The 144,179-nt window shown below is 41.0% G+C and overlaps 3 protein-coding genes across 13 annotated transcripts in view; all 3 read right to left on the bottom strand.

Moving 5' to 3' along the window:
• TRIM36 (tripartite motif containing 36) overlaps positions 1-46,996 on the bottom strand; it is a 73,260-nt gene extending 26,264 nt beyond the window's left edge. For 2 of the 6 annotated variants that reach the window (XM_020780029.3, XM_020780031.3), the window contains exons 1-3: positions 46,793-46,996; positions 9,903-10,140; positions 1,127-1,449 (exon numbers count right to left, since the gene is read on the bottom strand). In XM_020780029.3, coding sequence (XP_020635688.2) covers positions 1,127-1,449; positions 9,903-10,140; positions 46,793-46,855 — 624 coding nt within the window. In that variant the 5' untranslated portion in view covers positions 46,856-46,996. Of the gene's footprint in view, positions 1-1,126; positions 1,450-8,146; positions 8,177-9,902; positions 10,141-15,517; positions 15,671-46,792 lie in introns of those variants that run through there. The other 4 variants (XM_020780030.3, XM_078386245.1, XM_078386247.1 and 1 more) reach the window with 3 other exon arrangements.
• Positions 46,997-64,948: 17,952 nt separating this feature from the next.
• On the bottom strand, positions 64,949-119,282 carry PGGT1B (protein geranylgeranyltransferase type I subunit beta). Of its 2 annotated transcripts, XM_020780033.3 has the most exons (9): positions 118,745-119,282; positions 111,543-111,661; positions 104,862-104,929; positions 100,383-100,534; positions 93,163-93,295; positions 74,691-74,736; positions 70,826-71,010; positions 70,467-70,575; positions 64,949-65,601 (listed from the first exon to the last, which is right to left on the bottom strand). In XM_020780033.3, the coding sequence occupies exons 1-9, from the start codon at positions 119,254-119,256 to the stop codon at positions 65,420-65,422; spliced, it is 1,506 nt and encodes a 501-aa protein (XP_020635692.3). In that variant the 5' UTR covers positions 119,257-119,282; the 3' UTR covers positions 64,949-65,419. The 2 variants fall into 2 exon arrangements, with proteins under 2 accessions (XP_020635692.3, XP_020635693.3); XM_020780034.3 differs by lacking the exons at positions 100,383-100,534; positions 104,862-104,929 and having other exon boundaries at positions 111,539-111,661; positions 118,745-119,281.
• A 3,388-nt stretch (positions 119,283-122,670) lies between these two features.
• On the bottom strand, positions 122,671-136,473 carry CCDC112 (coiled-coil domain containing 112). Of its 5 annotated transcripts, XM_020780039.3 has the most exons (11): positions 136,290-136,368; positions 136,094-136,199; positions 134,574-134,689; positions 133,678-133,799; positions 131,879-131,968; positions 131,121-131,196; positions 129,506-129,890; positions 127,329-127,745; positions 125,904-125,999; positions 123,023-123,141; positions 122,671-122,946 (listed from the first exon to the last, which is right to left on the bottom strand). In XM_020780039.3, the coding sequence occupies exons 4-11, from the start codon at positions 133,736-133,738 to the stop codon at positions 122,916-122,918; spliced, it is 1,275 nt and encodes a 424-aa protein (XP_020635698.3). In that variant the 5' UTR covers positions 133,739-133,799; positions 134,574-134,689; positions 136,094-136,199; positions 136,290-136,368; the 3' UTR covers positions 122,671-122,915. The 5 variants fall into 5 exon arrangements, with proteins under 5 accessions (XP_020635698.3, XP_020635695.3, XP_020635696.3 ...); XM_020780036.3 differs by lacking the exon at positions 136,094-136,199 and having other exon boundaries at positions 136,290-136,473; XM_020780037.3 differs by lacking the exon at positions 136,094-136,199 and having other exon boundaries at positions 136,308-136,424.
• Positions 136,474-144,179: the final 7,706 nt, after the last annotated feature.

Raw genomic sequence — 144,179 nt, 5'->3', positions numbered from 1 at the left:
AGGCAATACATGCCCCATGCCTGATGTACACAGTTCTTTAATACAAACTAATACTTAAGCTGGAAACAATGTATTTTGAAAAAAGTAAAGAAGAGAGCAACTGCAAATATACATAACTATGAATAATTTATAAGCTGGAAATTAGAAAAATTGATAACCATCAGGGAATAAAAAATGAGAACACAGCTTCAATAAAACTGAAAGCAAATATCTGATATGTTTAATGAAACCACAGCAACCAAGTTGTTTACAGCAAATTTAAATTGCAGGCTTCATTAGACAGATTTCAGAGAAAGAACTATTACCACTTTGACTAACATATCTACCTTAAGATCCATTTCTGACATTACCCTTGTTTAGAAGATAAGAAATCCATAGTGTGAAAGTACTCTTAGGAAGATTATTGTCAAAGACAGTTCTCTTAGCCATTGGAAGCTGTTACAGGTAAAGATAAGAAAATGAATAAACTGATGTCACATTAATTTTAAACAAGTACTGAGAATAGGAAAGACACCCCACACAAACTAAACTGATACTGAACAACAAGGCAGTGAGCCAGTTGACACAACATGACAAGACAGAAAACTGTAGAAACCTTGGTTTATGGGTTACAACTAGCATGCTGATTCATGTTGTCTGATAATTCTGTTTTACAATAGCAATGTCTAAACAAACCATAGACCTTTGTTCCATGCAAAAGCCATTTTCAGTGATGAAAAATGGGCACTGGAACCTGGATCCACCAAAAGTAAAGACCTCAATATCTGCTTTTGTTCAGAATCCAAATAACTACAATTTTCTACATATCCCAATCTATCACCAATAGCCTATGCCTATCCCTCTCTCTGAAAAGATTATATTTTACTCTTCAAATTTAATATGGGGCAATGCCATCATGCTTCATTTTTTAAGTTCTCCCAAATGAGCCATTCCTTGGTAACGGACACTGTTACCACATTTAGACAAGTATGTTAAACAGAGTACCAAATATAAAAGTTGGATAGTGGATTGTCAGAATAAAATATGTGCTTAGAAAGTAATGTTTTTCCCAAAAAAAGTTTACAAATTGTATCAGCACAACTACAAGCCAAAGATAAGCCAAAAGATGGTTAAAAACCCCACTTACTTTAGGCCTGAAGTTGGTGGTTGGTCCCACATATTCATGCTGCGCTTTTAAAGTTCCCCAGGGATGATGTATTTTGAAGCATTCGTTGCAGTAACTTGCACTACAATCCATGCAGCTCTTTGTGGATTCTTGTGGTGGAGGTTTACAGAGATCACACATGATGGCTGTAGCTGCCCTTGCTGCCTGCCTGTACCGTTCTACAATAGTCTCCAAAGTGAAGTTGCGAAATAGGCCATTGATGCCACGCTCTCCCAGGTCTATGTCATGTTGGCATCCAGGACAAGGGAAGGTAGTCTTTGGAGTCAAAGAATTGCGTTTCCAACCTGCATAAATAGCAATACTTGGTTTATTGCATTAAAAATGATTTTGGCAGATCAAGAGTTAACTAAATGATAGTTGTTAAATTTTTATTTAGGAATCCAATCCCCTTTAGTGCACATATCTTTCAGACAGACACAATGTAGAAGCCACATCACTCAATAAATGTGCATATATATATGACAAAATTTTACAAACAACATAGCATAGAAAACAAAATTAAATGCCTCGTTTTTCATATTTTGACAATCCTCTGACCAATTTGTAAAATGCTGGAAGGGTTTTTGTCTAATAAGAATAAAACTAGATGAGTATGTAAGTTCAGGGAACAAAGATTTAGAAAAGGGAAGTCAGTACTCATTTATTTCATGGTAGCTGTTTATAACTCACTGGCTGAAACCCTATTCTATAAATTTACACCCACGCAAGCTGATGATCTCATCAGCTATGGCCTTTTATTGTTCATTATTCTACTACACCAGGTTCCAAGGATCCTGAGGATCCATTTTGACCTAGAGAAAATTTTGGAGCCTCAGCACATGAGGGGGAATCTTTTAAGCCACCTTGGTGTATTTTTATTGAGACAGGTACAAACAAATAAATAAATAATCACTGCTGACAGTCTTGATCCCAGTAGCACAACCACTGGTGCCAATTTTCAGGCATTAAAGGCTCCCTCTGTCCCAATACTCTCAAAAACTTCCCCAGTCAAAAAGGATCTCAAGGGAGACTCAGAACCCGTGGGGGTGGTGCATTAGGAAACTTTAAATGAGAGTTAAAAGCTCACAGCTAAGGACATCATCAGTTTGCAAAGGTGTAAATTTATGGAATAGCCTTTTGGCAGCTCACTCTCACTATCTGGTGTAATACAGGGATAGGATAGGGAAGAATCTTTAAAAGAAAAGAACATCCTGGATACTACCAATTGGCTGTTATATTCCATCAACTTTCCCAGTGGGACAATGACTTAAGTATAATTTCTACCCCAAACTGCAAACTATTACTAGCTGATAATTAAAACTAGAGATGGGACTTGATTTTAATGGTACATTTTAGTTCAGTAACAATATTAACTTGGGTCTACCTGGAACAGTACTATCTCCAAATATTATGTTTAAAGGTAAAGGTTCCCCTTGACAATTTTTGTCCAGTCGTGTTCCACTCTAGGGGGTGGTGCTCATCCCGTTTCCAAGCCATAGAGCCAGCGTTTTGTCTGAAGACAATCTTCCGTGGTCACATGGCCAGTGTGACTTAGACACGGAATGCTGTAACCTTCCCACCAAGGTGGTCCCTACTTGCATTTGCATGCTTTCGAACCGCTAGGTTGGCGAGAGCTGGGACAAGTGACGGGCACTCACTCCATCGCATGGATTCAATCTTACAACTGCTGGTCTTCTGACCCTGCAGCACAGGCTTCTGCGGTTTAGCCCGCAGCGCCACCACGTCCCTATTATGTTTAAAACCCCTCATTAATTGCCAAGGAAAAAAAGTAGGCCTACTTAAACAAATGGATCTTACGGAAGGGATGACTCATCAAATCTCTGCTGATTCGGAGAGCCTATTCTAGTTTAGTTTACTATGGTAAGCAATAGAATTTCAGCCACTGCATAACTGATTTTGTTTCATAGATCAACACTTTCAAAGCATTTGTAGGTTGTTGTTTTTTTTGCTAAAACTGTAAGAAGGATGCAACCATTGATTTACAATTTCTCCGGGTTCTGAAATCTCACTCTATTTGCTACATGTTTAAGAGCTTCGCTTTTTAAACAAAGAAACAAAGAAACCTGGAATCTTCATGGCTGAAGTACTATTGCCATGCTGCACAACTAGGATGACACCATCAGCCTACAACAGTAATATGGGCTTGGATTGAACTGATCTGAAACCTTTCTACTATCCTCCCCTTTCAGGTCCTGATGCTCCATAGGACTCCCTGTTGCCCTGAAGATGATTTTAAAAACTTCAGTATGGGGAGGAGTCTTTAATTGGTGGTGGCCTGCCCCGAGTTATGGGACCAGTAGCAGCATTTTTTTACTGTTAGCCCCCCACCCCAAAAGGTTTTTCAGGACAAAAGGGGGGGCGGAGCCTTGGAACCTGGGGCAGGAGGATAGGAAGTTTTCAATTAAATTACATTAAATAATATAGTTGCAAGCTGATAACATAATCCTAGCTGTTCCACATCAGGTTATCGCAATAGGATTTTAGCCAGTACGTCAAATTTGACATCAGACTCCAAGACACTGCAGCAAGTGTGTAAATAGGAAACATACACCCTACAGCCAGAAACAAACAAGGAGCAATGACTGTTAACACACTCCATGTACAAACCAGGAAAATATTTTCCTAGTTCAAACGCTGTATTTTAAGAATTCTTTTGGACTAAAACATCTTTAAAGATAGAAGGGAACATCTGGCCTAAAACCTACAGTTTCTATAGAACTCACCAATAGGAATTATTTATGTAATGGAAATTCATTCATTAAAGTATATGTTTTTAGATGCTGCATGCATACTTCAAGACTCAAGGATTCCATCTTTGTGAAAGATAGACATTATGTATATAGCAGGTCCCATGCAAGACTCCAAATAACCTTCAGAAAGATGGCTACCCTTAATCTTATGGGGAAGCTATAATCAAGGTAGTGTGTACTTTTAATCTGATCACAGATTTTACAAGGAAGAACAAAGTATGCTTACACTTGAAGAAGTTTGATTTCAATTACCACATGCAGTGCAACAAGGCACACATGCACTACAAGTTGGAATACAGTCTATGAAGTCTTCAAGCAACTTAAAATGCAAGGTAATATATTTCTAATTGTAAGTAAATTCCACTGAGTTCAGTGGAGCCTTTCCTCTGATAAGCAGCTGTAGGACTGCAGCGTTAAAGATCCAAGAAGATGTAACATGCAGCATGCAGTTGAAAGCAGATGACACAGAAACAGTTGACTACTACAGCAGATACTAACTAACAAGACTTGAATTCAAGCCATCCACTATCTTAATGGCAACTAATGACAATTAAACAAAGACAAAAAACAAAATCCAAAAAATAATGGTACAGTGGTCAAGTTTAGTTGGTACAATCTGAAATGCTTAGCCTGTAGCATGCTTTTGAAGTGCTGACAGATGCAATTTTACTGTTTAAATCAAAATATAAAGTTAGATGGCATATAACTTTACTTCAGTTAGTTTGCCACAAAAAAGCATGATAATGAAAGCATGCTTTTATGTAGGTACTTGTGACTTCATGCTGATGAATTGTAATTCAGATAATTTAAGATGTTCCATCCCTTTTCACGAGTTGTATTTGCTTAAACTAAATTATAGCCTAGTATTCTTTCTAATTAATCAGAGATCCAAAAGAATTGGTATGTATGTATGTATGTATGTATGTATGTATGTATGTATGTATGTATGTATGTATGTATGTATGTATGTATGTATGTATGTATGTATGGACAATGAGAACTGGCAATTACTATTATTAAATAGCTACCTGCCTATGTTCCATTACTTTCTTTTGATCATAAATTGTTACAAAACTTGAAATAGCTAATACTGTACAAACTTTTTGTATTTAATTTGCTTCCTTTGTCTTCAAGAACTTTTTTTCTTGCTGACACTTTTTAAAGTGCATTAGCATCCTTATTATTTCTTTATACTAAATTTTACTATTGTGTGCTTCGGATGTTCAACATATCAGTAGAAAGCATTAAATAATTAATTCACGTGAATGACTCTGTCTCCATCAATACACATGCACATTTTTCAGTCTTTTTGCTGAAGACAAATCCCTACTATGATCTGCCTTTTAATTCTCACACAATTGTTAGTAGTATCATAGCTGCAATTCAGCAAGGTCTATCACTCTCATGCAATTAGTTCCACATGTGTTAAAATACTTCCCCTCTCCACAATAAACAGTGATTTTGCTTAAAAGAAAAAAGGTTATCAGTATTTAAATACATGATTTATCATAACAAATTCCAGAACGAGAAAAGGGAGAATTCATCTTTTTTTAAAATGTTTTTGAACACAGCAATATCACCAGCAAAATGAAGACAAAGAATTGTTTCTAAGATGTGGTTTAGGAAAATTTCTTAATTTTTCAGGTCAACTGGATTCATTAAGTTTAAAAAATGAACATTTTATCACCTCACATTGACAATTTTCTAAGGTTGTGTTTTTTTTGGGGGGGGGTTGAGAGAGAGACAGAGAGGAATTCTGTTACAGCTTGGTAATACGAACAGCAAGAATTAAGAAATACCTTTTTTAAAAAAAATATGTCCGGCTGTATCAATGTTGGATTCTTTTAAGGTAAAATAATTTAATCCACAAATTGGATGCTTTGTCCTGTTTCACTCATACCTTTGTGGAATGCATTACTCATCAAAAACAAATACATCTATATGCAGTACAAATATTTTCATCTATCTAAATTCAATGTCAGCCCCAACTAAAGTCACTGAAATCAGAGTGTAACCTGTCCCGTTCATTTCAACATGTCTACTCCGGTTGGGACCAATATTAGATTTAGACATTTCTACCTCTCCGTCCAAGAGACCTCCTCTGTGAGGTCTGTATTTTCAAACACAATGGCTAACATCCAGTAATAAGTTTCAACTAGAGTAGGCTCATTGAATCAGTGGGAATTTAGTGAGTCAATCCCTCCATAAATTCCACTGTCCCAGTGGGCTTACTTTAGCTGCAACGTATACTACTGGATTTCTATATTTTGCATTAACAAAAAACATTTTTTCTGCAGGTCTTTCCTAAGAAAACAAGTGAAACTGATGCTCAAACAACCTTCTTAAAACAAGAGTACAGTGGTGCCCCGCTTAACGATAATGCGTTCCAGCAAAATCGCTGTTAAGCGAAATCGTCGTCAAGCGGGGGGGAATCCCCATTGGAATACATTGAAAACTGGTTAATGCGTTCCAATGGGGGAAATACCTCACCGTCCAGCAAAGGTGCCCATAGAGAACCGCCGATCAGCTGTTCAAAATTGCTGTAATGCGAAGCTTCCGCCAGGAAAGCAGCCATTTTGAGAAGGGACAGAAGCCATTTTGTGGAGGGAAGCCATTTTGCGGAGCTGGAAAAATCATATAGCGAACAAACGGTTCGCGAAGCAGGCTCCTAATCAATGTAATGCTGATTTCCCCCATTGGAACCATCATTTTGCGATTGCAATAGCGATTGCAAAAATGTCATTGTCAAGCAATTTTGACGTCATGCGGGGTAAGCGTCTAGCGGGGCACCACTATATGTCTTAGCAGTGCTACAAAAGTGACAGCCATCATTCCCACAGGCACAGTGATGCACACAGAGACTGTTTGGTCACAACACTAATCTATGATTCAGCATCATGAGAATGAATCTAGCCATCTCATCCCTAGACATACATCCTTTCTCCACCATAAATGTGAGAAGGCAATTATAAGTTTTGTGTGTCACTAACACTTTAAACAATAATTAATATTAAGTATAGTTTATGAGAAATAAGTCAGCTTCATAATCTATAGTTTGATGCTTGTTTCTATAAACTATAACTATAAATCACAGCATTTAGCTTCAGATGGCAGAGAAAGCTGCATTATAAACTGAAGCTAAAGTTTCTAAAACATTCTTTTTACAATCAAGAGAAGACCATACAAGCTTATGGCCATGTAAGCTCTATCTCATGATGATGATGATGATGATGATGATGATGATGATGATGATGATGATGATTTATTTATTTATTTATTTATTTAATATCCCACCTATCTGGTCGGTTAAGACCACTCTAGGCGGTTAACAGCATAAAATAACACAATGATGATAAATATAGTGCATCTGAACTATTCCAAAGAGTCCTAGTGCCTGGATATGGCCAAAGACAGTGAGTAGCTGACACCAGCCTTTCCAAGTTATTCCTTCCCTTGAGTGAGAAAAGATGTAATTCTTTTTCACTATGAATAAAAAGTAAGGTTTTGTTAAGGCAAACTAAGTATAATATGTCATTCTAATCTGCATGCTAACATTGAATAGGCACAGCCAATGTTCCCTCTAATTTTCCGCCAGCAATGAGCAGAAAACCTGCCCTTTGCACAAAATGTTCCAGCCACATCCAGAACCAAATGAGCAGCAACTCTAACTGCAGATGTGCGAAAATACATTTCCACACAGCTTAGAGGGAATGTTGGGCACAGCATTAAATTATCTGCACCGAAATTTATTTTCCTCTGCAATGAGAAGCATTAGATCATCATTTTATCACGAATTGTTACCTGAGTACTACAAATCATATGTGCATTTTCAACCTTTTTGTCAAAAAGGGGGGGCAGTGGACATGCACACAGTCAACCACAACCAACAATTACATTCCTCTCACTAAATTTTGAATTGCCACGTACTTGCATAAGACCTTCTCCCAAAAGCCAATGTGAAGTACATTAGCTATTTTAAAAGGTTATGTTTTACTTCAACTTTGAGTCATGCAAAAAGAAAAATTAAGTTGCAAATCAGAATCCAGTTGGCCTTCAAATAAGTTCCAAAAAAAGGAAATCATTGCTTCCTCAACAGTATTGCTTCTATCTACCTGCTAAGTTTGGACTTGACCACTGACTCTTAAGAGAACTCTAAGCCAAACATATTAGAGATAAGATCTCATTATTACTAAGAACTATCTAAAGCCATACAGAAATGAAGCATTTCTACCTCTCCACCCAAGAGACCTCCTCTGTGAGACTGTAAACAATGAACAGAGAATGTTTAGAAGCTGAAAAGAAAGAACTCTCTACCATTTTATTATGGTATATTCAAGACAATCTATCAACTGCTCTCCTTCCCATTATATTACAGTAAGGACTGATAACAACATACAGTAACTCCAGATGTTCTGGGCTTGCAAATCCCATCAGCCTTAACTAACTTAGCCAATAATAAACTCTAGGAGTAGCAGCCCCCCAAAAACTGGCAAAACACAGTTCTCCGTGGCACACACAAGAAAGGCTTAGATTGTAATCCCGTGACATTAGGAGAACATACCATTATGCTTGATGTTTCTTATGTCAGATCAGGCTGTACAATGGCTAGGAGGGTTAGGGTAAGGAAAAACACTTGATTTCATTTCATCATCTCATTAATGCCAAAAGTACATTATCAATATCAGCAATTATGTTTTATTGCAGAACATAGTAGTTAAGACTTTCAATCATTTTATTGTAACTGATTCTCAAAAACAGTGACACAGATTTATTCCCCATAAGCAGGTAATTTATTATTTCATATTCATAAATAAATAAATAAATAAATAAATAAATAAATAAATAAATAAATAAATAAATAAATAAATAAAAAAAATTGGTTCATAGTCCAGCTTTGGCATTTATGTAAGAACTGTAAGATACATATATTTATTACAAAGAAATTTCATTTATAATAATAGTCACAAGATATTTCAAAATTACAAGATCTGACTCTCTGATTCAATTCTGGCAGGATTTGGTTGTGTGCTTTTCATTTTTAATCACAACCTTCAGGTCCACTGATCAGAAGCAGATACAAAAAAGAAGGGTGCTGTGCAATCAATTAACTACTATACCCCTCAGCAATAAACAGTAGGTACAAATAAAAACATTATTTGTTATTATGAAATGGAGATTCTAACAGTAAACTCTTGAAATGGACAGTACCAATGTGTAAACAGCTGATCAATTAATACATGTATTAATAAGTGATAAATACAAAAGTTAAGAGCGCAAGGCCAGCCATGGGTGGATCTCACTTTCTATTTCAGTTTCTATTCAGAAAATATTAAACTACTTCATCTGAGATCTACCAAAAGAACTTCATCTACTTCCTATCCACTTCTGAATGTACTGTAAGTCTGTTGCAAGGGAAGCACTATGGCTCAGTGATAGAACATATACTTTCTTGCAGAAGGTCACAGCATCAATCCCTGGCATCTTGTTTAAAGGACTGGATAGTAAATGATTAGAAAGATCACCACTGGAGACCCTGGATAGCCACTGCTAATCAGAGAAAGCACTCCTGGGCTAGATAACAAACAATTCAAACTGTTATGTTTGCAGAAACATTTGATAATTTTAGTTGGCTTTCTGAAGAGTTCCACTATCACACATGCAGTAGAAACCAGACATAGTAGTATAGGGAAGTGGGAAATTATGTGAATATATGAGGTTCACATATACATTTATGATACCGAATTATATATAAATTGGGATTACAAGAGCTACAAAATCCTTTAAATTAAATCAGTACAAACATATAGCAAAAAGCTTATCACAATAATTACTAGTGATAAAGAAGTAAACACACACTATCCTATGAACACCTTTTAGAAACAACAATTAAATAACTATACCTGGCAACCCTTTTGATTGATGTAAGTATAGGTGATACCTCAGGTTTTATACTAATTGTATGCAGAAGCAATGGTTGTTTTACATACCTGATCTATTAACCCTGTCAATTTTGTCCAAGCTAGGGGAATGCATTCGATTGCGAGGGCTACTTTGATTGGACGTTTCTGAGGCAGCATCATTGAATGAATCTTCAAATGTGAAGTAAAGAATTTCTTTTACACATTTGTGGCAGATACTGTGTTGACAAGGGAGAATTAGTGGATGGGTAAATAACTCCTTGCATGCTGGGCAGATAAGTTCCCGTTCAATATTCTTAATGGTAACCTGTAAGCAAATAAAAGGTTTTTTTTTATTACAAGTACCAGCAGATGACCACACTTACAAATGCTATATGTCATTTCAGTCATGGCCTTTTTAAAAAAAGAGACAGAAAAAGAGAGAGAGAGAGATGTAGCAAACATTTCCTTCCATGTTTCACCATGTAGAAAGATGATACAGATTTTGGTTAGGAAATATTTTATAGTAACTAGAGTAACAATAGTACAGTATTGACATTCTGATCCATATTATGTAATCTAAACTCAAAGATAGACCAGCTGTAGTAAGTATAAAATGGGCAGAAGCCTCTTCTGTCAGTATAACTGGATCTATCAGCACTAGAGATGAGGGTATTTGTATTCGTATACAAATATGAATACCCCTGAATCGTTTATGTCCACCTGTGCAGTGGACATCCCCTGAAAACAAGTCCTAATGCATTTTGGAGCAAAAATTAATATAAGACCCTGTCTTACTTTTGGGGAAACATGGTACTATTTTTAGCTTTTAAATATTGTCTTTTTTAATTATGTTGGTCACCTTGGCTCTTTTTTAAGGAGAAAAGCAGGGTAGAAATATTTTAAAGAAATAAAATATAAATACATGCCAGCACAAAATTAAATCATAATCAGGGTAGTCCTAATTCACGAATCTAAGTGTGTGGTAAAAGATACAGTTACTGTTATGTGAGCAAAAAATCATTCTGTACCACTCTAAATATTTTTTTTTCTTCAAACAATCTAATTAAATTATGTTTTGCCAATCCCACAGAACTTAGTTGGGCTGACATGGTATCTCTCTTTACTCATTTTCTCTTAATGGTGTAATAGAGCATCACAGAAGGAAACAAACTCAACATGCACTTTCTAAAATGCTGTCTTGAAAACCAATTAGAAAGGCACTATATATTTTTCAAATTGCTGCAATAAGCACTAAAAGTTTTTAAAAAGAAGCTATCATGCCCACATATTAAAAATAATTATTATGAATTATTTTGAGTGGCTTTTGCTTCCCAGTAAAATGTATAAAATTTTGCAATAAATATTATTTTTCCTTATTTATCACTCATACAACATCAATTACCAAGCCTAGTTTTTCTTCTTCTTACATATCTTTAAAAGGCAAGGCTCTCTCCACCATGACAACATTCTTTCACTGACAGGTTTTTAACAGTGACTGCTTTTAAAACTGACATTCCTGCGAAGTTCCAGGGCCCACAAAAATATGTGGGGGCTGCATCTAGGTCTACAGTTGCCCATCCCTGTTTTAACCAAACATTTACAACCTAAACTTGACAAAAGAATCTTCCCTTTAGACTTGTTCTTTTTAGCTTCTACACACAATCCAAACTTCCAGGTGTAAGTATAAAACAACATGATCTTCTGCCCTCAGTACAAATATCTATCAAAAGAAAAGTCTTAAAGAACCATATGTAAGTTTTAATCTGCAGGCTGCACTTTCACAATGAGACCATAGTATGGCAGTAAATACCATAACAAGAATTCACAGAGTGCATCTAGCTACAGAAAGAACTTTGTTACACAGTTCTTTTAATGTACATTCTTAAGTAATTTATTAATAAATGGAATTCTAGTGAGCTGTATGATTGCTGTACTTTTGCAAGATTAGAAAAAAGTTGTATACGGATAACTAATGCATTTGAAATAAGGTGTTTGTCCCTTAAATGGACACAGTCCAGTGTGCATGCAGCAGTTTACTCTGCCTCTCCTCCAAAAGGATTCTGAAGAACAAAAAAGCATATTGTTAGGGGAAAAAATAGATGTTTGTCCAAGTTACAATTAAGTCAGAATAAGTTATAGCCTGGTTGAATAAATTAGGAGACATGGCTCTGCAGTGCCCAACTCTTTGCCTTTCGGGAATAGAGGTTTGTCAATTGTGCTGCCAAAAGTTCAGTGAGGGATGATCAACCTTCTATTCATTCTCCAGGAGCAAAAGCTTCACCTTCCACTCATCCAAAGAAAACCAAGAGAAGAGCAATGGCACTGTACATTAGTCTTCAGCATGCTGGAATAAAAACATGCTGGCTAAAAAATTTCAGGCTAGCTAAATATATTATGATGCAGACATCATTACCCATGATATACAAACTTGTTTCTTTTTTCTCACTCTTATTACATCAATTGATTATGAAACATCATTTTCGGAATCAGTTACATCTAATTAGTAAACAGACTCTCTCAATATACTAATTGAAAATCATGCAGGGGATTTTCCGCTTTTTAAACAGGTGTGTGTATTTTCCTGTGCTTTTAATACAAATGTATGAATGGGGACTAAAGCCAAGCCCCATCTTAAGACAAAATAAGGCAGCTCCCTCAATCAGTAGTTAGGGTGTAATGAAAGCTCACTACTTTATTGCTGTATTTTGGTGACTAAAGATGGGAAGAGGTGTTTGTGGAGTTTTTTTTCCTCATATGCTAAAATAATTTTGCTGTCTTTGGTTAATGTGTACCTTAATGTGGGTGAATATTGGGTGCCCTTTGGTGCTATGCCCCATATAGCAAAGCATCTTGGGCTAACCCTAGTGGGAAATGAAATATGTTCTATTGAGGCAGTGTAGCTAATTTCTGAAGACTGGGATTACGAAAAATTTGCCGGGATACCGAAACCTATCATTTTATTTTATTTTACTTTGACTTCTAAAAGCAGACAGAGCTAAGCAATAACTCTGAGGTTATTAATGCTTCCTGGGGGGGGGGGGAGCGATACCTTCTATTTAAAAAAATTGATTTTTGCCTGTGTTGATGACCTCTAAATTGTGATATATTTTTTAGCAAGATATCAGAGCAGTGATGTTCTGGTTCTGTCCAGCTTTTGAACTCATTTTGGGATATAAACCATCCTGGCCAGCCTGAAAGAGGATTCATGGGAAATAGGCAGAAGAAGTATAATCCTACTGATAATCACTGGCTTTTCCACAGCTTTTGCTTCTATTCACCATGATATTCTTCTGGATTACACCTTCAGAGTGAAATGAATGTGACAGTATTCCACTCTCTAAAGTAGTGTCAGTAGTCTTTGAAAGGTGTTTCCAAAAGGCAGTGCTCAGAAACCAGTGCCAATCAATGGTCCCTGGATTTTATTTCTTATATTTAAACACCTACATGAAAATACTGGGAAACATCTTCCGGACATTTAGGTTGAGGTGTAATCCACATATAGTTGATACAGAATTCTAGTTCTCTTTTCCATCTAGGCAGGCAGCAGGGGTTATGAATAAGTATTTGACTACATGTTTTGAAATGGGTGTGTGGCGTTCATCCTTATTATGTTAAATAGGTCATGCATTATTCATGTTTTATGCTGATGTGGTTGAGAGGTGCGGCCACTAGAGATGTTAAAAAGCGGAGCCAGAGGGGAAGAGTTTACAGTCTGAATCTAAGTTTGAAGGGACAGAGAAAGAGAGAATTAGTTTGGGAATCTGAGGAGTGATTAGTCTGAGGAGTGTAAGATAATATAGAAGATTATTATTGATGCTTGATGAACCTGAAGAAGATACTTATGAATTGGTACAGAAACATCTGTAATCAATAAACCTGTTTTATTCAAAAGACACTGATGAATGGACCTTTTTTCTTTCCTAAGTAAAGTACAGTACGTTGATAAAGAAATCAACTGGTGGCAGCGTGTGAAAAGGTGTTTGGGTTGCCTATGTGTGCTCTGTGTTTGGAAGACAAACAGGGGCCACAAGGGGCAACCGTCACAGGGTGGAAATGAGCAAACCAACATTTAATCCAGACAAGAGGCAGGAGCTGTTGGTTAGAATGACCATTAGGACTGTACTCCCCCCTGAAGTCAGCTATGCAGTCAGAGTTCTCCTACATCCAGAATTACCTACTGATTTACTGGTTTCAGCTGGTTTACCAAGTACAGCCCTAGCTGAAGAAAGGAGATCTGGCTTCAGTTATGCGTGGTATGGCTACATCCAAACAAGACGAGAATAGCATTATTTTTACATGATTCTTTTAAAACTAGACGAAAAAGTACACGTTAATACAGAAAACTGCAATGATGGCTGTGTTGATTAGGTGTTCAAATTGTGTAACAGTGACACTGAAACCAACCTACATTTGTTCCTGGGTTCAGTTTATTTCTGCTTACTTGGCATCATGTTATTTGAAGGGCTAAGTATGTCAACATGAATCTGCACAAACTCAAAGACCAGTCTCAATGGTCCTGCTTTCTAGTCTGCCATTTAAAACATAAGATTGGAAACTACAGGGAACAGAACTTTTTTAGTATTGGCTCCATATACTGTATTTCACATTCATATCCCCAAAACTACTTATGGTCCCTCGTGATCTCCAGCAGTTTTTATATAATGCTTTTTGCTCTCTCTGTTATTTGATTAATGGTTTTACTTGCTGATTTTTTTTAATCTGGTGAATAAACTACCAAGTAATCATGTCCCTGGTACCTATTAGCCTACTTTTGACTGTCTTTTCATCAACCACTCATCCTGCTTATAAATTTCCATAGCTGATACTTTTATCCCGCCTATAGATGTGTACACAGGAAAAACACCTCAGAAACCCACTGCCTTTTCCCCAAATAAATAAACAGCATCATAACTGATTGAATTCCCATGCACTGAGACCCCACCCATGGGTCGAATTTAACAAATCTAAAGCCATCCCTACTCAAACCTAAGCGACTGACAGTTCCTCCCTGAGTTAAGGAGTCCACCAAGCGGTCATATGCAGCAGGATGAGTTTGCACAAAGCTGCGGCGCATGGCACAACACACACCCAAGCCTCCAAGCCTTGCGTGTCATGTGTAAAAGCAAAAAGAAAGAGGAATCAGCCTTCGGGTACAGGGATCAGCCGGAAGAGGGACATCTGGCAAAACCACCCGATGAAGAGACCGTGTCGGAAAGGGGGGGGGGGAGGTCGAAAGAGACGGGGACAGAATTCTGCCTTTCGCAACCAAGGAAAGGAGGGAAAGGACGGAAGAAGAAGAAAAAAAGGCACGGAAGGACTCCGGCTGCCGAGAGACGGCTCCTTTCCCTTCCCGACTGTGGGCTCCAGAGGAGGAAAAGGGGAGCGTCTCCTGCGCAATACGGGCAGCCCAGAAGGCAGAGGGAACAGCCCGTCTGGCCCCTAAAGCTGGCGAGAGGGAACCTCCTAGCTTTCTGCCTCAGCACCTGTAGGGTGCCACAGATCCTCTCAGTGAAATACCCCGAGCCCCCTTTCTCCTTCTCCTTCCCCCCCTCTCTCTCACACACACACCACCTGCAGCGCTCTCCAGCACTTCGCTGGAAGCCCTCAGAGCCGCCCGTCTCCTCAGGCAAAGTCTTCCCCCCCGCCACACACACAGACACAGCGGCCGGAACGGTTCCCGCCCTCCGCGGCCACCAACTCACGGCGGGTTCCAGACGGTCCCCTTCCATTCTGGAGTCGCCGCCGCCGCCGCTGTTGCCGCTGCCGGGCAGTTGAGCCGAAGGTGCCCGGGGCGCGCGCGTCTGGCGCTCTCGCTCCCTTCTGCTGCCTCTCGGAACCGGTTAGTTCCGCCCTCCCTCCCCTGAGGGCGCGAGGGGGAGAGCGAGAGAAGGAGAGAGCGAGAGAGAGGGGAGGGGGCGCGCGAAGCGGCGATGAGGCGCCCAGCAGCTGCCACCTCTGCCCCAAGGAAACTCCGACGCCGGCATGGCGGGCGGGGCCGGGCAAGGCGCGAGGGAAGGGGCGGGGCCGGATTGCGCGGGCGGGGGGAGGGGGCGACGCCCGGCAACGACGCCCACGCCACAATGGGGGAGGGGCGCCACCTGTCACCTTTGTTGACCCACCCCCGGGCCTCCTGCCTCAGTCCTGACGGGGGACTGGGGTTCCCCCCCACACACACACTCATTCTTTTATTCAGGCGAGGGAGGCTGGGGCAGACAGAGAAGCTCCCCCACACACACACCGACTGTCCTGTTCCCTTCCTTTTCGTCCACACACAAACCCTTATCGTGCTTCGCCTACTGAATTTTGTTTTGAGTCCATCTGGCGAGAAACCACGTAGCCCGATAGTTGTGGGAAGGGCAGCGTTTAAGTTGAGGGAAATGTAGTCTTCCATACTCCTTTCAAAGCTGCTGAGGAAGACTGCGCTTGAAAACAGCATTCCCACCGCTTCTTTTGCCAAAGACAGAAATAAATTCTTACCGTCACGCCCAAAACCATCTACTGTACACTACCACTACGCTGCAGGCTTTTGGAATGCTTCAGAGGTAACTAGCTGTGCGCTGGAGATCCTCCTCAAGAGCAGATTAGAGCGAACCATTTGCAAGCTAGTTGTTTCTTATTCTGTTGGCAGCTGGCTTTGGACTTCCTTGTTTTGTCAAAGAAAGAATGGCTAACAAACTGCCTAGCCTATCGTTACTCACCCACATTCACTTACACACAAAAGTACCTGGAGGCACCCAGTATGTATGTCTTACACTGTACTAATCATAGACAAAGCCCTCCTTTTTCTCACCTTTCACATACACAAGCATGGAAATGGTACAGATATAAAAGCACTTATATGCTTGAAAAGACATGCACATCTTAACTGTCCCCTTGCTGTTCTGTTATCATGGATTCCTCCAATCAATGCTGCACTACTATAGCTGATGCTGCACATGCCCCAGTCTATTGGTACCAAAGAATAATAGGCAGGCACAAACCTTCAGCACAGTTGGACCTGGACATTTTGGATAGTTTAGGGGAAGCAACAATAAGCTGGCCAGTTGCCTTCAACACAGCACAAACCTTTGGAATGAATTTGGAGCCAATCTCCAGAATGAATTTAGAGCTTGCTCACACAAACAGTTTAGGCTGAGAAGTCACAAAATGTTATTAAATCAAGGATGAATGTTGTCCAAGACAAATCTTCATAGAGATTCTACCAGAAATGGGAGACTGTGTAAGGTCCATTGGATGAAAACCACTACAGGGACTTTTAAGCTCCACAGCCTTCCTCAACGCCCATCAACAAAAAGTTATTATACTAAGCCACACAACAAATATAGACATAGCCCACACAAATCCAGATGCTATTTTTCCCCCTGTAATATGGCAGCACTGTTACAGAGCCTAATTATTTTATCCACAATCTAAAGGATTCACTCACTTGAAAAACAAGAACAAAATACTGTGGCATGTTTAAGACTAGAGATGGGCATAAACCAGAAAAATGACAAATTGGGGTAGTTTGTGGTTTTGTGACTACCCAGGAACAACCCCAGAACCCTGGAAAAAATGAACTAGTTTTGCAATTCTTTTTTGGGGGGTTGTGCCCAGGGGGAGAGGAGCCTAACTCCCTTGCCCCCTGTCCTAATCACCACCCTCCCTGCTCCTGCCAACTCTTCCTTCTCCGCCACTGCCATCTTCAGAGACAGCAACCTGGTGTCACTTCTGGGAGCCAGGCCTGCTGCCTCTGTGCATGAGCCCGCTTTTCAGGTGACAGGCTGGTGTCACTTCCAAGCAGCCTGGGCTGCTGGCTCTGGAGATGGCGGAGGCAAAAGATGAAAAGGAGGCAATGGAAAGAGCAGATAGGGAGGTGACGGGGGCACAGAAGGAGGGCGATGGACGGGCTGAAGCAAAACGAAGCAGCAGGAGAAAAAATGTTTGACACTTCATTACATTAAAATGAGTTCCACAAACTGAACCATGAAACAGCCCAGTCTCTGTGTTTTTTTGTTTGTTTGTTTAGGTTCATAGTTCAGTTTATACCCATCTGTATTTGGGACTGACATTGCTACCTATCTGAAAATTGCTATATTCACATGTTCCTCTTCTCGTATGATATATCTCATCTTCTGCAAACAATGCTTTTGTATTGGTTGTTGTGGGTTTTTCGGGCTCTTTGGCCATGTTTTGAAGGTTGTTCTTCCTAACGTTTTGCCAGTCTCTGTGGCCGGCATCTTCAGAGGACAGGAGTAACACTTTGTGCTATGGTGCACTCTGTGCTACTCCTGTCCACAACAACCATTAGATCCCGGCCGTGAAAGCCTTCGCGAATACAATGCTTTTGTACATTATACAGGAAAATAGGGCAATAAAAATAATAAACAGCAATGTCAATATTCAAACAGCAATGGGAAAACGCTCCACCCTCCCCAGATATTCTGTCACTGACTTTAAAACAGTCACAGGAGATTAGAGTGACACACAAAGAGTTACAATTCATTAGGAAGTTTCAGTCTATCAGCAGAGGTTTAAAACGGGATTACAATTTCTAAGCACAATACATGTGGTAATTGGCTTAACTAGTGTCAGGATGTTTGTATTAATGAGAAGCAGTTCTGTGAATGGCTAGTGTTAATAATGTAATTGTCACTGACTGTGCTTTCTGTACATAATTTCCCTTTGATATTGATTAGAGATGGAGGTATTTGTATTCGTATATGAATACCCCTGCACAGGTGGCATTAACAAGGGTCCAGCCCCATGGGGCCAGACGGTCCACTTACCGATCCGCCACGGACGGCACAATTCTACCAATAGCCCCGCAGCGCATGATCTGCTTGCCACTCCTGGCAGAAGGCGGGAGGACAAGCCTCGCTGCAAGGTCGAAGAGTGGCGAGCGGACCGCACACTGTGCAGCCATTCATAGTATTGCACCATCTGCGTCCAATGGACCCTCATTAGCACCACCTGTGCGGGGATATTCATATTCATATGTGAATACTCCCATCTATAATCTTCATTTCTATAATCCTATCCTCAACCACATACAATGCACATTGTATTATCATACTTCATGTGTGTAATGGGGCTAGAGTATATGAAACCTCATACAATAATACATTTGTTGGTTCTTAGTGTGTTACAAAACTATGATGTTTTTGCTGCAACAGACAAGCCGTGGTACTCTTCTGGAACTTGGGGCCAAAGGTTGTTCTTTGAGTTAAACACAAACATTCCAAAGGGATGGAGAATGTAGACAGAGTGCAGGATGAATATCACCACTGTGATTTCTCTGCAAATAAACCCAAATTACATCAGTTAAAAGGTGCTACTCTTTTTTTAAAAAAAAAACTGGTTTCTTGAGAATTAGGCATGAGGTTTTGGGAATTCATGGACTACAACACCCAGAAGACTGCAAGAATTCCCCCAGCCAGACTTCTGGAAGATTTAGCCAAAAAACAAACAAAACCAACAGTATTTTCAGGTGTCTGTAATCACTTTCAGCTGAGAAATAATAGTTTGCCTTTGACATAATGAAGAGAGAGGAAGCAACTAAGAAGGGCTCTCTGGGAACTATGAAGAACTATGGTTCTGGTAATTTCCTGAGAGACACCCTGTATGAAACATAATAGGAAGGGACACTCCCAGACCTACAGTATAATGTCTTGCAGTTCTTATAGAACTTTCCCCAACTTCCACTTCCTCCATCTTCATCATTATTTCTCAGGCACCTGAGATGATTATAGGCACCTGAAAGGACAGGGTGGGTAGCTGAAACTCCCAGAGGTCTGGCTGAGAGAATTCCTGCAGACTTCAGCATACCATAGTCCATGAATTCTGAAAATCATATGCCCAGTAAGAACAAATAGCTACAGAAGGCACAAACAGGTCTTACATAATCTTTTTTAGAAATGTGTGTTCTGTCTATGCAAGTGGAAGAGACTTAGCTCAAACAATCACTTGTTTAATCTTCATATTTAGAGCACAAGACCACTACATCCAGTAAAACAAATTTCTGTATAAACAGGCATAGGATTCTGCTGTAATATTTTGATTGTTACATGTATCTGCCACTTTTCCTCCATAGCGGTATATGAATCTCCTCATCCCCTATTTATCCTTAGAACTACTCTGTAAGGCTGTACCATTTTGAATCAATTTCTGTTCAAACCTTTTTAAAAGCAGGTTCAAGTTACATGGAATTTAAACCGGCGACTACATTCACATGCACTGAATGGAAATCGATTTATATCTGGTGATTTAACTGATTTTGGCATTGACACACTTTCGAAACAGTCTAATTTCCACAAAATAGAACTGAATTGAACTGGTTTTAGAAGCATGGTATTTTTAAAAGCCCCTTGCTAGCCAACTGGAAAAAAAAGACTCGTGTTGTAGCCCATATAGATCAATTTTACCCTTCCACTATATGAACAGTAAAATCTAAATAGATTTAAATGGTGCTTACATAGAATTCTTATTGTCAGTGTGACTGCAGACTAAAGGATAACTGACCCAATGTCACCTTGTAAATTGGGCTTTCTTCCTCCCTCCCTGGTGTCTTGAACATTGTCAATCAGGTTCCCATGCTCCCCTGTACCTGGAATATATAGGTTGCCTAGACACATGTCAAGTGCCAAGAAAACATTACATTACTTAGTCTTTCCACACGTGCTGTTTTTATAGTAGTATTCCAACAGGGACCATGGGGAAAAACAGCTCTGACTCTGTTGAACTACCCTCAATGTCATCAGGAGCATGATAGGATCTGAACTAGTTTTCTAATTATAGATTTAAACAATTTATGAAGCCCAATCCAAAGTGAACCAGGGCAGGATATAGTAAGTCATATTACTACTTTTGTGTTATACAGTAGAATAGACTGCACTGCTTCAGCCAGGAGATATTTTTGAAAATCAACTGGTTTTCCATTTGTAGGGCATTTTGAAATTGTACCCCACATCCTGAAGGGACAAAACCCATTTTACTACTTGCGCAGACCTAGTCTTATTTATACACTTGCAATACGTTTTACTGTATTAGTCACAAAGTAGGAAGGAGGTATTTATCTTCTCTATATTGCTACAGTGGTGCCTTGCAAGATGATTGCCTCGCAGGATTATTAATCCGCAAGATGGGTTTTTGCAATCTCTGTTGCGCTTCGCAAGACGGTTTTTCCTATGGAAGATTTTTGTAAGACGATGTTTGATTCTGTGCTTCGTAAGACCGTTTTTTGTGGGTTTTTTAGACTGATGCTTCGCAAGACGATTTTCCCCCCCATTGGAACGCATTAAATAGATTTCAATGCAGTCCAATGGGGAACCGCGTTTCGCAGGACTTTTTTTTTTAGACCGATGCTTCGCAAGATGGGTTTTTCCCCCATTGGAACACATTAAATAGATTTCAATGCATTCCAATGGGGAACCACATTTCGCAAGACCATGTTTTCTATGGACTATTTTCACAAAACGACGATTTTCCCCCCATTGGAACGCATTAAATAGATTTCAATGTATTCCAATGGGGAATCACATTTCGCAAGACCATGTTTTCTATGGACGATTTTCACAAAACGACAATTTCCCCCCCATTGGAACGCATTAAATAGATTTTAATGCATTCCAAGGGGGAAACCACATTTCACAAGACGATGTTTCGCAAGACAGTGATTTTCGTGGAACGATTTAACATTGTCTTGTGAGGCATTGTCTAACAGGATCATAGACAAAGGTGTCATATGGTGACTAATCCCTCCATCTTCTTTCTGATTCCAGGAACACTCATAGTTAACAAAATAATTGATTTATATAGATAATTGCTATGGGCAATGTAAAATGAATCTTATACTGTCCCAGTTCTGGGGGGAAATGGAACAAAGTTCATTTGAAGCGAAGTTAAAACAATCAACATCTATTCACTAAATATTAGTCAACAATAGCTGATTTTAAGCACAAACAAGGTAGATCCATCATAAATTGCAGCCTTTCTGCTGTCCCCGTTTTCTGTTATTGTCAAGAGTTATTTGCAACATGCTGTTTGCTCAATCCTCTTTCTGACAGATCAAAAGGATTAACCTATTGATGTATCAGTTTGTTTGAGCTTTAAGGTGCTTTTAAAGCAAGATTTCAATTATCTTGTTCTGCTAGGCATATTAAAACTGCAGTGGATGAAAAGCTTAATAATGTATTTTACCTAGTAGATGTAGTGTCATTTTAAACCATCACCTTGGTCCAAGACAATTGCAGTATTGAACTATGTACTATTCTGGCACTTTTCTTAGAAAATTCTGAACATTCAAAGCTAAAGTTCACTATCTCAACAGAAAATGATTACGCCATTGTTTAGAGATGAAACATAAGCAGTATTCTTCTGCAGATTATTGCTGCACAAGAGTGCAGCAATAGATATTCTGCAAATCAGCATGCCATAAGGGGTGCCTAAAATGTAACTTTGAAACTGGATCTTGGATCAACACTAAATTTGGCACAGAGGTAGAAGGCGGTCTGCTCTTGTGCTGTGACAAAGGGACGTTTGGTACAAAGGATTTTGGAGTTATGATTTTTTTAAAACTGAAGTTGTCCATCCCTCCCGTGCAGACACCAATGACTTTTATATCTGCAGATATAAAACAAATCAAACATGGGTGGGGGAAATTCATACTTGCTGAAAAATAGCCCTGACAATTGCTTTGTGTTTGGGTGAGAAGTGGTTACCTGATTAAAAAAAAGGAGTCAACTCTGGGCTTTTCCCTTGTGTGGTATCACTTTGGGAATGGTAGTGAGCAGAAGGGACTATAAACCAGTGGTCCCCAATGTTTTCTGAACCGCATACGGGGTGTGGGGGGGTGTCTGTGTGCAGGGGGACAGGACGGTGCATAACCAAACAAGTCATCCTCAGTTGGCACACATTTCTGTACACTACACCAAGGTATTTAAGTAATTCTTGTAGCTCATACCAAAATGTTTAATTATTCCAGAAAGGTATGTTCCAAGTGTCCTGACATTACACAGATCCTCTTCTCCTCTACGGTTATCACTATGTCTTACTGCACCTTTGCCAAATTCTTTCTCTTTTAATGTTTAGCAAATGAAATAATGCTGAAATAACAAGACATTGTAAGCATTTAAATCAGTGCTGTATCTGTTAGCACCATATCACTAAACTGGGGGGGGAGAGGTTTAATACAACTATAATCCTTACCAATGCAAGCCGAAGGGAGGCAAAGCAAGTAGGATTCTCCACATTCTCCACATAATCAATAATGATATCAGCACATATCCAACAACCTCCCCAAAAGACAAATATAACTTATCACATAAGCCAAAACAAGACTAAATTATACAAACAGAAATGCTACAAAAAACCACAAGCACTAATGGGAAAAAGTTGGATCTACTCATGTTAGCACTAATGTCAGCTAGTGAGCAGAAAAAATATTGAAAGGAACAGTGAGGAATATGACACAAATGCCAGGACAAATAGCCATCCAGTTTTGCAATACTTGTGTGTTCTCTGTTGTTTACTATCTCATCTGAAGCTATATGATGATTTAAATTATCACATTACTGTACACTTTCACAAGCTACTACAGCTGAGTATCAAGGCCCAGTACTGTATTAAAACTCAAAAACATTCTTTATCATGAATCTCAATGGTTTAGGCATCTGGTGTGAAGCCAGAGGTGGGGAGTCTGATTCCCCATTGTGCCTCCTACAATAAAAGCCAGCCTGTATAGTCATGGGCAAGCATCGCAGTCCCAGGGTGCCCCAGAAAAAAAGGACTGGTAAGCCACTATATAAATCTATTAAGACAAGAAACTGGGAGTGGGGGTTACACATTATAAAATAATAAGGAAATATAATAAAAATATGAAATTCCAGAATAGAACCCAGACAGACAGCAAAGTCCATGACATCCCTCAGAATCCCCCCCAAATGTAATTGTGTAACCATAGATGCCTGCTCAGATGTTAAGTCTCATTGAGTTTAATTGGCCTCACTTGCCAGCAAGCATGTGTAAGGCTGCATCCTTAAAACCAACATTTTTTTTCTCCCCAGCTATTTTCTGGTAGGATTGAACAAAGCAATTCTCATTCTAAAGGGCCCCAGCAGATGCAGACTAATTGCTTTGATGAAATAATTACATTAAGATCACTTCTGTCTGTTGGGAGAGGAGGGGCTTAAATGATGTTCTGGCCTCACAAACAGATGCAGAAAACCACAGTCTGTGTACTGTCACCAGCTGGGGAGACACATGTCCAGCATAATGTGTCACTATTTACTCAAATTAAGCCCCACTGTATTCAGTAGGGCCTAATTCCTGTATGCAGCTATTACATGACAATAAACCAGTCTACATATTGAATCAAGACTTGCGCTCCACATTTCAGTTATATTTCATTACATGAACTTAAAAAATGGTATAAATTGCTATAAGCAGCATTTACTATGGGGAAATGGTACACAAGTAAACTGACAGTGAAAGGTTGAACCACAGTGTCACCAGCAAATCTGTAGCAGTAGTCATAGGAAGAAAGAGTTGTTGATCCTTTTAAAAAAAAAAACCTTTGTTGCCATAAAATAAATAACTTATGATGGTACACATACAGATTTCCATTAGAACAGACTTTTCCTTCTTTTCCCACCCATGCCCCTCCAACTTTGCATGCGATGAACTCCCTCAGTTGTCCAGTGCTAATCTGAGGGGCGTGCAGAGGCTTTGAGGAGACGGAAATCTCTTCTACCAGTGGTACTTTACCTCTAGCAGACTCCACTGCATAACGCCTATGTACTGGTAGTTAATGAAATATTAGAAATATTCTTCTGGATACAACATATAAATAAATGATTTTCTCGTATCCTTTAGCAGTAAAACACTGAAGGGTATCGGAATCAGTTTTGTCATTTCACAGGACAGCACCTATCATATGGCAAAAAATGTTTTCCATGTAAGTAGACTATATGATTAAACTGAGGAAATGTTTCCCTCCTTAACCCCAAATCATAGCAAATCAACATTAAAATAAAAACCCTATGACTTCAAAAACCACTGTTGACTGAGATCTATAAATGTGTTCATATTCAATTTAACCTAATAGAAAATTTTGTTTGTTCTTTTTTTTCCCCAGGAGGGAATAATCCATACAGCATGCCACATATCCATCATAACCCACTGTTCCAAAAGACTACTTTTTAGCCCAAAGGCAGATACGCAGCACAGCTGGGAGAGTACAGAGCAAAAGAAAAGTATATAGGGAAAAATGCAAACAGGCATACAGAGATTAAAGATATTAAACAAAATCCTCATAATCTCTTCCACTTGAATAACACTCAGTTGCACAAATGGACAGTTTCTGAGCTTCAGCAAGGACTTATTACTGGACACATACTTGTACATACTCAAAAACTGTCCAGAAGGAATGGCTAGACACTGTGTTTCCAGAAGGAAGCAATGCTTCTGCTCCTTATAGTCAGTAGTATCACTGAGACTTCAGTGGTTCCTTCTGTTGAGACTACCTGACTCCAGTTTCATTCCCTCAATTATACTGTATCTCCTTTTAATTAAAAACCCATTTTGAATTTTATTATTACTTTTTTTAAGAGCCTACAGCTGCATTTTCAATCTAATAATTTATGAAAATGTTCACAGTAGTTTGCTCATAAAGTTGGAAGACTGTTTCAGCCATTTTCATTTGCACATTGTCACTAGGCCTGATTCTCTTACTAGGAATTTGTGTACAGTGGTGGAAGGATGCAAAGTACACAGAAAGATACCCTCATAGAAGTAAGGAGACATTTTGGGTATCAGGACAACCACAACACAGATTGATGGGGTACAGAAGGAATGAAGAACTCAGCAAGAAGTATGTGTGCATATGGTTGTTGTGGGTTTTTCGGGCTCTTTGGCCGTGTTCTGAAGGTTGTTCTTCCTAACGTTTTACCAGTCTCTGTGGCCGGCAAAATGTGTGTGCATATTTTGTGTCTCAGCTTGTTATGAGACAGAAGCAAGAACTGAGTTGGGTTTAGAGTAATCGACTATGAGGAAAGGTAGAGTAGAGAACAGCAAAGTATTTAACCTCAACTTAGATTCCATCATTATTACAAAATGCAGGTTGAACATTTTAGAAGACACTGTAGAAAAGAAACACAAGGCGCCCTAATGAGTGACATTATACCAAAAGAAGCCTGATATTTAGAGTTTCAAGATGTAATTATCTTCAGTATTGCATTTTGAACTACATTTATAACTTCTGGATCATTTCCTGAATGTTGACAACTTTTTTCCTGTTATACCCTCTATCTGGCATCACAGCAAATGGTAGTATTTTAGGAGTATCACTTAACGTGCGAACATTGTTTTGGAATACACAATTGTCAAAGCCATAATTAACGTCTCAGACACATAAGCACAAATACAATTTTTGCATGAACTCTTCAAAGACTAAAGCAGAGTATAAACACGGAAGCAACACATTATTTAGCTAGCAATAAAAGTTTCAAACCCCACTTCAAATGAGTTATTGACAGTTTTTTGTTGCGTGCTGTCAAAGTGATTATTTACTACAAAGATTCTCTGTAAATTAAAATACAAAACAAAATAGTTTTCAGGGTAGTGTTTTGGCTGAAATTTTAAAGAGCTGAGTCATCTTTGTCAGCTGAACTAGAATTCTATTATTATCATAATCAGTTCTCTCTCTCTCTCTCTCTCTCTCTCTCTCTCTCTCTTTCTATCTCTCCCTCCCTCATCATCATAGGCATCCTTCAGTCTTGACAGACTATGGTAACGTGCTCTGTATGGAGGACTTCGACGCTGTATGTAAAGCTGGAGTGTCCTCTCCAGAGCACGAAGCCTGGGTAAAATAATATGGAGGATAGGCTGTTACCCAAGCAGCAAATCCCCCATCTCCGCATCACTGAATTAGTCCAATGGAAAGGCAAGAGCCAATACAACTGGTTCCAGCGACGTCGCAGGAGTTGTCAGAATGACATGAACTGCCTCCGGGACTCCGGCTCCGGATGAATAAATATAAAGTAACAAAATCCTACTTATGGCCACTTGCTGCATGTAAGTGCTTTCAAACGACATCTCAGATTTTAGTGCTTCTAGGAGAAAATACAGATTAGATAACTAAGAGCTTTTGAAGTCTATGCCTTCACTGACCACACGCACTGAGTTACAGATGTGTAATTTCAACTTCAGGACAAATTTAGACCACCACCTACAGATCTCCTTTGATTTGTATTCCTGCCCTGAGCAGGGGGTTGGACTCGATGGCCTTAGAGGCCCCCTTCCCACTCCATGATTCTAGGATTAAAATAAATTCCAGTTTCCAGCAGAGAAAATAATCACAAGGAATCAATATGGCAGACACTGTAGCATGGAAAAGCGCATGGGCCGTGGTGGCAGATGGCCAGATCCGTCCATCTTGCCGCCCCTCCAGGCCGCATGTAAGAAGCTGTGTGGCCTGTCGGGAGGCACCGTGCCAGCTTCATAGGATCCCAGGTAAAGACCGGGGGTGGCCGATGTGACAACCCCAGACCTACTGGGATATGCCACAGTTTCACTAAGCTGCCACCAACCATTCCCTGTAAGAAGTCACACAGACCAGGAATGGATTTTTAAACAAACAAAGGAATAAGGTTTATTTAAATAACACACAGGGAAAATAAAATGATCAAGTGAATAAGATACAGTAACGTGGCTTAGTCTCAATCATACATACACCAGTTTGGTTCACACAGAACACCTTTTAAATAAAGCACAGACCCTGAACCTATCAGTTCTGGCTACCCATACATACACCTGAACCTATCAGGTAGGTACTGACTGACACACAGTAGTACCCTGTCTGACACACAGACTCCCACACCAGCTTCTTCTCTCAGCTCTCCTCCAGCTTCTCTAAACTTCTCCACACAAGCTCCACATATATATACAGTACAGCCCCTCCTCCTGATGTCCCGCCTTCCACTCCCCATAGGATGGAACTTTCCCTCCAACCCATGACAGACAGGTAACATCAGTGCTGTATGTAACACCTCCCCTCTTTATAAGTTGTTTTGTAGGGGGAAAGCTAAAGTGCTTTTCTCCAAAAAAACAACCTGGATCCAAAACATACAAAAACAGTTATACAATAACATACCATACCATACTTACTCTAGGATAAACATATCTATTAGGCATTTAAACATTTACCATTTACAATACATCAAGTTACCTTTATTCATACAAACCAGGCATGTTTAATAAACAGATACATTTAACCTTTGGTCACCAAAATATATACATAGTCCATGTTTCTTTCGCCGTCTTCATTCTTCAGGTCTTCTTGACAAGGCGTCAGCAACACAGTTCACTGACCCTCTGACCACCTTCACTTCAAAGTCATAGTCTTGCAGGTTTAAAGCCCACCTCATAAGTTTGCTATTGTGGGTTTTCATTGTCTTTAACCATTGCAGTGGTGAATGGTCAGTGCACAGAATAAAATGTCTTCCCCAGATGTAAGGCTTGGCCTTCTGGATCGCGTAGACTATGGCCAGGCACTCCTTTTCCACGGTTGCCAAATGTCTCTCACCTTTCTGGAGTTTCCTACTCAGGTAGGACACTGGATGCTGGTCACCATTTTCATCCTCCTGGCAAAGAACTGCTCCTACCCTGCTGTTAGACGCATCGGTGTAGACGATGAACTCCCGGTCGAAGTCTGGAGCACGCAGCACTGGATAGTTGATGAGGGCCTCCTTCAACCTCTGGAACGCCTCCTCACAGTCGCTGGTCCACGGGATGCGGTCATCAGTCTTCTTCCGCGTCAGATCGGTCAGCGGAGTCGCTATCTCGCTAAACCTCGGGATGAACTTTCTGTAGTAGCCCACCAACCCAAGAAATGATTTGACTTTTTTCTTGGTGTTGGGTCTAGGCCAATCACGAACGGCTTCTATTTTGGCCTCTAGGGGTTTTATCACTCCTCCCCCTACTATGTGACCCAAGTATTTTATTTCTGGGCTACCCAGCTGACACTTGCTCGCCTTTACTGTTAGCCCTGCTGCACTTAACCTCTGCAGCACTAACTCCAGGTGTTTCAGGTGATCTTCCCAGGTATTGCTGAAGATCCCTATGTCGTCAATGTAGGCCACAGTAAAGTCACTGAGCCCTGCTAAGGTCTGGTCCATCAGCCTTTGGAATGTGGCTGGTGCATTTCTGAGACCAAAACTCAGGACTCTAAACTCATAGAGACCGAAAGGGCTGCAAAAGGCGGTCTTTTCTTGATCCCTGGGATCAATCCTTAATTGCCAATATCCCTTTACCAGGTCCAATGATGAAATGAACCGACAACCCCCTATGGTTTCAATCAGGTTGTCTAGCCTGGGCATTGGGTAGGCATCAGGAGTGGTTACGCGGTTTAACTTCCTGTAATCTACACAAAACCTAATGCTCCCATCAGGCTTGTCCACTAGGACTATCGGAGAGGACCACGGACTAGAAGAGGGGACGATTATGTTCTCCCTAAGCATCTCGTCCAGCTCCTTCCGCACCTTGTCCCTATAGGGTCCCGTCACTCGGTATGGGGATACTGCTTGCGGGGGTGCATCCCCTGTGTGGATCCGATGCATCACTCCCTTCACTATCCCCGGCTTATTGGAAAACACCTTTTGATATTTGATGAGCAGCATTTTTAGTTCTTGCTGCTGGTCTTGGGTGAGTGCAGGACTGATCTTTACCTCCTCTGGGTTGTATTTTACTTCCCCTCTACCCTCCCAGAAGGGTAATTCAGCTTCCTCACTCTCAGCTGCTTTTATTGCAAATAAAACCCTCTGTTCCCCTCTGTAGTAGGGTTTTAGGGCATTCACATGTACCACCCTCCTTACTTGGTGTTCCTCCTGCTCTATAAGGTAGTTCAGATCTGACATCTTGGAAATGACCCTATATGGTCCTGCCCATTTGAGCTGCAGTTTGTTCTCTCTGCAGGGCCTAAGCCAAAGCACTTCCTCCCCTGGGTTAAAGTGCCTCTCCCTGGCTTTGTGGTCATACCAGGTTTTCTGTCTGACCTTCTGAGCTTGCAGGTTTTCTGCTGCTAGCTCTAGGTTTCTCTTTAGGTCATTCATCAAGGTGTCTATGTATGTCACCACATCTTGTGGGTCATCCTGGGTGATCTGCTCCCAATTTTGTTTCATCAAATCAAGTGGCCCTTTCACCCTTCTCCCAAACAAAAGTTCAAACGGACTGAACCCGGTACTGGCTTGTGGCACTGATCGATAAGCAAACAAAAGGGATTGCAGCTTCTGGTCCCAATTGTTTGGATTCTCTGCCAAGTAAGCCCTAATCATGCGCATCAGAGTCCCATTGAACTTCTCCGTTAACCCATTACTTTCAGGGTGATAGGCAGTGGTTTCCTTGTGTTTAATTCCACAGATTTGCCATAACCGTTTCATGAGCTTCGATGTAAACGATGCGCCCAAATCTGTGATTATTTCTGAGGCGAATCCCATCCTGGACATATACCCCACCAAGGCATCTGCCACTGTGTTAGTTTCAATGTTAGTCAAGGGAATGGCTTCAGGGTACCTCGTGGCATGGTCCACAATGGTGAGAATGAACCGGTTCCCCCTCTTTGTGGCCTTGGGCAAAGGTCCCACAATATCCACCCCTATGCATTTGAACGGAGTGTCAATCACAGGCAAAGGGCACAACTTTGCTTTGGTCCTGTCACGGTTATTCCCCTGCCTCTGACACACATCACATTGTTTACAGAACTCCTTGATCTGCTTCCCTATTTCAGGCCAGTAAAAATTCTGTGTAATTCTCTGCTGTGTTTTGTTCACCCCTAAGTGCGCAGCAAACATGTCAGAGTGCCCCCTTTTTAAGATCATGGGGCGATACTTTTCAGGTACCACTAGCTGACTTCTGATCCCATCTCCCCCTTTTGAGATATTCCTCAGGGTCTCTCTATATAAAATTCCCTTTTTCTCTCGAAATCTCACTGGGGTTTCAGGTGTTAGCTGGGCGTCTGTCACCTGTTCTGCCGCCCAGAAGCCACTGGCAATGGTGCGGCTAAAAAATATTGTAAATAAATAAATAAATAAATAAATAAATAAAACACTTTTGGAGAGTGGCGTCTGCCTTTTGCTCTTGGCCAAATCGGCTGTCTGTGGTTAAGGTTTCCACCACAGCTTCGGAACTCCCCTCTGCTTCCGTCTCGGGCTCATCAGTACCCCCCTGAACTGTCCCCTTGGTGGCTTGTGAGCGTGTAATCACTAGCACCCGTTTCACATGTTCAGCCAGGTCATTTCCCACGAGCACGGCTGCTGGCAGAGTCGATGAAATCGCTAACCGCCAAACTCCCCTCCAGCCTTGAAAGTTCACAGGTACCTCAGCTACTGGCAGCGAGATCACCTGCCCCTCAATCCCTGCCACCTTTAGGCTCTCATTCGGGATTAGATACTCCCTAGGAATAATATCTGGATGGCACAGGGTCACCTGGGAACAAGTATCCCTTAGCCCCCTATACTGATGGTCAAGTATTCCTACGTCCACCCCTGCGGTTTCAAACAACTGAGAATCTGTTCTCACTAGCAAGCAGCGCTTGACCTCCACAAGAGGACCATTTTCCTCAGCCTGATCAGCAGATGTAACTGTTCCAGATTGAGTAGCCATGGCAACAGGCTCCCTCAGTGACAAGGAGCTTTGCTCTTTCTGGACACAGAACACAGCTTTTGGCTTGGTTCCACTCAAATCATGAGGCACATTTCCTTTTAGCTGCTTTAATTTCTCACACTCTGAGATTAGATGGCCCTTTCCTTGACAGAAATAACATTTTCTGCTGTATTTAGAGTCTTTCTCATCTGGTTTTGGTTTTCCCTCCAAAATCTGAGGTCTTGGTTTCATGTCTGAGGGCTTCCCTTCACCATGGGTCCCTCCCCCTTGCTGGTTTCTCCCTGGTCCCTGAGAGTACTTGCTGTAGGTTTCTTTAGGTTTACCTATCGATTTCCCCTCACCTAAGGGCTTTCTTATTTGGGAAATAAAATCTGCGATCTCGGCCGCTTCTGCCACAGATTTCAGTTTTCTTTCCCTCACCTGGAACTTCAGTTCCCCATGCAGGACTGAATAAAACTGTTCCAGCGCTATCAGGTCTTTGAGCTGCTGGAAGGTCTCTGTTCCCTCCTGAGACAGCCATTTCTCTAGCAGCCTCACCAGTTGGGCCCCCACTTGGGTAAAAGTCTGCTCTGGTTTCTTGGTGAGTGACCTGAATCTTTGCCTCAGCTGTTCCGCATTTATCCCATGTCTGGCAAACACCAGTTTTTTAAACTCAGCGAAGTCTTTTAGCAGTTCCTCTGGCATCTCTGCATAGACTTCTGCCAGGCTGCCACTGATTAAAGATCGCATGACAGTCATCTTCTCAGTTTCCCTTACTGAGAAGTCCACAAACGCTCTTTCCACGAGGGAAAAGAACACCTCAGGGCAATCTCCCTTGTGGTACACAGGGAATTTCTTCAGGTCAGTTTTAGACAATTGGCCCACCCCAGAATCTCTATTGTTATTATTATTCTGATTCATCAGTTCCAATTTTCTTAACTCAAACGCCATCCTTTCTTTTTCCAGAGCAATTTTCTCTCTCTCCCATCTTTCTTCTCTTTCCATTCTCTCTATTTCGAATTGTCTTTGCCTTTCCCTTTCCTCCCTTCTTTCTCTCTCTAATCTTTCCTCCATTTCCCTCACCCTCAGTTCATGCTGTTGGGCTAGGAGCAATTTTCTGAGTTCTGGGTTCTGTTCTCCCGTGCTGTCATCCTGCACTGAGCCAAATTCATCCTCAGAACCTTGGTCCACCTGGGGTTCCCTCCCTTCACCCATTTCTGCCATTTGGCTTCGAGTCAAGGGCATAATCCCCCCCAGAACAGGCTGCTTTCAAAAGTCAAGCCTCAAAATAAAGCGACCACTTTTTTTTCTCTTTTTCTTTTGCCTCAGAACCAGCCTTCTATAGATTGCTGCTGTTCTTTCAGCACTAACTTGCAACTGTTGCCATCCAGAGTCCACCCCCTCTGCTAGGCCTCTCAGCAGACAGGCTAGATCACTGCTACTTCACTCAGCTTTGCCTCAGCCTTTTTCCCGCCAAAACAGGTTGCCTCAGAGCTCCCTAATCTAGTCCCACCAATCTGAGGTTACACGTTCTTCCACTAGCCTACCTCCCCGTGAGGTAAGCCTAGAAGATTACCTACGCGCTCTCAGATTGTCCCTGACTAGACCCCCCTTGCTCTGGGCACACTTGCCAAGGCTTTGCTGGACCACTGGACAACTGGACCAGTCGTATCCCACACGCTGGACACCAATCAATGTGACAACCCCAGACCTACTGGGATATGCCACAGTTTCACTAAGCTGCCACCAACCATTCCCTGTAAGAAGTCACACAGACCAGGAATGGATTTTTAAACAAACAAAGGAATAAGGTTTATTTAAATAACACACAGGGAAAATAAAATGATCAAGTGAATAAGATACAGTAACGTGGCTTAGTCTCAATCATACATACACCAGTTTGGTTCACACAGAACACCTTTTAAATAAAGCACAGACCCTGAACCTATCAGTTCTGGCTACCCATACATACACCTGAACCTATCAGGTAGGTACTGACTGACACACAGTAGTACCCTGTCTGACACACAGACTCCCACACCAGCTTCTTCTCTCAGCTCTCCTCCAGCTTCTCTAAACTTCTCCACACAAGCTCCACATATATATACAGTACAGCCCCTCCTCCTGATGTCCCGCCTTCCACTCCCCATAGGATGGAACTTTCCCTCCAACCCATGACAGACAGGTAACATCAGTGCTGTATGTAACAGCCGATAGGCAGGGAAGGCTATGGTCCGGGCAGGAGAAGGGGAGGGGGAGAAATGGCGCTGGAGAAGAGGGAGAGATGCCTACCCAGACTCCGAGCCCATGTCCAAGCCATGGCTGGGCACCCACGCCATTACACCCACGAAGGATCACAAAATGTGAAGAACTCAGAATTGCAGAAGAGTCCATTGGGAGGGGACTTCGAGGGTTACTTACTGCCTTCAACCTCCTGCCCAAGAAACGAAGCCACAACGAAAGCATCCCAAACAGGTGCACATCTAACCTCTCTCTCTGAAAACCACCCTACTCTTCAACATTCCCAGATGTTCTTCCTTTCGCCCATGTTTAAGCAAAATATCCTTTCTCACTCTTTGTCTCCATCCTATCCTTGGGCACTACAGGGAACCCACCTTGTGCACAATAATATACCTCTTTCTACGTTACAACTCATTCTATAGAAACAATGTGCTTTTATTTTTGAAGGTACCTTCCTCACATCTTGTCTAGAGGAGTTTATTTTCCAGAATTGAACATTTTCATAATAAGCAAAGGAATCTGGTCATGGAGATAATATAGCTCTTAGCTGGCCCACCATGCAGAAAAGCAGTGGCCAATATAGGGTGAAGAACTCTGCAAGTGTGGACTACAAGTTTCCAAAGGATCAAAAGAGAGTACAGCCAAGCCCTGCAATTAGAGCTGTCTTGGAACATCATAAGATAACAAGGCAAATCAGAACAGATAAGGGATACACAACACACACACACCTCTCTGTTCAAGCTTTTTCAGCCTTTATCACCAAGCTCTTTCATTAGAGTGGGCCTTGAGCCTGCAGTAATTAAATTACTGAGCAGAGAATGAACTCCAGAGTCCCAATTTATCATTCTCGGGTCTGCTTTGACCTAATAATCTAGCCAGCATAAAAACTTTCTGCTCTAGGCTAAACAATCTTCTCTCACACCAAATTATAAGAGTGCACATTTGTGTTGTTGGACTACAGCTCCCAGATTTCTCCAGGCTGTTCTCATGATGCCCATCTATTCCTGTTCCACCACAACAGTCCACTCTTCAGAACAGTGTGGAAAGAAGGCAATGCAAAACCTTGGAAGAGCTACATATTCAAGACACATAATTTGAACTTTGGGTTTTTGAACTGCAACTCTCAGAATTCCGCAAACATCTTGGGTCAGATATAAGTGAACTTGTCCCAAGGCTTTGAACATTTAGAATATTTTTTTTAATTCTACTTTTTTGGGGCAAACTGATACACTTTTGAGTTTCTGACAAATGCAAGATGCTAGCAGACAAGAATAGGATACAGTTCTCTAAAGCAGTGGTCCCCAACCTTGGGCCTCCAGATGTTCTTGGACTTCAGCTCCCAGAAATCCTGGCCAGCAGAGGTGGTGGTGAAGGCTTCTGGGAGTTGTAGTCCAAGAACATCTGGAGGCCCAAGGTTGGGGACCACTGCTCTAAAGGACAGCTTTAGCTTTAGATCAAGAAATGACCTATCGGAGTTCTCCCCAGGAAGGTGTGCAGAAGGAAGCTAGCAGAAACTGTTCAAATGTTTTTACTGTTTTTGTTGTCCCCCCCCCCCTGTGTGTGCATGCTCATGTGTGACTGGCAGGTAGCAACATAGCTTAGAGCTTCAAAGAACCATCGCCTTTGTGTCCCGATGCTGCTTTTTCAGTGGCTGGCTAACAACTCCCCAGTGAGGTGTGTCATCATTCTTCAGGAGGCGCCCTCTACATAGCCTAAAGGGTAAGGAGACTACACCTCTCCAAAGGTACCCCACAAGCTTCAATTCCTGTACACGAAGGCCTACTTCCTGTAGTTAAAGGAGACATGAAACCTCTGAAACGGGCCCTGGTTCAAGTAAGCAAAATATAGGTGACTGAATAGGTCTATGATGGGCATATAACCTAGAACTCCTAGAATCCTGCCCAGGGAATCTGTGGAGTATTCTGAGAGTTGGGAGTTTTAAAAATCTAACTGGCACATACCGAATACTGGCTGCTTGTTTATACTCTTCCTTGGTGATTTGCCCTTCCTTCCTTTCCTGTACTCCGTGTAAATCTCAGCTCATCTGAAAGATCTTTATGCGGCCCCCTTCCTGGGTTTCTTTAGATGCCTCCCACTTTACCTTGTCATTAAAATTGTTTGCAATTATGCCTTTAATATCTTACCTTTCAGAAATTCCCATCCCTTGTGAACTCTTTCATCTTTCTGACCACAAAATTTCACGTAATATTTCATTCAGCTCACTGAAGTCAACTTTCCTAAAGTGGTATGTGCATGTGACTATACTCAACTTTTCCATTTGCTCTGCATAATGAATCCCAGGACGATATATAGTGGTGCCTCGCTTGACAACGTTAATCCGTTCCAGCAAAATCGCTGTAGAGCAAAATCGTCGTCAAGCGGGGGGGGGAAAAACCCATGGAAACGCATTGAAAACCGCTCAATGCGTTCTAATGGGCTAAATACCTAATCGTCCAGTGAAGGTCCTCCTAGGGTAGCCATTTTCCGGTGCCTGTTAAGCGAATAATCCATCCTAATCACAGCGGGGAGTCATTTTGCACAGCGGGTGGCCATTTTGAAACCAGACAATCAGCTGTTTTTAAATCGTCATAATGCAAAGAATCGGTTCCCGAAGCAGGGAACCGATCATCGTCAAACAAAAATCACCCATTGAACCACCGTTTTGCGATCACAAAAGCTATTGCAAAAACCTCATCATCAAGCAGATTCATCATTTAACGAGCTAATCGTTAAGCGAGGCACCACTGTAGTCACTTCCACCTAAGGTTCCAGTACTTCCACTTTGCTGCGCAGTTTGTGATGATCTGGTCCAGAATATTCGGACTTTTTTTCACTTCTATCTTCTGAAAAATATAACTGTCAGCAAAACAAGAAAGGAATTTGCCACATCTTACATTCTTGGCAAGTTTGATTTCCAACAGATACCAGAACGGTCGAAACCTCCCATTACAGTTGTATCTGTCCTCTCAGAATATTTCGTTCAGAAGGCATAATCCTAACCTTCAATCTATCTTCAAGCTCTACAGCAGAGTCCCTTCAAGTGCTGTCACTGCTGTTTCTCTCTTATTGGATGTCTATCCAAACGTTCACAACCATCCTTCCCTATGCCAAGTCACAGATCTAATCATTAATATACATATTGGTAACAAATAATGTACTCCTCCTTGCTTCCTTTTTAGCTTATTTCATTTGAATAAGTTTCACACACACACATACACACACACACACACATACACACACACACCAATTATTGCAATTTTTGTTATGGTTTTCATCCCACCAAAATAGTTTAATGCCTATTAAATGATATATGCCTTCCTGTGTTAAAAATTCAAACCCATCTTATTTCCCATGCCTCCCTAGAAGCATATTTCCTATACTGCCCTGCTATTCCATTCAAAAACACTTCATTTTTCCTAAACATCCAAAGTATGTGAACTGAATCATCTCTTCCTTTAGGGTAACCGGTTTACACTTCGCACAGGTACAGCTCCCCACCTTTTAAACAAGGAAATGAACGTGGCATAGATGTTGTAGCTGCTCTCTCACTGTTGATAATCATTTATTCTAAGACTCCAGGTGAAAAGGATTCCAGGTTTCCTTCTCAAGTATCCATGCTCACAGGGACTGCTAGCCCTACCTTCAAAGAAGTCAGTGTTAGAGTCACCATCTCCAAGCAAATAGGTAAGGCAACATGACTATGGGAAGGGACGTCTCCAGACTCATATCCCATCAATTAAAGTAAAGCCCCAGTGATTAGGTGGGCTCCTCAGTTCTAAAACAAAGAGTGGGAAGGACTCCACATAATCTCTACCTGCTGCTACTATTAGGGCTTTGCAACTACAATGGCCACAATCAAAATGGAAAAATTATCCTGGTGCTTATCTATCAGTATAAACTGCAGTGACAGATTGCCACTAGTTAAAAAGTCAGTGTTTGCATTGCCTATCATGCTCCAAGGCACACAACTGCCGTGAAACAGAAATATGACCACTGGCTTCTTAATTAGTAGCAATTCACCTACATAATCATCTGATGTGGGGGAGGAGGAGACTGAGGGGTCTCAAGTGGGTGTTATTTCAGAAGCATGTGATATTGAAATCACTCTTGCTACTCCAGCTGCACTTGCCTCACCAAGTTGCCAGAAATAGTAGGACAAACTTTCTGAGGCACTGTCTTGACAAGCATGGCAGGGGCCTCTCCCACAGACACACACACACACACACACCCAAAAGGGAGGACACGGCAGTGGCAGAGGTAGAGAGGCATACATGCAGGAACTCTGCAACCCAAAATAGACTGATACAGTGGTGCCTCACTAGACGATGATAATCCGTTCCACTGAAATTGCTGTTTAGCGAAATCATCGTCTAGCGAAAAGCATTTCCCCACTGGAATGCATTAAAACCTGCTTAATGCATTCCGATGGGGAAGAATCATTGTTGTCTAGCCAAGATCGGCCATAGGAAAGCCGCTTTGCGAACGGCCGATCAGCTGTTTAAATAGCTGTCTTGCGAAGCTTAGGTCCCGAAAACACCCGTTTTGCAAGCACGGAGGAAGCTGTCAAAATTGTTGTCTAGCGAAAATCGGTTTGCAAAGCAGGGACCAAACATTGTCTAGTGAAATTCCCCCATAGGAATCACTGTTTTGCAAATCGCTATAGCGATCACAAAAAGTCAATGCCTAGCGAAAAACTGTCATGCGGGGTAACTGTCTAGCGAGGCACCACTGTATCTTGTCTTACTGGGCTCAGGGGTCTGCTTGGTAAAGTCTGGCCAAGGTGGCTGTGGGGCTGCTTATATATTAATGCTGCACAGCCAAAAAACAAAAAACAAAAAAAACCCCTGCACCTACCTATCAGTAAATCTGGCTGGATTCATCACTTCTGCAGTGTTTACTTTGCCTTCCAAGCTTGCCCAAATCTTATCTCATTTTTTTAAAAGAAAGACAGAACCTGAAAGCTTATAAGTATTCAGTGATGCTCCCACTGTAATCAAACAAGGTGAGATCCAGCCTCACCAACAAAGCAAAGCTTGATGTCAGCTGAGCTGCAGCACCTAGTTGTCTGAGCCAAGGCAGCAGGTTCCAAGGCAAGTATCATTTTTATTTTATACATCTCTTAAAAAGAAAAGAATATGGGAAAATAGCCAGGAAGCCTTGCACCGTCTTGTCATGTAACCTACTGATATGCAGAAAAACTTATTTTCCTAACTTGTCAATACTTTTCGGAATGTCTCTCTCAGGAATCAACTACGCATTTCACCTAATCCTTTGAATTCATGTTGCTAAAAGTGCCCACGCAGAGGGATGCCAAAAAAGTATCAACAAGGTATCAGGCCTTTTGGGGAATGACCCTCATTCTTTGGAATAAGCTGCCAATTGAGATATGCCAGGCTCCTTCCTTCCCGATGTTCAGGAAATTACAGAATTATACGAAGCTACCTTCAATAACATATCCTCCAATGCTGTTAATTTTTGTTATCTTTTCTTGTATTATTTTTTCTTTTGTATGAATTTTAAACCCACATCAGTGAATCACCATATTGAATGTATTATTAGTAGGATCTTGTGGGGTTTTTAGTTTTCATCTATAAATCATCCAAAGTAGTGCTAGCACTAAAGGGGCAGTATATACTGTAATTCAAATAAACAAACAAACTTCAGAGGCTGGATGTATATGCAAAATGTCCCCCAAATCCTTTGCTAGATTTCATGATTGCCCCATCTAACATATTTTACCAATAGAAAAGCAAACTGCATCAAGGGTTTGCAAAGGCTTTTCCAGCACTTAATACAAGAAGATTACGTTAAAAATTTACGCAGAAATCAGTTGAAATTATGATATAGCTGGAACCATCCTACTATACTGGTGACCTTTAAGAAAGAAGTAGAGACTGAGTGTGGGGTCCACTACACAAGAGGAAAAGAAACTGTTAACAGATTAGATGGACCAAAAAGGGAGGAGGGTCTTTTTAAACAGAATGCAAGTGAAAAACCCAAGAAAGGAATGACCGGAGAAGAAGGACACTGGAAAAGAGGAGTGGGTAGAAATTATAAAAGAAGACCCCTGGTCAGGGGAATTGACACCTTTGAAAGTACTTAGGGAGGTAACTGAAAAAGAGTGGAGAGAAAGACAGGTTAGTGAGCCTCAATACTGGGAAGACAGGATGAAGAGGGAGATAAGAAAGAAAAAGAAAGATTTCAATGAGAAGCCAACAAAAGAGAGGCAAAAAATTGTCTCAACTCCCCTGGAATCAGTCATGTTTGTTGTTTAGTCATGTCTGACTCTTCGTGACCCCATGGACAAGAGCATGCCAGTCCCTTCTGTCTTCCACTGCCTCCCAGAGTTTGGTCAAATTCATGTTGGTCGCTTCTATGACACTGTCCAACCATCTCTTCCTCTGTCATCCCCTTCTCCTCTTGCCTTCACTCTTTCCCAACATCAGGGTCTTTTCCAGGGAGTCTTCCCTCCTCATCAGATGGCCAAAGTATTGGAGCCTCAGCTTCAGGATATGTCCTTCCAGTGAGCATTCAGGGTTGCTTTCCTTCAGAATAGATAGGTTTGATCCCCTTGCAGTCCAAGGGACTCTCAAGAGCCTCCTTCAGCACCACAATTCAAAAGCATCAATTCTTTACTGGTCAGCCTTCTTTATGGTCCAGCTCTCACTTCCATACATCGCTACTGAAAAAAACATAGCTTTGACTATGCAGACCTTTGTCAGCAAGGTGATGTCTCTTCTTTTTAAGACTTTTTAAACTTTTGAAAAAACACAACCTACAAAGAGTATTCAAACCCACCACAAAAATACAACAAATGTTACGGTCAGCAAAGGACAGAAGGGACCCCCTCACCACTGCAGAAGTATACCGGATACCTTGCAGTTGTGGCCAGGTATATATTGGAACCACAAAACAAAGCATCCACAACAGAATCAAAGAACATGAGAGACACTGCAGAAAACAACCAGAAAAATTGGAGTAGCTGAACATGCCCTAAAACAAGCTGGACATGAAATTCTATTTCAAAATACTGAAATACTGGACAACACCAGCAATCATAACATTAGACTGCACAGGGAAGCCATTGAAATCCACAAACATCAGCAGAACTTCAACAAAACAGAAGAAAGTTTGAAACTCATCAAAACTTGGCTCCCAGCACTGAAAAATACAGCATGTGAAAGGTCAACAAATTCTACCCAGCCACAAGGGCCGGTGATCACTACACACAAAAGACCAGCTAACAACACCTATCAATCACAGTGACAGATAATCTCTTCTCCTTATCACAACAATACACCCACAAAAAAAAATGATCACCATAATCAACCATCTCCTGAAAAGGACACAAGCTGATCTCATAGCCATAAACACTCTACTCCCAAACAAACCGCACCAGAGCACAGAGTACTACTCCTGTCCTCTGAAGATGCCGGCCACAGAGACTGGCGAAACGTTAAGAAGAACAACCTTCAAAACACGACCAAAGAGCCCGAAAAACCCACAACAACCATTAGATTCTGGCCGTGAAAGCCTTCGTGAATACAGTAGATAAGGTGGTCAGGCACTCCCGTTTCTTTAAGGACTTGCCACAGTTTGCTGTGGTCCACATAGTCAAAGGCTTTTGCATAGTCAATGAAGCAGAAGTAGATGTTTTGCTGGAACTCTCTGGCTTTCTCCATAATCCAGCGCATATTAGCAATTTGGTCTCTAGTTCCTCTGCCCCTTTGAAATCCAGCTTGTACTTCTGGGAGTTCTCAGTCCACATACTGCCTACCTTGGAGGATTTTGAGCATAACCTTGCTAGCGTGTGAAATGAGTGCAATTGTACGGTAGTTGGAGCATTCTTTGGCACTGTCCTTCTTTCAGATTGGGATGTAGAATTCTCTTTTCCAGTCCTCTGGCCACTGCTGAGTTTTCCAAACTTGCTGGCACATTGAATGTAGCACCTTAACAGCGTCATCTTTTAAGATTTTAAATAGTTCAACTGGAATGCCATCACCTCCACTGGCCTTGTTGTTAGCCATGCTTTCTAAGGCCCACTTGACTTCACTCTCCAGGATGTCTGGCTCAAGGTCAGCAACCACACTATCTGGGTTGTCCGGGACATCCAGGTCTATCTGGTAAAATTCATCTGTATATTCTTGCCATCTCTTCTTGATATCTTCTGCTTCTGTAAGGTCCCTCCCATTTTTGTCCTTTATCATGCCCATCTTTGCACAAAATGTTCCTTTAATATCTCAAATTTTCTTGAACAGATTTTTGGTTTTTCCCTTTCTATTACTTTCCTCTGTATTTTTACACTGTTCATTTAAGAAGGCCCTCTTCTCTCTCCTTGCTATTCTTTGGAAGTCTGCATTCAATTTTCTGTAACTTTCCCTATCTCCCTTGCATTTTGTTTCCCTTCTCTTCTCTGCTATTTGTAAGGCCTCGTTGGACAGCCACTTTGCTTTCTTGCATTTCCTTTTCTTTGGGATGATTGCTGTTTCTGCCTCCTGTACAATGTCACGAGCCTCTATCCAAAGTTCTTCAGGCACTCTGTCCACCAAATGTAGTTCCTTAAATCTGTTCTTCACTTACACTGTGTATTCATATGAGATTTGGTCTAGATTATACCTGACTAACCCAGTGGTTTTTCCTACTCTCTTCAGTTTAAGCTTGAATTTTGCTATGAGAAGCTGATGATCAGAGCCACAATCAGCTCCAGGTCTTGTTTTTGCTGACTGTATAGAGCTTTCCCATCTTTGGCTGCAGAGAATATAATCAATCTGATTTCGGTATTGCCCATCTGTTGATGTCCATGTGTAGAGTCGCCTCTTGTGTTGTTGGAAAAGAGTGTTTGTGATGACCAGCTTGTTCTCTTGACAAAACTCTATTAGCCTTTGCCCTGCTTCGTTTTGAACTCCAAGGCCAAACTTACCTGTTGTTCCTTTTATCTCTTGACTCCCTACTTTAGCATTCCAATCCCCTAGAATGAGAAGAACATCTTTCTTTGGTGTAAGTTCCAGAAGGTGTTGTAAGTCTTCATAAAATTGGTCAATTTCAAACTCTTCAGCATGGGTGGTTGGTGCATAAACTTGGATTACTGTGATGTTGAAAGGTCTGCCTTGGATTCGTATTGAAATCATTCTATTATTTTTGAGATTATATCCCAGACAGCTTTCCCCCCTCTTTTGTTGATTATGAGGGCTACTCCATTTCTTCTACGGGATTCTTGCCCACAATAGTAGATATGATAATCGTCTGAATTGAATTAGCCCATTCCTCTCCATTTTAGTTCACTGACGCCCAGGATGTCAATGTTTATGCTTGCCATCTCCTGTTTGACCACATCCAGCTTACCAAGGTTCATAGCTCTTACATTCCGGGTTCCTATGCAGTATTTTTCTTTGCAGCATCGAACTTTCCTTTCACTTCCAGGCATGTCCACAGCTGAGCGTCCTTTCGGCTTTGGCCCAACCACTTCATTAGCTCTGGAGCTACTTGTCCTTGTCCTCCGCTCTTCCTCAATAGTATGTTGGGCACCTTCCGACCTGAGGGGCTTATCTTCCAGCATCATATCTTTTATCTTTTTTTCCCCCTGTCCATTGCGTTTTCTTGGCAAAAATACTGGAGTGGCTCACCAATTCCTGCTCCAGGTGGATCGCGTTTAGTCAGAACTCTCCACTATGACCTGTCCATCTTGGGTGTCCCTGCATGGCATAGCCCATAGCTTCTCTGAATTACTCAAGGCAGCAATCTGTGAAGGGGGGGGATCAATCATGGAGTAACTCAATTCCCACCCAAAGTCCAGAAAGATACCAGGAAGAAAGTATGGGAACCCAATATGGGATGGGTGTTTCACCCTTAAGTTCCTATGAATTTGTGCCTAACCTCTCCACTCATGTCATGAATGACATGTTGTTACCAATTAGTTGTTTGGTTGAACCTGCTGTTAAAGGAAAAGAGAATGTGGGAAAGGACTAACAGAAAGCTAAAGATGAGGTATTGGACTTGAGTTTTTTAAAGGAGAAAGAGAACCCTTCTCTGTTGTTTCAAATAAACCTGTTAAAGTAAAAATTGAGTCCTTGCCTATTGACAAAACAAAACAAATCTAATTAAAAAAAATGGTCGGAGCCAGTATGAACCTCACATGACTGATGCACTATTTCTATTGATTTTTAATTATCTGAACCTCTTCCTATTCTCTCCAGGTGAGCAATCAACCAAAGCTAAAAAGTATGAGGATGGAGAGTGTTCTTCCAACTAATGCTGTTTAGTGACCCTAAAAATTGGCATTTGGAAAATGTATTAAGTGTTTACCATTTGTCAGAGGTAAGAGAAGCTGCTTCACCATCAAGATAAGAAATATCCATAACAAGGGTGGGGAGTCTGCCTTATTCCATTTAAAAACCATCCAAATCCAAGGCAGCATCAGTCTTACAACATTTTCTGTTTAAGTCAGTTGTTTCACTCGTCTAACCCCTCTAACCACTTTTCTGCATGGACCACTTGTCCATGCAGAAAATAGAAGAACTAAAGGAAATGCTAAACTAAAGGTTTTTTATTCATACACAGTAACTGACACAAGGAAAATAAAGATACAGTACATGATTTCCTGCATACACAACTGCAGAACCCCCTTTTCTCCCTCCTGTGAGATGTACAAGGGAATTGTACAAGGGACCTTTGTCGGCAAGGTGATATCTCTGCTTTTTAAGATGCTGTCTAGGTTAGTCATCACACAAGGGAACTGCTCAGACCCTAATACATACAACTCTTTGCATCTGATCTTCCATCAAAAATATATGAGCCAGAAAATATATTAAGGGTTTGATCATCAAGCTACGTAAAACACTGGAAAATCATCCAAATGACATTTGTCTAGCCTTGACAAGAGCGTCTTCATTTGAATTACTAGTATAATTACTAGTATAAGGAGACAAAAGATAAATTCAAGCCATTCTATTGACATAATATATGGCTAACACCATACGCAATTCAGTCCTGATGTTTTAAAGCTACCCTGTTTCCCCGAAAATAAGACAGGGTCTTATATTAATTTTGGCTCCAAAAACACATTAGGTCTTATTTTCAGGGGATGACTTATGTTTTTCATGTACGGCAATCTACATTTATTCAAATACAGTCCTGTCATCATCTTCTGGTTCCTGCACAATGGTGGAGGGTGGGGTTTTACTCAGCTGGGGCTTATTTAGGGGGTAGGGCTTATATTACGAGCATCCTGAAAAATCATACTCAGGCTTATTTTCAGGTTAGGTCTTATTTTCAGGGAAACAAGGTACATGCACAATTACCAGGACACAGGTACTTGCAACATTTCTGAGCAACTGACCACACCACTCCTTTCACAAGTCAGATAGGATTACCTCCATTCTATCAACACATGATACTGTAACCTATCCCTCACAATACAAGATGTAGTTCAATTCTAAATACTCAAAGCCTATGCAGCACTTAATTCTCAGGTGACTCAGAATACTCACGAGGCACTAATTGATAATGTTAATCTACTTTTTCCAGCCATTGCAGACTTTCATGTGAATTTAAAATGAGTCTCCAAATGCTAGAGTTTAATACATAAGATACTATATGCACACCACAGCTCAGATGAGAAGTTCATGCAGAACAAAATCTGGAAAGCATTATTAAAAGTATTCATAAACCTGCACTCATTTATTCTGTCACTTTATAGGCACAGGCTAATGCAGAACATCTACCACTGCAGACATGCTATCCAAAATGAGGAGATCAGGGCAAGAGGTATTTGTAATGGATGATTTCTGTTTCCTGAGGCACATAGTGCGAGATTCATGCATGGCTACTCAGAAATAATTCTTATTTAATTCATTGAGATTTATTCCTAGGGAAGTGAGCACAGGATTTTAAAAAATGTTTTACAGATTAATATGTTGTTTCAATACATTAACACTTCCACGTTGACCTCAGCGTAGCAGCATTGAAAAGTATTTCAGATTCATAACCAACACTATTTAAGCACTATGTGTGTCTCTTATGCGTCGTTATATCGGAACGAACTTATAACGACCCTACAAAAGCTTTCAAGGTAAAGGAGACATTTAAGGAGTGGAGTTGCCAGTTCCACTCCATGAGTTTCCATGGTCCAGGAGGGAATCAGACCCTCCTCTCTTGTGTCCTAGCTCCTCACTCGTACAGGGTAACGACTAACGACTTTAAGATACCAATCCACACAAAGAGAAACGGTTCAGTTTCATCTGCCCGACCGCACTACGGAAAGGGAATCAGCAGACTCTTTGAAAAATTCAACGAATCGGTGCAAAGTGTTCGCGACGACGCCAAAGCTGTACAAAACGCGAGCGAGCGCTCTCGCTACCCTCCGGACAACCGCCTCGCAGGGTCGGCCAGCCTCCTGACCCCCCCTTCCCCGCCCCCTACAGGTGGGCCAGGATTCTGAACCCGAGAGAGGACTCGCCTCGGGACACCTGGAGGCTTTTTTCTAAGAAAACAGGGTCTGGCGCTGATCAAAAGACACTCGCCGGGCTCTCTCGCTCTCTCTCTCGCACACACACGCCTCCGAGCCTTTGAGGGCTGGCGCGTCTCTGAGGCAGGCGAGAGCGGCGCCCCGCCGCAGCCTGCCTGGGTGGGTTAGGCGGGCGGCTGATCGACCGACACGCAACCCAACCTGTTGCCTGAGGGAGGGAGCGGGCGAGCTGGGCCCCCGTGACCTCCGCTTCTCTTCGGACGGGGGCCGCGCCTCTCTTTGGGGTGGGTGTGGAGGCGGCACGCCTACCCGAACCACGTCCCACTTTCCGCGCCCCTCAGAAATTCAAATGCCTCGCTCGCGACCAAGGACCTCTCCCCCGGCCCGCGAAGGGAAGGCAACAGCTAGGAGGACTCCTGTCCGAGACGACGTCGGACAGGCAGCCGCCCGCCCCCCCTTTCCCTGCGGACGCCCGCTTAGGATTCCCTCGGCAGGCTCTCTCTTGCCGGCCGACCTTTACGCGGCGCACAAAGGCTTCGGGAAGAGACCCCCCCCCCGAGCAGCTGCAAGGGCGCGCGCCCGGCGTGCGTATGAACCCGGGCGGAGTTGGGTGTTGGGGTGTGGGTGTGCGCGTGCCGACTTTCTCGGTCGGTCGCCTTACCTTGCCTTTTTCTAACAACTCCACTATGTAGCCAAACTCACTCCCTTCCTGTGCCTCAGACATCCTCGGGAAAGCAAGGACGAGGCGGCGAAGAAGAACCCAAAAGCACCTCTCCCGCCACTGCGGAATCAAAGCGAGAACGGCATCAAAAGGCAGCCCCCCGTCCTCCTCCGACGACGACGGCGCTTAACTTCCGAGGCCCCCTCCCCATTTTGCGCGCGTCGAAAGCAGCTGCACCGGGGACTAGGCGAGCGCCGTGCGCGCTGGGAAGGGGCGGAGGGAGAGAAAGACGCTGCCTTAATTGAGACTTATTTGCGAGCTGGTCAAGGAGAAGATGAGCTAATGGAAAAGTGGGGGGGGGGGATACATACACACACGAGAGGCTGCGGGCTGTGAAATTTTAATTAGCTGAACTCCATCTCGGGACGCTTAAGCTCCGCCTAGAGGAGACAGGCTCTTGGCTGCTGTTCCCCCCCCCCCACACACACACAATCATTAGATCGAAGCTTCACAATACGTATTCCATGGGACTTCCTTCTATGTAGCAGGGACTAGATGGCGCTGGATAGCAGTGAGGGGCCCCTGCTCTGACCCAAACCCCGAGGCTTATATCCATCTGACTCAATACGTTCCATTCATTCAGTTGGGCTTCAAGAGTATGGTCTAACAATGAGATTTAGTGCTGAACTCATACATGGTGTTTTGTATGCACACACAAAGAAAGCTGCTTTGCATGCATGCATTTCCTACTCACCTTAATAGACATAATCTTTCGTGTAAGCCTAGTGACACATTTATTAGACTAGTAAAAAAAATCAAACAATCAGCAAGCTTTCGTGAGCCAAATTCACTTCTTCAGGCCATGCACTAATATTACAGGAAAATTATTATAAATTAGAGTCCCAAACATTCAGGCCCTTGAGTTTCACATAGAAGGCAATGGATGTGTGTAGGTCAGGAAAACGTATGCATATATGTATTATGGTAATTATTTCTTTGAAGAGCTGAGGGGAAAATTCAAACCCAGTGTTACAGGGGTGAAGTTTGAAAACATATTGCCCCCAAAAGTGGTTTCCAGTCAGCATCTGAACTCATCTTAATTAAGTAAGATACCTGGCAGATTTGTGCTATAAAATTTTGGGACTACAAAAATTTGCTGATTGATGTTTTTCCCCAAAGTGGTCTATTAAAGGTATCACCTCTCTTGCCTTTGTATTATTTCCTGGAAACAAAAGACCAGTAGCAGAGATCTCAAATGCCAATACTGTATAGACTTCTACTGTATACAGTAGCACTGACTTCAGTGGGAATTACTCTCAGGCAACATGTATATAGAACTGCAGTCTTACAGTACACTCCTATATTTTTTTTAAATAGGATTTTATTGAAACATTGTCTATTGAGCAACATGAAGCTGCTGACTATGGTTTCAAATTCCCACAATGCTTGTGTTGTGGCATCACTCTGAGTCATTGTAGAAAACTAAAGTGGTAATCGTCCCTTATTTGCTATTCTTGCTGTCTGCTAGAGCTGTAAGGAGGAAGCCCAACCCTTCCCTGGCTTTGACAACCAGATTCAGAGGTAACCACCAGTAAATAAAAACAAGGTCATTATGACTGTTCAGGCGCCTTGCTGCAATGAAATTAGCACTGTATTGATCAAATAGATCTATCCTTTTCACGCTTGTGAGCTGAAAGCATTTTATCTGTTTTTTAAAAGCACATACAAAGGAGTAATGCATGCTTTTATAAAGTAGTATCTACTGTAGGACATAATAAGTTTATACACCACAGCAGATGGAGACACAGCCAGCAAATTACAAGCTACTTCTATACATTTTAACTCACAGGCAAGTCACACAGATGAAGATTTATTCTAAAACAAATTGTAATGCAATTGCAACAGCCCCAGATTCATACTTGCTTTTTCCTCCTAAAAATAACACTAGAATAGAATAACCATTGCCCAGTACTTTAAGATAGATGGAGAACAGTTGGTCCTTCAGATGTTATTGGATCACAACTCCTATCAACCCACTCCTTTGGCTATGTTGGCTGGGGCTGATGAGATCTGTAGTCAATAATATCTGGAAGACAACACATTTCACACCCCTCCTTTGAAGTTCATTTATTTCTATGAAATGCACTTCTGTCATTGTGCATACTGGTCCTACCCTGTTTCCCTGAAAATAAGACCTAACCTGAAAATAAGCCTTAGTATGATTTTTTCAGGATGCTTGTAATATAAGCCCTATCCCAAAAATAAGCCCTAGTTAAGTGAAACCCCGCCCTCCAACATTGTGCAGCAACCAGAAGAAGATGACATAACTATACAGTCATGGCCAAAAATATTGGTACCCTTGCAATTCTGTCAGAAAATGCAACCCTTCTTTCAGAAAACCGAGAGAGAAAATTGTGGAAAGACATTGACTATCTCAAGGCTACAAGTCCATCTCCAGAGATCTTAATGTTCCTGTGTCCACTGTGCATAATATCATCAAGAGGTTTACAGCCCATGGCATTGTAGCTAACCTCCCTGGATGTGGACAGAAGAGCAAAATTACTGAAAAATTACAACTAATGGTTGTTTGAATGGTGGATACAGAACCCAGATTAACTTCCAAACAAATCAAGCTGATCTGCAGACACAGGGTACAACAGTGTCAGCTCACACTATCTGTTGCCATCTGAATGAAAAGGAATGCTATCATAGGAGACCCAGGAGGATACCACTGGTGACACAAAGGCATCAAAAAGCAAGACCGGAGTATGCCAAAACTTATGTGACAAAACCACAAGCTTCTGGGAAAACATACTGTGGAAAGATGAGACAAAAGTAGAGGACATCATGGCACTGTTTACAAAGAAATGAAGCATTCAAAGAACACAGTCCCTATAGTCAAACATCATTGAGGTTCAAAGATGTTTTGGGGTGTTTTGCTGATTCTGGCACTGGATGCCTTGACTGTGTGAATGGTATCACGAAATCTGATGATCACCAAAGAATTTTGGGGCACAACGTAGTGCCAGTGTCAGAAAGCTGCGTCTCCACCAGAGGTCATGGGTCTTCCAGCAAGACAATGACCCAAAACACAATTCAAAAAGCATCTGTGGAGAAATATCAAAACAGCAGTTGGGAGAAGGCATCCTTCAAATCTGAAGGCTCTGCAGCAGTTTCCAAAAGAAGAGTGGTCCAAATTTCCAGTAGAGGGGTGTAAGAAACTTATTCATGGTTACAGGAAGCGATTGATTTCAGTTATTTTTTCCAAAAGGGGTGCTACCAAATATTAAGGATGCCAATAATTTTGGCCAGTGCATTTTTCAGTTTCTGTGTGGGATTGTATCAGATTTGACTTTTCTTCTCTGTTTTTTTGAGTTGTTCCAATGCAAACCAAAGAAATGAACATGTGAGTACCAAAACATTTGCAACTGCAACAGTTTTCTGGGAGAAGGGTTGCATTTTCTGACAGGATTGCAAGGGTGCCAATATTTTTGGCCACAAATGTATTTGAATAAATGTAGATTGTTGTACATGAAAAAATAAAGCATTCCCTGAAAATAAGCCCTAATGCGTTTTTGAGGCAAAAATTAACATTAGACCCTGTGTTATTTTTGGGGAAACACAGTATGTAGCATTGATTATCCAAAACACTGAAACCAATACGTTTAAGAACACACAATTCTGTATAGGATCAGACAGCTTTGTCTCAATTTCCAAAAAGAATTATATAGGATATTTGGGATCACACTGTGTGCATCAGACTGTGAACAGCACATTGACTGTAACCAGTCTGATGCATATTTATATGAAAGTTCCATTGAATTCAATAAAACCTTTTTCCAAGGAAACATGGATAGAATCAGGAGTTATATGGAGTCTTCTGGCATTTGAAAGACTAACTAGGTTTACTTGGCATAGGTTTTTGAATAAGTAAGCTGCGGCCTACAAAAGCCTATGCCAAATAAAACTGCTGCAAGACACTTTCAGACTTCAGACTAAAACAGTTGCCATTCTGGAAATTTATCCAAAGGAAAAATGATTTTGCTTTCAGCATGTGCATGCAGCATTTCTGCCTTTCTGCATTGAAGTGAAAGGCAAAGCTAGTCGCTAGTACAATTTTTCTTCCTAGGCAACTTCTAGTAGACAAATTGCCCTTTCATATGGGGAGATGATTTACTGTATGTATATCACATTTAATATCCAGCGTTGTGGAAGGCCCTGATCCAAATCTCTGCGCAGTGCCAAAGTAGGTGTGTCATTTAAAGTGTGAATGCCTTTAAGATTTCCTTTGCTATCACAACAATTATAGGAGGCAGATCCACACGCATGCACACACATACACACAATTGTGATGAAAAATAATCCCTCTGTACAAATTATTTTTAGCTCTCAGAAATAACTGTCTAGAACTTGGTCATCTTGTGTAACTCACTTTTTCAGCACCTGACCAAAAAGCACAGGTCTTTATGTTTGAAGTCAGGATGTTCATTAACACAAATTATTTTGTTTCAAAATGTAATCAGCCTAGTCAACTCTATGGTGTGGAACACAAATCTAACTGGATGGGACACAAATTGCTCTGAACCAAATTGGGATACATTTGGGAGCTTCAGTTTGCTCACAACCTCAGTCGGGGAGCCCATGGACAGCTCTAATGGATATCATTGGCTCAAGAGAAATTTCTCAACCTGAAGGTCTTAAGCCTAAAGCATGTGACAGAGACTCCTATTCTAAGTTCATTTGCTTATGAATAAGTCCCTTTTATACAGTGATTATTACTTCCAAGGGATCATATTTGCACTGCAAACTGAGGATGACTCCCTTCTGTGTTGTAATATTGTCCCTTTAAGCACACAGATGTTTAAATGGGAGTGGGTGGATTTGCACCAATATATTAGTGCCATTTGAACTTTATTAAGAAAGGTGTTCTGTCTGCTTCAGAAAATGTTGTCTCCGATTTTGCCTTAGAAACTCCAAAATTGAAATCTGGAAATGGATAGAGCTGTATTTATTTAGATACAGAAATGTTATGTGTTGCGTTTTGTCTCATCAAGTCTGAACCAAATTAGAACAAACTTAACAGGTCCGTGAGATATTTAAAGAGTGGTTTTACCAGACATACACACACTCATACTGCTTTCATGGCCAACCTGGGATTCAAATCCAGGTCTCCTGAGTTCCAGGCCATCACTTTATTGAGTACATCACACTGGGCTGCAGATACAGAAATCATACATCCAAATATATGCCATGCAAATCAGTGGAACTCAAGTTTCTCTCACTCTCTCTCTCATGCACACACACACACAATTTCCAAAGCTTCCTGTCACATACCAGAAATCATAGGTGACAGGAATTTTGATGGAAAGTGAAATGGGAAGGCACTGCTGAAGCTTCTGTCTGGTTCCCAGAACTAATGAGAGTCTTGCAGTACCTTAAAGACAAACAAGTATTATTTAGCATAAGGACAACAGGTTAGTTCTTTAGATGTATGGAATATAGCCAAACATTTATACATAGACAGGTAGCAATGAATATGAAGTACAGTATAAAAGGTCTGGTATCATTATATTACTGTAACTGTGGAAGTTAACAGTTGTTAAGGGTTTGTTGGGATGCCCAGTGTGATGTAGTGGACAGAGTGCTGAACTAGAGCTCAGGAGGGCTGGGTTGGAATCTTTGCTCAGCCATGGAAGCTCACTGTGGGTGTGAACTGGTAAAGTCGCTCTTTAAACACTTCACTTATAATGAAAGCCCTGTTAGGGTCACTATAGGTCAATTCTGACTCGATGGTCCATACCAGCAGCAACAAATGCTTGTTAGGGACCACCGTTCAAACTGTCACCCTGTGGGACCTTTGGAATTTCAGTTAGATTTCACAATCCTTTCTTACCCACATGGGTAATATGTCTGGCTACTGAAGCCATATTTAATGTAGCTGAAAAAGAGGATTCTCTACCTGAAAAACCCTGGAGAGGGTTGACATAAATCAAAATTGACTTGATGGTACATGATTATTATTATTATTATTATTATTAACAAACAATAGGTCTCCTTTTATTCTTTCAAATGACATAATTTCATTGAAAAGACAGATCCTGTATCTTGATTGGTTTAATACTCTACAGAGCAGCTTTCTTTTTTGGAAGAATCAAAATTTTCTCCTTCCTTTCAAAGTACTGTTCTTTTGAGCTTGCAGTGGCAGACCCTTCTCAATAAGTGAAGATTTAAATGCCCGCATAATCCTGCAGGACTCTATGTCCTGAGAAACTGGAAGCTAAACTTTGCAGAAAACCTGACCCAAACATATTAAGTAACTTCACTAAATCTTTCCATAGTGTTTTTCTCCATTAGATTATTTAGAAGAGGAAAACAGCTCTTTTCAGAGGCTTTGTGGTTAAGGTTACTATTGTAATACTACTCCAGTTCCTTTGTGCAAATTATCCCTGACACAATATACGCTTTATTTTTCAGGAAACTGAGAACATGAATAGATACCAGGCTCAATTGTTACTAGATACTGTACACTTCCATTTGATCATGCATTAGCTTAATAGCTTGCTTTTTTGGCCTCTTGGTGGCACCTCTCCAGTACCTTTTTCAACAGTCTTCTGTTTTTTTGTAACAAAGAATCAGGGTTAATAATATGAGTCCAAAGGGCAGGATGGAGGGAAGAACTATTAGTAATAAATGCAGGAGAGGACCATGATAAAAGTGGCAACTTTATCCTGCTGGTTTTGTTTGGATTTAGACAACAAAGCAGGTAAATGTTGCTCCTCGGGGCTAAGGAGTTTTTTTTTCTCTGCCAAAATCCTGTCACCACTTGCCATGTGGCCATGTCCCAGAACTTGAACTCACACAAACTTCTTTCTTCTGAATAATGGTAGCAGCTGCAGAGGCAGCAACTTGTACCTGAAAGACACATAACATCAGGATCTTCCCCTCTGGACTGTTCCCCATCCCGCAGTACCCTCTCTTGGCAACACGTCCTCAGCCATTCCTGATTTTTTTCTCTCTTCATTGCCTTGTTGCCTCTCCTCCATGCCCCACCTCATGCTGACTCTTTCTGCCATGGGTAACTCCAGACATTTTGCTACCTAAGGCCCCTTGTCATCCACCTAAGTCAAGGTTCATAGCCTCTCAATGCAGGTCACATTATTTTGCTACACAAAACAGAAAATCCCACAAGCATCTTTCCTTATCCATAGAATACCCAATGAAATAGCTAATGATTTGGTCCCCTTTCTTGAAGCCCAAAATCTGCCGCCGGAATCAGCTATGTCACCCTACCCTAGTCCTGCTGTTTGCCTGTTGTTGTCATCCTCTCTGCTCTTCCATTTCACATGTTTTTTTTTTTTTTTTTGTTAGCTACTGTCTTCACATTGTTGCTGTACTTTTGGTTCCTTTGTTTTCTGCAGTTCCTCTCTATTGACTTATCTCCAACCACAGTTTAATACTAATAAAAGAAGCACAGAAAGCAGGGGATACAATAGATACACACATCTCGGACCATAAAATGAACAGAAAACATAAACAGTCTCATAAGACTGAGACATCGTATCTGGCATAAAGTACTTAGCAGTTCGAAAGCATGTAAAAATGCAAGTCGCTAAATAGTTACCACTTCAGTGGGAACGTAACAGCGTTCCATGTCTAGTCGCACTGGCCATGTGACCAAGAACTGTCTACAGACAAATGCTACCTCCATGGCCTGGAAACAGGGATCAGCACCGCCCCCTGCCTTAGAGTCAGACACAACTGGACAATTGTCAAAGGGAACCTTTACCTTCACCTTACTTATGGACTATAGCCCATGTCATCAGATGCATTGTTCACGATCTGTAATTTTTGCATTTTTGGTACCATTTGCATTATGAGAAGAAAAAAATCCTTCTGCATCCAAATAATCCAGAGCATATAACAATAATCACTTTGTATTCTCGAAGGCTTTCATGGCCGGGATCTGATGGTTGTTGTGGTTTTTTCGGGCTCTTTGGCCATGTTCTTCAGAACACAGCCAAAGAGCCCGAAACATCCACAACAATCATCAATATTCACTTTATTCAAAGTATTCCTACTTCAAAGGGAAGGCATGTAACAGAAGGCTGGAGCACCTATAGTAAAAAACATAGACCCACTGCTGAACTATGCGCTAGATAAAGTCAATAAAGAAAGTACAGCCACTGTGGAAAACTGAGGGATACGTTTAAGAAGTGCAATATATAACATAATTAACTGCTACTGGTTTTTATGCATGAATATGTTTATGACAGGGCAACAAAATCCTAACTGGGGAGATCTTCCACAGGAGTTTGACATCTGGGTGATAGAAGTACAGTACGTAGATGGATTTGGTCCAGGATTACTAATGTATCATTCTGAAATACAGTACTAAAAACACTTTTAAAAGGCTGCTACATTTCTAGTACTGAAAATATGTTTCTTACATAGCTTTTCTTTTCAGCAGCTCCTGACCTAGATGGAGGCCACACCAGTCTGGAGAGATCATATACAAATTAGCATCACTTGGGTAGCATATAATACTAACAGGTGAACTGATAAAGCAACTCATACAAATACCGTGTTTCCCCATAAATAAGACAGAGTCTTATATTAATTTTTGCTCCAAAAATGCACTGGGGCTTATTTTCAAGGGATGTTTTATTTTCTTGTACAACAATCTACATTTATTCAAATAGTACGGTCATGTCATCTTCTTCTGGTTGCTGCACAAGGGTGGAAGGTGGGGTTTCACTTAACTGAGGCTTATTTTTGGGGTAGGACTTATATTATGAGCACCAGGGACATGGTGGCGCTGCAGGTTAAACTGCAGAAGTCTCTGTGCTGCAAGGTCAGAAGACTAGCAGACGTAAGATTGAATCCACATGATAGAGTGAGCTCCCATCGCTTGTCCCAGCTCTTGCCAACCTAGCAGTTTGAAAGCATGTAAATGTGAGTAGATAAATAGGTACCACCACGGTGGGAAGGTAACAGCGTTCTGTGTCTAGTTGCGCTGGCCACGTGACCATGGAAACAGTCTACGGACAAACACTGGCTCTATGGCTTGGAGATGGGGATGAGCACCGGGCCCTAGAGTCAAACACGACTGGACTAAACGTCAAGGGGAACCTTTACCTTTACTTTATATTATGAGCATCCTGAAAAATCCGACCAGGGCTTATTTTCAGGTTAGGTCTTATTTTCGGGGAAACACAGTACCCTATATAAGTCTATGTCAGAGCAGCCAGCTGAGAGCTTGAGAAGTCACCCATGCAACCTCATTGAAGGAGATGCCAGATTAGCTCCTGTTGTACAGTATCTATGATGTTTTCCTCAACTGTCACAAAGCAAATATCGTTGCTTTAATTCTTCTGTTCTGACTTTCCTCTTTTGTTTCATTGTCACTAATGCTAATTGGTTTATATTTTAGAGTGAACGGCTGTATCTTCTTAAAACATCGATAAAACATTGTGTAAAGAAACATCCTCTTCCATATACATCATGTGCCCCTGGAAGAAAGAGTTCATGTCAGAAATATGGGTTAAGTATGTAAAAAAACATGAATGTTTCATGCATAATGTTCAGTGTGCTATTATATATTTATAAGCAACAACCCCAAGTATCTAAGGAGGCATGCTATAAATATTCAGTAGGTTTAAATCACACACACACACACACACACACACACACACACACAGACACAGACACACACACACACACACACACACACACACACACACACTTCCTTGGCCAACAGAGCTAAGGCAAGCCTCAAGTCCTGCACACATACCTAGGTACAAGGCCCCTTGAATTAGTGGGAATTATGAGCAAACATGTGTTGGACTGCCCTGCAAGTGCATCAAGGGTTAAAAACATTAATTGGCCTTAGAAATACTTATTGAATGCATTAATTGTGCCAAAGAAACAAACATGATATTAAAGATTTATGGAAATGGAAGAGAAGGAGCACTGCTGGGCAATTAATTGTGCCCCAGGGCCAAGGCAGAATCCTTCAGAAGGCTTCCGAGCATAATCAGATTTTGCTTTGAAATGTATTGAACAGCAGGAGATCTCCCCTCCATAAAACAATTTTTATGTTGAAAAAAGAGCAATGTCACTGGACATTCTTCTTGTTCTTCTATTCTCACCTCCAAAAATGTTTATGACTGCCTCGTCCCTATTTTGTTTGAACTTTTCAACATTTTCCTAGGTCGCTTTGCTTGAAGCAACAGAAGTTAGTTACATTTGCTTAGAACATTTCTGACCATTCTATGATCTTTTCCCTTTCAGGATAAAAAAAAAAAGAGGGGGGGGGAGAATTTTTACAGCAATGTAGCACTTATTATCCAGAAAGTCAACTAGGTTATGACTGTTGAATGAAATGAAGCACCGCAGCAAGGGCTCTTTAGCAGGGAGAAATACTTGGCAATGGAATATAACATATACATAGGTGCAGGTTTTAGGTACCCTAAAGATGACCTCCTTCATTTTCTTTGTGTCACAATTCCAGCACTGCAATGGGGAGGCAGAGTTTCAAGATATCTGAACAGGAACTCACCAGTAAAGCTAAAAATGTTTTATCTCCCATAGGCAACTTGAGTTTAGGGGTTAACAGAGCATGTGGAGCAGTCCTAATTGCTTCAGTTATTTACCGAACATCACATGGATCGCCCAGGCCAGAATTCCAACATGCTGATATGGGCATGTGAATTAGCCCAGTACACACAAGAGATGCTTGCTTGTGGTACACAGCTCAGTGTTAACACTGATTACAGCAGCGTTTCTCTTGCTTGTAATCCAGGCTTTGGATTCTGAAAAAACTTCTTGTTTTGCCCAGAATATGGCTGCCCATCTGAAGCCCTGTTTTCAACAGACAGAGTGGGAGGGAATCATATACATGATGTTTGTTCCATTGCCTGCATTAAAGATCTGCTGGGAATTCTCATTAATATTGTACAATAAATGCGTACTTGGCTTCTCCTTCCAGAAATTCAGTAGTAGATTAAAGCTGTAATGCAATATTTTGCCCATTGTCATCTGCTCCATTTCATAGCTGTAAATAATAATAACCTTAGAACTACAGACCTGGAAGGGACCCTATGGATCATTGAGTCCAACCCTTGTCAAAGAGCAGAATTGAACTCCCAACCTCCGGCTCCACAGCCAGACGCCTAAACCACAGAGCTATCAACAGCTCCTTTCATGCGGTCCAAACACTGTAGATGAACCTTTCCCTAACTTGGGATCCTCTAGATTTCTGGTATTCCAGTTCCCACCATCCCCACGGAACATACTGGCTGGGGATGATGGGAGTTGCAACCCAAAGCTTCTGGGGGGCACCAAGTCAGAAGATTGGTCCTATTGGCTTTTCAGCTTTAAAAAGACAGGATTACAGGTATTTGCAAAGGTGAAATGCCTTTTAAAAAACACACACACATACACTACTGTTAAACGTTTTAAAAGTATAAATATATACTGCATATGCCACTTATAAATATTTTAGATGTGCTGTGGTTTAAAAGCAAAGCTAGACACAGATTACAAGGATAGAAGAGGCCCTGGCTGTTAAACCAAAGCATTTATAGCCTGCCAGAAGCTTTTCACTCCTCATAAATACACACTCTATACACCCCTCTGTGTGTGTGTGTGTGTGTGTGTGTGTGTGTGTGTGTGAGAGAGAGAGAGAGAGAGAGAGAGAGAGAGAGAGAGAGAGGTTCATTACTGCCCATTTGCTTCAGCCTGAAAAAGATTTCATTCATTAGTAGTAAGTGAAACTGTTGCAGCTGCTAGGGGGTGGGCGGGGGGGGCAGAGGCGGGAGGAGAGAAAGGGAAAGCAAGGAGGGGGGGAAATCCAGATTTGGTATCAGATCAACAGCTGCAGCAGAATTTTGTTGCCTTTTTTAGAAGGAAAACCGTGGGAACTCTTGAACTCCAACAGCATTCCACAGTCTGCACACACTCAAGATCAACATCCAAGGGCCCCATATTACATACATCCATATTCCAAAACACCATGAAATCTCAAAGCCAACAAGACAGAGCTAAAAATTATCTGCAGTTGTAAAGCTATATTTATATATTTATATTTATATATTTATATTCTAAAATATAATAAGAAGTTGCTGGGACATGGAAGGGGCTGTAACACTCTAATGCATCTGCATGCTGTAGGCCACAGGGACTGCAAAGGCAGAAACACACAGCAGCTTCTCTATTAGGAAATAAAACATACCCCTCCAAAGTATCTGCGATGCCACAACCAATGTGCAAATGAGTCCTGAGCTAAATGAAACAAGCTGTGAAACATCACATTTCTGTAGAAATCAAGTGCCCTTTCATATGTTTTGCAAAGCTAGCCTCTTGGCTGTTTCTGCCCTTGACATCCATACCTCATATGGGGTTAATGAGTTACCTTTTTTACCTGAAGACAGCAATATACCCAAGTCATGGAAATCCAGACAGCATCAATCAAAACCCATGGGGTAGTACCATGGGCAAATTTTATTTCACATAAACTATCTGAAGAACTTGGCATTTAGATTATAAAGAACAGAATACTAAATATTACATTAAAATTTTCTATTGTTTTTGAACTAAGTGAGCTGCTTTGAATTAATTTTGCTTTTGCTTCGCTTTAATTCTGGGAGGAAGGTGGCATATAAATGCAAAACTGTACGTATATACAGAACATCTCACTATAATCAGTTGGAAATGTTAGCCCTTACTCAACTTGTCCCATTCATTTCAAGAGGAACTAAATGCAATGTCACAGTATAATCTTACACACTTGTATTCACAAGTCTCACTGATCTCAGAGTGGCTTATTCCTAGATAAATAAGCAGAGAACTGCAGCATACATTAGTCTGGATCAAACCCAAAGGCTTCAGAACCTATTTGAATAGGGGCTCATATCTTGTATAGCTTTTCCATATTACTTTATGGATCACATGCAACCATCTAGTTTGTTTACAAGCTTACTGCCAGCAAGGCTGCCAGAGCAGTATACCTGTCAAAAGAAGAAGGAAGGTACAATATTCTTTGCTTGCAAGTCACAAAACTAGTGGTATTCTAATTTTGCATTTTATACACACACACACACATAATATAGGTTAATGTGTGGGTTAGTGACTATTGTAAAAAACTGAAGCAGAGGTGTATAGTTGGGATGCGTGTAACTAAACTGTGGGAGGATTACCACAGAGGGATCAACAATCAAGTCAACATCTGATGAAGTCCAGCGCTTGCGATTTGCTCAGATGAATCCTCTTATAATTCTGATGATGACCTTGCCTTCCAAATTCATTTCTACACAAAAGCAACAAACGCCAAGCTAGCAGAGAAGTGTAACAGACGATCAGATCTCAAAACAAGCACTGAAAATTAATATGTGGGATTTTACATTAATAATTAGTAATACACAGAAAAGACAAAAACAACAACTGAAAAGTTTATAAAAAGGAAAATGTTGACTAGTGGTAAAGAGGAGTGCTATTTCATTATAAAGGTGAGTCAAGTGTGGGTATTTAAAATGCTGTTCCAATATTTGGCACTTAAATAGGCTAGTTTAGCCAACCATCCATGCAGCCAAATTATATATTAAGAGCCATCTGTTTGCTTTTGCTGATTAAAAAGAGGCTTAAAAATAAAATATTTTATTTATTTGATGCTCTAGATTTCAGTTCTTCATCTTCCAAATATTATGCTGCCCTTTCCAGCACTTGGAAGGAACCGCCCTTCCCAATAATTAATTCCATTATGTGATGATGATAATAAGGGATCATTTAACTCCTTTTGAAAAATTTTAGTTTTGTTTACAGTTAATGGATATGTGGCTTTACTGAATGATAGAGGAGAAATATTATAGGGCTGTAGTACTGGGTTGGTTCATGCTGTTGCCCAGTTCTGTTGTGACTGTTGATGCAACAATGAGGCAGATAGGAGGACAATGTGTTTTGCAACAAAGGCCAGTGAGTTGTAGAATTCGCGTGTGTGTGTGTGTGTGTGTGTGTGTGTGTGTGTGTTTAACTAATTTAGCTACTTTTGAAAAAAACAGGAAGGTGAGCTTACTTTAAAACTGGAACTGAAATAGCAATGTTTAGGGCCCTGGAAGTAATTACATTTTAAAAAGTAATTTTCCAAGTTTCATAGCAATCTAAAAAAAATTCTGCACTTTGTAAAGCAGAAGAATTATTTGCTTCAGAATGATTAATTTGGACCAACAGAAAATACAAGTAACTGTATAGGAATAACAGAACAGGAAACCATCTTCTTGGTGTCCTTTTTGAAGACTGAAGATAGTGCTTTTCTACAGCTCACACACAACTTGTTTACCAAATGCCAGATGAAACTCTGCTTCCTCTGTACTGTGATTTTGCTACAACATGGGATAAAGAGAAATGAGAAACATTACAAAGTATGGGTTCAAGTTTTCTTGGACTGTGCATGCTCTAGGTATACGAGCTAATTCACATGGTGGGTATAGTTCCCACTGCTGAATGCTAACATGGCTTTCACTTTGTTGATTACACTCCAAATGGCATACACAGTCATTTGCCTGTCATTTCACGCTGCAAGATAAAAGGTGTAAGAAAATGAACAGTACTTAATCCCTTGCTTGAAGCCACTGTTGTAACACATTCCACCCCCTTCTTTGAGAGGCGGTGCCATCCATTCTGTCAGCAGTAAGAGAATGCGGTGGATATATTTTCTTGATTTTCCTGTCATTTGCTTCAGCTTTGAACATTCACGTACATGCTTCTATTCGGTGTGGCTTTACTAAATGTGATAATTGCAGTGTTACAATGTCAACCATCCCACATACAAATCTTCACCCCTATCGAAAGAGTTTCTTTGCTTCTCTGAGTTGGAAGGCCAGGAAGGTGCAATAGGGTTACAATGGCTGCCATCCACCATGTTTCACTTTATTAGCTCTCTGCTACTGCACCATGGAAAATAAAGCCATGATGCCAACCTCCTTATTTGTTGAGGAAGCAGGACATAGAAAGGCAATACCCCTTCAGAATGCCCTTCACTTGCTTTTCATCTTCATTTAGATTAGTACCGGCAAATGGAACTTCCACGCCCAAACATACCAATTGCTGGAGCAATAGATGATACATCTGTCAGCAGGATCTATGAATTTATGTGCCAGACAGTCAAGTTTACAGTTTAAATAACAAGATAACCATCATTTCTCCACTCCCAGAAGCAAGGGATTGATAATGGACAAGGTATGTCCCCATTCAGTGCTCTGCATGAGAAAACAAAGAAGTGGAACCAAAAGGGAGAGGGGAGAGTGTTTGCTCTGTACACACTGTTGTAAGGAGGCAACCAGGAAACAATACAAGACATGTGATTATTATACATTGTTTTGTGATTGGCAACAACAATGAAATAAAGAAGATGCATTGTTTGAGTGGATACAGTACTGCAATTTCAGTCAAAGGTGACAAAAGACTGAAAGGTCCAGCAAACAAAGGAGGTAGTTCAGATTGCCTCACTTTCTGTCAATACACTACTATTCTAAGCCCCCAAGAAAGTGCTTTGCTCAACAAACAAGACAGAGTAAGTGCTTCAAAATAGTTTAATTGCTGGGTCCAGTAAGAATTAACTTACTTGACACAGGATAGTGCTTTCTTAAAAGACTGCAAATGATCAGGTAACGCTTACAAAAAAACAGTATGCCTATTTCTTTGTAATCTACCACATGAAGAGCAATCCCAGGGAAGTACTTTCCCATATTCCTATCCTGTTAACAAGCTACAGGAAATAAATGAAGTTACTTCTTTCAAATGGATAGTACTCCTTGGCAACAACCACCCATTGGATTTCTGACAGATATTCAGCCGTTCTTGTTTACCAGAAGGGAGAATGAGCAGCTTTATATTTGCTACAGAAATCTCTGGGTAAAGTTATTTCACCTTCTGGAGCTCAACCAAAAGTTCCTTCTCAAAAGCGCCAATAAATATGTAGTGTTATTTTACAGTAAAAACCTACAAGGACATGAACTAAAACAGTAAAAAGTTCATGCTCATCGTAAACATCTGTGTTTAAAACATTCTGATTTTTCCCTCTACTTTGACTCTATCAGAACTCTAATGTGACCACTGTGAATTAAGGCAGTTGTTTTTAAGGGCATCACATCTGGACAACTTTTTACTTATTTTATGCATATAATCTCCTTCTGACATTCTTCCTCCCTACAACCTTGAAAAGTAAGTTGGGCTCAGTAAATGACTGCTTGAAGATCACCCAGTAACCTTCAAGCTGAGCAAAGATATGAACCAAAGCCTTTCTGGACCTAGCCAAACACTTGTCATTACTACATCACATTGGCAGGTGATGCTAAGTCCCTGGGAAGCACAGCAGAAAACAATCCTCTAAATAACAATGATTCCTTGAGAGGGAAAAATTGTCCATATTCAATATGCAACAGAGACCAACATATTACCCGGAGCTCTGAATGAGTGCTACACTTTGCCTTCAGTGGCATGAGCCAAGATCAGTGTTAGAGATTTTATTTCTAGCTACACAGAGAAAGGAATCTACTTGCTCCAAGCCTGTCTCCAAACACACAGAGGTCAAGCAAATGGTGAGTTTATGTCAGCATTCTACAGTAGACTCATCATAAAAATGGCTTTAAAATGGTTTTATAGCATGTTTTATACAGTGGTGCTGTGATTTATACCACAACATGTATGGTGCCATTAAAAAAAATCGGTAGGAATTTAGCCAGTGTCTTTAATCTTCCAGATTATTTTGAACAACTGAAAATGAAACCAAGTGAATAAATTTTTAAAAGAATGCTCTGTTTTTAAGGCTATGTCCAGACCAAAATTCTAATTATATTTTACTTTTTCTTTCATTTATCACACAGAATTTATATTAATGCAATTCACAGAACAATGGATTTTGTCCTCCCCATTAAAATGAGCTTTGGTTTTTCATTTTAAAACAAACACTGTATGAAAATTTCCTCAAGGGAGTTCACAAATATGAACAAATGTGATACCACCTGTAAGAAAGAGGAAATGAATATGGTTTCTACCTGGGAGAAAATGTCAAATCAAATGAGGTGACTGAATAAGTGTATGATGTATATGGGCTGCATGCCTAGCCAGCCAGCATTATTGAACATTGGCTGTGCAGACTGGGGCTGATGGGAGCTACAATCCTCTTTGATGTAAGGAAACATGGATCAAACTCTACCAACAAGAGCAAATGGAAGAGACTAGCTCTTGAGATTAGAAATGTACAGTGGTGCCTCGCTTAACGGGCGCCCCGTTTAACGACGAATCCGCATAGCGATGTTTTTTGCGATCGTTTTTGCGATCGCATCGCGATGTTTCCTATGGGAAAAAATCGCTTTGCGATTTTTCCCCATAGGCCCCATTTTCCCCCAGTTGACCGGTGGGGGCTTTGGAAGGACCAGGTGTTCCCAGCGGCCCTCCTCCCGGCAGCGGCGGCGGCAACAGGGGTGAGGGGGTGGCTGGGGGAGAGCCGGGAGGCAGGGCTAGGCCCGGGTGTTCCTGGCAGCCCTCCTCCCGGCGGCGCTGGTGGCGACGGGGGTGGCTAGAGGAGAGACGGGAGGCAGGGCAAGGCCCAAGTGTTCCCAGCAGCCCTCCTCCCAGCGGCGATGGGGGTGAAGGGGTGGCTGGGGGAGAGACGGGAGGCAGGGCAAAGCCCAGGTGTTCCCGGCAGCCCTCCTGCCGCCGGCGGCAACAGGGGCTTTTTTGCCCCACATAGCGACGAATCCAGATAGCGACAATTTTTCCGGAACAGATTATCGTCGTTTTTCGGTGCACCACTGTACATTGCGCAAAATAGATCCAATATGACAAAGTGACAAATCAAGGTCAGAGCAGCAGAAAAAGTGCTATCTACATCAATGGAGGAAAACATATCATTTTAGCCAAGCATACAATTTGGGGGTAAGAAAACCAGGAAGTGAAGTATACAATGTATCAAATAGAAAATGGGCTGAACCACCCCTGCAGAATTTTCTGCAACAGCTTACAAGCGCATGCTAGATAAATGTTGAGAACAGAAGCTGCAGGTTTGTTTTTAAGCTCCTTATCAGTTGATATGAAGTTTTCAAAAAAATATCCTCGCTTGTTGCAGTCTAGATGCTTAAAAAACAACACATTGGTGCAACATACAATGAATAAAATAATTTTATTTTATTTTTTTACAAAGGTTATAGATTTTCCACTACCTGAAAAGAACACATTTTAGAGATCAAGATGCAATTTGAAAGATTTTTAGACGAAGTTCCAAATAAGTGTCACTAAATTCAAGCAGCTCAGTATGAAAATACGTAAATACATTTTAAAGATCCTTTTTACTATTGTTACACTTTGCCATTGCACTGTTCAAAGTGATATAATAGAACTAAATAATTAATTTTGCTTCAGAGGAATTCTTGGAAACCAATTCTGTTACACTGTCTGTAGGGGCAAGCAATTTCTTTTTAATCCTAGCTGAAGGCCATTTGCTGTCAAAATGATGCTAGCATCATGAATTTGATTGCATGAGTCCACCACTTTAAAAAAGAGCACATTGGTTATACATGGCTTTTAACCCTGGGCTACAATTATGCTACCAAACTCAACTGGAGTTTCCATTAGTCATGTGGCACTAGGCACTTCCGCTGAACACTGTTTACAGTCTTTAGTTCCCCAAATCTGATGAAGGTGCTGAAGGCGCTCGAAGGTTCTTGTGCTTACATTCAGGGCAGGGTGAACCTTGCGAATGCCAGACTCATCCATTAAAGACAGGCCACATATGCCAAAGTAGGCATGCAGAGCATCTAGAAGAAGAGATTACATGTTAGAATAGATGTATTATGTATTGGACCCAGATGTTCTTGGGCTAAAACTCCTAGAAGCCTTCACCACTAGCTGTTCTAGTCAGGATTTCTGGGAAATGTAGTCAATGATTATCTGGGGACCCAAGACTGCGAACCACAGGTACAACCCCATCAGATAACATTTCTATATCTGTCTGCAAAATGCCTGTTGTGAGTAACATTTACAGGAGATAGGATGTTTCAGGGCAGAGGAAAGTAAGGAATTCAATTAGGCAAGCCCATCCAATTGCACTCAAATAGTGAGGGATCATGTTTTTGATAGCACTAAACCTTGTATATGTAGCAGAAAACAGTATTTTGGTCGCAACACCGATATAGGGATATCAATGCACATACAGACATTCCTCTGCAATAGAGATTTTGCTTATCACATTACACATACTTTTTGTATTAATGGTAATGCTGGAGGCACAAGATATTCCAACAATGAGAGAAAACTTTGCTGAGAGTTTTATTTTTTAAAAATAAAAGATATGCAGTTAACTCTAAATACCAGATAAGCAATTAAATACAAATAATACTCAAGAGCATCTAAGCTGAAATACAAATCTTTTTTGGGGGGGGGGTGTTTGGAAGACCTTGAATTGCCAAGCAAAGTCCATATAACCTCCTGCTACATATATTTTCAAAGAATAACCACCTGAACATATATTTTCAAATTCTCTGAGAAACAGAGTACACCAGGGTGGCAATTTAAGCATTCAAAAGCCACCTAGCCTAAAATGTCCTGCACTTGAGATTCTCAAATTACAGGACAGGTATCTTCTAATGGTTCAACTGTCAGTCTCAAAACAAGATCATACAGCCAAAAGATCTGAAATATTTCCCTCTATATTCTCAGGTTTTATCTACAATTGCTATATTGACCCTTTGAGATTAGAAATGTACATTGCGCACATAGCTCCAAGATAGTTCTTTTTCTATACTATTACTTATAAAGCCAAGACAAGTTTTTGCAAATATATGCACTGATTCTAGATGATACCTGAATTCCAACAAAATTCAGTCAGGTCTATAAGAGTACACAGAGCTCTTTGATTTCTTTAATTTCAGTATTTCTGGTCTAGACAAACATATATAATTGCATTCTAATGTGAAAATAAAAATCTGATCCTGTATAATCTCTGCACTGGTTTCCTACTTGTATTTCAGTATTTGCTAGCAAACATCCTAGACCAGAAATATTAAGTCCAAAGCCATTTATATTTCAATAAATTCTTGTTATTAATTTTGCCCTGAAATCAGTCTTCTGCTCTAGCAAAATCCCTGAACTTTTTAAGTACAAAAAGAAAATACAGTGGGGTCTCTACTTAAGAACGTCCCTACTTAAGAACAATACCACTTAAGAACAGCTCCATTTGCTAAATTTTGCTTCTATTTGAGAACGAAAATCCAAGATAAGAACAGGAAAAAAAAACTTTCCTGCTCTTTTTTCAACCTTAGGTCATCTTAGGTTAAAAAAAAGTTCTCCCCCTAGTGGTAGAGTACGTATTAACCAGCTTTGCATTAGTTCCTATGGGAACTAATGCTTCAATGTACGAACGCACCTCTACATAACAAAAAAACAGCCAGAACAGATTAATTGGTTTTCAGTCCATTGCTTCAAAATTAGCTTCGTCAGAAGTGCTTTTAACACTGTTCCCTGACCTAAAGGGAAAAAAAAGAAACAAAATATCCCCCTCTAGTTGTCGAAGGCAGAATAGCAGCTTCCCATTAGTTTCTATGGACAGAAAAGAGCAGATACAGATTAAATGGTTTTCAATGCATTCCTATGGGAAATGCAGATTCTACATAAGAACTTTTCCACTTGAGAACCACCTTCCAATACGGATTAAGTTCTTAAGTAGAGACCCCACTGTAGCCTAATAACAACGTCTATACCAGGGAATTGGACCCTGCCATCTTAATCATTGACATAGTTCTAGAAGATTGCTGTGTTAGTCTGCATAAGCATATCAGGCAAAATGATAATTAAGATTAAAGTTTAAAAAAGACAAAAAGGTAGTGGCACATTAAAGACTGTTAGATTTTAAAGTTAGCTTTTGTGGACAAGTCCACTTCTTCAGACATATAAGGTGAAATACAGAGATCACACAGTAAAACTTTCATGTCCAGTTCTAAGAGATAGTGGTGTATGGTTGCATTTCACATGTGCAATAATTTATTGTTCTGTAAACATTCCAACAAGAGACAGAAAACAAGGTGAGAGCAAAAACATTTAATGCTTTTCAGACAAATATAGGCATGGGGTATGTCCACATTTTTGGGTCAAATGCCTGAAGTCTAGAAGCTACCTATCTGTCTAGGCAACTCCATGTTGCTCCAGAGGTTTTCTTGTCACCTGAAACTTGGTCATGATCTATGCAGTGTGGAGGCCGCTACAGTGGCTAGAAGGAGCCAAGCAAGCTCTTTCTCACAAATAGCCTGCTACACATATTTCTCTAGATCCAAAGTATTTTCTAAAATGTTAGGCTCTCTTTTGGTAGACCCAGCACAGCATTTTCTAACTATTGACAGCTCTCCTCTGCCCTCAGTCCTAAGACTCTGAAAGACTTCCCAGGGCAAAAGAAAGCCTCAGGAAGCCTTGGAACCTGAAAAGGAGGCAGGTAAGAAGTTTTCAATTCATGTAAAGCAATCTGGTGCTAGATCTGGTTTATGTCAGTGCTACTTTACACAACAGAATTTCGCCCAATGTATGGGCGTCATGGGATGGGACAGCTTCAATCTTTGAAATAGCCACTCCCAGGATGACATTACAGTGGTGCCTTGACTTACGAACACCCCTGCTTATGATCATTTTGAGTTATGACCAGCTCTAGTAGCAAAATTTTGCTTCTACTTGCGACCGGAGGTTCCACTTACGAACAGAAAAAGGCAGGAAATTCAAATTTCTAACTGTAGGTGGTGATGAGGCTGCTTCTTTGTAGCTCTTTCACCCCAGCAGTTAGAGAGTGTGCATCGTTGTCAAAGGCTTCGGACTGCCTCCTTCTGCTTCTGAGAGTGTGTGTGTGTGTTTGCAGTGAGGCTTTGGGCTGCCTTGTAAGCTAAGGTGCTCTTTTCTGCTTTTTAAAAACTGTTCTGGGTGTTCTTGTATTGTGGTTCTGAGCTGGGGGGGTTATGTTTCTGGGGGAGGAGTTCCTTGCTTTTTAGATTTTCTCCCCATTTCCGATGGGTCTTGGGGAGTTTATGTGCTTTTTAGTCGTCCCCCCCCAATTTCCGATCTTGCACGATCTGCTTGATTGCTTTTTGCTTTCTCTTGTTTGCATTTGCAGTAGGTCTTGCACGATTGATTGGTTTTTGGTTTGTTTTCTTTGCATTAGGTCTTCCGTGCTTGATTGCTTTTTGCCTTCTCTTGTTTGCACTTGCAATGGGTCTTGCACGGTTGATTGCTTCCCCCCCCCTTCGGCTGGAAGGGATTAATTGCATTTCCGACCGGTCTTGCAGTGATTTTGTGTATGTGTGTGTGTTTTTTTTTCTTCGGCCGAAATGGATTAAATGCATTTCAATGCGTTCCTATGGGAAATGGTGCTTTGAATTACAACCATTTTGAGTTACGACCATCTTCTGGAATGGATTATGATAGTTAAGTTGAGGAACCACTGTACCATCAATTGTTTGCCTTATAAAAAGCCTCCCATAACATAGAAAGTGCCTTCCAGAAGATTTAGATTACAGTTCCCATAATTCCTCATCACTAGCTATTTCTGATAAAGGATGTTGCATGTTCTTGAAAACATCTAGTGAACCAAGTTGAGGAAGGATGCCTCACAAGAAGATCTAACAAAAATTCTGACCTTGTGCCATCCAAGTCTTGCAGTGGTGAGCTTACTTGCTTTCTTTTACATTTTGTTTCCTGCATCGTGAAGGTGTCAAGGAGAAGAGTATGCTGTCCCCAGAAGATAAAGGAAAGGAGGGAGGAGAGAAAGCAGAGGGAGAGCAGGAACAGGAGGACCTGAGGGAGAATATGGCGGCAACGGATAAAAGGGAAAGGAGCGGGAACTTTGAAGTGAGTTTAGTGGAAGAGCATGAGGGTAAGAAAGGGGTGGAGCAAGAGCTGTCGGTTTGGGAGGAACGTATAAGTAGCCAGGGAGAGCATCGATTTGAGGCAGAACTGGAGTTGTGGAAGAGAAAGAGAGCTGGAGAGGCTGAGGGAATATGAGAGAGTAAAGACTCAGGAGCTGTTGAGGGACTTCCCTAACCTGAAGCTCAGAGGGTTGCTACCAGACCCAGTACTGAGGAAGAGTAGAGAGGTGAAGTATGAGACTCTAGAGTGGTCCGTAGTAGTCTTTCCCAAGAATAAGGGGCATGGGCAGCAGGTGATAAGACCCGATTCGCGTTACAGCATTCCCCCTCCTGAAGGTGACTGGGCAAGGCACCCATGCTGCGGCACCATTTGCGCAGTACGGAATGCACCCCTTCGGAAGCCAACAGATGCCAAGAGATTTGGCCCAGCACCCCTCTAAGTGCAATGGAAGGAGGACAAGATTACATGTTGGACAGTTATGGCTTGTTGCCTGAATTAAGCTTTTTCGATCCCATCATGAATAATGTTGATTTACCAGTTGTTAATGAAGACAAAGCTGTTAAAGTTAAGAAGACGTCTCCTGTGGTATTTCCCACGCAAAGTGAGGAGTTGTCAAAATTTGAAACTGAACCCATTCATATGCATATTCTTGAGTTTATTTTTGCTCTGTCTGTACATATTATGTTTTCTAATTTTAAAAAAAGTATGAACTATTCTTTTTCATCTTCCAAATATTCAAATACTTCCCACGACCCACAGATATACAAGCAAATTAATTTACCTGGATGACTATCAGGCCATTTAGCAAATCCACCAACAAGGCGATCTTGAGTTGATAAAATGTAATTTCTGTTCTTTTCATAGTTTGTATACTGAAATATTTTCAGAAGCTGGAAGGATAAATTAGAATTTTTAAGCATAACACAGAAGCATTATCAGTTTTAATTCGTATCACTGTAAATAAAACCATCATTCTAAAGTTTATATACTATGATTTCTCAAGAGAAAAAAAGTACATTATAGAAGATAAAATGTCTGATTTTAAAACCATCCTACATGACTTGACTAGTTCTGTCATTTCCGACATGTAAGTAGTCAACAAGCAGATTATGAGTGACAGGAGAAATGCTTTCAAATTACCTTAAGAGTTGCTCCTACCCAAAAAGAGTAGCAGGTGTCTACAGGTTTGTTTGGTCGGCCATGGTAGCCATTCTGTTGCCTCATTATGCACCACCTCCTTATCCTGTCCAGTTCCTTCTCAGAGAAGACTTCCTCAAGTTTACCCATCAGGCACAGTGATGCAATACCACAAAATGTAGAGCCACCTGTAAAATGGGAAAGAGTCTGCTCAGTATAGATTTCCAGAGCTACTAATAAGATTCAATCTACATAAACAACTATTTCTAACACATGCAATCATTTAAAGTGATATAAGGTCATTCAAACAAGCAGAGCAGAGAGGCTAGAGTGAAAAAAATACATGCACAGCTGGACAAGGAACAACTTCTAGTAAAAGCCCAGTAACAATGTAAGATGAGATGTGTTGGACCAAACCAAAGTCCTATCAAGAACAGCATAACTGTTCTACAGTGACTCATAGGCTGCCTGTGGAAAGCCTATGAGCAGGACATGAGCACAGCTGCACTTTATTATCCTATTCTTCAGCAACCAGCATTCCAAGGCACATGGCTTCTGATAGAGCAGGGGTCCCCAACCCTCGGTCTGCAGCCCAATACCAGGCTGTGGCCTTGGCAGGACTGGGCCATGGAGACAGATCTCCTGCCTCCTTGCATGCCTCCCTCCATGCATGCACATATGCCCCCCACATACATGCACTGACAAACAAACACGCCGCCGCCCCCATGCACGCATCCCCCCCATGCACACATGGACGCCCCACCCATGCATGCATGGATGCAGACATTCCCTGCCGACATGGACACCACCGCCCCACCCCCTGCCCACTGAATCGGTCTGCGGATCAAAAAAGCTTGGGGACCACTGTGATACAGGAGGCGATAAATAGCCAACATGACTAGTACCCATTGATATCTCTAGCTTTCCTGAATTAACCTAAACCATCTTGGAAGTCTTTTAAGGCAGCAACCATCTCTGTATGTTATAGAAGCAATTTCAACTTACAGTTACTGTAGGTCCAGAAATAATTGGATACTGACACAATTTTAATAATTCTGGCTTTGTACACTATCACAATGGATTTGAAATGAAACAAATGAGATACAATTGAAGTGCAGACTTTCATCTTTAATTCAAGGGACTGAACAAAAATATCATATCAAACATTTAGGAATTGCAACCGTTTTCATACATTGTCCCTTTATTTCAGGGGTTCAAATGTAATTGGACAAATTAACACAATAATAAATAAAATGTTCATTTTTATTAATTTGTTGAGAATCCTTCACAGTCAATGACTGCTTGAAGTCTCGAACACATAGACATCACCAAACACTGGGTTTCCGCCTTTGTGATGCTTTGCAAGGCCTTTACTGCAGCTCTCTTCACTTTTTGTTTGTTCATGGGTCTTTCTGCCCTACGTTTTGTCTTCAAGTGAAATGCATTCTCAATCAAGTTGAGATCAGGTGACTGACTCGGCCATTGCAGAATATTCCACTTCTTTGCCTTAAAAAAATCCTGGGTTACTTTCACAGTATATTTTGGGTCACTGTCCATCTGTAGAGTGATGCACTGTCCAATCCACTTCACTGAATTTGGCTGAATCTGAGCAGATAATATATCCCGATACACTTCAGAATTCATCCAGCTTCTTATGTCTTCTGTCACATAAATAAACATTAGTGACCCAATGCCATTGGAAGCAATGCATGCCCATGCTATCATACTGCCTCCACCATATTTTACATATGATGTGGTATGCTTCAGATCATGAGCTGTCCCAAGCCTTCTCCATACTTTTTTCTTCCCATCATTCTGATACAGGTTGATCTTAGTTTCAGCTGTCCAAAGAATGTTGTTCAAGAACTGGGCTGGCTTTTAAAGATTTTTTTTTTCCAAAGTCTAATCTGGCCTTTCTATTCTTGAGGCTTATGAGTGGTTTGCACTTGTGGTGAACTCTCTGTATTTGTTCTCATGAAGTCTTCTCTTTATGGAAGACTTGGATAATGATATGTCTACCTTCTGAAGAGCATTCTTCACTTGGCTGAATGCTGTGAAGGGGTTTTTCTTTACCATGGAAAGGATTCTACAACCACCACTGTTGTCTTCCATTGTTATCCAGGCCTTTTTGTGTTGGAAAGCTCACCAGTGCATTCTTTTTTTTTTCTCAGAATGTAACAAACTATTGATTTGGCCACTTCTAATGCTCCTGCTATCTCTCTGATCAATTTCTTGATTGCACCCTAAGGGCAGCCTGTGTCACTTGCACTGAGAGCTCCTTTGAACACATGTTGTAGGGTCACAGCAACAACTTCCAAATGCAAATACCACACATGGAATCAACTCCACACCATTTACCTGCTTAATTGATGATGAAATAATGAAGGAATAACCCACACCTGTCCATGAAACAACTTTTGAGTCAATTGTCCAATTACATTTGGTCCCCTGAAACACAGGGGGCTACATATTAAAGAGCTGTAATTACTCAACCCCTTCCTCCAATTTGGATGTGAATACTCTTAAATTAAAGCTGAGAAACTGCACTTTAAGCCTGAATTCATTCACTGTAACTTGAATTTATTTTGGTAAATAGTGAAATAACAAAACTTTTGTTAGTGTCCAATTATTTCCAGACCTAATTGTATATGGTGTGTGAAGAAACACTCACAACACATTTCTCCTTGTTCACTGCCAAAACAGCACTGCCTTGCTACCAGAAGAACTTTGAACAATAAAAACGGTCATTTTCTGCTCGAAAACAATGAAGAAGGAAAAAGTCACTGCTTCCCCACTGCTACTGCTCTACTTTGGAATCATGCCTTGGTCAATCAAGCCATTAAGTCTTTCCAGATGCCACAGTTTGTTACTCTAGCAATAGTGTCAGTCTGACTGCAAACTGACATGATGCACAATTAAGGAACTTGAACAAAATGCACAGTTTTCCTTCCTCCCTTGGGCTCCTCATCATTACATTTGTGTGTGTTCTGTGCCATCAAGTGAGAATGGACTTACTGTGACCCTAATAGGGCTTTCAAGGTAAATGAGATATAGTATTTAAAGAGTGGTTTTACCAGTTCCATTCCCTTAGTGAGTTTGTATGGCCAAGTGAGGATTTGACTTATCTTCTCCAGAGTCCTAGTCTGTCACTCTATCTACTACACTACACTGGGAATCCATCTTTACATTTAACTATTATCAATTCCAGTTAACACAACAAGAACATTTCTCAATTTAGGGATGGAGAACCCTCTCAGAGTTTGGAGTCAACAGGGCATTTAATCTAGATTCATCTGGTGTTTTGCTTTGACCAAACCCACTCTTCCCTAGATGCCACTCGTATCTAGTATGCATCCTCACAAGTTTTACTGTACTTGCATGTTAAACTTGCCTACCAGCTATGGACATGAAATGCCTTGAATTTGGCTTTTTTAAGTCCAAAACTTTAACCGTTACTCCAGAATTTAGTGGGATGTGAGAATCAGATAAAAAGCTCTGGCAAGCAAGATGCTGACGATGCAATGATTTCACATGTGAAACAATGATTTCTCAATCATTCATGAGCAGTAAGACTACTGCTTTCCCAAAGACTCTCAACACAAATCTTCTCAGTACTTGTCCCAAACCAAGGTCAAAAAGGAAGCTTCTTAGAATATGCAGGTTATTTTGGAAAAATGATACAGAAAGTACCACTTAACTGTGACTAGATGATATCCAACATTAGACCTACAGACTCAATGAAATCAATAGGACATGCCAATTGTGATGAAGTTGCCTCATTCATTTTAATATATCCACTCTAGGTCAGGCTAACACGAGATTTATCTCATTGTTCTGAAATGGCTGTTACCCCAACTATTACTCTTACCATGAGATTCAAGTCCAGCTCCTTGGGCAAGTCCATTATCATAAGACTGAAAGGCAAAAGAAAGGTAAATGCAGTTGTTAATGCAATCTTCCAACACACATTATTGTGGTAAGACTACATGGTCTTGGCCCAAACATGATTCAAACCAAGCCACAATAGCCTATGAACATTGGATATTTACAAAGATACATTTATTTTCTACAGTATCCTGTTTCTCCAGAAATAAGATCTAACCTGAAAATAAGCCCTAGCATGATTTTTCAGGATGCTTGTAATATAAGCCCTACCCCAAAAGTAAGCCTCAGTTAAGTGAAACTCTGCCATCCACCATTGTGCAGCAACCAGAAGAAGATGACGTGATTGTATTTCAATTAATGTAGATTGTTGTACATGGAAAAAAATAAAACATCCCCTGAAAATAAGCCGTAATGCATTTTTGGAGCAAAAATTAATATAAGACCTTGTCTTATTTTCTGGAAAACACAGCAGATGAAGGATATCCCTATCATGGGGTTTTTTTTGGTGACACATTAGGATGTCCTCCTCTAGACAACCAATGTCATGAAATCATTACAGTGCTCCCGCCATATTACTTCATTCCTTTCAGCTCCAGTCCTTGTATGCCTAAGTGCCACCCAGACACCAGCTTTACAGAATTTCCCAGATTGGAATGCCCAGGTTCTCCCTCAAGATACTTGTGATACTGATGTGGAGAAGAGAAACTTCCCCATTCTGTTTCTAGAAGCCATTCCAACCATGGATTCTTCCTTTAGGATTCTAGTCTAGGACAGAATTTTTAAAAAAACAATGAACTTCAAGTTATAACCAGATGTGTAAGGCCAGACAGAACTTTTCATAGTCTACACCAGCATTCCCAAGCTTGGCACTTCCTCATGTTTTGGACTACACTAAAGCTTGCATAATCCTTCACAACCAGCCAACATTCACTCTAATTTTCCACCAGTACCAAGCAGAAACCTGATGTACAAAACATCTAGAAACTACTAGGTTGAGAACCACTGCTCCGCACTCAGGAACCAGAAGGACTAGAATTTGGGAAATATAAGCCCATACTTATTACTCCTTTTTTTTTTTCTTGGCAGTGTGGAATGGTAGGGTTTTGGAAATAAACTTCTCTTTTAGCTCTAGAATCAACCTCTACTTACATTTATACTAAAGACAGGTGATAAGCATTTTAAAGGAATTCCTATAAAGATTAAGGGTAATCAACTCTGATCTTAGTGTCATCCTTCCAACACCATAAATTGTTTACCTAATGAAGCAGAGGACAATCCAAATTTTAATCACCCATGATCTTTGTCCATTGCCAATCTTTCACTGTCAGTGAGTGAGATTTGGAACTTTCAGTTTGAAAAATATAATACACAAAGAATGAATTTACAAGCAATTTGTGATTGCTAAATAAATGCAAACAGGGTAGTTTTAAGAATCTCCTCCCAAAGTGGCAACTAACTGTGTAAAAATAATCAGGCTCCTATGGACAAAGGAGTTTTGATCTAGACTTTGTGTGAGCCATATGCCACTCAAAGAATAACCTTAGTAGAGGAAATGGGAATGTAGTTTTTGCTCCCGCCTCCCCCTTAAAAACCCTGCTTAATGAACTGACAAAGGCAGCCTCCTTTACTTCTTTCAAAGAGTACTCCTCCTGGATCCCAAGCCTTTCTGCAAACAAAAGAAGCCCTCTCATTTGTGAAAGTGCAGGTTTGGCACTAATACATAATACACTGACATTAGACAATGAACAATCAGAATGAAACACCACATCAAGGAGAACAGAATCCACCTGCAGGGTAGGCGTCACCTACAGGATCTATTTTACTGCTGAAACTGCTGCAACACAGCTGAGCATGCTATGACTGTTGCCATACTTGTCTATAAATTAACTGAGAACTTGTCTCTTGTAAAAGGAGGATCTGAAAGCCTTCACTTCCAAGTGGTTATTGTAATCACGTGTTTGACTAGTGGAACCGGAAAAGTCCAACACAGAGCAGATTTTGCTTGATTAGTATGTAGTGCATAGCCTGTTACAACCTTAATTGCATTATTGAATTTGTAGCGGTTTGCTTCACCCTTATTCAGATCAGAGCTAAACAAATACAATGTTTTATAAGAGCAAGAGACTCAAGAACAGGTTTAATTATTTTGTATTCTGTATTTCCTTCAAAGCATGATGCTAAATATTATTAGATATGAAATACTCAGTCAAATGAGGAAGTGTTAGGCTGAAAGCCCTAACACTTAACAACGTAGAAAATTAAAAGGAAAAATATAGACCATGAGACAAAATGAGGTAAGATTTTCACTATTATAGTTCTCATTCTGGTGCTCATAACTGGACATCCAACTCAAATTATACTCTAAATCAGGGATCTCAAACATGCGGCCCAGGGGCCATTTGCGGCTCGCCAGACAATAGTTTGTGGCCCCCGCCTTGCCTTCCCCCCCGAAGCACCCACGTATCCTCTGCTGTCATGAGTCAAAAAAAAAGAGCCTCGCCTCACTCGCCAGCTCTCTCCCAAGACAGCGCCTCTTGCACTCTCCATCCGAAACTGCAGCCAGCCAGCCAGCTCGCCTCCCAGCTGGCAGGCTGCAGTTCTGGATGAAGGGTGCAAGAGGCGCTGTCTTGGGGGAGAGACGGCGAGTGAGGCACGCTGCCAGCCCTTTTCCCTGAGCGCCTGAACCGCCGCCGAGCGATGCCTGAGAGTGGAGCTTGCTCCTGGCCCATCCTCGAAGAGAGCCTCCAAGCCACCAACAGCAGCTGCCGCCACCACTGCCTCTTCCAGGGAAGCAGCTCTTTGGCTCTCTTTCTCTCTCGGCACCCTCAGTACCAGCCCGGCCAGTGGCCACCTCAGCACCCTGCAATGCTTCCTCCTCCTCCTCCTTTTCGTCCTGCTTCAGCCGCCTCGGCTCTGGAAGCTGCGTGGGCTCACCTCGCAAAGTTTGCTCCTCTATCATGGTGGGGGTAGCTGCTGCTGCTGAGTGTGTCTTTTTTTTTGAGGGGGGCCTCAGAGGAAGGTTGCCGGACCTCTGTGTGTGTGCGTACGCCCGCGGGGGCCCACCCCATTTTGTTTAATTTTGCGGGTACCAATGGAGGCTTTTCTCCTTTGGCAAGGCGATTCTGTGAGTGTTTTTATTTAATTTTATGTCGTGCCCTCCCCCCCCCAGCTAGGCGGTCGCTGGCGATCCCTCCCCTTTTCCACTTCTTTGTCCTGCTGATGGTGGTGGTGGTGGTAGTGAAGGAGCCGGAGGGGGTCGTGGCCAGCGACGAGGGTGTGACAAACCCAGACCTACTGGGATATGTCACACAGTTACACTAAGCTGCCACCAACCATTCCCTTTAAGAAGTCACACAGACCAGGGATGGATTTTTAAACAATAAAAAGAATAAGGTTTATTTTAAATACAAACAGGGTAAATAAAACAATCAGGTGAATAGATAAAGTAACGTGGCTTAGATTCACTCAGACATACATACAGTTTGGTTCACACAGAACCTTAACTTAAAGCACAGACCCTGAACCTATCAGTTCTGGCTAACCAACAGACACCTGAACCTATCAGGTTGGTACTCTGACACACAGTAGTACCCTGTCTGACACACAGACTTCCACAACAGCTTCTTCTTCCCAGCTGCTGCTTCGTCACCTCCCAGTGTCTCTCAGTGTCTCATCTCCAGTGTGTGTCCTCTCACCACACAGGCATCACATATTTATACAGTACAGCCCCTCCTCCTGATGTCCCGCCTTCCACTCCCCATAGGATGGAACTTTCCCTCCAAACCCATGACAGACAGGTAACACCAGTGCTGTATGTAACACCTCCCCTCTTTATAAGTTGTTTTGTAGGGGGAAAGCTAAAAGTGCTTTTCACCAAAAAACAACCTTGATAAAACACACAACAACAGTTATACATACCATATAATACCATACTTACTTATACTTACATTCTAAGTTAACCATAGCAATTATGCATTTAAACATTTATCATTTACATTACAGCAATTTACCTTTATTCATACAAACCAACTTCAAAACCAGGTACATTTAACTTTTTTGTCATCATTATATACACATCGTCCATGTTCTTTCGCCGTCTTCATTCTTCAGGTCTTCTTGATAAGGCGTCAGCAACACAGTTCACTGACCCTCTGACCACCTTCACTTCAAAGTCATAGTCCTGTAAGTTCAAAGCCCACCTCATAAGTTTGCTATTGTGGGTTTTCATTGTCTTTAACCATTGCAATGGTGAATGGTCAGTACACAGAATAAAATGTCTTCCCCAGATGTAAGGCTTGGCCTTCTGGATCGCGTAGACTATGGCCAAACACTCCTTCTCCACGGTTGCCAAATGTCTCTCACCTTTTTGAAGTTTCCTACTCAGGTAGGACACTGGATGCTGGTCACCATTCTCATCCTCCTGGCACAGAACTGCTCCTACCCCGCTGTTAGACGCGTCGGTGTAGATGATGAACTCCCGGTCGAAGTCTGGAGCACGCAGGACAGGATAGTTGATTAACGCCTCCTTCAACCTCTGGAACGCCGCCTCACAGTCGCTGGTCCACGGGATGCGGTCATCAGCCGTCTTCTTCGTCAGATCGGTCAGCGGAGCCGCAATCTCGCTAAACCTCGGGATGAACTTTCTGTAGTAGCCCACCAACCCAAGAAATGATTTGACTTTTTTCTTGGTGTTGGGTCTAGGCCAATCACGAACAGCTTCTATTTTGGCCTCCAGGGGTTTTATCACTCCTCCCCCTACCATGTGACCTAAGTATTTTATTTCTGGGCTACCCAGCTGACACTTGCTGGCCTTTACTGTTAGCCCTGCTGCACTTAACCTCTGCAGCACTAACTCCAGGTGTATTAGGTGATCTTCCCAGGTATTACTGAAGATCCCTATGTCGTCAATGTAGGCCACTGTAAAGTCACTGAGCCCTGCCAAGGTCTGGTCCATCAGCCTTTGGAATGTGGCTGGTGCATTTCTGAGACCAAAGCTCAGGACTCGAAACTCATAGAGACCAAAAGGGCTGCAAAAGGCAGTCTTTTCTTGATCCCTGGGATCAATTCTTAATTGCCAATATCCCTTTACCAGGTCCAATGATGAGATGAACCGACAACCCCCTATGGTTTCAATCAGGTTGTCTAGCCTGGGCATTGGGTAGGCATCAGGAGTGGTTACACGGTTTAATTTCCTGTAATCGACACAAAACCTAATGCTCCCATCAGGCTTGTCCACAAGGACTATCGGAGAGGACCAAGGACTAGAAGAGGGGACGATTATGTTCTCCCTCAGCATTTCGTCCAGCTCCTTCCGCACCTTGTCCCTATAGGGTCCCGTTACTCGGTATGGGGATACTGCCTGCGGGGGTGCATCCCCTGTGTGGATCCGATGCATCACTCCCTTCACTATCCCCGGCTTGTTGGAAAACACCTGTTGATATTTACTAAGCAGCATTTTTAGTTCTTGCTGCTGGTCTTGGGTGAGTGCAGGACTGATCTTTACCTCCTCTGGGTTGTATTTTACTTCCCCTCTACCCTCCCAGAAGGGTAATTCAGCTTCCTCACTCTCAGCTGCTTTTATAGCAAATAGAACCCTCTGTTCCCCTCTGTAGTAGGGTTTTAGGGCATTCACATGAACCACCCTCCTTGCTTGGTTCTCCTCCTGCTCTATTAGGTAGTTCAGGTCTGACATCTTGGAAATGACCCTATATGGTCCTGCCCATTTGAGCTGCAGTTTATTCTCTCTGCAGGGCCTAAGCCAAAGCACTTCCTCCCCTGGGTCAAAGTGTCTCTCTCTAGCTTTGTGGTCATACCATGTTTTCTGTCTGACCTTCTGAGCTTGCAGGTTTTCTGCTGCCAGCTCTAGATTTCTCCTTAGGTCATTCATCAAGGTGTCTATGTAAGTCACAACGTCTTGTGGGTCTTCCTGGGTGATCTGCTCCCAATTTTGTTTGATCAAATCAAGGGGCCCTTTCACCCTTCTCCCAAATAGAAGTTCAAATGGACTGAACCCGGTACTGGCTTGTGGCACTGATCGATAAGCAAACAAAAGGGATTGCAGCTTCTGGTCCCAATTGTTTGGATTCTCTGCCAAGTAAGCCCTAATCATGCGCATTAGAGTCCCATTGAACTTCTCAGTTAACCCATTACTTTCCGGATGATAAGCAGTGGTTTCCTTGTGCTTAATTCCACAGATTTGCCATAAGCGTTTCATGAGCTTTGATGTGAACGATGCGCCCAAATCTGTGATTATCTCTGAGGCAAATCCCATCCTGGACATGTACCCCACCAAAGCATCGGCCACTGTGTTAGTTTCAATGTTAGTCAAGGGTATGGCTTCAGGATATCTTGTGGCATGGTCCACAATTGTTAGAATGAACCTGTTCCCCCTCTTTGTGGCCTTGGGCAAAGGTCCCACAATATCCACCCCTATACATTTGAACGGCGTGTCAATCACAGGCAAAGGGCACAACTTTGCTTTGGTCCTGTCGCGGTTATTCCCCTGCCTTTGACACACATCACATTGCTTACAGAACTCCCTGATCTGCTTCCCTATGTCAGGCCAGTAGAAATTCTGTGTGATTCTCTGCTGTGTTTTATTCACTCCTAAGTGCGCAGCAAACATGTCAGAGTGACCCCTTTGTAAGATCATGGGGCGATACTTTTCAGGTACCACCAGCTGACTTCTGATCCCATCTCCCCCTTTTGAGATATTCCTCAAGGTTTCTCTATATAAAATCCCCTTTTTCTCCAGAAATCTCACTGGGGTTTCAGGTGTTAGCTGGGCGTCAGTCACCTGTTCAAAACACTTTTGGAGAGTGGCGTCTGCCTTTTGCTCCTGTCCAAATCTGCTGTCTGTGGTTAAGGTTTCCACCACAGCTTCTGAACTCCCCTCTGCTTCCGTCTCTGGCTCATCATTACCCCTCTGAACTGTCCCCGTGGTGGCTTGTGAGCGTGTAATCACTAGCACCCGTTTCACATGTTCAGCCAGGTCATTTCCCACGAGCACGGCTGCTGGCAGAGTCAATGAAATCCCTAGCCGCCAATCTCCCCTCCAGCCTTGAAAGTTGACAGGTACCTCTGCTACTGGCAGAGAGATTACCTGCCCCTCAATCCCTGCCACCTTCATGCTCTCATTTGGGATTATAAACTCCCTAGGGATGATATCTGGATGGCACAGGGTTACCTGGGAACAAGTGTCCCGCAGCCCCCTATACTGACGGTCAAGTATTCCTACATCCACCCCAGCTGTCTCAAACAACTGAGAATCTGTTTTTACCAGCAAGCAGCGCTTTACCTCTATAAGAGGACCATTTTCCTCAGCCTGATCAGCAGAGGTAGCTGTTCCAGACTGAGTAGTCATGGCAACAGGCTCCCTCAGTGACACTGAGCCTTGCTCTTTCTGGACACAGAACACAGCTTTTGGCTTGGTCCCACTAGAATTCTGAGGCACCATTCCTTTTAGCTGCTTTAATTTCTCACACTCTGAGATTAGATGACCCTTTCCCTGACAGAAATAACATTTTCTGGTGTATTTTGATTCTCTCTCATCTTGTTTTGGTTTTCCCTCCAAAATCTGAGGTCTTAGTTTCATGTCTGAGGGCTTCCCTTCACCATGGGCCCCTCCCCCTTGCTGGCTTTTCCCTAGTCCCTGAGAGTACTTGCTGTAGGTTTCTTTGGGTTTACCTACAGATTTCCCCTCACCCAAGGGCTTTCTTATTTGGGAAATAAAATCCGCGATCTCTGCGGCTGCTGCCACAGATTTCGGTTTCCTTTCCCTCACCTGGAATTTCAATTCCCCATGCAGGACTGAATAGAACTGTTCCAGTGCTATCAAATCTTTAAGCTGTTCATAGGTCTCTGTTCCCTCCTGCGATAGCCATTTCTCAAGCAGCCTCACCAATTGGGCCCCCACTTGGGTAAAAGTCTGTTCTGGCTTCTTGGTTAGGGACCTGAATCTTTGTCTCAGCTGCTCTGCATTTATCCCATGTCTTGCAAACACCAGCTTTTTAAACTCTGCAAAATCTTTCATCAGTTCCTCAGGCATCTCGGCATAAACCTCAGCCAGGCTACCACTGATTAAAGATCGCATGATGGTCATCTTCTCAGTTTCCCTCACTGAGAAGTCCACAAACGCTCTTTCCACTAAGGAAAAGAACACCTCAGGACAATCTCCCTTGTGGTACACAGGGAATTTCTTCAGGTCAGCTTTAGACAGTTGGCCTCCCTCAGAATCCCTATTGTTATTATTGTTCTGGTTCATCATTTCCAGTTTTCTTAATTCAAACGCCATTCTTTCTTTTTCCAGAGCAATTTTCTCTCTCTCCCTCTCCATTTCCATTCTCTCTCTCTCCAATCTTTCTTCCCTTTCCAATCTCTCTATTTCAAATTGCCTTTGTTTCTCTCTTTCCCTTTCCTCCATTTTTTCTCTCTCTAATCTTTCCTCCACTTCAAATTGCCTCATCCTCAGTTCATGCTGTTGGGCTATGAGCAATTTTCTGAGTTCTGGGTCTTGCTCTCCTGTGCTGTCACCTTGCACTGAGCCAAATTCATCCTCAGAACCTTGGTCAATCTGGGGGTCTTTCACTTCACTCATGTCTGCTACTTTGCTTCGAGTCAAGGGCATAATCCCCCCTCAGAACAGGCTGCTTTAAAAAGTCAAGCCTCAAAATAAAACGACCACTTTTTTTTCCCTTCTTGCCTCAGAACCAGCTCTCCCTAGAGATTGCTGCTGTTCTTCAGCACTACTTGCAACAGTATCGAGTCAGAGCCTACCCCCCTCTGCTGGGCCTCTCAGCTGGCAAGCTAGCTCACTGTTACTATGCAGTTTTGCCTCAGCTTTTTCCCGCCAAAACTAGGCTGCCTCAGAGCACCTTAATCTAAGTCTCCCCAGTTGGCACGTTCTTCTACTAGCGCACCTCCCCGTGAGGTACACCTAGAAGATTACCTACGCGCCTCAGACTGTCCCTGACTAGACCCCCCTTGCTCTGGGCACACTTGCCAAGGCTTTGCTGGACCGCTGGACAACTGGACCAGTCGTATCCCACACGCTGGACACCAATCAATGTGACAAACCCAGACCTACTGGGATATGTCACACAGTTACACTAAGCTGCCACCAACCATTCCCTTTAAGAAGTCACACAGACCAGGGATGGATTTTTAAACAATAAAAAGAATAAGGTTTATTTTAAATACAAACAGGGTAAATAAAACAATCAGGTGAATAGATAAAGTAACGTGGCTTAGATTCACTCAGACATACATACAGTTTGGTTCACACAGAACCTTAACTTAAAGCACAGACCCTGAACCTATCAGTTCTGGCTAACCAACAGACACCTGAACCTATCAGGTTGGTACTCTGACACACAGTAGTACCCTGTCTGACACACAGACTTCCACAACAGCTTCTTCTTCCCAGCTGCTGCTTCGTCACCTCCCAGTGTCTCTCAGTGTCTCATCTCCAGTGTGTGTCCTCTCACCACACAGGCATCACATATTTATACAGTACAGCCCCTCCTCCTGATGTCCCGCCTTCCACTCCCCATAGGATGGAACTTTCCCTCCAAACCCATGACAGACAGGTAACACCAGTGCTGTATGTAACAGAGGGCTCTCGCGCCCCCTCCTCCTCGGAGCCCCAGCCGGGCTAAGGAAACTCCTGGGCGGCTTCCTCGGGCTCTTGCTCCGCTTGGCGGGAAATCTGATGCAGCCCAGCCTCACCCAGACTCTGCCTCCAGCGGCCCCCAGGTAAAATGAGTTTGAGACCCCTGCTCTAAATGAAGTGAAGACATTCTGACATTAGTAAGCAATAGAAAGCAATGCTAAGACTCCTCTGGGGTCAGCATTTGAAGGTACTTAATTTAAAAACATGGAGAAGTCAATGGCAAACATAGCCAGTGACACCACATGGAGATGTCTCAAAGTACTCAAAGTGGGAAGAGCCAGAACTGTACACCTGGAATACAGTCATTGGGTAGCTCCTGAAGTTCTTTACCTTTCTTCTACAAAGACTATTTGCCATTTAAAGTATACATTCAAGACATCAGATAAATGGCATTATATTTTTAGTTGAAAGTAAAGGAAAGTGTATTTATAAACTCCATGCCTATTCACTGCAGATGAAACAAAATGATGATGAATATCACCTCATATGTCTCCTCCATTGGCAGAGGATTCGACCAGGGGACCTTTCTAATTCTGCAGTTATAAGTAGAAAGACTGAGACCTGTTGCATTAATAGGGTGCTTCTACTTTGTACTGGTAAGGCATGCCTCTGCATTCAGGTCTAGTCAAAACATTGGAAGAAGAAAATTAAGAGAACAAGCATATTTGTATATATGAAATACAACGTATACTGACCAGGCATGCAGAAACAATCATGGGACACAACAGAAGTTTGGGAATATCAAAATACATCCATGAAGAATGAGATGATTAATCCACTGAAATCACAAAAAAGCAAGCTTCTCCAGATTAAATCTATATGTGAGAAGCCTTAAATTTAAAATCTGGCTAAGTAGTGATATAATCAAGAAAGCTTGTCTCTTCTTCCAATGATACCTGTTGAAAGCAATCTGAATAACCTTCATTGAATCTAGAGAATCTGAACTTTGTTAAAGTTTGGATTACTACTTAAAATGCTCTTTGAATGCTGTAAAATTACCATTTCAGTTCAAAAACCTGTGAACAAAATATTCTTCAAAGGATGTTTCTCATCCCCTCCTTCCACTGCAGCCCACTGGAAAGCCATACATGAAGGTCAGGGGATGGAATATGGTGCACAGCAAGAGGGGGCTGAGTGACATATGGGTGGAGAGAGACAAGACCTGTTAAGTGTAGCTCTTTTTGAGTGTCCATCCCTGCACTCACACATCTATTCTGTGCATAGGCACAGAGAACGCCTGTATGTGGAAGTCACAGAAGAACTTACACAACCAAGAAATGCCTTCTTGCATGCATCTCAGTACACATGTGATACCACGAAAAACAATTTGGACAAGGAAGAAGTGCCTTATGATTCTGCATGAATACCTTTGGATGTGTGCCTATAAAAATACTGACTTGAAATAAAATTTGGCAAGCAAAAATAGTTCCTGCATAAACAAAATAGATGAACTTCTATTTGCATTGCAAAGAAGAAGTTTATAAGCTCTAATAACCCTTATTTTCTTACAAAATATGGTGAAACAAAGCCACATCAATGTATAATATACTTTTATTTTGCCAGTACTCGAAACAAAGGGGACATTATTAGCACAAGTTACAATTGTAGTAAAACCAACACAGCCATTTGCATCAATGTTATATGTAGTTATCACTACAATGGGAGCCAGAGAGACTTTAGTATGTAAATGCAATTTTGTATAAAAATATTTTCATTTTCCATTATCGAACTATCCTTTTCAAGAAAACGTTAGGTTGCAAGGAAGCTAGTACTTCAATTATTGTTAGGACAAAGATATTCCACGTTAATATAATTCCAAAATAACTATACACGTCAGTAATAAAGTTTGCTCTTAAATCAATTTAGTTTAGAATATTTTTGCTGCAAAGATACCCACTAAAAAATAACTCTGTGGAAGTATTTTGGACTTATCTGACATAAATTCAACACAAAAGTCCCTACAGCGTTTTCAGGATATTAATGCAACAAAGTCCAGCAGTCCAAAGAGGAGAAGAATGGAAACTTTTATAACCAGAATATTCAGCTATTGAACTGGAACATAAAAATAGCACAAATACACTTCACAAATGTAGAATGTTTTTGATCAGGACGTAAGATTCCAGTTGCATAATTAAGACTAAATCTCAAAGTGAGAATGGCTTTTTTTGGGGGGATTTATTTATTTTATTTAAAATATTTTACCCTATCTTTAGCCTTAAAAGGACCCAAGGCAGCTTACAGCATTAAAAGACAACATTTAAAGCTAAAATGAGTTAAGTATACAAATACTAAAAAGAATTAGGCAAGTACCACACTAAAAATGGTAAACAAAAGCAACACCAAAAACACATTCAAAGCAGTAAGGCACAACAATCCATTAAAAAAGCCCACTTAGGCAGCTAGTCACTGAGAGTAAGTTTGCCTGAAGAGAAAGTTCTTTGTGTGCTTGTGGAAGGACAGCAAAGGTGGGGCCAGCCTGGCCTCCTGTGGAAGAGAGTCCCAAAGTCTGGGAGCAGTCACAGAGAAGGCCCTCTCCTGGTCCCCACCAAATACAACTTTGAAGGCAATGGGATGGAAAGAAAGGCCTCTCCAGATTATCTTTACACTCAAGCAGGCTCATAAAGGGAGATGCACTCCTTGAGAGAGCTTGGGTCCAAGCTGTTCAGGGCTTTATAGGTTAGACCCAGCACCCTGAATTGTGCAAAAAGAAGGTTGAAAAACAGCTTTCTTGCTTGCTTGCTTCTTTGCTTCCTTCCTTTCTTTGCCTCCTTTCTCCCATAGGGGACCCAAGGTAGCTAACAAGAATTAAAACTATAAATCAATCAACCATTTTAAAAACACTATATAAATATCACATTAATAACAATTAAATATATATCAATATAAACATCAAAATTAAAAACAATTTAAAATACAATAATAATACTCTTAGAATAGCAGAGGTGGAAAGGACCCTGTGGATTATTGGGTCCAGTCCTTTTCAAGGAGGCACAGTCTCAGGCTCTGCAGCCAGAGACCTAAACCACTGAAAAATCTATAAATAAATAAACAATACATTCCTGAGACACTTACTGCTTAAGTCTGCTTGAAGAGAAAGATCTTTGCCTAATGATAAAAGAACAAAAGGAAGGAAACCAACCTAGCTTCTCGGAACAGTGCATTCCAAAGCATGGGAGCAACCACTGAGAAGGCCTTTCCCTCATTTCCTTGCCAAATGAGCTTGGGAAAGTGACAGAACCGAGAACCAGGTCTCCACAGCAGATTTTTAAAACCTAGTAGGCTGATATGAATTTATAATATGATTCTTAAAATAGCCAAGACCCAAGCCAGGCTTTATAGGTAATACGAGCACTTTGAACTGAGTCTGGAAACAGGCTGGCAGCCAGTTGTAATATGAGAGTTTCATGCTCCTTGTAACCAGCACCAGTCAACAATCTGACTGCAGCATTTTAAACTAGCTGAAGATTCTGAATAATCTTAAAAGGCAGTGCATGTAGAGCATGCTGCAGTAATCCAAGTGCAATGTAACAAAGGCACATGCCACCATGGCCAGATCAGGTATCTCAAGAAATGGGTACAACTGGTGCACCAGCTTTAATTGTGCAAAAGCACTCCTGGCCACTGCTGAAGCCTGTGCATCTAAGCTTAGAGTTTAGTGTCGGAGTACACCCAAGATGCAGACATGACTTTCAAGGGGGAGTGTAACCTCATCCAGTACAGTACATGCTGGATCTCTATCTTGATTTGCCTTTGAACTGACCAGGAGAACCTCTTTTTTGTCTGGACTGTTTCAGTTTGTTGGCCTGCATCCAGTCAATAGTGGACAATGGACCCTGCTCTAAGCACAGAACTGCTTCCCTGGAATCATCTGCAGAGGAGCAATAGGGTTGGGTGTCATCAGCACATTGATGGCATTGAACCCAAAACTCTGGAAATCTCTCTCAGTGGTTTCAATAACACAGGGAAGAGGACTGGGCCCTAAGGGATCTCACAGAGGCCAAGTGTCAACCAGGATTTCCCCAACACCACCTTTGGAGTTTGACCAAGAAGGATTGAAACCACTGCAAAACAGTATCTCCAAGATCCATCCCAGAAGGATACCATGGTGGAAAATCCACTCATCTCAATTTGGGGCCTTGTTTTTAGATCTTGGCTTTGTAAATGTTTTGGTGAATGAGTTCAAGAACCAAAGTGGCAAATGGGTTAAGAATGGGGGAAACAAATCCTGTCTGCCACCTAAGGAGTTTTTCTCATTTATAGTATATAAAATTATTATTTAAACATTCATAAAACAAGTAATAAGAAACTGTATTTACCTTTTCAATCAAAATATTTAATATAATGTTATGCTGTTTGAATAACTGCTTTTTATTAAATTCAGTTTCTATATTTTTAAAAAAATATTTGTGATCCACCCATAAACTTTTAAAATGATACTGAAGGATGGTACTGTATAGAAATTTGTTAATCTGTTAACTACGGTAATCTTGTGGCTGGGGGAGAAAAAACTGCATGCAGAACAGCAGCTGAATGTCCATGGCAATTCTGAGATTAATCTCTACAGATATACAAGTATCTAGCATGAGAGCAAAATACGTACAGTAATCTTTGTTTCAATAGCATTTCACATTAAATTATACTTGGTACATAATGCAAGAATACTATTGGAATAAGTTGCAATGGCAAAATATTCCTAATTTAAAATGTGCCACTTGTTCAACTTGCTTACTAAGAACAACATTTGGAGAACACTCCACTTTTCAAAAGTATACTCAAGTATATTTCAATGACTATGCAAGTGCTAACTATGCTAACTACGCAAGTTCTACTCCAGGCTCAACATACCAGATTCTTGACACAATTAAGGACAGAGGTTGCTTTATGAAGATCCCTTTTCAAGAAGGAATTTATGGCTAACCTACAGTCAACTGACACCCCAGGCTTCTCTGAGGGAAGAAATTTAAAATTATTTAAATTTGAATCTAAAGTATGAGAAACTGCATTAGTTGCAACAGTGAATCACAGCTAATTAACAAGGTACACATTGTATAATTGGCACATGACCAGGCATGTAATCAGCACCTTGCTGACTGCTTGTAATCTGCCATCATGAGCTGTATGATTTCATTTACTTTGGAGTAAAATCCCAAAAGGTTTTCCTGCCCTCCTGTCTGCACCAACTGCCACCTCCCACTCTCCCAAATGTAGCCTCTCCATTTTACTCACAACTGCTTCTGTCAAAGACATCAGGCTATAAGTGCATTTTCATTAAGCCACCTTTATATAGTATAGTCTCTAGTTTCATCTAGTGGCCAGTTCTGGTAATACCCTGTTTCCCCGAAATTAAGACAGGGTCTTGTGTTAATTTTTTTCTCCAAAAACGCAATAGGGCTTATTTTCAGGGGATATTTTATTTTTTTCATGTATAACAATCTATGTCTATTCATATACAGTTATGTCATCTTCTGGCTGCTGTACGGTGGAGGACGGGGTTTCACTTAACTAGGGCTTATTTTTGGTAGGGCTTACATTATGAGCATCCTGCAAAATCATACTAGGGCTTATTTTCAGGTTAGGTCTTATTTTAGAGGAAAGAGGGTACACCTCAGGAACAAGTATTTCTGGGTTTGTTTGTTTATTTATTCACTCATTCATTCACTCATTCATTCATTCAGTGGATAAGTGAAACTGTGGGTAGTGAACCACGAATACAGCGGTCCTACTATACTTTATTCTCCTAGACAGTCAGTCACTCAAGAAAGGCCTACTTGAAGAGAAAGGCCTTTGCCTGCTTGCAGTATAACTGCAAAGATGGGGCCAGGCTGGCCTCCTGTGGGAGGGAGCTCCAGGATCTGAGAGCATCAACAGAGAAAGCCCTCTCCCAAGCACACCTGTGAAGGTGGTGCAACTGAAAGACCTCACCTGATTATCTTAACACCCCAAGCTAGCTAATAACGGGAGATATGGGGGATGTGCTGTGAATAGTGAAGAAAAAAAGTAAGTCTCAAACGTAATGGCGTATGTCCATGCCAGGTCTGATCCTTAAATAACAAGCTGCATAAACAAGTCAGGAGTGTAGGTTTCAAATCCCAACCCAGTGGCCAATCTCTTTCCCAAGTAATCAAATAAAGGGACAACAAGTATTCAGCATTTCCCCCTCCTCCACCATTTTCTTTTTAAACTCTATGTACCCATTTGGCAGGAAGAGTGGTTAAGCAGAAACATGGCAAACCCCCACCAGAGAACTGGGAACAAATTGAGCAAGATGGAGGAACTCCTTGTTATCTTTGATTTGACTGTACAGTGGTGCCTCGCTTGACGAGGATACTTCGTTTCGTTCAAATCGCTGTTAAGCGAAATCCTCGTCAAGCGAAATAAAAAAGACCATTGAAATGCATTGAAAACCAGTTCAATGTGTTCCAATGGGTGAAATACCTCAGCGTCCAGCGAAGATCCTCCATAGGGTGGCCATTTTCCAGTGCCTGTAATGCGAGGAATCCGTCCTAAAGCACAGTGGGGAGCCATTTTGCACAGTGGGCGGCCATTATGAAATCCGACGATCAGCTGTTTTTGATCGTCGTTAAGCGAAAAATCGGTTCCCGAAGCCCATTCAGTCATCGTTTAGCGATCGCAATAGCAATCACAAAAACTAATCATCAAGCGATTTCCTCGTCTAACGAGGTAATCGCCAAGCGAGGCACCACTGTAGTAAGTTATTTTCAGTTATGTGTTATTATATTTTTCCTAACAACAAAAAACAACAAAGTAACTATAATTGGAATGGAGCTCCAGCAAATTCTAAAACTCTGGTATAAATCTGACATTAATACCACCAGGAATGGCTCTGTGAATACTGTATATAATACTGTGTAAACTTTGGAAGCGAATTGCCCCCAGTTCAGAAATCTGCTTAGACATACTGAGTTGTATGCTGAGCCACACAATTCAGTACATCAACTTGAAACACACATATGAACACAGAGAAAGAGGAGGAAGAGATCCTGTGGCACCTTAAAGACTAACTGCTATATTTTAATGTACGTTTTTGTGGAACAAGTCCACTTCTTCAGACATAAGAGAATACAGAGACTACATGGCAAAACATTCATGCAAGGCTCTAAGATAAAAAGGGACAGTGGTGTTTGGTTACATTTCAAACTAAGTCATGTTCTAAGATCCCTGTTTGGTATTTAGTTCTTTTGAAGCTAAGTTCTGTAAACAGAAATAATTATTAAAGGAAACAACAAAAGTGTGCTAATGTACAGTATGCAACAGATAATCTCTATGGTGATTTTTGAAAATTGAAGGCTCACTTATACTGGAGGATTAAGCCCCACTGAACTCCGTACCGTGTTTCCCCAAAAGTAAAATAGAGACTTATACAGTGGGGTCTTGACTTGAGAACTTAATCCGTATTGGAAGGCGGTTCTCAAGTCAAAAAGTCTGTAAATCAAGTCTCCATTGACCTACAGTGCATTGAAAACCGATTAATCCCGTAACAGGCCGTTTTTGTTCCATTTTGGTTTTTTTCTGGTCTGTAAGTCAAATCTCAGTCTGCAGGTCAAACCTAAATTTTGCGGCCAGAGAAGTCTGTAACTCAAAAAGTCTGTAAGTCAAGCCGTCTGTAAGTCAAGGGTCCAATGTATTAATGTTTGCTCTAAAAAACACAACTAGGGCTTATTTTCAGGGGATGTTTTATTTTACAGTCATGTCATCTTCTGGTTGCTGCACAATAGTGAAGGGCACGGTTTCACTTAACTGTGGCTTATTTTTGGAGTAGGGCTTATATTACAAGCATCCTGAAAAATCATACTAGGGCTTACTTTCAGGTTAGGTCTTATTTTCGGGGAAACAGGGTAGATCTTAGTTCTGTGATAAACAGACACAATACAGTGGTGCCTCGCTTAGTGATGTTAATCCATGCAGCAAAAATCACTGCTATGCGATTTCATCGCTAAGCGATTTTAAAAAGTCCATAGAAATGCATCAAAACACATTAAATGCGTTCCTATGGGCTTAAAAACTCACCTTATGCGAAAATCCTCCATAGGGGCGGCCATTTTCGGTGCCTCTAAAGCAAGGCAAAACAGCGGGCAGACATTTTGTTTACCCGCAGCCATTTTGGAACAGCCGATCAGCTGTGCGAAAATGGGGACTTTGGGATGATTGCGGGGAAGCGATCATCGCAAAGTGAATTTTCCCCATAGGGGCCATCGCAAGGCGACCGCTCTTGTGATGGCAAAAAGTCCATCGCAAAGTGATTTCGTCGTAAAACGGAGCAATCGCTATGAGAGGCACCACTGTATTATATTGTAAGAATCTAACAGCAGAATCTTATGTATGTCTACGCAGAAGAAAGTGGGGCTAACTACCTGGAAACAGTATACATACTGCAACCTAACTTGCCAAATATATCAGAAACAAGCAGAAAATTAATGTACTGACTACATCAGCACTGTACCCATGTAAGAACAGGCAACAGTTGAGACTACCTTGCCCAATGCCATAAAATTGTATTAGTTCTGCTAAGGAAAACAAAGGTGCCACCATAAAAGTACAAATGGTAAACATCCTTTTGTACATAATAATCTAATGATATGGACCTCTGCTATATATTATTATTCTGCAATAAGTGGTGTGATGGGATGCAGTAATACTAGCAAAGAAATCGCTTTAATTTCCAATAAACACAAGGCTACATACCATTTGCTCATGCACAGAAATGAAAAGTCCAACCAAATGCAGATAACAGGGTAATTTTCATAAGATGACGGGCAACTCTTACCATGCTTCGTCGAATATAGTCTATGGCTTTCTTTGTGTCCATCCCTGACCAGTCATTCAGCATGTAGCATATGCAAGCAGCACAATATATAAATCTCATGTCATTTTCACTTCCTTCAAGGACTGCACAAAAACTGAAACAAATATTGAAGTTATGCAACAGTTATTCTACTATTAAATTGAATCTCAAATTATTTATTTTACTGTTCAGGAAAAAAGAATGCTTCAAGCAATTATTTCTACAGGTAAACTATTTGTTTCAAGGCAGAGATGTACCTGGTGATTGCTTGTACAAAGCCAGCACAAGTATGCTACTCTTTGTTGAGGGACAGCTTAAGTCCACCAGAATGTTCACTACTTTGAGAGGTTTATGTGCTTACCTCACAGACAGGATCTCTGCATCCAAATCACCTGAGTTACCAAAGGTAACCTGAAGTTCCTTCATCCATTCCCAATTTTAACGCCCACCTTGGCAACACACCTTTTTAACTCTTATGTACAAGGAGATCAAAAACAAAACAAGCTTTCCCAAGGGTGAGCTGTGAAATATTTGCTGATCCCACTATCAGAATTCCAATGTATTGAAGATTAACAGTAGTATTAGGGTCAGGATTGGAGACACAACTCTATGTATACTTCTACTATTTCCTCCTGTTCCTGAATGGAAGCAATGTACTGATAACTAGAGTATGTCATTTCTACTATGCATCATGGCTTAGTGAAAAATGACATGGACCATTTTTGTCCCAATACGTTACACCAACTGATGTGAAAGAAGTATGCCAGTGTCAAAGAAAAGGGAAAAAATCCTTCTTGTTGTGAGGATTTCTCTTCCCCCTCCCCAATCTATTTTTTTAAAAAAAGGCAAGAGGAGGAAAGGAAATGATTGTACCTGGCAAGTGGCTGAAACATGGAGACAAAATTTAGGACTGCTCACACAAGACAATGTACCATTGTCTACTAGACCTACAATGTAGAAATGCAGCACCTGACGGTCTAGTTCTGTATCAATTTTGTAATATCCCTTCTTGCACGTAAAGGTTAAAGAAAACAGAGCATAAGCAGAAAAGAAGATGCACACTGGCTACATCTCCCTCAAAAATGGCAATAGGATAGTCTATTTTGGTCCTCTAAGTAAGACAAAGTCAATATTGACAGAAATTTGTAAGAGCACCATGGCAGTATTTATTACAATACACAGTTCTTAATTATCCCTTTGGTGTTCTACACACTAAATGCAGGCAAATGAAATAGATGCTTATACAACTAATGAACACCTGAGTGGTTTTATTAATATTTAATAAAAGGTTTATTGTATATATCCTTCAAGCTACTTTTGTATCATATTACTAAAGATGAGTTATTTTAACAATTCACATCAGAATTTCTTTTCCACCCATTTCACCTAGAAAGCAAGAGCTTGCCCAACTTTTAAAACTTATACATAAGTGGCGAACATCAACATTTTCTGTTTGCTTATCAGGAAGTATGTAAAAAAACTGAATGTCCTAAGTATCCAATATGTGTCTTAGGGTTCACAACATTAGAAATTAAATTTTGCTTCAGTTTTACAGTAGTGGTTTCAGATACTAATGGTGGCCCTCAGCAACAACTTGGCTAGTAAATTTTTAGGCACACTACACTCCCACTCCTGTTATGCAATCTGGACATTCTAGGACAATCTTTTCTACACTCTCAGCTTTTATCATCCTGTGTCTCAAGCCACTCTCTCGATACCCATCAGTTTTTATGCCTCTGCCATCTACTCACCTCTTGAGGGTATACTATTTTTTTTCTGCCTCCTCTTCTGCAACAAACTTCACTCCCACCCATTTCAATTTCTCTCTTCTTAAAAACTGACAAAAAACCCTCTTTCTAATAATGCTTCATTGCCACAAGCACAAAGAAGTGTCAAAGTCTGCGTCAAACATTGGAGGAGTGAGTACATTGACTTTTTTAGTCCAAACCACAGGCTGGTGCTCACGTTTTAATATAAAAGCTTTCTATATAATCTTCCTACCCAAGGACTGAACACACTTTCCCCTTTTCTCACTAGGCACACACACATGCCCTAGCAAGCTCCAGTAGATTAATACAGCAGTAGTCCAAGAGGAGCACACTTGAATCTGAACACAGTATTATTCTATGACCAATAATACAGTAGGAAACTTTAAAGCACCTTAGAAGTTATGGCTTTATACACTGTTTTTCTTCTGCATGTTTTTGAAGAAGGAAGTGCTTATCAGTCAAACTGTGCTATCTACCAACATATCAGAATGGATTAATATTAGCACACTTTTTTACAAAATCCGATTTTTAAAAAATTTATCAAATTTCAATTGATTGTAAAGAAATAAATATGAAATTTCTCTCTTGACCCTAGTTAAAAACAGTTAAAACTAAAGTTCAGCACAGGCATACTAGCTAACCTTATACTTAATTTACATAAAAAACAGCCAATGTCTCTCACACACACTGAATTACATACAACAAACAACTGAAAATGTAAGTCTAAGTTTTTTATCTCATGAAAATGACTATAATTTGTACAGCATTGAACAGCTGCCAGTGTCTGCTTCAAGTTCTCAGCTTCTAGATTCGGTTTCTCAGCAGATGAAAGTTATATGGTATGCAAAGTTATATGGTATGCAAGCTAAGAGACTGTGTTCATGTGGGTGGAGCTGGGCCAGACAAGGCAGACGAGTGAGTTACAGGAAAGAAGGAAATATAGGAAAGAAGGACCCCACATCTTGCCATTGGGGGAAAAGGGTTGTCACAAGCACTAAACAGACACCAGCTGTGAATATTTAAAATATTTGTTTTAGAAAAATAAAAGAAGTAATTTTCACTACACTCTTTGCCCATTCTTTACTTTCCAATGGCAGGCTACCTTCAATAATTAACTCTTTATTGTGGATTACAAAAGAGAATAGATGGGATTCTATTTTTCTTTCTTCTTGATTTTATTTATTTTGTTGAGCATGGTTGGGGGAGGAGTTGGAAAAGTAGTTTTTGCGGGTTTATTATTTTAATTTTCCTGCTGCTCCTGAAACTTCGTGGCAAGGCTGGAAGAGACAAGGAGTTTCTCTTCCCAAAGTCTGGAAAGGTGCCCAGAACTCTGAACTAGCTGACTTTTGTCTCTTTTTTTTTCTTTGCCAAATCTAGACGTAAATAGCTCCCTTGAAGCGGAGTAATATCTACTATACTTATTATATTCAGGATATATTCTCCCTGTTTGGAGGTGCTAAAGGAAAGTTTCCCCTCTTCATTAACAACATTGACTCTTTGTCTGATTCAGTGTATAACTGGGCAATCCCTATTTGTTGGTTGCTGGATCTCTGTTTGTTGGTTGCTCTCATATCCTTCTATATTTCCTTATCTCTAATGTACCAGATTATTTAAGTCTATATAAGAAGGGAGAGAAAAAAAAAGCAGGTATCAGTGGGGAAAGGAAGTCCGGCACCAGAAACTATACCACTGAGATTGGTGCAAGAAATTCAGTCTTCTTTATTAACGAAATAGTATTTTGAGAAGCTCATGAGCACCATGCTCAGCCAACAGACAGCCCATTTTGACAGAAAGTTTGATGAAATTAAGTCTGATATTTCAGCCCTGAAAATTAAAGTGTCTGACCTCTCCAAACAACAGGAGGACAAGAATTTACAATTGGGGCAAATGAAAGAGGATATGACACAGCAAAATCAAGGAATACAGAAGACAGCGAGACTAGCAAAGAAAATGGAGAAAAAAGTAATAGAACTCCAGAAGGACTTAGGAAAAGTTGAAACCAGATGAAACCAAAGTGAAACACCAATGACTGAAATCCAGATGGAGGATGCATGGCATATTCTGAGAATACAGAATGTACCAGAAACTCGAAATGAAGACCTCTTAGAAGATACAACTGATTTACTGTCAGACTGGGAGAAGGATGCAAGAAGGATGAAATTAAGTGGAATATAGATGTAACCAAAAGAACACTCTCGGAATTTATTTTAAAAAATCATCTCCCAAGAGAGGTACAAATTAGATTAATCAAAACCACATATAGAGACAAAATTCTGAAAGCAACATAAGATAAGCAATATATAAGAGAAAGAAGGAACATGAAGACATTGAAACATATCCCTTGGGAAATAAGAAATAAAAGGAAAATGTATGAGAATGGATAGACTATCAGCTACATAATCAATAATTAGAATAACAATATATTTGTCTGAATTTGATTTTTCCCTCTTGCTCACTGTTTATACTTCTTTCTGATACAGTATGTGGAACGATTACTAGAAGAGAATGTACAGAATTACAGTGGTGCCTCGCTTAACGATTATCTCGTTAAATGACGAATCTGCTTGACGATGAGGTTTTTGCGATTGCTTTTGCGAGTGCAAAACGATGTTTCAATGGGCGATTTTCATTTGACGATGATCGGTTCCCTGCTTTGGGAACTGATTCTTCGCATTACGACGATCTAAAAACAGCTGATTGCCGGGTTTCAAAATGGCTGCCCGCTGTGCAAAATGGCTCCTCGCTGTGATTAGGACGGATTTTTTGCTTAACAGGCACCAGAAAATGGCCGCCCTATGGAGGATCTTCGCTTGACGATTAGGTATTTAACCCACTGGAGCACATTGAGCGGTTTTCAATGGGTTTCAATGGTTCCCCCCGCTTGACGATTTAGCTCTACAACAATTTCGCTGGAACAGATTAACGTCGTCAAGCGAGGCACCACTGTACTATGAAAAATATTGATCTGTAATGTATCCATTCAAATCCACCCTCTCCAAGGATACCCCATCCCAGCTGCCCCTTACCTTACCCTACTTTTATAAGATTTTTTTTAAAAAAATAATTAAATAATTAACTCTTCGAAGAGCTAATTTTAAAAAAAATGAAGGGTGTCTAATAGGGACTGAGAAACATTTTGCAGAGATAATGAGGACTATACCCTGCAAACCTCAGAACAGACACATGGAAATTCTGCATTTATAATTTCTCCCTGAATGTCCAGTATCTATTTTCTAGAGAATATGGGCACTTACATGCTACTAGGTATGGGAAATTAAAAATAGATATGTTGAAATAATTGTTTTTTCCAGCTATACCCAAACTGCAAAAGATTCACTTCCCTCATCCCAAAACGTTGGCACTGTGATAGAGAGAATAATGCTAATTAAAGAGAACAATCAAATGAGGATGGAATGGAATTGAAAAGGGAATTTTAAAAAATCGGAGTCACATCTATGGGTGGATAGGAAACAATAGTAAGGGCTCTAGAGTAGATGATAATACAGTGGAGTCTCAACTTACGTGCGGCTCCACTTACAAACCTTTCGACCTACGGACTTCTCCGGACGCAAAGTTTCACTTCAGAGAATCAACCTACGACCTGCCTCCCCCCCCTTCCAGTCCATAGGTCACTGATCTGCCTTCGGATGCCTTCCAGGGCTTCTCTGCCGCCATGGGAGGCATCTTGGAGGTCCCCCCCACCGCTGATAATGCCTCCGAAGCACTATCGGTGGGTGGGGGGACCTCCTAGATGCCTCCAATGGTGGCAGAGAAACCCTGGAAGGCATCTGGAGGTCCCCCGCCGCCACTGCCGGGAGCCAAGCCAAGCCGGGTGATCCCGGCCATGCTCAGACTCCCAGGAGTCTGAGCATGGCCAGGATTGCCCGGTGCGGCGTGGCTTCCAGCAGCGGCGGGGGACCTCCGGTGTCTTCCAGGGCTTCTGTGTCGCCATGGTAGGCATCTCGGAGGTCCCCCCCACTGCCAATAGTGCCTCCGAAGCACTATCGGCAGTGAGGGGGGACCTCCGAGAAGCCTCCCATGACTGTGGGGAAGGCCTCCGGAGGTTCCTCCCCCTGCTGACAAAGGCTTTCCCAGGGTGGACCAGGCCTACCAGGGGAGGGCTTCCCCCGGAAGGCCCAGTCTACTGCCTGGGAAAGCCTAGGGAATAGACCGGGCCTACTGGGAGAAGCCTCCCCCTGGTAGGCCCGGTCTACCAGGCTTTCCCGGGCAGTAGACCGGGCCTACCGGGGGAAGCCTTCCCCTGGTAGGCCCAGTCCACCCTGGGAGAGCCTGTGTTGACGGAGGAGCTCTGAGAGGCCTCTGGCAGCAGCACCAAAGCTCTCTGAGTCCTCTGGCAGTGGCGATGGTGCTCCGAGAGGCCTCTGGCAGCAGCGCCGAAGCCCTCGGAGTCCTCCGGCAGCGGCGATGGCGGTGGCGGGGACCCCTAGAAGGCTTTGAAAAGGTTAATTTTTTACAAAATTATTTTAATTTTTGTGGGGGGGGGGGAGTTTCTTGGGCCGGAACGGATTAAATGGTTTTCAATGCATTCCTATGGGAAATGCATTTTCGACCTACGGAATTTTCGACACCGTTCCAATAGGTCAAGGGTCCACTGTAACAACACACATGCCTGAGACACTAAGAAATGTCAGACTTCAGTACAGGCAAATATGTATCAAGTTGCTCTGACAGAGAACTAAAATCATCCAGCAAGTTATACAATACCTCTCCCCACAACTCAGGTTTATAAGAACCTTAATCTCCTCAACGTTTTTATCTTTAACTTCTCTAAAAGTAGTTTTTGTTAGCCTCCAGCCTCTCAAGTAGCTGACTTGCAAAGACTGAATTTTGAACCCCTCAATCAATTACAGTGGACCCTTGACTTACAGACGGCTTGACTTACAGACTTTTTGAGTTACAGACTTCTCTGGCCGCAAAATTTAGGTTTGACTTGCAGACTGAGATTTGACTTACAGACCAGAAAAAAACCAAAATGGAACAAAAACGGCCTGTTACGGGATTAATCGGTTTTCAATGCACTGTAGGTCAATGGAGACTTGACTTACAGACTTTTTGACTTGAGAACCACCTTCCAATACGGATTAAGTTCTCAAGTCAAGACCCCACTGTATATCACTCAAAGATGAAGTGCAGCCCTTTCTTCCTATCCCCAATGAAATGGGAAAGAGGCTTAAGAATGACCATTCTACTCACTGGCACCTCCCCATCTCAGTTTGTCTACCCTGGAGGAAAGACAAAACACACAAGCAAGAGGAAGATCTTTCCTTTTTGCTTATATGTTCACATCTCATCTTCCTCCAAGCTGGATACAGCCTGGCCAATGTGTACTTTAAAGTACTGTACATTATGTGTTTTGATCCAGTTTTTCCTTCTAAAAATATTTAAAGCCTTGCAACACAGAATTCACTGTACCTCCCGTCTTCCAGCTGGAGAGCTCTGAGTCCTGCCAAGCATGCTTCTTTATTTACTCGGCTCAAGTCATCGCCAAGAATAACTAAGCAGCAGAGGCCTGTGTAAGTCATTGCTATGTGTCCACTATCATAGGGATGAGAAACACCAGGAGCCTGAAACACAAGATAATTCAAATTTTAGTTTGTTAAAAAATTATATGATTTTATGCTCATAATAAATTAAGCATATATTTTAGAGGAAATTTAAGGTCATTTCCTGAACCCTCATTATTCAGAAGGAAACCATCCAAGGACTAGGGCTATATATAAATGCCCACCCTCTTTGTGACCCACAACTGTGCAAGCAATAGTATCCAGCTATTTTAAGATCAGGCATAGTTCTAACACCAAAAGTACTTTGCATGGATTTCTAAAACTGATGGTTTAGTGCAGTTCTAGATGACAAATTTCAATCACTGCAACTATCGATAGATGTACAGTGGTGCCCCGTATAGCGAGGTTAATCCGTTCCGGATTAACCTTCGCTATACGAAAACATCGCTGTGCGGGGCAGGAAAACCTATTGGAACGCATTAAACTTAGTTTAATGCGTTCCAATAAGTGTGTAAACTTCCCCCCTCCAGCGATGTTTTCGCTCCGGCGGCCATTTTGGAGCCGCCGATCAGCTGATCGGCGGCTCCAAAATGGCCGCCAGAGCCCCAATCGTCGCAAAGCGAGTGCGGCGATTGGGGCTGATCCATATAGCGATCCCCAAAAAGGGATCGCTATACGGGTTTTTCGTTAAACGGTGCACTCGTTAAGCGAGGCACCACTGTATAATGATAAATTTCAGTTGAGAATACTGAACAACTCACTCAGACCACTTCTTAATGAAAAATAACAAAATATTTGAGAAATGAAGTAGAAATTCTCATGAGCTAATCTGCTTGAAAGCCAGCACTCCAGATAAGAGGGTGTCACCCTAGCACCATTCTCTGGGATTTATATTAAAGATTCTAGGTCACACAGCTGGGCTAGTGGCTACATCTAGGATAGACTTAAGTGCAAACATCAATATGATACAAGTCAGATTTCTTATGTGGAATTTTTCCTTTATAAACCTACCCAGCCTTTTTAAAGAAGTACTTTGTATCTCAAATAACAATAAAGAATGTGAGCATGTGCTGGAGCCTCTGCCCATCATATTCTTTTATTACAAGGACATCTATTTTTGTGCCTTCCTCACAAGAACTGACAATGGCAAACAGAAATGCTTGGAATAGCATCTCTGTCCATCCAGTCAGCATGCCAGCAGACAAGCGCACAGATGCCTCTTAACAGGCACTATTACAATGGGGAATACACGGCACCTGAAAAAGTATTTTATAATCCTTGAAAAAGTGAAGAAAATGGCAACCAAAATTATGAGGGAGGTCAAGAAACTCCCTTTGTCAAAAGGTTACAATAGATGGGGCAGTTTAACTTTGAAACAGGCAGAAGAAGCAAACAAAATTATATACAATGTGGGAAAGTTCTTCTCATTTCTTGTAATACCTGAACTCAGGACTACCTAGTGAAGGAGAATGGTAAGAATGAAGTACTGTACATAAATAAACTGGAGAATTTGTCATCACAACATGTAGTGAAAGCTTCCAACAAGGACAGTTTTCAAAGGGGACTAGACAACGTGATTGAATAAAGGCTATCAATGACTGCTAGTCATGACACTTGCACATGACACTTCCCAGTGGAAGGCATTTCTTTAAATAACAGTTGCTTGGAAACATGAGTAGAACACTGCAGATGGCACTCAATCAAGAGAATGTAGGCTTTTCATGGGCATTTGGTGGGCCAATGTGAAGACACAATGTTGGACTAGAAAAGTCTTTCATTTGATCCTGCCGGACTCTTCTTGTTAATGTCAAGACAAGAAATCGGGCCTTCTCGGCGGTGGCTCCTCGCCTCTGGAATAACCTACCCCTTGATATTCGTGCGGCTCCCTCGCTGGGTATTTTAAAAAATCAACTAAAAACACTGATGTTTCGGCAGGCCTTCCCCTCAGCCAATCACTAATTTCCGATTTCTCCTCTCTTTCCTCTTCCTAGTCTCTCTCCCATCTGGCCCAAAGATTTTTCCTTTATATAAACTGTTTTTAATTATATTGTTATATTTTGTTGTAAGCCGCCTAGAGTGGTCTTAATAGACTAGATAGGCGGGAAATAAAATAAAATAAAATAAATAAATAAATGTCAAGAAGGAATCTTATGCTCTGGAACCTCCACTTGTGACGTCTCCCACAATGCCATCAAACAACCAAGTTTAACCACAACTACATCATCAACCCATCTACAAAATACGTGCAGAACTACACAATTTGTTTCATCAAAGGGACATGATAAAAATTATATACCAATCAAGTGGAACCTGATTTAGTATATTACATTCAAATATATAGCTCCCAATACAGTGGTGCCTCACATAGCGAGGGTTAATCTGTTCCGGATTAACCCTCGCTATGGGAAACATCGCTCAACGGAACAAAAAAAACCCATTGAAACGCATTAAACTTGGTTTAATGCGTTCCAATGGGCCCCAAAACTCACCATTGAGCGAAGCTCCTCCATAGGGGCGGCCATTTTCACGCCCTCGGTAAGCGAGGGCACGGCGCGAAAAGTTCCGGCGGCCAGTTTGGAACCGCCGATCAGCTGTTTCGCGCGGCTTCGCTATGCGAAAATCGTTAAGCAAACAGCAGTTCGCTTAACGATCATCGCACAGCGAAAAAACCCCATAGGGGCCATCGCTGAGCGAATGCTCCAGAGATGGCCCGGACCCCCTCGCTATGTGAATTCATCGCTCAATGGAGCGATCGCTAAGCGAGGCACCACTGTATTGAAGTGAAGCATGAATCCACATCTGTTGAAGCAAAAGTAACCAAACTTTTTGTCTAACACCAAGATGCAAAGAGAATGACCACACCTGGTATGCATTTTAAAGAGAGTTGGCTTTAATTCAGTTAATGCCAACTGAATTAAAACCATCATCATTATATTTGGCTTGTATATGCTCAGAAACTTCATCATTCCAATACAACAGTCAAATAAAACTTACACATAGCAGCAAGCATTCCTGCTCAGTATCTGGCTTTTATTTCCACAGACCCTGAAGAAAGTCTTACAAATTCACACGATGAATGGAGGTTGCATAGCTTTACTGCTTAGCTGATTCTATGCAAAGTGTGTGTCAAAGAACAGGGTTCACCATGTTCATGTCAGTTTGCAACTCCTATGTCTCAAGAGTTTACACAATGTCAAAACCACTGCTTAGTGTGAAGTGGTGGAAGAAATCCCTATCTAATTTGCAAATGATACAACCTGGGAGTTACCTAACCAATAAGAGAATAAAATGAAAATGACTGTAGTAGAATTAAAAACTAGTTTAAAAACTGGCAAAATGAAACCCAGTGGAGAGAAATGCAAATCCCTGCATTTAGGAGAAAATACATATAATTAAATTCATAAGTACTTAAAGAAGCTTGGTAATACATGAGAAAATAATCTTCAATTTGTAGTAAATTATAAGGTAAAAATCAATCAATGTGATGTGACTTTAAAAAAGATCAATGTAATTTTAGGCTCTAATCACAGAACCATGGTTTCCAAATCACAAACTGTAATAATGACAGTATTCTTCAAGCACCCAAGCAGTTACCTCACAGAAGACTCATTCTCTACTATTTCAGAGGACAGGACTAGCTCTAATAGGAATTCAGTAATATGAAGGCAGATTTTATTTACTGAATATTTACTGAAACCTTTTGATGGTAACATGTGTTTGACAAGAGAACCACTCATATGGGCTCTGAATCACAGTTCCAGGGCCTCCTTTCCCTCTTGGAGGTCTTCAAGCAGAGGTTAGACTTCATCTGTTGGGGATATTCTAACTTCCAGACTTCCTGAGAAGTCTGTTGGATTACAAAGCTACTGAATACTACTCCAATTCTATGAGCAAGCCTTAGGTCATGCACTCATTTCTCCAAAATATTTCAAATAGTTACCTCAAAAATATAGTTGCCTTGGATGTAATAGTGAACAATGTTCCAAAATTATTGTTTTAGATTTCCATTTTGCAATCCACTTTGAACGGGCTTTGTCTTGAAAGACAATTCAGAAAAAATTAAACATTTTAAAGCAAGCAAAGTACTTTATCCTTGCCCTGCACACCTGGATCAATCCTTGTTCATATGACACGCGTAACTTAAATATAAGAAATAAACTATACTGTGCTGCAAAGTAGGAAGTAACTTGCACAAAACTTAAAAAGAGACAGCATATCATGACACGTTCATGCAGTGCTCAACTGTTTTGGAATTTCATGTGACTCCTACTATAGTTTAGTGTGTGTGGGGGGGGTAATCACCTGCTCCCACCATTCCCAGTTTCTTTTTTCATTGGTTAATTTTTTTAATGAGAATAGACTGTTTCTTCATACAGGAATCACTAACCTTGGATGGATTGAACGGCATTCCTAGATATGAAGAACCACGGAATCCACACCGATGCATGTTTGATCCTTGGGAAGGGGAAAAAAAAGTTTGCTATGTACATTCCTTCGAATGTAAAAAAGAGGCAGAGTATATTTTTTAGGAATTACCAGAATTTGACATTCAACAATTAAACTACAATTTAAAATCTTACTGCAGCTCACTACTAATTCAACTGAATTTCAGAACTACATACTGTTAGCTTTGCCTGTCACACTACAGTCAGTCCTGGTGCCACCAAATTTGTGATTCTTCAACATGAGTTCTACTCATTCTGGGTTGGCTGTTGTATTAAAGATCAGTCCCAGACACATTCAATTTGTCTGGAACTGACCTCTGATACAGCAACCAACCCAGAATCATAATGACTGCAATGTTGCAAAAAACGCTGAGTTCTTGAAAGTGAAGCCATTTTATGCTGAACCCTCTAGCCAAGGAAACGGATGGATAAACCTCTCCCAATACCTCAGGCTGTCTCCCTTGTATTTGTCCCCTCAATAGGGGGGTGGGCATGGGGCCGGAGTGGCTGGATAGCAACTTAAAAGTTTTATGATACAGTGCCACCTGGGTTCTACTACACCAGATACAATATACTATTTCAAACAATTATTTGAAGAATTTTCATGAACTCGCATATAACTTCCTTTTGTCACCAACAAAGCCTCATTAATTTCTGAAGAGACAAAAACAAAGCAAAAGCAAAAACAAAAAAAACCCCAACTGTTTTTAAAGATATGATGAAAGTACAAACATTAGTGCTAGTACCAAGATAAAGAAAGCTAAAATCATATGATGGAGATCAGATGCCTGGGATCCCAGTAATGTTCTCTGAACATTTAAAAGCATTATATCTAACTGAAAGAGCAATGCTGCAAAGCATGCATGTTCATGGGAACTCCTGCTCCAGCAGTTACTGAAGAAACACAGGCCTGCTGTCCAGTTCTTAATTAGCCATGAGAAATACATTAATCACACAGTGGCTGTAGAAATAACTGTAAATTAATAGTTCTATCTAATGCAAATGATGTACAGCACCTACCCATGACTCACATGAGGTATACAGTGGCGACACAAGGCAAAGCTCTAGTTCTAGCCCTCACTGACAAACTAAAACACACATCATTGAGTCTAGACAGTATTCATTTTAGAGTTCTTAAAAACTTCAAAAGTCAAATTACTAACCTTCAAACAAAAATATGTAACAGCAGAACACCAGCACTGTACAGACCTCATTTGGTAAAATCCCACTGAGTAGTAGATGTTTAGTCGTTTAGTTTGTTTGTTTATTTGATTTATACCCCGCCTATTTGGTCTACTCTAGTTGTGTCCGACTCTTCGTGACCCCATGGACCAGAGCTCGCCAGGCCCTCCTATCTTCACTGAGTAGTTATCCCAGAGTAAACCAGATCCAAATACCAGCAACAATTTTTATTAATTGAAAGTTTTCTATCCCCCTGATTCAGGTTCTCCCTAAGACTCCTTTCTGCCATGGACAAGCCTGTGATAGCCTGACAATGGGGATGGGGGGCAGGGAGCCTTTAACAGTCAAAAATTGCCACCAGATCACTACTGTTGGGATCAGAACCATTGGCAAAGGGATTTTTTTAAAAGGCTCCCCCAATCCTGAGACTACCAAAGGCTTTTCAAGGGCAAAACAGAACCCTGGAGTGCCTCAGAATCTGAAACAGGGGGAAGCTTTGAATTAATTTAGATTCTCATTGTCCAGATCTAGTCAGTGTAACTGCACCAACAGGATTTTGTCCTTTACTTCCAATTCACCATTAAGCTACATTTATATGTTACACATGTAATTAGACATTACGCCCTCCCACTGTCACCAGTAATTAAAAGAAAAATACATTTGTTTTTTTCAATTTTTCTGTAGACAAGGAAACATAATCTGTCAAGATGAAACCACAAAAACTCAAGGAAAGGAATTTATAGGGGAAATGGCATTGATTCCCCACAAGTCAAATATACCATACATCTCTGAAGATTAAGCAAAACCTCAGCACTCTTATGGTAACAAGTGTACAATGCAATATTAGAACACTGATACGGTTTTATCTTTCATTCCCATTCAGCTACTTGTCTCAATTAACCCTCAGTTAGTTTCTTATGAGCAAGCTTTGCAGACATTCTAAGAAAAGGGTTCATATATGCCAGATGACAGACCAGCAAAAATCTCTTTTCAAAGTGATTATGGATCTTAATCTTTTCCTCCAGAAGATAAATCTACTTTTCTCCCCCCCCCCCCCCCACTTGCAGTAGCTCTATTCTTCACAAAACAGTCCCTTCATCCTTCCCTGTACAGTATTCAGTCTTGGAAGGACAAAACTGTTAACAGCTAGTGCAAAACGTTGTTTCCTTCTGGAGTAGGAAGAGTAAACGGGATTAAGAAAGAGACGTAAATAACTCTGCTGGGGCACATCACAGGATAGGAAAATTTTAAAAAGCAAAATAAAAGTGCTGTTATGCATAAAAGCACTATAGGGTATGGCAGTGTAACATACAGCTCTGCTCTCACCTGTCCGTCACAGCTGGGCAGTGGAACATCAGCCAATGAGAGGACGGAGGGTGGTGCAGAAGGGGGAGGAGCTGGATTATATAAGGGGGGTGTGATGTGTGTGAGAGAGTTTTTGAGAGTTTGAAGAGATGAGATAAATAGTTTGAGAGAGTGAGATAGATTTGTGAGAGATAGTCAGTGAGGGAAAAGTCTGTGTGTGGTACATTAAATGAGAAACTTGATTTACAACTTGATTTACTACCTGTGATTCACTCCTTTTATTTTGTCAAATCAATAAACACAGTTTTTGTTTTAGAAGAAACACATGTCCTTTTTGATTACTGAATAAACTTTGGTGGCAGCAGTAGAAGAAGAGTAGTGAGCACTCTAGGAGGCCTGTATTGGTAGAAGCTTCAGAGTGGCCCGCTACAGGCAGTATTAGTGGCATGGTAACAAAGACTGTTCCGGTAATGTAGCTTAGCAGTTCAAGAGAAGTATGTCTATAGTTTGCATTGAAGAATGGTAAAATGTCTCCCTATTGACAACTACATCTAGCTTTAATAACCAGGTCTAAATTTTTCATCATCATGTCAGCTTTTTTTCTTAACAAATCCCTGGCTGCAGCACAGAGAGTTTTCTTCTGTCATATTAAAAACAAGAAATGTATTGAAGTATAAACTTAGCTGTTACTGAATATTTTGCATTAGCATAGTTGCATATTCAAGAGTGTGGGGCACCTATATGAGATCATATACATATATTCATACACATAGAGACCGAAACACACACTTTACTCCCTCAACACGCATGCACACATTCACATGTTCCAAATCTACAAGCTGGCTGGATAGCTCAGAGAGTTAGGTATCTGGATGCAGAACTGGAGGTTGGGAATTCAATTCCCCATTGTGTTTTCAAGGAGAAGAGCCAGTCTGTGGGGAATGGTAAACCCCTTCTGAGCAGATTCTACCTGGAAAACCCGGAAAAAGGTCGCAAGTCAGAACTGACTTGACAGCACATTATTATTATTATTATGGTGGGAAGAGGCTGTAATCCATGGGTGGAAAAAAGAGAAGCTACCCTCCAGAGACCAGCATCCCCACTTTCTTCTTGCACGGCTTGTGAAGTGTGAAGGCAATGGCAGCTGTCATGGCTTTCCTAGTATCTCCCACACACTTCTACTCTGGCCCCTCCTGTGTCTCCTGAGCTCAGCAACAGAATACTGCAGAGCACACACTTACACACAGACAGACAGAGGAAGAAGGAATGTTTTTCAAGCAGCCCAATAGGCTAGCTACAGGACAGCTCCTTTTCTAGATGACACATTGTACACACACGATGACAAAGAATGGAGCACAGGAAGCCAAGCAGCACTCAAGCTGTCCCAAGGCAGGCTAGCAAGAGGGCGAGCTGGCTCTCTTTCCCCTGGATCATGTGTGAGATGGGACAAGATTCACATCCCACCAAAAAGGTGAAAATATCCCTATGAGATGTGAAGGAAAGTGGTTTTGAAGGAGAGACATGAGACAGCAGCTACTTGAAAGAAGGGTACAGAAAGAGTGATTTCACTGAGGCAACAGCACCAATATTTCAACACCATGCAGGGTAGCATGACTGCATCACTGATCTTTCACTAACACTCGACTAGGTACTGTATTTGACAGCCCATGAGAACACTGGTAAGGGTCAGCATGTAACAAAACAAGGACAAGGACAAAACAAAACAAAAACAAACACAAGCAAAATTATTGGGATATATGAAGGAATAACATATTCATTTCAACATGCATTTTTGCCGATGACAATCCCCTTCCTCAGACTAATACAGTGGTGCCTCGCATAACGTTTTTAATTGGTTCCAAAAAAAAAAACCTTATGTGAAAAAAACTTTATGCGAAACACCATTTCCCATAGAGATGCATTGGAAACCGGTTAATCCGTTCCAATAGGCACGGATTGCCGTCCTTAAGCGAAAAAACCCATAGGAAACATCGTTAAACGATACAATGTATCCTCCATTGGAATGTATTGTAGCTGACTCAATAGGTTTCAATGGCTTTGCGAAGTCAATTTTTGCAAAATTAAGTGTGTCATAAAAGGGTCAAAAATGGTTTTAAATGCTTGGATTAGCTTCTGCACCCTCTAAAACGGATGCAAAAGTTAATTTGGCTTTGATCTGACTTTTCGTTAATTAATGGTGAATTTTTTTCCCCCAACTTTTGACAGCTGTCAAAATCTGACAGCTCCATTATTTCCTATGGGGGAAGAAAAAATTCACAAAAAATTAATGAAGACTCAGCAACTGTTCTAAATTCTTGGGTTCGTTAGAGGACCCCCTAAGTTGTGTGCAAACCTGATTTGGCTTTGATCTGAACTTTCGTTAATTTTTTGTAAATTGTTTTCTCCCCCATAGGAAAGCATGGAGCTGTCAGATTTTGACAGGTCCATTGGTTCCTATGGGCCAAAAAACAAAAATTCACAAAAAATTAACAAAATGTCAGATCAAAGCCAAATCAGGTTTGCACATGACTTAAGGGGTCCTCTAACGAATCCAAGCATTTAGAACCGTTTTGGACCCTTCTAAGACACTTTTTAAATTGAAAAAAAAAAAACGTTAAGCGAAGCAGGGGACCTAAAACCAAAAACGTTAAGCGAAGCATGGTCCCAAAAACGCTATGCGAAAATCGCCCATAGGGAAAAACGTTATACGAAGCACAATCTGCCTCTGAAAAAATAAACGTTAAGCGAAAAAAACGTTAAACGAAGCAAACGTTAAGCGAGGCACCACTGTACTTTATTTCTGTTTCTAGTTTTGCCTGCATTATACCTTCTGAAAGAGGCTAAAATGGCTACCACTTTGAAAACTAATGATGTCAAGTGTTTTTTTGTTTTTTAAGTAGCATCAGTGTCTTTGTTACTTGAAACTTACATTTTCAGACTGATCTTACAATATCTATAGGCCTCTAGATTTTAGTTAAGCATCCAATAAATTAATCAAGAGGATGCTATGTCAAATTTATGGGAAACATCCATCAAGAAGGAGTTCTCCAGTAAAACTAAAACAGCAGGTATTTTGGATCAATATGACATTTCATGGTAACAATTTAGGAAGATTGTCTAAAGCTAATTCTGAAGCTTCACAATTTCAAAATAGATTCAGAGATGACAGAAAAGAAGCTAAAAACAGTTACAAAGAAATTTCTCAATACTGATAGGCTTACAGATACTGTGGTTAAGAAACAAGATATTAATGTACAATGAAGAACATAATTTCATACTTGGGTAATATTTCAGTCAGCTATTGTTAGAAATGAAACTGTAAGAAAAGCCAAACACAAAGTTGGCTGAATTACTGCCATTTAAAGCAAAAGCAAGAAGAGTTTTATAATACTTAAAGATTCATTGTAATGTAAGGTTTATATAATAATATTTATTATAATATAAGCTTTAATGGCATAAGCTGTATACATTAGTTTGCATTTAAGGTGCTACAAAACTTTTTTGCTCTTGGGGCAAGCTATTGAAACACAATGTGGCTTGTTCAAAATGACTTATGACACAGCACCATCTAGTGTTTGTCTCTTTATATCAAAGATACCAGTTTTTGGAAAAGTGGCTGGATAGCTCAGTGAGTCAGGTACAGTATCTGGCTCCAGAGTCAAAAGTTGGGAGTTCAACTGCCCAGTGGGTCTCCTGGGAAAAGAATGAGCCTGTGTAACCTTCAGCCAATTCAACAGTTACTAACTGCTACTAACATTTAAAAAAAAACCTACTGCTCAATAATAATGATGACAATAGCAAGAAATATATAACGAACAACAACAAAAAAACTCTTTTAGCACTATCAGAGTAACACCTTTTTAAAAGAAATAGTCCCTGTGTGAAACTTCAACCTATTATGCCCAACACATCTGCAGCTATGTCATACTCTTGGTAAAGCCACACTTAGCAGAGTACAATGCTATACTGCACCATTCTACAGCCTGGATAAGAGTATATAAATATTTAAAATGCTAAGAATTTATAACATGCAAGTGCTGAGCAACATTATAAACTAGGGACATTCTCAAAAGCTAGAAACAGTAAAATCAAATATAATGAAATGTCAATAAGATAAAAGCTAAAAACTCACTCACTGTCTTCTGTGGGAAGGACCTGTAGGGAATAAATCCATTCTATTATATCATCCTTATTTACCACATCCAAGGAATCCAGCATATCCAGACCAGATAGTGCAAAAAAGGCAACTGTCAACCTAGAAAGACAGAAAGAAAAAACAAACAAACGTTTTAATAGCCACTGTACTATTTCCTACATCTTTGCAGGCACAAGAACATAAACTTCTAAGTCACACAAAAGGTACCATGTGTGTCTCAACTCCACTATGAACTGAAACAGATGGATGCTGTAAACTGACAGGGAGCTGCTGACATCCAACTTTGCAAGAAGCTGTGTTGCTGTCAAGCTTATGGCAAAAAGAGTAAAACTGGTATCAGTAATTCTTTTCTTGACACATGAAAAAAATTACATATAGAGAATGCTGAACAGCAATATGGTCAAAATGTTGAATAAAGAACAGTTTGTGCCTAACATTAAGACTCACAAAACCAATATTGTCAATACTGAAAGCTACAGAAAGTTTATCGTGAAGAAGATACTTTATCTCATTTTAAAGAGCATAGCTAGCTAGCTCTATAGATAGATAAGGTAACCTCATACAACTGAGGGCTGCATATGAAAGACAAAAGAAAGCAGGTGGGGCAAGCTGAAGATTCTCATGGGACTGCTTTAAAGAAAAATTAGCTGCCATGCAACTCAACGAAAAAGACAGGACACCTTTTCGCTTAAGGGTTTCTATATTGTGATTGTCCACACTGTATCTTTGGGCACTAGCCAGGGCATTCACACCAAAAAAGTGGGAGGAGGAATGAAGTAGAGGAGTAGCTTGACAGAAGGAATGGCTAACTAACACCACAAATTAAACATTTTAAGAGTAGGTAGCACTTGTAATAATGCATAATGCTTTCTTCAGGGAAACAAACAAAACTTTAGATTAAAGAATTCAAATATGTGTTACAGATTGTTTGGAGGAGCTCTTCCCAGATGCAGAGTGGTATGCTAATAACACTACCAAACATAGTATTGGTAGTGTTATTAGCATACCACTTTGCTAATATTCCAGTTCTGTAAAATGTTGTTCCAAAAGCTTAGCTTATCTGAACAAGATCACAGTTTTCTTACGCTTTAAATTATCTGACTTCCTCCTCTATTTTATCACTATGTCTAGGTTCACTGTTGTACACCAACACTAACTAGAAATGACTTTTAGTGAAAGTGAAAGAAGATGGTGCCAAGGCAGGACTCCAGTTGAACATTAAGATGAAAAATAAAAAAACATGATTACAGAAAAAACTACACAACTTTAATGTTAATAGTGAAGAAATTTAAATAATGTACCTTGGTTCAATTATCAATCCAAAATGGAGACTGCAGCCAAGAAATTAGAAGACCAAGAACTGGAAGGGCAGCAATTAAGGAATCTGAAAAGATCATCAAGTGTAAGGATTGGTCAATGGAGACTAAGATAAATGGCAGAATGCCTCCTTCCAATGAATCTGCCCGTTTTACATGATCTTCCCAGTCTCGGCGGATGAGAACACTGACACTGAGAGAGGCCCGGAAAGAGAAGACTAAAAATCAGGCCTTCTTGGCAGTGGCTCTGTTTTTGGAACAACCTCCCACCTGAAATTGCCCTGGTCCCTTCACTGGAAAGTTTTAAGTGATCACTGAAAACATGACTTTTCGGCGGGCTTTCCCAGGGTATTTAACATAATAATGCTACACACTTCAGCGTTTTATACTACCCATTCTACCATCTTGCCTTTAAATTGTCCTATTTATTTTTAGTTTACTTATGTTGCTAATCTATGTTTATTTGATGTTTAATTTTGATTGTTATTGTGCTTACTGTTTCATAATATTGTTTATCAGTTTTAGTTGTAAACCATCCAGAGTGGCCCTGCAGCCAGATGGGCAGTAAAGAAACCAAATAAATAAGATCATCCACACGATTGCATTCCTGATCACCATGGGTGCAAAAGCTGGACAGGAAAGAAAGCTGACAGGGGAAAATTGTTTTGTTTGAAATATGATGCTGGAGAAGAGCTTTACAAATACTCTGGATTGCCAAAAAGATAAACAAGTGGGTCCTAGATCATATGAAGCCTGAACTATCTTTGGGGGCAAAAAAGTTGAAACTGAGGCTGCTTTGGGCACATCATAAGGAGACAGAATTCTGTGGAAAACGAAATAATGCTGGGAAATGTTGAAGGCAGCAAGAAAAGAAGAAGACCAAATACAAGATGGAAGGAAGCCACAGGTTTGAGTTTACAAGAGCTGAACAGGTCGTTAAGGACAGGGCATTCTGGAGATCTCTCATTCATAAAGTTGCCATAAGCCAGAAGCAACTTGATGGCACGTAACAACACCAATTCTAATTAGAATTACATGTTTATCTTATGTTTATCTTTCAGAGTTACTATAAAAAACACATTACCTCCAATTCGTTTGATAAGAAGGCTAATCAGATTTAAATGTGGCATTATTTCTGGTTGCACACCTCAGGTTCACCTAACATTTTATCAATACAAAAGCATTCTTACATAAAAGTTTCAGAAAACTACTGAATGTATGTGTCATTATTCTTTAAGAATCACAACACTGCCTAGTATTGGTTTCATGGCTCAACAGATGTAGACCAGCAGAAATTCAATTTATTGAAGTTTAAACCAGGTACCAAGCAGGTTTTAGAACACCATGGATAATAACTAATTATAATTAAATATGAATTACATATCTGCTAAACCCATGTATGAAGGGGAGTTCTGGAAGATCTGAAAGCTCATCTTGTTTGTAAATTTTTAGTGATCCCATAAAGATAATACTCAATCTATAATCCATTTTCCCCATCTAGATCATATGACTTATTTTGATTTTTAAGTGCTTTTTCCATTTCTAGTAAAATCTGCTTTTGGATTTCAGCACTGTGATAGCACAGAGTTAACTAATTCATACCACTTGCATACAATAGAAACCATGGTACTGTATAATTAAGCCAGGACCACTCACCTCCATACATGTATCATAGAGCAAGTACTGAAATGGATGAACAAATATACTAGGGATGATATTCAAGGAATGGACAATTCACCACTAAACCCTGATAAAGACACTGTTAATGGCAATATGAATGAGCCCACCCATTAGAAGCAAATCTGCAGCTTAAGAAGGGAAGACCGTGTGCCCCTTGTTCTTTTAAACAAGCTCCAAAAGAGCGGAACAGTGCTACGCCATAACTGCCTACTAAGAAGTACTACTTTCAGTGAGTGTTACTCTCATTGTCATTTGACAGACTCTAGGTGTTACTTTCATTCTCATGAGACAGATTCTCCACTTATCAGTTAGTAAATTATTTCAATTTATGTAACTAACTGTTCTCTTCTAAAGTGATCCATCAGGGGGAAAACTTGAACTATGTTGAAAATGATCAGTCCTTTCAGAAACTGAACGGAGGCTTCTGTCCTTTAGGAAGAGAACAACTGCTGCCATATTGCCAACCTGTTTCTTCTCATCATAAATTATTTTTTAGGGATTTCTATTATCATGACACTGAAAACACCCACACATTCAATCCCACATATCTCTGAAGTTTTCCACACATTTTAGAGAAATATGTGTCACCTCCTTCCTAGCTAGATGAGGCAAATACATACAGTTCTACTAGTTATTTTCTTCCTAGCTGTGGCCATTTGGCCAGGGAAGAGCGGGTTCCCTGCCGGCTTTCCTCTGCTTCTTTCTGAGTACATATAAACTCTATACTTCTAGTAGAGAGGCTAAATGGCTAGGTAGGTGAAAACAGGAAATTCTGATTTCAGACACACTAAGAAAACCTACACGCTTGACCTCTGGCAAAAACTAAAAAGTTATTAATGAAATAAACACACACAAGGTAAAAACAGGGTAGATACAAAACAACAACACACTGACCTACATCCAATGCCAAGTTTAAACATACATAACACGATTAAATTAATGGGCTTAACCAATCTTAACTCTCATTGGATTAAAATGAGCAGAGACACCATGACAAAGGAGTAAAGAAATTACATTCTTCAGTAAATACCCTCCCTTCTGATTTATGAATGTGAGATATTGTGTTTCTGTATTCATGATTCAAAATTACAGGAAATAGCCCAACATTGCTGCACAATATCATGCCTGTGTCACCAGCAGGAAAAAAGCACGCCAAGCTTTTCATAGCAAGGAGCACTTCTCACCCAAAAAGGAAAACAACTGTCAGGCCTATTTTTCAACAAGTTCTCTAGGTATCTATTGCTTGGCAATACAAAGTAATAAAATGCCTAGAATATGTCTTTCAGATTGTGCGCACTCAAGTACATGTCTCTGCAACTGAAAGGTACTGGATTGGTAACTGCAAGGAATTTACATGAATTCAAAATGCATCTGCCCCAAGCAACCTGATGCATTGCACCCCCAGCCATCTGTGATGACAAATAAGTTTCAGTCACATCCTTTCAGGGTTGATATTCTTTTCAGCTCTAGAGTGGAGCACAACACATCTACAATTTGAGAGAAGGCTAAAAGAAAAGTATTGATACTTGTTGTAAAGTATCTTGTTTTAAATCACTGTCAGGGTTGTGCAGTATGAGCCTTTCTTTGCAAGATTATGTTTATTGGGGATTTACTTACATTTTGGGGAAGAAAGTGAAAAGGGCATTTGATTGGCTCTCTCTTTTGTACTGAAACCTTTATGTTAAATTGAGTTCAACATCCCCCACCTTTCTGTATTTGCTGAGTTGCTGCTCTACCTCAAGATGAATGGAGCACAAAATATTGTCAATTATTCTCTTGGTCTCCTCCTTAAGAGCAGATATTTATGAAACATCACCTTATATCTGAAATTTGGCAGTATCCAAAGTTAAAAAACTAGAGTAGCAACAAAGATCAAGTTTTGACACCACGCTTCAGTAAGTAAGATTCTTGATGTAGATGAGAAAAAAAGAGGAAGAGACTTCATCCTCTGAATCTGCAAAATTCAAGATCTGAAATGTGACATCAAAGACACTTCCCTCCATATACATCTGCAATTAGCTCAAAAGCTAGTTCATACATTAACGTGACTGATCATTTGGATAGGTCACTGTCAATGCCTCCCCTGCAAGCCAAATTTTCATCATGTTACTTGATAGTCACCCATATTTATTTAAAAATAGTATTGACAATTGCTTTGTGTTTGAGTGAGAAGTAGTTCACTGATGAAAAAAGGAGTCAGGTTCTAAGATTTTCCCCTGCTTGGTCTCTTTGTGAATGGCACAAGAGGGCATCCGGTAGACCGCCTTCACTGCTGACATGGGTGTCATCAATATTCAGGCTGCCCTTTACTATTTAAAGTTTGGCATCCCTTTTCCTGCTGGCAATGTGGGCACAATATTGTGCAGCAATATTGGGGCATTTCCTGGTATTCTGAATCACAGAAGCACAATATCCCAGATTCATAAACTAGAGGTTTTTTGAAGAACTGAATTTCCTGGCTTTTTAAAATAGACATTTATTCAAACACCAGTATCCATACACTATACATAAATTCCAACAGAAACTTCCCTCAGGTAGAAATTACTCAGTGCTAGAGGACCCCAGAAGATGATCACATGATCCCCCACTATGGCTGCTGTAAGACGGCAGAAGAAAAACTAACTGGAATGTGGCTATAGTTCCTCCATGCCAAAATATTTTGAAAGGCTGTTTTGGACTTAATGAAATGGTGAAGCAAAGATGTAACTAAGTGCAACACATAGAACTGAAGTACACACAATTTAACTCTCACAATTCCGCAGAATGCAGTCTAGAGAGCTATGTTGCAATTTCCAAACCCTTACTCTACAAACATGTTCCCTCTATGGTTTCCAAAATATGTCCTCTGGCCTTTTAAAAAAGGGCAGCGTGGGGAGTTAGCAAAGAATATCATTGGAATATAATAATTATTGTGTGCTGTCAAGATGATTCTTACTTATGGCGACGGTGGGTTTTTTTCTAGGTAGACAGTATTCAGAAGTGGTTTACCCTTCCCTTCTTCTGGGGGTGACCTGGGACAGTGCAGCTTGCCCATGGTCACAGAGGCTGGCTCTTCTCTCTGGAGGCACAGTGGGGAATCAAACTGCCAACCACTAGCTCTGCAGGAATATAACATAAATTACTGAGCTATTCAGCCAGCTTCAGATCAAAATCATCCATTTCCGTAAAGGAAAACAGTGAAGAAAGACTGGAACACAACTCAACTCATTTGAAATGTGGTGTTGGATGAGAGCCTTAGATTCCACAGACCGTCAGAAAGGCAGATAAGTGGGTGCTCAATCAAATAAAGCCTGAACTCTCCCTAGAGCAAAAACCAACCTCATATGCACATATGAGAATATACATACGGTATACATATAATGAGAATACAGAACTACCCAAAAAAGGAAATGTGATGGGAATAGAGGGGAAATAACTAACGTGAGACAGATTGTCTCCATAAAGGAAGCTATAGTTATTTGCAAGACCTAAGCAGAACTTAACTGGAAAAAACAATATTGTGGGAGGCGGTGGCAGTTGGAAGCCAAAACCTGCAGACGAATCCAAATTGGGGAAGTCTACGGTTTCTTTTAAAAATAAAACAACGTGATAACAGTGATCATTCGGTCAGCTGTCATTTTAACGACTTTTCTCAGAAAGAGCCATTTTTCAATGCTCCCACTCCCAAACTTACTACAGAACGCTTTTAACCCATTCTCGTGAAAGCCTGTTGGATTTTCACCTCAGTTGCGAAACTGGGAGAACGTGTGAGTGCAAAACGGAACAGGAGGAGTCCCGGCCCCCCTCCCACACCGTCCCTGAAGGTTCGCCGGAGGCAGCGAGGGCTCAAAAACCAAAGCCCGGCTCCCGACACGAAGACTCAGGCTTCACGGATGCAAGAAAGTGCGCTCCTGAGGACCCGCCGGGCGCCCTTCGAGGCAGAGAGAACCGCCTCACGCCGAGCTTTCCCGGGAGGAGGACAAGAGGCGAGCGCCGGGAAGGGCGAGGCGGTCTCTCCGACGGCAGTCGGGTCGAATCTGGAGCGAGGCACTGGGGGGGGGGGGGGGAGAGATGCGGCTTCAGGAAGGTCCCGTCGCGGGACTACTTTCGCCCATCATCCCTCCTTTCGAGCACCCCAGGGCCGCTCGTCTCCCACCGGGCAGAGAGCGCCAGCATCTCCCCGCCTCTACCCTTTACCGGAAAGTACCTGCTGGTCTCCAGGGACGAATAGCGTTCCGGCAAGATCTGAAGGCAGCGTTGGAAGAACCGCACGTGTCGCTCCTTTAGGAAATCCAGCCGCTCCCCATCTCCGTAGCCCCCATCCTCCTCCTCCGCCGCCGCTGTGCTCGTCGCTTCTACCGCCACCGCCGCCGCCGCCGCCGCCATGTTGCCCAACCGCTCCCTCACCTCGCGCGCAACCTCCGTCACCGGGCGCACAGCACCACGTGGCCGAGCCCCTATGCTAATTAGGACGTGGGCGACGCCGCCGGCGGGCGAGAGATGATGGCGCTCAGCCGCGCCCCCTGCAGCTGAGAGGCGGAGCCAGCCGAACGCTGCCGGCCCGCCTCTGCTTGGGCAGGGGCTCTGCGGAAGCGCCGGCCAGTGCGAGAAAATTCTATGATTTCTGTCATCCGTGTCCGCTGGTTGGGGCCGAGGGAAGAGTTCAAGCACATTTGTAGAAACACGGGTTACCCAACCAAGCTGGCAGCCTTTTCTCATAACCGTTTTCAAGTCGGCTCGACACTTTGCTGTTAAACGGGGGAGGGGGGGAGGGAGGCTAGCCTTTTTACCTGAAACCAGATGGAATAAGTCATGATTAGAATGTAGTAACTGAAGAATGTAACTTATTCCAAAAGAATAGGCCGAAGAGGAAGGACGGGCAGTGCTCTATGTAAAAGACTTGTACACCTGCAAGGTGATCCTTGAGAGGAAGTGGCTATGCCTTCTTGGGATTATACTGAAGAAAATGCAAGCCCAGCGTAGTAATAAACATTCTGTTCTTTGAAACAAATAATTTCAACAACAAAAAATTAAATTATTTCATGTATTTATTCCATTTTTTACTACCCATCTACTCTCGACCATTGCAACAAAGCAATGCTATTTGGTCAAGTGATGACATTAAAAATGAAGCAGTGAAGGAGAAGCTGCTGCCCATGTGGCATGTAAACTCCAAAACAGATCTAATGACTGTTTCCAAAACCAGAGGAACAGCATTCAAAGGTACTAAGGCAACTGCAGGTGTAATCTGAGACTTTAAAAATGTATTGCATGGTGAGATGGGAGGCAGACAAATATCCAGATTTCCAAAAAGGGGAGAAAGATCCAGGCAACTAGCAACAGGTTGATATGGATACCAGGAAATATTCAAGAGTCAGTCTGTGAGGTCTTAAAAAACTAGTATTACTGAGAGCCAACATAGGTTACCAAAGGCATCATACCATGCAATACATTTTTAAAGACAATTACAAACTTAGTAGCTCAAAAGCATGCTCAGAATGTAATGCAGTGATGTCTCACAACATGGTTTTAATTCATTCCATGGAAATTGCTATCTTACACAAACATCATCTTATAAAACCCAATTCCCCACTAAAAGGCATTAAAGTCTATGTAATACCTTTCAACAAGGGAAAATGTATACAATTGAGATCCCCACATTTAGAAAAATAGTAATCAATAGTATAGTACTGTATACCAAAATTGTAATGGATGAAAAACCACATTTATTACATGGTATTTCCCCTGTAAAATTTCTTAAAATGGCCCTTTCACCTCCTACTGCCTTCTGTTCCCTGACCTTCTAAATTGTGATGACCCCCTGCTGCACCTCCCACTCAATACAGGGCTACACAGCCCCAGTCCTGCCAGAGGCCAAGAGAGCTCCTCAGTGTTTTGGGGTGCCCTGCCGAACCCCCATCAGGGGCTAGGTGTTCCTCCCACAATCCTCTAGTGCACATATATTAGCATAAGGTATTGGCATATGCTAATACCTGTGCACTAGAGGATTGTGGGAGGAACATCTAGCCCCTGATAGGGGGTCTGGCAGGGCACCCCAAAACACTGAGGAGCTCTTTTGGCCTCTGGCAGGACTGGGGCTGTGCAGTCCTGTACTGAACAGGATGTGCAGCCAGGGGGTCACCATGACTTGAAGGGTCAGGGGACAGAAGGCAGTAGGAGGTGAAAGGACCATTCTAATTCATAACTTGCAAGGGAAATACCATGTAATAAGAGTGGCTTTCCTAGGGAAGGCTCATCCATTGTACTTTGGAGGTGCTACAGATCTCTATGATTTCTCCAAATGTGGAAAGCTATGTAATCTGTGTTAATGGTCATTGTCCTTGTGATTACTATAGTGTTTTTATAACTTCTTTATCCTTTGGTTGTTGGCTATTTTCACCATGTTTTATTTAAACTTGTAGCTTTATCCCTATTGGCAATGCTTTGTAAGATGGTTTTTTCCTCCTTACTAAAACATGTTAATTATCTAAGATTAGCTTTTCTTATCCTAAAAGTGGAGGAGAAAGTGTATGTTGCTACTTTTCTAGGAGGCAAACCCTGGAAAGCTAGCAGCATGCACTTTCTCCTCCACTTTTTTGGGATAAAAAAGTAGGTCTTATGTAATTAATGTGTGTTCCAATGGGGGGAATCTACAATGGATCCTCTACTTAAGGAATTAATCTGTTTTGGAATGGTGGCTGCAAGTTGAAAAGTCTGTAAGTGGAATCTCCATTGACCTACAATGCACTGAAAACCAATTAATTCCATAACCAGTGGTTTTTATTCTATTTTTATTTCATTTTGGTTTTTTTCTGGTCTGTAAGTCGATTCTCTGGCTGCAAGTCGAATCTAAATTTTGCAGCCAGAGAAGTCTGTAACTCGAAAAGTCTGTAAGTCGAGCAGTCTATAAGTTGAGGGTCCACTGTATCTTGTGAAACAGGGTCCAAAAAACCTGTCCTGTGTGACCCAAACATTGTCCAGTGAAAAATCTATAGGAACAATTGTTTTGGAAAGCATAACATTACTCAAAAAAAGTCATTATCTAGCTAATTCATCGGTTGCGGAGAGGCACCACTGTACAGTGGTGCCCTGTATAGCGAGGTTAATCCGTTCCGGATTAACCTTCGCTATACGAAAACATCGCTGTGCGGGTAAGGAAAGCCTATTGGAACGCATTAAACTTAGTTTAATGCGTTCCAATAAGCTTCGAAACTTACCCCTCCAACGATGTTTTCGCGTCCGGCGGCCATTTTGGAGCCGCCGATCATCTGTTCGGCGGCTCCAAAATGGCCGCCGGACGCCCCAATCGTCGCAAAGCGAGTGCGGCGATTGGGGCTGATCCGTATAGCGATCCCTAAAAAGGGATCGCTATACGGATTCTTCGTTAAACGGTGCGCTCGTTAAGCGAGGCACCACTGTATCTTGATTTCAGGCACTGTAAAGTTGACATGTTAATATACTGCAACATTCAACACTGCTTTGGAAAAAGTGAAGGATAAGACTGGCTCCTCTCTAAGAATCCCTCAGTGTAGTGTCTTTTTTTGCTCTTTTTATAGTTTTTACATGTACATCAGAACATCTTTAAAAGAGTCAGGTTTATAGATATGACTTTCTTATAAGCTGGTTGGAAAGGTTTTTATTATGCTTCCATTTCCTGAATATGGTATTTACTGTTATGAAAATTACTCCTACTTCCTATTATCACTTGAATAATGTGTGTGACTGAATGCTTCCTTTCATAAAAGAATACTAGTTGTGTAGCCTAATCTATTTATATTTACTTGGACACAGGCCTGCCTGGTATAGAGTGGGATACAAAGAGAGGATGTAGGACTACACTTGCTCTGTTGAGTTTACAAAGAGATAACTGGGAAATCTTTCCGTAGTAAATACTTATTGTTTCTTAGAGAAGGTTCACAAAACCTCAAAAAAATTATCTATTACTTCCTTGCATTTCTATGGTAATATTATCTATTACTTCCTTGCATTTCTATGTTAATATGAGAGACATTAAACTACAAATCTATTAATGGAATTAAAACATTTATTAGGTAATTTAACTTCTAGATATATTATAAGAGGTGTGTTGCTCAATTCAGGATTCAGTAAAAGGAAAAGAAAATGCAAACCAAGCAAGAATAAACATTTGTTTTTATTTCCTTTGTACAAGTAGTCTTTGCTAATGCTTTTAGAAGCAATCTACATTGCAGTCTCTATTTAAACGTTTCTTTAACATTATGTAAAATTCATATTTATGTAACCTCATCAATACAAAATGAACACCCCTAACATAGTCTACAAACAAGATAGTAATAAAATAAACAGCCGCATACATGCATTTTGTGCCATTTAATTTTTGTGTGTGTGCAGATATCCAACTATAGTCCTTGTCGCCAGGTTGGGACAGCCCTATAAAGAGAAACAATAGTTAAGTATTTCTTAACGAGTTCAATGAAAATATACCATTATCCTTTAATTTCCTCACCTGTGTGGAATATGCAAAAGTGGCTCTGAACCCAATGGTCCAATTTCTTTTGCTCGTTCTTCCCAAACTTTTGTAGTTTTGTACAGCCTATGTGGGTCCCTGGTTATATTAATTTCAACCTGTTGAAAAAGTTAGAATTCATAATAAAAGGGCAGCAACTACAAACAGTTTCGTGAAAGACAGAATACTTTTGAAACAGATATTCTAAACTCCAAACAACTAGCCCATTGTCCGTCCACCTATCTATATTTTGCCTTATACTGATGTTTTAGTTCCTACACTTAAAATAAAGTGAACATATGATCTCCAGAAGTAGAACTGTACCTCCCATCAGTTTTATCCATTATAGCTGTAAAGACATGATGGGAGTTGCACTCTTACAACATTCAGAGGGCAACTTGTTCTCCACCCCAAATATAAGGTCAACCTAACAGTGCTGACAGAAGAGATGCAAGAAAGAAAGGGAGGAAACTGTTAAGCTCAGAGGAACCGAAGGTTTTCAGGGCCATAAAAAGTTTAAGATATTGGCTTTTGTCAATTTAATATCCCTCCTTTTAGGATAAGATTTTATACTTTTAGGATATCACATTTGCTTCCAAAGCAGAAGTTTTAAGAACACTTAAGATAATGGTTCTGATCCTTACATTTACGACAGAAGTAGTACTGTTGAATCTTTCTCCTCATACTGCAATGTATGATTAGGAGAAATGGGGATCTTTTGCGTAGAGTGGACAATAGCCTTGTACAGTGGTGCCTCGCTTAACGAGCGCACCGTTTAACGAAGAATCCGTATAGCGATCCCTTTTTGGGGATCGCTATACGGATCAGCCCCAATCGCCGCACTCGCTTTGCGACGATTGGGGCGTCCGGCGGCCATTTTGGAGCCGCCGAACAGCTGATCGGCGGCTCCAAAATGGCCGCCGCATGACCCGAAATGGCCCCTATCAGTGTTTTCGCGACCTCCGTAAGCAAGGGGAGGGCGCGAAAACACTGATAGGGGCCATTTCGGGTCATCCGGTGGCCATTTTGGAGCCGCCGATCAGCTGATCGGCGGCTCCAAAATGGCCGCCGGACGCGAAAACATCGCTGGAGGGGTAAGTTTCGACGCTTATTGGAACGCATTAAACTAAGTTTAATGCGTTCCAATAGGCTTTCCTTACCTGCACAGCGATGTTTTCGTATAGCGAAGGTTAATCCGGAACGGATTAACCTCGCTATACGGGGCACCACTGTATATGCACAAATATACAATGGGGTCTTGACTTGAGAACTTAATCCGTATTGGAAGGCAGTTCTCAAGTCAAAAAGTCTGTAGGTCAAGTCTCCATTGACCTACAGTGCATTGAAAACCGATTAATCCCGTAACAGGCTGTTTTTGTTCCATTTTGGTTTTTTTCTGGTCTGTAAGTCAATTCTCAGGCTGCAAGTCAAACCTAAATTTTGCAGCCAGAGAAGTCTGTAACTCAAAAAGTCTGTAAGTCAAGCCGTCTGTAAGTCAAGGGTCCACTGTACCTAAGAAATAAAGGGGCTCCTTCAATATCGCAGCAGATCGCCTCTGCTTATTTAAATCAAGCTTTATGATTTGGGAAATCAACGAAAATCTTGTTCTATGTTTACGTACGCATAAGAAGAATCGTGTAAATTGTTGTGGCTAATGAACCAAGTGGCTGGAGTGTGGTGATCATTATAGAAAGCTCTGTAATCTTTGTCATTTTTGTACATTAAATTTTTTTGAAAATCTCAAACGTTATACAGTAGTACCTTGACTTACAAACTTAATCCGTTTTGGAACGGCGTTCATAGGTCGAAAATTTCGTAAGTCAAAGTACCATTTTCCATTTAAATGCATGGGATCCATTAGACCATTTCAAAAAATTACCTTCGGAGGTCTCAAAGGGCTTTCCCCCCTACATCGGAGGAAGCCCTTTGAGAGCTCCGAAGGCAAAAAGGCAGGGAGAAAGGGCTGGAATTTCGAATTTCCAGCCTTTTCTCCTTGCCTTTTTGCCTTCGGAGGTCTCAAAGGGCTTTCCTCCGCTGTCGGGGGGTAAAGCCCTCTGAGAGCTCCAAAGGCAATGAACGGCTCCGTTTGCAAAAAATGGCATTGACTTGCGAACGGAGCCTTGACCTCATTTGTAGGTCAAGGCTCCACTCGCAAGTCGATGCCAATTTTTGCGAACGGAGCCATTCGTGAATCAAAAAGTATGTAACTAGGGCCGTTCGTAAATCGAGGGTTGACTGTAATCTAACATCATAAATTATAACAGATTTCTAGAATAAGATAAAACCAACAATTTAAAAGAAAGAGGCACTTCACCAAATTCTGCAATTACTTGTGCAATGTTGTCTGCATACATCAGAAACCTACAATTAAATCCTAGCTGTAATGTTTTGTACCTATCTGCCATAATTAAGTTCAAAACAAGATATTTCACTCTAGAGACAAGGCCCTTTTCTTAACAGCTATAGCCATTTTGCAAAAAGTTTCAGTTATTACGTACCATTTCTCAGAAATCTGAATTATACTATGTTGCCAAAACACATATATAATCATCTTACAGCTTCTGACAGAAATGCTGGTTACTTTAGCCAGATTTACAGCTTTGTATTATACATATCTGCTAAAAATGAGCCCCACTGAGTAATGAGACTTACTCCCAGGAAAACTTGACAGAGGATTATAACTTGACAATGCAGTCTTAAATGCCTACACAAGAGAATACACTCCACTGAAATCAGTGTAGTTTACACTTGACACACACACAAAATTGCATTGTAGAGTCTGCTCATAATGACAGCAAACAAAGAAGCACTTTATTTTAAAATTAATACTGCATAGCCTATGCTGGAAGTAACTTAGACCTAGGATGTATTAATGTATTACCTTTTCTTTTAACCTGGACAGTCTTTTTTCTTTTTCTATCTTTTCTTCTTCTTTTGCCTGTTTTTCTAGAATCTTACGCTCCAGTTTCTGCAGATCCTGAATAAAGTACAATGAAATAAACATTTCTAGTAATAATAATAATAATTAAAAAACTGTTACGTTATGTAAAGTAACATTCAATGTTATGTTTACAAGACTAAAATGACCAAAGAACTACCTATTTCCTAAAGAGCATGAATGCAGTTCTATTTACCACAGAAAGGCACCACATCTAGACCTATACTGTATTTATATGTACATCTTCAACTCCTATAAGACAGGAAGGAAACAGAAAAAATAGCTATGCTTTATCCACAGCCTCACTAATTTCTTGTTCATTCTGAGTTCTATTCAAACTGGCACTGTTCATTTTTAAAGTCTTCCACATAGGTTAGGACTTGGTGGACCGGTCAGGACATGGTGGACCATCCACTCCTTTATCAAATTTAACTGGCCCTGAACAAGGTGCTGTTTCAAAAGACCTACATTTGTCATTTTCCTGAAAACGTAATAAAAAAACCCTGTCAAGACCATTTGTAATACAAAAATCTCTTTGCTTCCCTGAAGAGAATCACCACTGGAAAACAAAGCAATTAACCATGTCTAAAAGGAAATTTGTGTAACAAGGAAACTTGTCATGTATTAACAGTATCTTTTTTCAGCTGTACTACACCAGGCTTCTTCAACCTTTTATCCTTCAGCGTTGGACTATTTACAGTGGTGCCTCGCAAGACGATGTTAATTCGTTCCGCGAAAATCGCTGTCTTGCAAAAACATCGTCTTGCGAAACGCAGTTCCCCACTGGAATGCATTGAAATCTAATGTGTTTCAATGGGAGGAAAATTGTCATCTTGCAAAAATCGTCCATAGAAAACATCGTCTTGCGAAATGCGGCTCCCCACTGGAATGCATTGAAATCTATTTAATGCATTCCAATGGGGGGGAAACCGTCTCGCGAAGCATCGGTCTAAAAAAAAAAATCTTGCAAAACGTGGTTCCCCACTGGAATGTATTGAAATCTATTTAATGTGTTCCAATGGGTGAAAAAACTGTCTTGCAAAGCATTGGTCTTTAAAAAAAAACCCGTCTTGTGAAGCACGGACCCAGACGTCTAGCAAAAATCACCTATAGGAAAAACCATTTTGCGAAGCGCAACAGCGATCGCAAAAACCCATCGTCTTGTGGATTAATCGCCCCGCGAGACAATCATCTTGCGAGGCACCACTGTATCTTAAATCTGTTATTGACAAATAACAGAAGGCAAAGCAGTTCCTTTCAACTGCAGAGGTAATCCAATACATCTATAGACCATAGATTGAGGAAGGTTGTACTAAACAATGGAGAAGTCTGAAGTTAATAGGCAGAAAATAAATAAGACCACTTAACTCGTTCCTGAAACTTAATAATTTCTTCTGCAGCAATTTTCTTCTTCTCCTCCCTTTCAGCTTCCTCCCTCTTTTCCTTTTCCAGTCTCAAAAGTTCTTCCTGCTCCTTTTTCTGTCTATTGTAGTCTACTAATAGCAACTTTATCTGAAACTGCCGTTGCCGCTCTTTCTGCTTTCTCTTCTCTTTCTCTTCCTTCTCTTGTAGCTGAGCTGCCTGTTTCACTGCATATGCAATTGCTTTCTGTCTCTTCCATGCTTCAAGCTCTGCCAGAGTTTTTTTTCTTCCCTCTTCTGCTTTTTGCCTATGAGCTTCTTCACGTTGAAGTTGGGCTGCAGTGAACATTTCCTCTGATTCATCCTTCTGGGCAAACATTTTCTCTCGCTGTTGTTGCTTTCTGATCTTCCACTTTTGAATGGCCTAGGGGACAAGCAAACTATAGTTTCTATACTACCATGTCAGTTCTCATATTTTAAACCTATCAGAGCTGAAGAAAGCATATCAACACCCTTACCAACAAAAACCTAATCCTTGACTAAAAAGAACCTCATGCCAATAAGAATGTCAACAAGTAAGCATTCAGGTATTCCAAACTACAAGTACAGTGAATTGGTGCAGATTCTCAGTAGAATCTCACATGAAGTTTCATTTTGAATGTGGCATTCAATATACCACTGTGCTCCATTATCAAATACCAGTAATACTTATCTATTTGTCTAAGGCAAGGGTATGCAGCTGTGGTGGGTCCAGAGGCTAATTTGTGACCCTTCAAAGCCTATAAGGACCACAAAAAAGGTCTCTACGTTGCAAAAAATGAAACGTAAGGTGGTTCCAAATCCACCTCCAGGTTTGAGGGCTATTTAAAATGTTAATTCTCACGCTGAAGACTTCCAGGAGTTGCCATTTAACTTTTTCTGTTAGGAGAAAATGACTAAAATATGGACTGCTTCTTATTCCCTGCAGATTTTTTCCTAACCTGGATTACAACTTTATTGCCCAAATAAAAGTACCTTGTAATATTCTGAATACAACATTTCTATTAAATAACATTTTTTATTTTTATTATTTTTATTTACTTTGAATTGACAAAGTAATTAACATTCAAACTATTTTGTATGAGCTTTTTAATAAAAAATATGAGAACAAGTGAAGAACCATGGCATGTGGAACTTGGGCTCAAATGGGGAAGTGGCAGGGACATGCAGGCTAGCCAGGGAATGGGTTCTGCATCCAGCTTTCAGAGACATAGCTAGAGGTGATGAGACAGGGTGGCTGGGGAAAGTGGTGGTAGTAGTTAGCTAGCAGGTGCCGACAATGATGGGAAAAGGGAATGCAGAAAGTGTTGGCAGCGGTCACAGTGACACCAGCCCTTACAATAGGCAAGAGGAACCAGGGAAGACATTGGCAAAGGAAAGCAGCTGGGACAACAGCAGGAATAGCAGATGCTCCAGGCTGAGGCTCGGTGGCCCCACAGGCTGCAGGTGCAGATGCAGTTTCACAGCAAATACTACTGTATCCTGAAGCCACTGGTGTGTAAAGGAGAAGAGAAGGATCCTCATCTAAACAGCTTTAGGAGAGGCAAGCTCCAGGCCCATGTAAAGAGCAAAGCTGATGATTAGAAAAACAACTAACAGCTGGTGAACAAAGACTGAAATGGGACCATAAAGAGAGAAATGTAGCAAGAGGGGAGGTGTGTGGTTCTTGCATAAAACCAGTGAAAGGCACACCTCTTTTTCTGAACAAACTGGTGTTAGTCCTGTTCTCTGTGACTGACTGCAGAGACACAAGAACATGCTCTTATGTGCAAAATATTATTATTATTATTATTATTATTATTATTATTATTATTATCATCATCATCATCATCATCATCATCATCATCATCATCATCATCATCATTACTATTATTATTATTATTGAGCGCCATCAAGTTAATTTCAACTTTTGGTGACTCTTTTCAGGGTTTTCTAGGCAGACAATATTCTGAAGTGATTTACCATTCCTTTCTTCCAGGGGCATCCTGGGATTGCGCACCATTATCTAAATTTATTGAATATTTAAAAGGAAGCAATATCAGGAGCCCCAAAAAAAGAGCAAAAAACCATGAACTGTTTGCATTATCAATGTTGATGCTCAAACCAATCAATCTGTGAGAATGCTGTGATTTAAAAAAATCTTACCTCCTTTTTTCGTGCCTCTAAAATCTGAAACTCTTGATACCATTTCTCATGCTGCTGAATATCCTCCCTTGTTCTGTCAGGGAGAAAATCAAGTGCTTCATTGATGTATGATGGTTTCCCTTTATGTTTTGTCAAAACTTTCAAAAAGTTTTGATGATCATATTCATCCCAACCCCCTTGTCTCCCGCCTGTCTGCTGAAGGAATCTTTCAAGCTCAATGACTTCTTTGGGCAGACGGCTTTGGAGCTCCTTATCCACTGGGAGTAAGCCTTGCTTATATGATGTTCCTCTTGATGAAGCACCCGACGCCCATCTTTCCATTTTCCCTTCCAAAGCGTTAAGTTCCTTAGTAGCAGTCTTCTCCTCTCTCATTAGCTCCTCATATCTGAAATAAATTAAGTAACATAACAAATTATTGACTATAAAAACACTATTCAACAATTACCAACAAAAACTGGGAGTCCAAAAATTGTGTGACCTAGATACTGTTTTTATACACCCCGTAGTGAACAGGTACTCTCTGAATGGTGTACAATTAGGAGATCATATTACAAACACTGCTGGCCAGCCGGCCACCGTACACACGGGGGGGGGGGGGGGGACAGGGATGCATGTTCCTTCGGCCCTCAAAAATGTTGAAAATATACAATGTGGCCCTCATGCTCAAAAGTTTGGAGACTCCTGATTTATTGCAGGAAAAACAAGAGTTCCGTGGCATCTTTAAGACTAATAGTTTTATTTAGCATAAGCTTTTGTGAAAGGCAACCCATGAAATGCACTCTTCATCTGAAGAAGTGGGGTGCAGATTGCAAAAATATGATGGAACATTTTAAGAACTGCAATAGGTGATACCTTTGCCCAAGCATTCCCACCCCCCAGTGATTCAGCACAACAATGAAAGCTGTGGAAGATCTGCCACTTCATCCCTGCGGCCCATTGCACTGATGGCTCTTCTTTTATCATCTAAGCCACTTCTCTAGCAGATAACTACATTTTCTTTACTAAATCATAAACGTAGATGGGGAGAAAGATGACTTTAAAATGTGGTTTGATATGACATTTTAAATATAAACATTTATTAGAAACATTTATTTAAACATTTATTAAAAACAGATAAGCAAAACAAAACTCATCTCAAATGCCAATTTTACATCAAAATAGTAAAATTAAAGAGGAACAAAACGGAAAATTATTGCAAAATTCTACAGCTTTAGAATTAACATTCTACAAACTACAGCTATATTTTAGCACAACATTCAAATTCAGCATCAAAGCATGTAGCATGCTAAGGAAGAACTCTTTGCTGTATGGTTGCGATCAGACTCTGGCAATCCTTCCGGAAAACAGCACCCTAGTTTCTTCCTTAATGGTTTATTCAGTGTTGTTAAAATTTTCCATTTCAGGAATGGTTTGGAGTCATAAATATTTTAAGCTGAACTGTTTAATTTGGTAAATGCTGTTCTAAAGGAATTGGTTTTACATCTGCTCTTGCCCTCTATGCTTTTTAAAATTCTGCTTTTAGGTTTATTTTTATCAATTTCTTCTGTCTGACATTAGCCACTTTCAGTGCTGAAGAAAGGTTACTTTAAATATTAATTTAAAAAAAAAACCATACATTTGTCGCTGTTCTTCTTTAAAAGCATTTATTGCCATTTCAACTTCCTCCATCATTTCTCTGAGTCTGTCAACAACTACAAAATAAAGGGAACATATTTACTCATTCAAAAATAAAGAAGCTTAGGTATACCAATAACTGAGTTTGAAGAATCGGGAAATCAAGAGAAAACCAAGGCAAACCAAACTTACTTTCTAGAACTCTAACTCCCCAAATCCCAAGCTAACACAGTCACTGGTGATGCAGGCTGGAAGATTCTGGGAACTGTAGTCTGTGTCATTCTTCATCTACTTACCAAATATATTTACACCTACTGAAATTCATTTTTCTACACAATTAGTAATGGAGCCCTTTCCTTGCTTACATCCGTACAGCCCAGCTTTCACCCTTCCCTCAATCACAGCTCATCCCTCCTTCATAGCTAAATTTTAATTAATACAAGCTGAAAACTCACATTTAGAAAAACTAGGCAACTATTTCCTGCATTTACTAAATGTAGCCCAAATGGCATTAACTTGAAATCTGTGGAACAGGCATCTCACTGAGACTTCTCTCAAAAAAAATTGCACACAGAATGCAGATTCTGGAAGTTGAGATGCAATTCTGCTTAATCCAGAAGAGGATATAATGACAATCTTTTCTGATTTATAAGTTAGGAAAAAGTACTATGCTGAATATTGTACAGGCAAGGGGTTAACTTACAAAACAGTAATTCAGAGATTTTGCTTGTTTTTAGAAATCAATAGTAAAAGACTTACATTCTGGTGTTGGCTTCACATCTTTTAATTGCCGCTGAAGCCCCTTAACATTATTATGAATTCTGATCAGTTTTTCTTGGATTCGAGCTTCTATGGAAAAGGCAAAACATTCTTTCATTTCTTTAATTCTAAACTACCTTCAGTATATATATACTTTTAATACTTCCATCAGCCTTTCTGCTCTGATAAATTGAATATTCATTCCACCTTTTTTCTGATTACTGTATTAATGGTAAAAACCCCAGTTCTTCTTTGATCAATACTTATTGCCCAATACTATACAGTGGTACCTTGCAAGACGAATGCCTCGGGCAAAGAAAAACTCGCAAGACAAAAGCGTCTTACGGTTTTTTTGGTGTCCCGCAAGACAAAGATATTTTCGTCTTGTGAGGTACGTTTTCCCATAGGAATGCACTGAAATTTAATTAATGCGTTCCTATGGGAATTTTTTTTTTTAAAAATCACTTACCAGGTAGGGAGCTGGGGAAGCACCATCAGAGGACTGGCGGGGATCCCCTGCAACCGCGATCACCACTTTCAGAGGTCCCCTGGCAGTCCTCCGATGGTGCTGGGCAAGACTTCCCCAGCACCATTTTTTAACTTCCCGCCTTTTCCCCTGCCTTTTTCCATTCAGAGGTTTGCTGAGCACCATCGAAGGCAAGCCTCCAAATGGAAAAAGGCAGGGGAAAAGGGCGGGAAGTTCAAAAATGGTGCTGGGGAAGTCTTCAGAGGCTTGCCCAGCTCCATCGGAGGACTGCCAGGGGACCTCTGAAAGTGGCGACTGCGGTTGTGGGGGACCCCTGCCAGTCCTCCAATGGTGCAGGAGAAGCTTTCGGAGGCTTGCCCAGCACCATCGAAGGACTGGCATGGGTCCCCCACAACCGCTATTGCCACTTTCAGAGGTCCCCCAGCAGTCCTCCGATGGAGCTGGGCAAGTTTCTGAAGACTTCCCCAACACTGTTTTTGAACTTCCCGCCCTTTCCCCCTGCCTTTTTCTGTTCCAAGGCTTGCCTCCGATGGTGGTGTGCAAGCCTCCGAACGGAAAAAGGCAGGGGGAAAGGGTGGGAAATTCAAAAACGGTGCTGGGGAAATCTTGAGAGGCTTTCCTAGCACCATGGGAGGACTGCGGGTGGAACCTCTGAAAGTGATGACCGCGGTTGCGGGTGACCCCTGCCAGTCCTCCGATGGTGCTTCCCCAGCTCCCTACCTGGTAAGTGACTTTTTTAAAAATTCCCATAGGAACGCATTAATTAAATTTCAATGCATTCCTATGGGAAAACTCGCCTCGCAAGACGAAAATTTCGCAAGACGGCAGGTCTCGCGGAACAAATTATTTTCATCTTGCGAGGCACCACTGTACTTATTTGCCCTGAATTTAATTCCTCTGTTATTAGTAGGCTTCACTCCCCAGCTAAGGGGTAAGGCTACATTCCCTGGGTAGAAACTTTACTAAACACTAGCTGAAATCCTGTTGCTTAGCATAGTAAGACACAATTAGAGTAGGCACATCTGAATCAATGGAATTCATAGAGGTGGTTACTCCCAAATCTCCACTGATTCAATTTGCCTGTTGTAGTGTGACTTACCACATTTCAGCCACTGTGGCAGTGATTCAGTATACTTAGTAAAATGCTTAATACTGCTCTCCAGCTCTTTCCAAAATATGAAAAATGGCTTTCTCCCCAACTTAACAGTATTTTTTAAAAATCCTTGCTATTTCTTTTTTATTTTCTTTAATCAAAAGCCTATCTCCACCACAAGGGAAACAAATTGGAATCAAGCAAGGAAAACAAGCTTACTTTCTGCTTTCCGGTTTTTAGTCAGTTGGTGTTCCAGCTCTTCCAGAGTACAATATTCCATCCTAAAGTCACTCTTCTTATTAAAGAGAAGGATGTTTTTGTCTTTTTCAATGTTCACAAGTCTGCGGAGATATATGTATTTGATAAATCACATGAAAAATAGTGGTTAATCTCAACAACCAAAATCTGTTATCCATCTTTGCAACACATAGTCAAAAACCATGGTTCCTCTCTTAAATGGAAAGGAATTCATTTTCAGGAAACCAAATACAATAAATGGTTCTAATAATCCTAGATATCAAATACGTACAATACTTCACTCATAAAATACAGGCTTAAACCACACAATTTTTAGAGTAACAAAAAAAGAAATATAAACAAAACACTATAGACAATGAGATAAAACCAGAAATGCTGAATTTCAAAGTACTTTTCTTTTAACCTAAAGTACTCATGGGGTAGAGTAGATTTCTCAGAGATAGGAATCAATAACCTTGCAAACCTATTCCTTCAGGCAGAAATCAGAAATGTGTCACTTCCAAAAAGATCACTGCTGATGTTATCATCAGCTATATATAATTTAACTTACACAAATGGATTTCAGCCAATATCTTAAGAAGAGGGGTTTTTTTGTCCACTTTGGTTTCTGCATCATTGGTTTGTGCCATCTTTCTTTAACAGTGATTTGCTAATTGTTTTTAGTGTTTTTATCTCAATTTCCGGTTTTATGCTATATTTATTGTAAACCACCTAGGGTAGTGCCTCGGCACTAATGAGAGCAGTATATAAATTGACTGATTGAATTAATGAATTAATGAATGTGAGAAATATCATTTTTTTTCTATATCAGCATTTTCTATTTGGACCGATTATTTAGTTATAAAAGCTAAACTTACTGATTTTTTAGTTTATCTCCTATTCTTATAAATTCAATTTTCTTAACTTGGTCAGATTTTATCTTCCAGCTTGGAAAATGTTGAACAGCACCTGGAGTACCAAAGCAGCTGTCATTCTACACAGGAAAGAACAGAAAAAATAACTGGAATCAGACACTCTATTTCTTCTATAAAAGGGTATCATAAAACGATTAAAAAGGGAAACCCAATTTAGTCTTAAAGTGACTCACATTATACCTTGACATTTTAATCACAACACACCAATGTAAACAATCCATACTTCCCAATGTGGAAGAAATAGGTACAGATGGTCCTCTTTTCATTTATTTATTAAATGTTCTTCTGCCAGAAATGGCACACAACGTGTGTAGCCAGTAACCGACATGTTCAAACTTGTTCAATGTCAAATCAATTTACATGCCCAGAGTAAGAAAGCCTGGAGCAGAAGTACAACAGAGAGTAATCCAACATAGCTTTCATAGGGAGTCCCAGATCTTGGTAGCAGGTGCCATGGTGTATCCACACCAAATGTGCTTCTATTGCCAGTGGTACTAAAAAGATTTGCCTCTCCTGCAGATCTTTAAATCCTGATGAGAATCTCAAGTGACTTGGTCTCAAGTCACTTAAGGCTCTATAGATCATAATCAGCATCTTGAATTGTCCCCAAAAGCAGACTAGTGTTTCAACCAGGAAATGACATGCTTCCTATCACCAATTTTAGTTAATGGCCTATAGCTTTTAATTCTGGCAGATCCTCAATCATCAATTTATTTTTAACTGTTATTCAAAGTGTCCTGTGCTTCAGTTAATCTGTTTCTTTCTTTACTATACCTCATTTTAGTGTTAGCTTCCTTGAGTCCTATTTGGAGGCAAAAGTGGGTACACATCTATTTTTTTTAAGGACCAAGAGCCGAGCTCAGGCTGATGGCTCAAACAGGATTCAAGTGATAATGTGCACAAGAGGGTGAATAACACTGACAAGAGACCACCAAAGATGTTTTACCCAGGCAGCCCATTTCATCCAATGCTTGATGGGCTTAACCATCATGGCTGATGACTCAAACTTGGGCAGGGAAACTACAATTGTTTGGTGCTTACATTAACCAAGACTAGAGAAATATCTAATAACATAGAAACCCATCTGTGAAAGGAGGCTATGAGTGATAGCTTGTGACTTGGCTACAAAATGAGGGCTTATGATTTTATTAAGGAGTCAATTACTCTCCTCCACCTCTCTAACACACCACTCAAGTATTGTTCTAACAGAAGAATTAATTCGATCTCTTGTTTTTTATCTCACCATACGAAGCAGTTTCTCCTGCAATGCACAAACATGTGCCTGGTCTTCAGGTCACTCCTTTCATTCTATGAAATGGGCGCAGCCTCTCGAAGTTGCAGAGAATCAATTCATAGAATCCGCCGCCTATATAAGTACTGTACAGACATACACCGGCCTCAAGGAGGAAATTATCAGTTTAATCCGAGCTTTATAAATCCAACGTAGTCCGGCAGAAACCTACCTTTCTCCGTTAACTTCCTTCTCTCCTCAAAAAAAATATACGCACACAATCACATACTGTATACAGGTAGGCATCCTTCAGTCTCAACAGACTATGGTAACATGCTCTGAATACAGGAGAGTCAACAGAAGGCAAGATCAGCAACCCCGCGCCCTGTATTCTTGGGGAGGAAAAAATGAGTTGCGGGCGACCTCACCTGCCGCTTCTTGGTTACCTCTGCAGACGATCCCGTTGCTAGGGCGGCCATGTTGAAAGCCGCTGAAACAGCCCGGTTGGCGCCATGGACTTAAGGAGGTGACGTCATGGGGAGGAAAACGACGCGCCGGGGCGGGGCTAGCGTCGCCACCTGTCCCCTCGTTGGCCTTCCTAGACTCCGAGGCGGCTCGCGGTGGCGAGTGACGAGACGCGGGAGGGCGGGGCCGAGTTCGGAAGCGCGGCTTTTGCGGCGGGCAATTCCTAGTTCTTTACGGCACTCTGGGAGTGAGCGGTGTTGACATTAATGCCCCGTGACACAGAGATAGGAAGAAGGCGGGTTGTAATTCTGTGAAGGGATGAAAAGCCTCGACCGCGATGTCGAATGGACTTGGGGGTCCGAGGCGTAGCGGGTACCGACAGGTTGCGGAAGGCGGCTCCAAGCTCTTGGGGAACGTAATACCGACTTCCCGTTGGGTAGAAATATTTTTCCCCTCTTACTTGTCAGCGACTTTGAGCTAATGCGTGCAAACATTGTACACTAGCTTGATGTCTTGCCCTTGCATCAGCCTAGAGGTTCTAAAGGAAGTCAGTTCTTGAGGCGCATCGAGAATTATGATGCCTCTTTAATAATGTTTTGCCCCAGGCTACTCAGTTGAAGGTAGACATACCTATTCTGGATTGGATCCCATTGAATTCTAGAACTTTGAAATATGCACGCACAGAACGTATATAATCAAAGTGTGATTGCTCAATATATATCAAGACTGGCAAAAAGTACTTTAAATGTTTTTACAAATATTAAATGTTTGTTTCGGTCAGATGTGTCATTTGGAAAAAAAAACAGCAACTAGGCAATGACTGGCAGGCGCATACATTAAATTCTGTAACTCCCCAGAGTTAATTGCTGCTAACCAATAAGGCACCAAATCGATAGCTCAGTGAAATGGAGCACCAGGCAGAAATTGTGAGCTTGAATCCCCACTGTGCCTTTTAGGAGAAGAGCCAGCCTGTGTGCCCTTGGGCAAGTCCTAGAGCACCCACAGAAGAAGGGAATAATAAACCACTTCTGAGTACTGTACTCCATATCTGAAAAACTCTGGAAAGGATGACCATAACCCACTTGATGGCATGTAATTTATTATTAACAAGGCACCAGTTGTGTTTTGAGGCATGTGGCGACTTGCATAACAAGGCATTTGCCCAGTTGCATCTTGTAAGGCAATTCATGCTTAATTAGTTAGCAGTTCACTGTTGTGAGTTAAACATTTTAACCTGCACACATGTAAATCAACAAGTTTCCAGTCAGCTCATATATTTTTAAACCACATTTAAATAGCACAATTTATCTTCCTTTCAGATACATTAGTTTCTAGCAGCCATGCTAACTCCTGAGACATATTAAGTTGTAACTTCTGTACTCTTGTACATTGATGATAATAAAGATCTCAAGTTTCGGGAAGCCAGATTTCATCTGAATATCAGCCAAAACCTCTGAGCTGTTGGAGCAGTACAACAATGGAACCAGTTACATCAGGAAGTGGTGAGCTCTCCAACACTGAAAGCATTCAAGAAAAAAGACAGCCATCTGTCAGATATTTTAATCTAGATTTCTGCATTGAGCAAGGTTTTGGACTTGATGGCCTTCTAACTACATTATTCTATGATGTCAATCTCCGTTTCATTTTTAAAGATTAAACTTCTAGCTTTCAGAACTGCTGAACTATATCTCCCACAAAACCAGTCAGCATGGATGTTATAGTCCAAAACATTTAGAGGGACATCAGACTGCCTATTCCTGATATAGATTATATACAGGTGGAGGAGCTTAAAATGAAATTGAAGTGGAGGGTGATGAAGATATTCCTGTAGGTGAATGCAGACCATATACAGAGAAGTCATCTTATAATGCTGTTGTAAGTTGTCAGTGGATAGTCTAATCATGTTCAGTTCTGGTTGTAATGAACATGTTCTATTTCCCTTCACTGACTGTCTTGAGTCACCAACATAATTAATATTAATATACATTAATGCTCAAAGGCACCGAGCAGGTAGACAAGAAAGACGCCTTCTTACAGCATGTCAAAAATTTATAGTTAAATTTTTGAAGACTGCCTTTTGATGATATTTTAAAACCCAATCAACTTTGTACAGCAGCAGCGGTGAAGCTGTGTCCCTGCAGATGTTGGGAATTCCATCTCTCATCTCCAGTCAGCATGATCATTAGCAAGTGATAAATCAGGAAGCCAGGTGTTGGTTGATATCAGCAAAAACTTTCTAACTGTTGGAGCAGTGCAACAATGGAACCAATGACCTCAGGAGGTGGTGAGCACTCTTAACACTGGAGTCATTCAAGGTAAAAATAGACAACTGTCAGATATGCTTTAATTTGGATTCCTGCATCGAGCAGGGTGTTGGCCTTATTGGGCCCCTTCCAACTCAGTTACTGTTCTAGGATTCTATAACAAAAGCTGAAGTCTAGCAACACCCCAGCTATACAGGATCATCAAACCAATTTTTGGCAGAAATATTAATATATAAAAATAGATTATATATGAAAAAACATTGCAGAGATTGATACTTTTTCCCATTTGCCAAACACAAACAGTGTTGGTAAGTGCAAACAAAACAGCCTGCACTGAATATATTTTTTCCATCTAACTGATGATATCAGAGCACAGTCTTTGTCCTTTCCCCTTGTGTTCCTGCAGTTAAGTTTGATTCCTTTGTGGTGGTGATTTTTATGTACTTCACTTTGAATAACAACTAACAAGTAGTGGGAAGCATTTGAATGCATGAAAATAGTCATCAAACCACATTAAAGAGAATTAATCTTACTGATTACTTATCCAAAAGAACTGGAAATACCTTTTTGTTTTGTCACTGCAGTACTGTTTAATTCTTTATGTCTTGTTGCAACACTATTATTTTAAGGAAACATTCTTTTTGTTGCAAATTATTTTGCTTTTCTACAGTATATTGCCACAAGGATTTCCAAACTTTTTGATCACATTTTAAAGCCCACAATGCTTAAATATCTTACCATATTAAAAAAAAAGAACTGACCAATCATTCCTTCAAAATTTTGGATTCAAAGACAACCCTGCCTATCTGCTGAGTGTTCTTTTTCCCTATCTTTCCTGAGTTGGTGGCAGTTGTTTGTTTGCTGTTGTTTGGGTAGTTGTCAAGTATGTGTGCAGTAAACACACATTTATATTTTCAAGCAACTGTAAGTAAAGAAATCTTTTAAAATGTATTCTACAGATGTCTCAGAGTGAGTTATTGAGGCTTTAAGTTCCACTTACTGAGAAAGGGGTGGACTCTGAGAAACGTGTAACTTTTCTCCTCTATGAGACTCTGTATTTCTATTGTGTAGCAAAAGGAATTTTATCAGAAATTCAAAACTCTGCAACTCTAACTCCCAGGAAAATTTATATAGTGCTGAAACCTATGTCATATAGAACCCAAGACAGAGTCCTTTTATGGGTGCCCTATAAGTGTAAATCTTCTTTACAAATCCCTTTACAGTACAGAGTTTGAGAGTGTTGGAAGGACAGTACATCACACAGTGGGTGCTTCCAAACAGGATTTATTTCTATAGTCACAGTGCCCAAAGCATGGGATTTTACTAACTGGCTTCCAGATAATAATTTCTTCCATCTTCAAACCTCCTACGTTATTGTCCATTTCCTCTGGCTTTTGCTTCACCATGTTCAAGAGTTTATTTAAAAATTTCCATTAATGCCACCCCATTGGGATCCAGCTATAGGAGGAACGGGGTAGCGGAAATGCTGTTTTAGTGATGTATGAACTGGGACTGGGTTCTGGTTCACGTGTAATCCAAGCAGTCTGCCAGTTTATTTTCTTCTGGTTGGATCCTAGCTCATATTTCTATTAACATTTGAAAGAAACTAAAGGATTGCAATTGTATTACAATGTGACAAGTAATCATGTTAGAGAAGCATTGATCACAAATGACGTGGTGAGAAAAGATGAAAGGATTATAAAAAGAAGAAATAAAAAGTGGGGAGGTTCAGTCACCTTTAAATGGAAGCACTAAATTGCATAGTATACCGTACTTGTGGGTAATATTTTCTGTACTTACTGTACATTGTTGTTATGTGCCATCAAGTCAGAATTGACTTATAGCAGCCTTAATAGGATTTTCAAGGTAAGTGAGGTATTTAAGGAGTGGTTTTACCAGTTCCAACCCAACCCTATGATTTTCAGTGGCAGAGCCACTGAATGTCTAAATTGGACCAGGTTCTGCTGAGTCCTAGTCCATTATTCTACCACTGCACCGTAACGGGTACCTAATAATTAACATCAAGTGAACTGGAACATCACAAAATTGTGTAAAAGCTTTCCAGAATTCTTCATCAGACTGATTGTAAAGCAGTGAAAAGGAGAGTTGGGGGCAGGGAAGACTGATGTTGAAGCTGTTTGGTCCCCAAACATGGAAAGAGAGGGATCCCACTCACAAAGGGGAAAGGATCTGGAATATGGGGAGTGCCAGACATGATCTCCACAAGATGTAAACAATCAAGTGGGCCCATAGCTGATGGAAAGACAAAATGGTATGTAGCGACAGAGATGACACAGACTAAGAGACAAAATCTGAACAAATCCACAGACTATAAACCATCAATAAACTAAACATATTGGCGGTGGTTCACTGATATTCCTAATTATAAAAAGCCATAGTAAAATCCTGTTTGGATACTGTTGTGATACGACACCAACAACAGCTTCTCTCCTAGGTGAACAGTAGCTGGCAGGAAATGGGATTTTTTTTCATCAGGATCATGATCTGGGAAGCAGTGGTTTGATAAACAATATGTACAGTACTTGATTTTACAGTGACTAGGAAAAGTGCTTGCCTGCAATGTGTGATTTGTTGGGGTTTGACCAGCAGGTGTCACCTTAAAAGCACCACAACAGCTAGTACGGACTTAGTCTTTTCTAATCAGTTTTCTTTATAGGCCTTTCATGGATAGTGCAAAAATAAAAAATAAATAAATAAATTGTAGCCAAAAGTCCAACAATTGATTATACATGTTGAGAGATGATCCGAGACCTCTTGAGGCTCAAGCATCCTTGCAGCATGGTTTGGATTTTTTTATACCACTCTTAAGAGTGAAATGCTGCCAAGTACTCTTGTGATTGCTCTCACACACAAACACATGCTCATATTGCCTGTTTTGAAAGGGTATGTAGTTTCTTTGGAGCTGTGGGGATGGGGAAGGGGCAGTAGAAAGACCTAGCAGGCTCCAGCACAGGTTAGAGGTTGTAATTTGGTTCATTCACCAAGTGGGAGCAGCCAATTCTCTAAAATTAAAGTCAATGAATGTTTTTACCTGGTGAGCACAGCCTTATCCTTGTTCTTTCTGGACTTTATAGGTTTGTTTCCTCTATCCACTCTGGCCTTCGTATCATGAAATGGAGAATGGAGAGCAAGCACTTTGATCCAATTCAGACATATGTGTGTTTAGTCGTTTAGTCGTGTCCGACTCTTCGTGACCCCATGGACCAGAGCACGCCAGGCCCTCCTGTCTTCTACTGCCTCCCGGAGTTGTGTCAGGTTCATGTTGGTTGCTTCGCAGACACTGTCCAGCCATCTCATCCTCGGTCGTCCCCTTCTCCTCTTGCCATCACACTTTCCCAACATCAGGGTCTTTTCCAGGGAGTCTTTTCTTCTCATTAGATGGCCAAAGTACTGGAGCCTCAGCTTCAGGATCTGTCCTTCCAGTGAGCACTCAGGGTTGATTTCCTTTAGAACTGATAGGTTTGTTCTCCTTGCAGTCCAGGGGATTCTCAAGAGCCTCCTCCAGCACCACAATTCAAAGGCATCAATTCTTCGGCGGTCTGCTTTCTTTATGGTCCAGCTCTCACTTCCATACATCACGACAGGAAAAACCATAGCTTTGACTATTCGGACTTTTGTTGGCAAGGTGATGTCTCTGCTTTTCAAGATGCTGTCCAGATTTGTCATCGCTTTCCTCCCAAGAAGAAGGCGCCTTTTAATTTCAGGGCTGCTGTCTCCATCTGCAGTGATCATGGAGCCCAGGAAGATAAAATTTGACACTGCCTCCATATCTTCCCCTTCTATTTCCCAGGAGGTGATGGGACCAGTGGCCATGATCTTAGTTTTTTTGATGTTGAGTTTCAGACCGTTTTTTGCACTCTCCTCTTTCACTCTCATTACAAGGTTCTTTAATTCCTCCTCACTTTCTGCCATCAGAGTGGTATCATCTGCATATCGGAGGTTGTTGATATTTCTTCCGGCAATCTTAATTCCGGCTTGGGTTTCTTCCAGTCCAGCCTTCCGCATGATGTATTCTGCATATAAGTTAAATAAGCTGGGGGACAATATACAGCCTTGCCGTACTCCTTTCCCAATTTTGAACCACTCAGTTGTTCCATGACCAGTTCTAACTGTTGCTTCCTGTCCCACATATAGGTTTCTCAGGAGACAGATAAAGTGGTCAGGCACACCCATTTCTTTAAGGACTTGCCATAGTTTGCTGTGGTCCACACAGTCAAAGGCTTTCGCATAGTCAATGAAGCAGAAGTAGATATTTTTCTGGAACTCTCTGGCTTTCTCCATAATCCAGCGCAAGTTAGCAATTTGGTCTCGAGTTCCTCTGCCTCTTCGGAATCCAGCTTGTACTTCTGGGAGTTCTCGGTCCACATACTGCTGAAGCCTACCTTGTAGGATTTTGAGCATAACCTTGCTAGCGTGCGAAATGAGTGCAATTGTACGGTAGTTGGAGCATTCTTTGGCACTGCCTTTCTTTGGGATTGGGATGTAGACTGATCTTTTCCAATCCTCTGGCCACTGTTGAGTTTTCCAAACTTGCTGGCATATTGAATGTAGCACCTTAACAGCATCATCTTTCAAGATTTTAAATAGTTCAACTGGAATGCCATCACCTCCACTGGCCTTGTTGTTAGCCAGGCTTTCTAAGGCCCACTTGACTTCGCTCTCCAGGATGTCTGGCTCAAGGTCAGCAACTACATTGTCTGGGTTGTCCGGGATATCCAAATCTTTCTGATATAATTCCTCTGTGTATTCTTGCCACCTCTTCTTGACGTCTTCTGCTTCTGTTAGGTCCCTCCCATTTTTGTCTTTTATCATGTTCATCTTTGCGCAAAATGTTCCTCTAATATGTCCAATTTTCCTGAACAGATCTCTGGTCTTTCCTTTTCTGTTATCTTCCTCTATTTCTTTGCATTGTTCATTTAAGAAGGCCCTCTTGTCTCTCCTTGCTATTCTTTGGAAGTCTGAATTCAAGTTTCTGTAACTTTCCCTATCTCCCTTGCATTTTGCTTCCCTTCTCCTCTCTGCTATTTCTAAGGCCTCGTTGGACAGCCACTTTGCTTTCTTGCATTTCCTTTTCTTTGGGATGGTTTTCGTTGCTGCCTCCTGGACAATGTTACGAGCCTCTATCCAAAGTTCTTCAGGCACTCTGTCCACCAAATCTAGTTCCTTAAATCTGTTCTTTACTTCCACTGTGTATTCATAAGGGATTTGGTTTAGATTATACCTGAGTGGCCCAGTGGTTTTTCCTAATCTCTTCAGTCTAAGCTTGAATTTTGCTATGAGAAGCTGATGATCAGAACCGCAGTCAGCTCCAGGTCTTGTTTTTGCTGACTGTATAGAGCTTCTCCATCTTTGGCTGCAGAGAATATAATCAATCTGATTTCGATATTGCCCATCTGGTGATTTCCATGTATAGAGTCGCCTCTTGTGTTGTTGGAAAAGAGTGTTTGTGATGACCAGCTTATTCTCTTGACAAAACTCTATTAGCCTTTGTCCTGCTTCGTTCTGAACTCCAAGGCCAAACTTCCCTGTTGTTCCTTTTATCTCTTGGCTCAGACATAACCATACTCT

Source organism: Pogona vitticeps, chromosome 2 (assembly GCF_051106095.1).
Source record: "Pogona vitticeps strain Pit_001003342236 chromosome 2, PviZW2.1, whole genome shotgun sequence".
In the NCBI taxonomy this organism is placed as follows: domain Eukaryota; kingdom Metazoa; phylum Chordata; class Lepidosauria; order Squamata; family Agamidae; genus Pogona; species Pogona vitticeps.
Note: the sequence above shows the minus strand (reverse complement) of the source record. Positions and strands in the feature narration are given on the sequence as shown.

Bases quoted from the DNA above. Each gene is read 5' to 3' on its own strand.
- PGGT1B (XM_020780033.3), bottom strand. From the start codon at position 119,256: ATGAGAAAAGGCTGCCAGCTTGGTTGGGTAACCCGTGTTTCTACAAAT. The intron at 74,737-93,162 runs GTAAGAGTTGCC...TTTGCCTTTCAG, and splicing joins ACTATATTCGACGAAGCATG to TCTTATGATAATGGACTTGC. The intron at 65,602-70,466 runs GTAAATTAATTT...CTCTTCTTCTAG, and splicing joins ATGGCCTGATAGTCATCCAG to ATGCTCTGCATGCCTACTTT.
- CCDC112 (XM_020780036.3), bottom strand. From the start codon at position 136,340: ATGGCCGCCCTAGCAACGGGATCGTCTGCAGAGGTAACCAAGAAGCGG. The intron at 133,800-134,573 runs GTAAGTTTAGCT...ATATCTCCGCAG, and splicing joins GGAGATAAACTAAAAAATCA to ACTTGTGAACATTGAAAAAG. The intron at 126,000-127,328 runs GTTAAGTGGTCT...TACTTTATTCAG, and splicing joins TTATTAAGTTTCAGGAACGA to GATCTGCAGAAACTGGAGCG.